The sequence below is a fragment of the Mustela nivalis genome (genome assembly GCF_964662115.1).
Source record: "Mustela nivalis genome assembly, chromosome: 9".
In the NCBI taxonomy this organism is placed as follows: domain Eukaryota; kingdom Metazoa; phylum Chordata; class Mammalia; order Carnivora; family Mustelidae; genus Mustela; species Mustela nivalis.
The window spans coordinates 67,825,754-67,969,932 of record NC_139028.1 but is presented as its reverse complement, the minus strand read 5'-3'; the positions used below and the strand labels follow the sequence as shown (position 1 = coordinate 67,969,932).

The window sequence follows — 144,179 nt, the reverse complement described above, 5'->3', positions numbered from 1 at the left end:
CACCCCCTTCTCCCAAACCCCCTCCCCCCAGCAACCCTCAGTTTGTTTTGTGAGATTAAGAGTCACTTATGGTTTGTCTCCCTCCCAATCCCATTTTTTGTTTTTTGAAGATTTATTTATTTGTTTGAGGTGGGGGGAGAAAGTGAGAGAGAGAGAGAGAGAGAGAGAGAGCGCCAGTAGGGGGCAGGACAGAGGGAGAATCTTCAAGCCGACTCCTGATGAGTGTGGAGCTGGAAGAGGACTGGAGTTCACCACTCATGAGACTATGACCTGAGCCAAAACCAAGAGTCAGAAGTTTCATCAACTGAGCCACCAGATGTCTCAAATTGGAGAGTTTCTAAGCCCTGAGAATTCTGTTAACTATTAAAACACAAATATAGATAGAACCTTGTTTTTAATCAGTCTCTTTTTAAAGATTATTTATTTATTTATTTGACAGACAGAGATCACAAATAGGCAGAGAGGCAGGCAGAGAGAGAGGAGGAAGCAGGCTCCCTGCCAAGCAGAGAGCCTGATGCAGGGCTCTATCCCAGGACCCTGGGATCATGACCTGAGCCAAAGGCAGAGGCTTTAAAACACTGAGCCACCCTGGTGTCCCTAATCAGTCTCTTTTAAGTTCCTGATGGGTTGGAGCCCCAGTTGTTCACAGCAGTAACTTATTCATCAATGCATCCTATATTACCCCTGAACCAAAAAGGAGCAGTTCCCGTGGAGTTTGTAGGAAAGACTTCACCAGAGAACTAGCTACCATTCAAAATATAGCTCCAACTGTCTGAAGCAAGAAAAAATAAACTTGTACAGACATAGCAGTAACTAATTCTATCAAAAGAATAGTATTTTTGGAGTTGACTATAGCAACTACAGATTGCACACATTACACTAGCTGTTGCCCCAGACCTTATTTGGCTTACCAAATTTACATGAATGTTAGGGCCAATTTAATGTTAAAACCTGTTTAACTATTAGGGTCTGCTTAGCCAGAGCGACTTCATATTGCCATATTGTTGTTTACATCCATGGACTTCATTCCAGGAATAAACACCCCAGCAGTTCCAGGTAACAGTTCTGGGTATTGATTCTAGGAGTAAATGGCTTAACAATAGAAGCCACATACCTTGGGTCTGTGGTTATGTCCTATAAAACCAGCCTGTGAGATTGGGATGGGGTCACTCTCTTTGGAGGCCACCCTGCCGGTCAGTCTGACTTCTAATGCGTGGCATAGAATAAAGCTTTGCATAACTTTCACTTTGTCTCAGTCTTGTTCCTTTGATAACAGACCCCAACAATGAACACCTGGGGCCTCATGAAGGTTCCCTATGAGTATATAGAAGGGGAGGAAAAATCTCAGGTTTATTAATAAATGAGTCAGTTCATGATGTGTAGGGTAGAAGTAGACTGTTGCCACATGCAGCCTCAATCATGGGTCAACCACAAAGATGGAGACAGTGCTACGAGCAGTACAACTGGTCATCAACTTGGTGTAAAGAGAGGCTTAGTAAGATTTCAAAATCAGAGGTTAGGGGAAAATATGTGAATAGCCTAAGGGGTATTCTAAATCTAAGGGGATTTGACACAAAACTTGCAGATCTAAAATGGCTTATATTAATGCCCACTTCAGAGGCTGTGTCAGGGAAGAAGAGACAATGAACAATGAGGGCTAGAAGTTGTGACTTCTAGAAACTCTAATTGTATGTGGGAGAAATCTAGAATGAGTTGTAAAGGAGTGAGGTGGGGTACATTATTTACAGTTTCTGAACCAAATGTAGTAGCAGGAATATCTTAAATCTTTTCTGAGAGGGGCGCCTGGGTGGCTCAGTCATTAAGCATCTGCCTTTGGCTCAGATCATGATCCCAGGCTCCTGGGATGGAGTCCAGCATCTGGCTCCCTGCTCAGCAGGAAGACTGCTTCTCCTCTCCCACTGCCCCCTGCTTGTATTCCCTCTCTTGCTGTCTCTGTCTCTGTCTCTGTCAAATAATAAATAAAATCTTAAAAAAAAAATGTTTCCTGAGAAATTGTGGTAGGCACCATCTTGGAGAACTAGTGGCAGGACAGAGCTAACTCACAGGAATGGGAAGATATGACTAGTATAGGTGTAGGCTAATGATCAGTGCTCTGCCCTGTCCCTTCTGTGCTTTCATTATATACCAACACAATTCTGCAGATACCTGGGATTCTGCTGGGAGTACCTTCTGTCTGGAGAAGCTTGCTGGGCTCCTGGTTGGGGAAGGACCAAAGCATTCAGGAATTAAAAACTTGAAAAACAGTTTTCAAATAGTGATGGATAGAAGTTATGGTGATATATTTCCGATTCCTTGGGTTATCATTTGTATCTGTCTACTACCAAAGTTCTATCCTGATTCATCTTGGTGACCATTGTTTTAATAATGGTGCTAGAAGCAAGTTATATTACAGAATATCCCTGCATGTGTGATGGAAAAATATTTGAGATGTTATTGAGTTCTCACTGGATTCAAACTTTTTAAAAAAGATTTTATTTATTTATTTGACACAGAGAGATCACAAGTAGGCAAAGAGGCAGGCAGAGAGAGGGGGAAGCAGGCTAACTGCTGAGCAGAGGTTCCAATGCAGGGCTTGATCCCAGGACTCTGAGATCATGACCTGAGCTGAAGGCAGAGGTTTAACCCACTGAGACACCCAGATGCCCCTGGATTCAATCTTTCTTTACCTCAATAGGTATTGAGGTATGTGGGTCACTAGGAAGTACATAAGAAACACCAGAGGCCAGACTTAAGAGAATAATATTAACTTCAGAGATTGCTTGTTGAGGAAATGAGGTTATCTTTCTAGCTATTTTCTTTCCTTTCTTTTTTAAATTATATTCAGTTAACCAACATATAGTACATCATTATTTTTTGATGTAGTGTTCAATGATTCATTAGTTGTGTATAACACCCAGTGCTCATCATAACACATGCCCTCCTTAATACCCATCACCTGGCTACCCTGTCCTCCCATCCCACCTCCCTTCTGTAACCCTCAGTTTGCTTCCAGGGGTCCAGAGATATTTTCTTTTAGAAAGTCACACTTTTTTGTCACCTGAATGGAAAAATATATTTTAAAAAGTATATATAAATAAGTGTATAAAAAGTATATATATATGTATATATATACATATATATATATACATAAAGTATAAATCTCACATAACTTGTTATATATGATAATTCTCCTGGCACATAAGTTTCCATTTAAGTTTTTAATTTCCTTTTGTGAATTGACTAATTCTCTTATATTTCAGTTTAGTTAGTTTTGAAAAGTAAGTTTGAATCACATACATACAACGCAGCCAATAGTGGAGCAATGACCATGGACATGTAATGAGGGCAAGAACATAATGAGTGATGTCTCTGGTAAAGTTTTTGTCATGTTAGTTTAAAAAGTCAGTAGGGGATAAAGCACAGGTATAATGCAATAGTACTTGAAAGTGTTTAGAATATAAACTTTGCATTGTGATTTTGTTTTTCCTTTTAGCTGAACCCAACTGCTACACACACATACACTCTCTCTCACACAAACTATATAGAATGTGTGTGTGTGTGTTATATATATATATATATATATATATATATATATATGTGTGTGTGTGTGTGTGTGATCAATCAAGGCTTGGGCAACTGATGATCAAAAAGCTTTAGGGTTAAGAATTCTTAAGAATTCTTAAGATCTGCTTTGTCCTGACCCCATAGATAACAGGGTTGGGTGCTGGGGGAACCATCATATATAGATTCACCAGAAATATATGAATATAGCCAGGGATGCTATGACCAAAGCGGTGGGTCAGAAAAGAGAAAAATTCTGGGATGTAGAAGATGAGCATGACACAGACATGGGAGTCTCAGGTGTTGAGAGCCTTGAATTGGGCATTCCATGATGGTAAATGAAAGACTGTGTAGAGTATCTTCACATAGGAGAAACCAATTATGATAAGGTCAATAAATCCCACAGAAAAGGCAACCATCCCAAATAAACTATTGGTTCTGATACTGGTACGGGAAAGATGGGCAATGCCCATGTGCTCACAATAGGTGTGGGGATGATATGGGCACCACAGAATGACAATAGCAAGAGGAGGAACACACAAGGAATAACAAAGGTTAAAGATCTTACAATCATGACTATACTTAGAATGGTCACCACCTTGTTCGTAAGTATCATGGTATATCTCAGGAGATTGCAGATGGCAATGTAGCAGTATATAGCCATGACTGTGAGTATCCCATACTTTAGGCCAGTGCATGGATGAATCATAAACATCTGTGTAAAGCAGGCATCAAAAAGTATTTCCCTGAAATTGAACCAGAAGATGCCCAGCATCTTGGAGATAGTGGCAGTGGATAGGCTTAGGTCAGTGAAGGCCAACATTGCCAGGAAGTAAAACATGGGCTGATGGAGACTAGGCTCAGTCTGAATAATAAAGAGGATTATAATGTTCCCCAGGAAAGCAATCAGATATACAGTGCAAAAAGGGAAACCAATATAGAGATGAAAATTTTCCAAGGCTGGAATCCCCAGAAGGACAAAGAAGGAAGGATGGGATTGAGTGGTGTTGCAATAGGCCATCTTCATAGTTGCTGGTTACTATTTTCACACTGTGTGAGGACTCCAAACTCATCCATGTTATTCTTTCAGGTCATGGAAAAACATGGAATTAATTCTCTGCCTTAATATGTAGCAGAAGACCCTGGAGTAGAAAGTGAGAAATGGTTTAAAAACCTCCCAAATATAAACATAACAAATAGCATGGAGGACAAGAGGAGATGGAGAGGCGAGGGGAGTTGAGGGAAATTGGAAGGGGAGGTGAACCATGAGAGACTATGGACTCTGAAAAACAATCTGAGGGTTTTGAAGGGGCAGGGGGTGGGAGGTTGGGGGAACCAGGTGGTGGGTATTAGAGTGGGCATGGATTGTATGGAGCACTGGGTGCGGTGCAAAAACAATGAATACTGTTACGCTGAAAAGAAATAAAAATTAAAAAAAAATAAATAAAAACTTCCCAAATATAGAACTAACCAGGTTCTGGACATCTTGTTTTTCTGTCCAAGACACATCCCAAACTTGATACTCTGTCAACAGTGCTAGGAATTATGTAAAGTGTACTTGTGTTTTAGGGGAATTTCCATAATATCACAATGGAGAATTGGTTGGAGGGACATATTAGAGTTTCAAGTAAGCAGAGTGAAAGATGATGCTAGCCTGATATAAACAAATAGTAGTGGGCATGGAGAGGCAATGGCATATACTGTAAACAGGGAACAGTGTTTGATGTGATTTGGGAGATGAAAGAGAGCCAGGATTCTGTGTTGGGCAAATAGACAAATATTGGTGCTATTCAAGGAGATAGAGAACATAATGGGAGTGAGTTTTATTTTTGTGTATTTTAGTTATGAGGGTAGGTGTTGACCTCAGTTTTAAATATGTAGATAGTAAGTAGCAATTCTCAGCAGGCAGAATATCAGTTAAACTCCTTTCACTATTTAAGCCCAGTTTTGGTGTGTCAGTGAGTTTATAAAGAACCAAAAATTCCATGCATGTGACTGTAGGAACAACAGGATTCATGTGATTAAGACAGTGTCATATTTTGTCCCACCCCCATGTTCATAATATTTAATCTTTGGAGAGCTCTATTGGAGGGAATATCATAATAGTGAATGAATGTCTTTGTATCCTCAAAGCCCTCTCCAATAGCTGCTGTCTGCTGTGGAGGTAGAGACAGGAGCCATTCTCAGAGATGACAAATTAAATGTCTTCAGAAAAAAGTCTCACAAATGTGGTATATGGGGATTTGTGGATTTGCTCTAATTATGCACCTACCTGTGTTTAAATGTACTGTAAAATATTGAGTAAGTCAAACAAAATAATTAAGCAGGTTGAATGTTGTCTATGGCACATTTCTATTTGGATTACTCATTTTCCACCTAGTGACATTTAGCAAAGCCTCAGAAATGAAAATCTACAGTGCAGCAGGAAAGTTCTCAAATGGTAGAAATTGCTAATGGATGATACCAAAATTGAGTGTTCTGGGGGGGGGAGGGGTTTAAACATATTTGTAAAGTATAGAATAAACAAAATTGAAAATATTTTTCTGGAGCCTATTATAGCCTTTAAGTATTCATATGTAAATATTCAGACTCTAAAAAATAAGAACTTTATAATTAAAATATTAAATGAGACATTAAACTATAATTCAATATTAAAAAAATTAAAGGGATTTGCAGCATAGCCTTAAATTAGGATGACAAGAAATCCATGTAATTAGGCAGCTAGAATTTAATTCCCAGCAGAACAGTTATTATAATGGAAAGACTTGAGCCTCTTGAGTCCCCAAAGTCCTTTTGAGACATAAATATTTCAAGTATTTACTTACTTAGTACTTATCATTGACTTTGTAGTTGTTGTTATTAAATGTGGGAATAGCTATGGGAATAGGTATATATAGTATATATGCTGCTGATAAAAAAGAGAGCTATAGACCGATATCCTTGATAAACACAGATGCGAAAATACTCAACAAAATACTAGCCAATAGGATTCAACAGTACATTAAAAAGATTATTCACCACGCCCAAGTGGGATTTATTCCAGGGCTGCAAGGTTGGTTCAACATCCACAAATCAGTCAATGTGATACAACACATCAATAAAAGAAAGAACAAGAACCATATGATACTCTCAATAGATGCTGAAAAAGCATTTGACAAAGTACAGCATCCCTTCCTGATCAAAACTCTTCAAAGTGTAGGGATAGAGGGCACATACCTCAATATCATCAAAGCCATCTATGAAAAACCCACCGCAAATATCATTCTCAATGGAGAAAAACTGAAAGCTTTTCCGCTAAGGTCAGGAACACAGCAGGGATGTCCATTATCACCACTGCTATTCAACATAGTACTAGAGGTCCTAGCCTCAGCAATCAGACAACAAAAGGAAGTTAAAGGCATCCAAATCGGCAAAGAAGAAGTCAAATTATCACTCTTCGCAGATGATATGATACTATATGTGGAAAACCCAAAAGACTCCACTCCAAAACTGCTAGAACTTATACAGGAATTCAGTAAAGTGTCAGGATATAAAATCAATGCACAGAAATCAGTTGCATTTCTTTACACCAACAGCAAGACAGAAGAAAGAGAAATTAAGGATTCAATCCCATTTACAATTGCATCCAAAACCATAAGATACCTAGGAATAAACCTAACCAAAGAGACACAGAATCTATACTCAGAAAACTATAAAGTACTCATGAAAGAAATTGAGGAAGACACAAAGAAATGGAAAAATGTTCCATGATCCTGGATTGGAAGAATAAATATTGTGAAAATGTCTATGCTACCTAAAGCAATCTACACATTTAACGCAATTCCTATCAAAGTACCATACATCTTTTTCAAAGAAATGGAACAAATAATGGTAAAATTTATATGGAACCAGAAAAGACCTCCAATAGCCAAAGGGATATGGAAAAAGAAAGCCAACGTTGGTGGCATCACAATTCCAGACTTCAAGCTCTATTACAAAGCTGTCATCATCAAGACAGCATGGTAATGGCACAAAAACAGACACATAGATCAATGGAACAGAATAGAGAGCCCAGAAATAGACCCTCAAATCTATGGTCAACTAATCTTTGACAAAGCAGGAAAGACTGTCCAATGGAAAAAAGACAGCCTCTTCAATAAATGGTGCTGGGAAAATTGGACAGCCACATGCAGAAAAATGAAATTGGACCATTTCCTTACACCACACACAAAAATAGACTCAAAATGGATGAAGGACCTCAATGTGTGAAAGGAATCCATCAAAATCCTTGAGGAGAACACGGGCAGCAACCTCTTCGACCTCTGCCGCAGCAACATCTTCCTTGGAACAACGCAAAAGGCAAGGGAAGCAAGGGAAAAAATGAACTATTGGGACTTCATCAAGATCAAAAGCTTTTGCACAGCAAAGGAAACAGTTAACAAAATCAAAAGACAACTGACAGAATGGGAGAAGATATTTGCAAACGACATATCAGATAAAGGACTAGTGTCCAGAATCTATAAAGAACTTAGCAAACTCAACACCCAAAGAACAAATAATCTAATCAAGAAATGGGCAGAGGACATGATCAGACATTTCTGCAAAGAAGACATCCAGATGGCCAACAGACACATGAAAAAGTGCTCCATATCACTCGGCATCAGGGAAATACAAATCAAAACCACAATGAGATATCACCTCACACCAGTCAGAATGGCTAAAATCAACAAGTCAGGAAATGACAGATGCTGGCGAGGATGCGGAGAAAGGGGAACCCTCCTACACTGTTGGTGGGAATGCAAGCTGGTGCAGCCACTCTGGAAAACAACATGGAGGTTCCTCAAAATGTTGAAAATAGTACTGCCCTATGACCCAGCAATTGCACTATTGGGTATTTACCCTAAAGATACAAACGTAGTGATCCAAAGGGACACGTGCACCCAAATGTTTATAGCAGCAATGTCCACAATAGCCAAACTATGGAAAGAACCTAGATGTCCATCAACGGATGAATGGATCAAGAAGATGTGGTATATATACACAATAGAATACTATGCAGCCATCAAAAGAAATGAAATCTTGCCATTTGCGACAACATGGATGGAACTAGAGCGTATCATGCTTAGCGAAATAAGTCAAGCAGAGAAAGACAACTATCATATGATCTCCCTGATATGAGGAAGTGGTGATGCAACATGGGGGCTTAAGTGGGTAGGAGAAGAATCAATGAAACAAGATGGGATTGGGAGGGAGACAAACCATAAGTGACTCTTAATCTCACAAAACAAACTGAGGGTTGCTGGAGGGAGGGGGTTGGGGGAGAAGGGGTGGGATTATGGACATTGGGGAGGGTATGTGCTTGAGTGAGTGCTGTGAAGTGTGTAAACCTGGTGATTCACAGACCTGTACCCCTGGGGTTAAAAATATATGTTTATAAAAAATAAAAAATTAATAAAAAAAAAGAAGAAAAACAAATTGTAAAAGTAATAATGCTCATGATGGAAAGTTTAGAAACCATGAAAAGTGGAGAGACAAAAATAAAAGCCCTCTTCCTGGAAAAAAAAATGTTCAATAGCAAATAAAGAGGTATTTACCATCATTATTTACCATGGAAATGAAAATTAATATCCCAAAGTGATTCCATTTTACACTCCTGGAATGGCTAAATTTAAAATGATTCACATTATCTGTTGCTGAAGAGGACATGGAATAATGGAACTCATACAGTTGCTAGTAGGTGTGTGAAATATGCAACTACTTTAGAAAATTCTTTGGCATGTTTCTTAAGAAGGTAAGCATCTCCATTCTTAGATATATACCAAAAGAAATAAATATCCAGTAGACTTGTCAAATAGACAATTAGATATATATAGCTGAAGCTCCAAAAAGGACATGGTTGAATATATGAATATATGAATACAAATACACACACACACACACACACACACAGGAGTTATTGGTGTGTGATGTGTTTAATACATGTCATCTGCATTGTATATATCAGTGGAAGAATGAAGAAGAAAAACTATAAAAACAAGAATTAACAATACATATTCTAATTTACTGTTTTTCTGCAGGTTGCATATCAATATTTTATGGTTCACCATGTGGTAATGAAAAACATATAGAATATGGACTTGATTGGAGAAGTGTCTGTTCATATCTTCTGCCCATTTTTTGATATGATTGCCTGTTTTGTGTGTGTTGAGTTTGAGGAGTTCATTATAGATCCTGGATATCAACCTTTTGTCTGTACTGTCATTTGCAAATATCTTCTCCCATTCTGTGGGTAGTCTCTTTGTTTTGTTGACTGTTTCCTTTGCTGTGCAGAAGCTTTGATTTTGATGAAGTCCCAAAAGTTTATTTTCGCTTTTGTTTCCTTTGCCTTTAGAGACATATCTTGAAAGAAGTTGCTATGGCTGATATTGAAGAGATTACTGCCTATGTTCTCCTCTAGGATTCTGATGGATTCCTGTCTCACATTGAGGTCTTTTATCCATTTTGAGGTTATCTTTGTGTACGGTGTAAGAAAATGGTCGAGTTTCATTCTTCTACATATAGCTGCCCAGTTTTCCCAGCACCATTTATTGAAGAGACTGTCTTTTTTCCACTGTATATTTTTTCCTGTTTTTTTTTAAATTTTTTAATTTATTTATTTTCAGAAAAACAGTATTCATTATTTTTTCACCACACCCAGTGCTCCATGCAATCCGTGCCCTCTATATTACCTGGTATCCCAACCTCCCACCCCCCACCCCCTGGCACTTCAAAACCCTCAGATTGTTTTTCAGAGTCCATAGTCTCTCATGATTCACCTCCCCTACATATCAAAAAATGGGAAGAAGATATGAACAGACACTTCTCCCATCAAGACATACAAATGGCTATCAGACACATGAAAAAATGTTCATCATCACTAGCCATCAGGGAGATTCAAATTAAAACCACATTGAGATATCACCTTACACCAGTTAGAATGGCCAAAATTAACAAAACAGGAAACAACATGTGTTGTAGAGGATGTGGAGAAAGGGGAACCCTTTTCCACTGTTGGTGGGAATGCAAGTTGGTGCAGCCTCTTTGGAGAACAGTGTGGAGATTCCTCAAGAAATTAAAAATAGAACTTCCCTATGACCCTGCCATTGCACCCCTGGGTATTTACCCCAAATATACAGATGTCGTGAAAAGAAGGGCCATCTGTACCCCAATGTTTATAGCAGCAATGGCCACGGTAATCAAACTATGGAAAGAACCAAGATGCCCTTCAACGGATGAATGGATAAGGAAGATGTGGTCCATATACACTATGGAGTATTTTTTCCTGTTTTGTCGATGATTAATTGACCATAGAGTTGAGGGTCCATATCTGGGCTCTCTACTCTGTTCCATTGGTCTATGTGTCTGTTTTTATGCCAGTACCATGCTGTCTTGGTGATCACAGCTTTGTAATAAAGCTTGAAATCAGGTAATGCAATGCCCTCAGTTTTATTTTTGTTATTCAACATTTCCTTAGCGATTTGAGGTCTCTTCTGATTCCATATAAATTTTTGAATTATTTTCTCCAGCTCTTTGAAGAATACTGGTGGAATTTTGATCAGAATGGCATTAAAAGTATAGATTGCTCTAGGCAGTATAGACATTTTAATAATGTTTATTCTTCCAATCCAAGAGCATGGAATGGTCTTCCATCTTTTTGTGACTTCTTCAATTTCTTTCATGAGTGTTCTGTAGTTACTCAAGTACAGATCCTTTACCTCTTTGGTTAGGTTTATTCTCAGGTATCTTATGGTTCTTGGTGCTATAGTCAATGGAATCGATTCTCTAATTTCCCTTTCTGTATTTTCATTGTTAGTGTATAAGAAAGCCACTGATTTTTGCACATTGAAGCAGTGATCAAAAACCTCCCAAAAAACAAGAGCCCAGGACCTGACAGATTCCCTGGGGAATTCTACCAAACTTTCAAAGAAGAAATATCACCTATTCTCCTGAAGCTATTTCAAAAAATTGAAGCAGAAGGAAAACTTCCAGTATCTTTCTATGAAGCCAGCATTACCCTGATACCCAAACCATGCAAAGACCCTACCAAAAAGGAGAATTTCAGACCAATATCAATGATGAATATGGATGCTAAGATTCGCAACAAGATCCTAGCAGACAGGATCCAACAGTACATTAAAAAGATTATCCACCATGACCAGGTGGGATTCATCCCTGGGCTACAAGGATGGTTTGACATTCATAAATCAATCAATGTGATACTACAAATTAATATGAGAAGAGAGAAGAACCACATGGTCCTCTCAATTGATGCAGAAAAAGCATTTGACAAAATCCAGCATCTGTTCGTGATTAAAACGCTTTCAAGTATAGGGATAGAGGGAACATTCCTGAACTTCATCAAATCTATCTATAAAGACCCACAGCAAATATCATCCTCAATGGGAAAAAGCTTGCAGCCTTCCCGTTGAGATGAGGAACAAGACAAGGATGCCCACTTTCACCACTCTTGTTCAACATAGTATTAGAAGTCCTAGCAAAAGCAATCAGACAACAAAGGGAAATAAAAGGTATCCAAATTGGTAATGAAGAAGTCAAACTCTCTCTCTTTGCAGATGACATGATTCTTTATATGGAAAACCTAAAAGACTCTGCCCCCAACCTACTAGAACTCATACAGCAATTCAGCAACGTGGCAGCATACAAAGTCAATGTGCAGAAATCAGTGGCTTTGTTTTTCCTTATATTTTAAACATCTATTAAGAATCATTTCCTTGGGCGCCTGGGTGGCTCAGTGGGTTAAGCCGCTGCCTTCAGCTCAGGTCATGATCTCGGGGTCCTGGGATCGAGTCCCGCATGGGACTCTCTGCTCAGCAGGGAGCCTGCTTCCCTCTCTCTCTGCCTGCCTCTCTATCTACTTGTGATCTCTCTCTCTCTGTCAAATAAATAAATAAAAAATCTTTAAAAAAAAAAAGAATCATTTCCTTTATTCCATCCCCTTCTTTCATGGACTATGTAATAAATGTCTCTAAGTCATCTTACTCTTTTTGTGATCTCTTCTTCTGCACTTAGTTTCTATCATTATAGAAAATCCATTATGCCATGGGGAGCCAACTTACCAACAGTTTTAACAGCTCTTCCATCTTCCAGAAGGGTCACTGTCTGGATGCTGCAATCTCTAGAGTTTGTGGAGTGATCATTTATAGTGAGTAAGAATTTTAGTGATCCTTTATACTTCCCAGATGTATTTGTTTCCTGGGGCTCCTGAGGGCCTAGAGCATGGAAAAAGGACTTCCTAAGTAGTCAAGCTAAAGCTGACTATTTCCTTGGTGTCAGTTTGTCTCAAAACCATGGTTTTGCATTGTTATGTGGGCTTTTTACTGTTAATGGTGGCACTGGGAGAGGTCACCTTACAGGAGCAACACATACTGGTCAGACTGGAATAAGGAAACACAGGTCCTCACTTTTATAAGTCATTTCATAATTTTTAAAAGTCCTCTGGAATATCAGGAATAGAATCTATTTACTATTTTATTTAACAGGAAGTCAAACTCAGAAGACTCAGACAGAATTCGATCTTACCCAATCTTGGCCAGGGAAAAAACTAAAATCAAAGTCTACTAAATTCCTAACCCAGTGCTCTTTCTAATGAATGCTTCAGAGTATTCTCCTTTATTCACAGGTTATGTGTGCAGATTTGGCCTCAAACTATGATAATAACAATGAGGCAGGGCTTCTAGTTAGTTTCCTATGATGCAATGTCTTAAATATCTTTGATGAGTTCTAGCCCAATGATAATATTAAGGATATTCAGAAAACCAGGGGTAAAATTCAGGTCCAACTCTGAAGGCCAGAGAATCAAAAGCTCTGATGGTGTAAGTCCTAGTCTAAAGGTAGGAGAAGCCTGATGTCCAGTTCAAGCACACAGGCAGAGAGTGAGAGTGAGTGAGTGAGAGAGAAAGAGAGAGAGAATTCTCCTTTCCCTTACCTTTTTATTTTCTTCAAATCCTCAATGGTTTGAATGGGGAGAACATTCTTACTAAACCTACCAAATACAATCATAATCTCTTTCAGAAACACACTCAGGCACACAAGAAATAAAGTTTAACTGAATGCCTGGTGGCTCAATCAAGTTGACATGTAAAATTAACCATCAACTAGGTGGAAACCTAGGTAAAACCTAGACAAAAGGCCTTTGGAATAAAAATCAGTAGCATCAGGATATCTAATAGTTCAAGCATGATATATTGAAAAGGAAATTACTTGAAATATCATACTTGTCACAAATCAGATTGCAATATAACCATTTGTTTTGTACTCCCCATTCTGACCAAGGGGTCTATTTGCTGATATCACACTATCTTAATTTGGCAGTTTCAGAGAAATTCTGGAAGTGTGTAATCATATACATCTTATTTGTTAGGTTCTTCAAATTAGCTTATGCATTTGAAAATCAGCTTGTCTGGTGGTGGATATTAAGGAGGGCACATATTGCATGGAGCTGTGGGTGTGGTGCATAAACAATGAATCTTGGAACACTGAAAAAATAAAATTAAGTTAAAAAGAAAATAAAATCAGCTTGTCAACTTCAACAAAAATACCTGTTGACATTTTCATTGGAATTGCATTAAATCTATATATCAATTTGGAGAGAATTAATACCACTACATTACTAAAACTTCTAACATGATATATCTCTTGATTTATTTAAATCTTGTTTAGTTGTTCTCACCAACATATTCTAGTTTCAGTGTAGATAATTGGGCACCTTTATTCCTAGGTTATTGATACTTTTGATGTAATTGTAAATGGTATTGACTTATGAATTTCATTTTCCATTTTTTTGTTTGTTTCTAGAGTTTGGGAATATAACTGATTTTTGTGTCATGAATTTTTATGTTGCAGTCTTATTAAATTTACTTATAAATTCAAATACTCTGTTTATTGGTACTTTTGGATATTTCTATCTGCAGAATTAAGTTATTTGCAAACAACAAATTTACTTCTTTCTTTCAATTCTTTATACATTTTTCCTTTTTTTCTTAGAATTTACTATTTTACCACTGAGTATGATGCTGGCTGCAGATTTGGGGAAGATGACTTTTATTTCTTTATTTTTTATATTAACATATAATCTATTATTTGTTTCAGGTGTACAGGTCTGTGATTCATCAGTCCTACATAATTCACAGCACTCAGCATAGCACATACCTTCCCCAATGCCCATCATCCAGCCACCCTGTCCCTCTCACCATCCTTTCATCCAGCAACCCTGAGTTTGTTTCACGAGATTAAGAGTCTCTAATGGTTTGTCTCTCCCTCTCCAGTTTTATCTTGTTTCATTTCTCCCTCCCTTCCCCTATGATCTGCTCTCTTGTTTCTCAAATTCCTCATATCAGTGAGGTCGTATGATAACTGTCTTTCTCTGACTGACTTATTTCACTTAGCATAATATCCTCTAGTTCCACTTACATCATTGCAAATGACAAGGTTTCATTTTTGATGGCTGCATAGTATTCCTGTGTGTGTGTGTGTGTGTGTGTGTGTGTGTGTGTGTGTGTGTGTGTGTGTATCTTGCAACTTCTTTATCCATTCATCTTTTGATGGATATCTAGACTCTTTCCATAGTTTGGCTATTGTGGACATTGCTACTATAAACATTCAGGTGCAGGTGCCCCTTCAGATTACTACATTTGTATATTATTTTAAAATTTAATTTTATTTTTTTCAGTGTTCCAAGATTAATTGTTTATGCACCACACCCAGTGTTCCATGCAATATGTGCCCTCCTTAATACTAAACACGACTCACCCAACCTCCCACTTCCCTCCCCTCCAAAATCCTCAGTTTGTTTCTCAGAGTCCACAGTCTCTCATGGTTCATCTTCCTCTCTGATTTCCCCCAAGTCAACTTGTTCTCTCCAACTCCCAATGTCCTCTGTATTATTCCTTATGCTCCACAAGTAAGTGAAACCACATGACAATTATCTCTCTCTGCTTGACTTATTTCACTCAGTATAATCTGCTCCAGTCATCCATGTTGATACAAAAGTTGGATATTCATCCTTTCTATGGAGGCATGATATTCCATTGTATACATGGACCATATCGACTTTATCCATTCATTTGTTAAAGGGCATCTTGGCTCTTTCCATAGTTGGGTGACTGTGGCCATTGCTGCTATGAAAACTGGGGTAGAGATGGCCTTTCTTTTCACTACATATGTATCTCTGGGGTAAATACCCAGTAGTGCAAATGCAGGGTCATAGGGTAGCTCTATTTTTTATTTCTTAAGGAATCTTCACACTGTTTTCCAAAGTGGCTACATCAACTTGCATTCCCACCAACAGTGTAAGAGGATTTCCCTTTTCCCCAGAGTCGACCATTCTCTTACATTTGCATCTTTAGAGTAAATACCCAGTAGTGCAATTACTGGATCTTAGGGAAGCTCTTTTCAACTTTATTTTTTTAATTTTATTTATTTATCAGAGAGAGAGGGGGGGAGAGAGTGAGCACAGGCAGACAGAATGGAAGGCAGAGGGAGAAGCAGGCTCCCTGCTGAGCAAGGAGCCTGATGTGGGACTCGATCCCAGGACGCTGGGATCATGACCTGAGCCGAAGGCAGCTGCTTAACCAACTGAGCCACCCAGGCGTCCCTCTTTTCAACTTTTTTTTTTTAAAGATTTTATTTATATATTTGACAGAGAGAAATCAGAAGTAGATGGAGAGGCAGGCAGAGAGAGAGGAAGGGAAGCAGGCTCCCTGCTGAGCAGAGAGCCCAATGCGGGACTCGATCCCAGGACCCTGAGATCATGACCTGAGCCGAAGGCAGCGGCTAAACCCACTGAGCCACCCAGGTGCCCCGCCCCTCTTTTCAACTTTTTGAGGAACCTCCATACTGTTGTCCAAGTGGCTGCACCAGCTGGCATTCCCACAAACAGTGTAGGAGGGTTCCTTTTTCTATGCATCCTCGCCTACATATGTCTTTTCCCAACTTGTTAATTTTAGCCATTCTGACTGGTGTGAAGTAATATCTCATTGTGGTTTTGATTTGTATTTCCCTGATGCCGAGTGATGTTGAGGACTTTTTCATGTGTCTGTTGGACATTTGAATGTCTGCTTTGTAGAAATGTCTGTTCATGTCTTCTTTCCATTTCTTGATTAGATTATTTGTTCTTTGGGTATTCTGTTTGATAAGTTCTTTATAGATTTTGGATACTAGCCCTTTATCTGACATGTCATTTGCAAATATCTTCTTCCATTCTGTCAGTTGTCTTTTGGTTTTGTTGACAGTTTCTTTTGCTGTGCAAGTTTTTGATCTTGATGAAATCACAATAGTTCATTTTTGCCCTTGCTTCCCTTCCTTTGGCGATGTTTATAGGAAGAAGTTGCTGCAGCTGAGGTCAAAGCAGTTGCTGCCTGTATTCTCCCCAAGGACTTGGATGGATTTTAGACTCACACGGAGGTCTTTCATCTATTTTGAGTCTACTTTTGTGTGTGGTATAAGGAAATGGTCCAGTTTCATTCTTTTGCATGTGGCAGTCCGATTTTCCCAACACCATTTGTTGAAGAGACTGTCTTTTTTTCCATTGGACATTCTTTTCCTGCTTTGTCAAAGATGAATTGGCTGTAGAGTTGGGGATCAATTTCTGGGCCCTCTATTATGTTCCATTGATTTATTTGTCTGTTTTTGTGCCAGTACCCTACTGTCTTGATGATGACAGATTTGTAATAGAGCTTGAAGTCCAGAATTGTGATGCTGCCAACTTTGGTTTTCTTTTTTGAACATTCCTCTGGTTATTTGGGGTCTTTTCTGGTTCCATATAAATTTTAGGATTACTTGTTCCATTTCTTTGAAACACATGGATGGTATTTTGGTAGGGATTACATTAACTGTGTAGATTGCTCTAGGTAGCATAGACATTTTCACAATATTTGTTCTTTCAATCCAGGAGCATGGAACTTTTTTCCATTTCTTTGTGTGTTCCTCATTTCTTTCATGAGTATTCTGTAGTTTTCTTTTTTTTTTTAATTTTTAAAATTTATTTATTTATTTTCAGCATAACAGTATTCATAATTTTTTCACCAACCAGGGCTCCATGCAACCCATGCCCTCTATAATATTCACCACCTGGTACCCCAACCCCCCACCACCCGGCCACTTCAAACCCCTCAGATTGTTTTTCAGAGTCCATAGTCTTTCATGATTCACCTCCCCTTCCCATTTCCTCCAACTCCCATCTCCTCTATAACTTCCCATGTCTTCCATGCTATTTGTTATGCTCCACAAATAAGTGAAACCATATGATAACTGACTCTCTCTGCTTGACTTATTTCACTCAGCATAATCCCTTCGAGTCCCATCCATGTTGCTACAAAAGTTGGGTATTCGTCCTTTCTGATGGAGGCATAATGCTCCATAGTGGATATGGACCACATCTTCCTTATCCATTCATCCGTTGAAGGGCATCTTGGTTCTTTCCATAGTTTGATTACCGTGGCCATTGCTGCTATAAACATTGGGGTACAGATGGCCATTCTTTTCACGACATCTGTATCTTTGGGGTAAATACCCAGGAGTGCAATTGCAGGGTCATAGGGAAGTTCTATTTTTAATTTCTTGAGGAATCTCCACACTGTTCTCCAAAGAGGCTGCACCAACTTGCATTCCCACCAACAGTGGAAGAGGGTTCCCCTTTCTCCATATCCTTTACAACACATGTTGTTTCCTGTTTTGTTAATTTTAGCCATTCTAACTGGTGTCAGGTGATATCTCAATGTGGTTTTAATTTGAGTCTCCCTGATGGCTAGTGATGATGAGCATTTTTTCATGTGTCTGATAGCCATTTATATGTCTTGATGGGAGAAGTGTCTGTCCATATCTTCTGCCCATTTTTTGAAACGTTTGCCTGTTTCGTGTGTGTTTAGTTTGAGGAGATCATTATAGATCCTGGATATCAACCTTTTGTCTGTACTGTCATTTGGAAATATCTTCTCCCATTCCGTGGGTTGCCTCTTTGTTTTTTTGACTGTTTCCTTTGCTGTGCAGAAGCTTTTGATTTTGATGAAGTCCCAAAAGTTCATCTTTGCTTTTGTTTCCTTTGCCTTTGGAGATGTATCTTGAAAGAAGTTGCTGTGGCTGATATCGAAGGGATTACTGCCTACGTTCTCCTCTAGGATTCTGATGGATGCCTCTCTCACATTCAGGTCTTTATCCATTTTGAGTTTATCTTTGTGTACAGTGTAAGAGAATGGTCGAGTTTCATTCTTCTACATATAGCTGCCCAGTTTTCCCAGCACCATTTATTGAAGAGACTGTCTTTTTTTCCACTGTATATTTTTTCCTGTTTTGTCGATGATTAATTGACCATAGAGTTGAGGGTCCATATCTGGATTCTATACTCTGTTTCATTGTTCTATGTGTCTGTTTTCATCCCAGTACCATGCTGTCTTGGTGATCACAGCTTTTTAATAAAGCTTGAAATCAGGTAACGTGATGCCCCCAGTTTTTTTTTTTGTTGTTGTTGTTGTTTTGATTTGTTTTTCAACATTTCCTTAATGATTCGGGGTCTCTTCTGATTCCATACAAATTTTACATTTTCTTTGTCTCTTTGGTTAGATTTATCCCTAGGTATCTTGTGGTTTTGGGTGCACTTTTATACACGATTGACTCTTTCTTTCTAATTTCTCTTTCTTCTGTCTTTCTGTTGGTGTATAGTAATACAATTGATTTCTATACATTGATTTTATATCCTGACACTTTACAGAATTCCTGTATGATCCTAGCAGTTTTGGTGTGGAGTCTTTTTTTTTTAAAGATTTTTATTCATTTATTTGACAGACAGAGATCACAAGTAGGCAGAGAGGCAGGCTGAGAGAAGAGAGAGAGGAGGAAGCAGACTCCCTGCTGAGCAGAGAGCCTGAGGTGGGGCTCAGTCCCAGGACCCTGGGATCATAACCTGAGCCAAAGGCAGAGGCTTTAACCCACTGAGCTACCCAGGTGTCTCTAGAGTGGAGTCTTTTGGGTTGTCCACATATAGTATCATATAATCAGCAAAGAGTGAGAGTTTGACTTCTTTGCCAATTCGGATGCCTTTAATTAATTAATTAGTTAATTAATTATTTTGGTCTGATTACAGATGCTAGGACTTCCAGTACTATGTTGAATAGCAGTGGTGATAGTAGACATCCCTGCCGTGTTCCTGACCTTAGGGTAAAAGCTCTCAGTTTTTCCCCATTTCAGAATGATATTCCCTGTGGATTTTTCATAGATGGCTTTTTTAAATTTATTTTTTATTTTCAGCATAACAGTATTCATTATTTTTGCCCCACACCCAGTGCTCCATGCAATCCGTGCCCTCTATAATACCCACCACCTGGTAACCCGACTTCCCACGCCCTGCCCCTTCAAAACACTCAGATTGTTTTTCAGAGTCCATAGTCTCTCATGGTTCACGTCCCCTTCCAATTTCCCCCACCTCCCTTCTCCTCTCTAAATATCATCCTCAATGGGAAAAAGCTTGCTTCCTTCCCATTGAGATCAGGAACATGAGAAAGAGGCCCACTCTCACCACTTTTGTTCAACATAGCAACAGCATTCAGACAACAAAGGGAAATAAAACGTATCCAAATTGGTAAGGAAGAAGTGAAACTCTCTCTTTGCAGATGACATGATTCTTTATAGGGAAAACCCAAAAGACTCCACCCCCAATCTACTAGAACTGATACAAAATTCAGCAACGTGGAAGGATACAAAGTCAATGTACAGAAATCAGTGGCTTTTTTATACACTAAATGAAAATAAAGAAAGGGAAATTAGAGAATGGATTCCATTTACTATGGCACAAAGAACCATAAGATACCTGGGAATAAACCTAACCAAAGAGGTAAAGGATCTGTATTTGGGGAACTACAGAACACTCATAAAAGAAACTGAAGAAGACACAAAAAGATGGAAGACCATTCCATGCTCTTGGATCGGAAGAATAAACATTGTTAAAATGTCTATACTGCCTAGAGCAATCTATACTTTTAATGGTATTCCAATCAAAATTCCACCAGTATTCTTCAAAAATCTGGAGTAAATAATCCTGAAATTTGTATGGAATTAGAAGAGACCCCAAATCGCTAAGGAAATGTAGAAAAACAAAAATAAAACGAGGGGCATCACGTTACCTGATTTCAAGCTTTATTAAAAAGCTGTGATCACCAAGACAGCATGGTACTGGCATAAAAACAGACACATAGACCAGTGGAACAGAGTAGAGATTCCAGATATGGACCCTCAGCTCTATGGTCAAATAATCTTCGACAAAACAGGAAAAAAGACAGTCTCTTCAATAAATGGTGCTGGGAAAACTGGGCAGCTATATGTAGAAGAATGAAACTCGACCATTCTCCTACACTGTACACAAAGATAAACTCAAAATGGATAAAGACCTGAATGTGAGAGAGGCATCCATCAGAATCCTAGAGGAGAACGTAGGCAGTAATCCCTTCGATATCAGCCACAGCAACTTCTTTCAAGATACATCTCCAAAGGCAAAGGAAACAAAAGCAAAGATGAACTTTTGGGACTTCATCAAAATCAAAAGCTTCTGCACAGCAAATGAAACAGTCAAAAAAACAAAGAGGCAACCCACGGAATGGGAGAAGATATTTCCAAATGACAGTACAGACAAAAGGTTGATATCCAGGATCTATAATGAACTCCTCAAACTAAACACACACGAAACAGGCAAACGTTTCAAAAAATGGGCAGAAGATATGGACAGACACTTCTCCCATCAAGACATATAAATGGCTATCAGACACATGAAAAAATGCTCATCATCACTAGCCATCAGGGAGACTCAAATTAAAACCACATTGAGATATCACCTGACACCAGTTAGAATGGCTAAAATTAACAAAACAGGAAACAACATGTGTTGTAAAGGATATGGAGAAAGGGGAACCCTCTTCCACTGTTGGTGGGAATGCAAGTTGGTGCAGCCTCTTTGGAGAACAGTGTGGAGATTCCTCAAGAAATTAAAAATAGAACTTCCCTATGACCCTGCAATTGCACTCCTGGGTATTTACCCCAAAGATACAGATGTCGTGAAAAGAAGGGCCATTTGTACCCCAATGCTTATAGCAGCAATGGCCATGGTCAGCAAACTGTGGGAGGAACCAAGATGCCCTTCAACGGATGAATGGATAAGGGAAGATGTGATCCATATCCACTATGGAGCATTATGCCTCCATCAGAAAGGACGAATACCCAACTTTTGTAGCAACATGGAGGGGACTCGAACAGATATGCTGAGTGAAATAAGTGAAGCAGAGTCAATTATCATATGGTTTCACTTATTTGTGGGGCATAACATAGATGGCTTTGATCATATTGAGTTATGTACCCTCTTTCCCTACACTGTGAAGAGTTTTGATCAAGAAAGGATGGTGTACTTTTTCAAATTCATTTTCAGCATCTATTGAGAGTGTCGTATGGTGCTTGTTCTTTCTTTTATTAATGTATTGTATCACATTGATAGATTGGTGGTTGTTGAACCAATCTTGCAGCCCAGGAATAAATCCCACTTGATCGTGATGAATAATCCTCTTAATGTATTGCTCGATCCTGTTGGCTAATACTTTGGTGAGAATTTTCTCATCTGTGTTCATCAGGGATGTCGGTCTGTAGTTCTCCTTTTTGATGGGGTCTTTGTCTGGTTTTGGGATCAAGGTAATTCTGGCCTCATAAAATGAGTTTGGAAGTTTTCCTTCCATTTCTATTTTTTGGAACAGTTTCAGGAGAATAGGTATGAATTCTTCTTTAAATGTTTGGTAGCATTCCCCTGGGAAGCCGTCTGGCACAGGGCACTTGTTTCTTGGGATATATATTTTTTTAATTTATTTTTTATTTATTTTCAGCATAACAGTATTCATTATTTTTGCACCACTCCCAGTGCTGCATGCAATCCGTGCCCTCTATAATACTCACCACCTAGTACCCTGACCTCTTGGGAGATTTTTGATGACTGCTTCAAATATTATTGGTTATGGGTCTGTTTGGGTTTTCTTTTTCTTCCTGGCTCAGTTTTGGTAGTTTATACAGCTTCAGGAATACATCCATTTCTTTCAGATTGTCAAAATTGTATAGTTGCTCATAATATGTTCTTATAATTACTTGTATTTCTTTGGTGTTGGTTGTGATATCTCCTCTTTCATTCATGATTTTATTACTTTGGGTCCTTTCTCTTTTCTTTTTGATAAGTCTAGCCAGGGGTTTATCAATCTTATCAATTCTTTCGAAGAACCATCTCCTAGTTTAATTGATCTGTTCTACTGTTCTTTTGGTTTCTATTTCATTGATTTTTGCTCTGATCTGTATTATTTCTCTTCTCCTGCTAGGTGTAGGCTTTGTTTGTTTTTATTTCTCAAGGTCCTTTAGGTGTAAGGTTAGGTTTTAGTTTTATACTTGAGAATTTTCTTGTTTCTTGAGAAAGGCTTGTATCACTATATACTTTCCTCTTAGGACCATCTTTGCTGTGTCCCAAATATTTTTAACAGTTGTGTTTTCACTAATATTTCTTCCTATGAATATTTTTCAATTCTTGTTTAATTTCCTAGATGACCCATTCATACTTTGGTAGGATGCTCTTTAGCCTCCATGTATTTGAGTTCTTTCCAACTTTACTGTTGTGATTGAGTTCTAGCTTCAGAACATTGTGCTCTGAAAATATGCAGGGAATGATCCCAATATTCTGGTTTTGATTGAGACCTGATTTCTGACCCAGGATGTGATCTATTCTGGAGAATGTTCCATGTGCACTAGAGAAGAATGTCTATTCTGTTGCTTTGGGATAGAATGTTCTGAATATATCTGTGATGTCCATCTCATCCAGTGTGCCATTTAAAGACTTTATTTCCTTGTTGATCTTTTGCTTAGATGACCTGTCCATTTCAGTGAGAGGGGTGTTAAAACTCCCCTTTCTTCTTCTGGGACCCCAATTATTCTAATATTGTTTCATCTTATGATATCACTTATCTCTGGAATTCTCCCCTTGTGATCCAGTAATTGTTTTTCTTAGCTTCTTTATTCTCCATTATTTGGTCTTCTATATCATGAATTCTTTCTTCTGCCTTATTTATCCTAACTGTAAGAGCCACTATTTTTTATTGTACCTCATTAATAGCCTTTTAAATTTTAACTTGGTTAGATTTTAATTATTTTATTTCTCCAGAAAGAGATTTTATTTCTCCAGATAGGGATTCTTTAGTATCTTCTATGCTTTTCTCAAGCCCAGCTAGCATCTTTATAATTGCCATTCAGAACTATAGTTCTGACACTTACTAATGTCCATATTTATTATGTCCCTAACTGTCCCTAACTTTCTTTTTTTTGTTGTTGTTGTGAGTTTTTCTGCTATGTTGTTTTGTCCAAGAAGAATAGATGAATGAGAGAACAAAATGCTAACAATGACCCCAGGAAAATATATGCTAACCAAATCAGAAGAGATCTGAAATAGGGGGGAGAAAAAAGGAAAAAAAAATATGATTAGGGTGTGGAATAGAACAGAGCCACACACTTGATTTTGGGTGTATTTTGGTCTGTTAGAAGCAACAGACTCCCAATATTGGAAAGAAAGAAAAAAACATCTATCTATCTATCTATCTATCTATCTATATATGTATAAACACACATACATATACATACACACATACATACATATATATATATGGGTAAATATGATGAAGGAATGGAATATGAGTCTAAAGATTAAAATTTAAAAATATTTAAAAAAAGGAATTGATTAAGATAAGCAGTTGGTTGGGGAACAAAAAAGGAGAGCATGTGGTCAGGCTGGAGACTAGAACAAAGCCATGTGCTAGATTTAGGGTATATTTTAGTCTGTTAGAAGAAACTGTATCCCAAAATTTCAAAGAAAAAACAACTTATATGTATATAAAACATAAGGTTAAATACAATGAAGGGATAGCATATGACTATAAAAATGATAATTAAAATATTTTTAAAAGGTATTGATAAGATAAAATAGTTAAAATAGGATAAAACAGAAAAGAGGAATAATTTAAAAAAATAGAAAAAGGAAAAAAAAATTAAAATTAAAACTTTCAATGACTAAAGAATCATGGGAAAAAAGCCATGTATTCTATGTGCTGTATTTCCCTAGCCCTGGTGTTTTGCAGTTTTCATTGATTGGTAGAGTTGTTATTGGTTGGATGTTCTTGCTGAACTTCTCTGGGAGGGTCGTTTTGCAGTGATTCTCAAATGTCTTTTCCCAAGGTGGAATTGCACCACCCTTGCCAGGGGCCAGGCTGAGCATCTGCTCTGGTTTGTTTTCTGCAGCTTTTGTTCCCTGAACTGTTTCCATATAGCTTTGGAGGAGAGGAATGAAAATGGTAGCCTCCCAATCTCTGGTTAATAGGAGCTGAGAGCTCAGGTCCCCCTCTTCAGTGAGCCCTCAGAGAAAAGTCAATCATGCATGTCTCTCTGGTCTCTGGCTGTGCTCTGAGCTCACCCAGCCTGTGACTGAGCATTTCTGTCTCTAGTACACAGCCCTGTTTGGAGTCTTCAAACCCAGCAGATTCCTATAGCATGCTCCTGTGCTTCTCCTCCTGGTGGAAAGAGTAGGGGATCTCTCCAGATCACCACTTGTGGGGTTCCTGCTCAAAGAGCAGTGGCCCAACTGTGTTTTGAATCATGCTTTATGGTGACTCCGAGTGGAAAGCCCACTCCTCAGCTCCATCTCTGTAGTTGGCTTCACTCCTCTGATACCTGGGAGCTCTGCCACACTCAGAAACCCCCAGTCATCCTGTGACCCTGATGGTCCTGAGACCACACTGAACCAGCAAGGGTTCCACCCTGGATTGATGTCCTTAGCCACTGGATTGATGTCCTTCCACTCAGCAGACTTCTGAAAGTTCTGATTATGTGCTCTGTTACTCTATCACTTGCTCTAAGCTGTCCCCCCCCCTGCAGTCTATCTTCCCATAAATCCCCTTGGATTCACTTCTCTGCACATACTACCTTCCAGAAAGTGGTCACTTTTCTGTTCATAGAATTGCTGCTACTCTTCTCTTCAATCTCCTGTTGAATTTTAGGTGTCTAGAATGGTTTGACAACTACCTAGCTGAATTCCTGGAACAAGAGAAAATTTAGGTCTTCTACTCCTCTGCCATCTTGCTCTTCCTCTTCAAGTTAGAAGATAACCTTTAACAGGTAAGGCAATTCCCTTCTATTTGTACATTCCCGGGGTTATTTTTATTACCAACGCATGGTGAATTTTGCTGCATGATTTTCCTGAATCTATTGAGAAACTTGTGTTTTTCCCTCAATTAAGGTTAATAAGGTGAATCAAATATAGATCAATTTTCAGTTATTAAAGTGACTTTTCATTCCATAATCAACCTCACTTGTTCATAATATATTTTTTTGTTGTTGTTTTGTATTCAATTTCAAATATTTTGTTTAGAATTGGTATATATATATGTTCAAGAGAGATGTTGGCTTATAATTTTCTTGTAATCCCTGGGAGTGTTTGATGCTGGGTTTATGATAACCTCAAAAATATATTGGAAAATATTCCCACTTTTCCTGTTTTCTGAAAGTATGTAATTTCTTCTTTCACTCTTAAGAAGATTTCACCATGAAGGTATCTAGGACCAGAGTTTTCTCTACGGAAAAATTTTTAGTTATGATTTCATCATCTTTAACAGATATGGAATGATCAGGCTTTTTTTTTTTAAATTTCTGTTCAGTGTAACAGTATTCATTGTTTTTACACCACACCCAGTGCTCCATGCAATACGTGCTCTCTCTTATACCCACCACCTGGTACCCCCAACTTCCCACTCCCCACCCCTTCAAAATCCTCAGATTGTTTTTCAGAATCCATAACCTCTCATGGTTCGCCTCCCCGTCCAATTTCCCCCAACTCCCTTCTCCTCTCCACCTCCCCTTGTCCTCCATGCTATTTGTTATGCTCCACAAATAAGTGAAACCATATGATAATTGACTCTCTCTGCTTGACTTATTTCACTCAGCATAATCTCTTCCAGTCCCGTCCATGTTGCTACAAAAGTTGGGTATTCATCCTTTCTGATGGAGGCATAATACTCCATAGTGTATATGGACCACATCTTCCTTATCCATTCGTCCCTTGAAGGGCATCTTGGTTCTTTCCACAGTTTGGCGACCGTGGCCTTTGCTGCTATAAACATTGGGGTACAGGTGGCCCTTCTTTTCACTCCATCTGTATCTTTGAGGTAAATACCCAGGGGTGCAATGGCCGGGTCATAGGGAAGTTCTATTTTTAATTTCTTGAGGAATCTCCACACTGTTCTCCAAAGTGGCTGCACCAACTTGCATTCTCACCAACAGTGTAAGAGGGTTCCCCTTTCTCCACATCTTCTCCAACACATGTTGTTTCCTGTCTTATTAATTATGGCCATTCTAACTGGTGTAAGGTGGTCTCTCAATGTGGTTGTAATTTGAATCTCCCTGAGGGCTAGTGATGATGAGCATTTTTTCATGTGTCTGATAGCCATTTGTATGTCTTCATTGGAGAAGTGTCTGTTCATATCTTCTGCCGATTTTTTAGTATGATTGTCTGTTTTGTGTGTGTTGAGTTTGAGGAGTTCTTTATAGATCCTGGATATCAACCTTTTGTCTGTACAGTTATTTGCAAATATCTTCTCTCATTCAGTGGGTTGCCTCTTTGTTCTGTTTTTTTTTTTTTTTTTTTTTTTTTACTACTTGTCCTTTGCCATCTTTGGAAAGTTGTATTTATCAAGGGACTTGCATATTATGTCATTGTCAAATTAATTATCATAGCAGTTCATAAGATAGTCCTAGTACCTTTAAAAAATCTCAAATTTAAATATGTATATTAAAAATTCTAGATAATTTAAATTTGTGTTTTATTTTTCTAAAAGTTTATCTCTTTTATTATCATTTTGCAGAACATAACTTCTGGTTTTCTTGATATTTTCTATTATGTATATCCTTTGTTTTGTTTTTTTTGTTGTTGTTTATATTTGTATTATTTCTTGTCTTCTACTTTTTGGGGTTTAATTTTTCTGATTCTTTTTAAGTTTTTTGTTTTGTTTTCATTTTTTTTTAATTGGAAGCTTAGCTCTGTAGGTCAGAAGTCCAGGCATGGCTTAGTTTGGTTTTCTTCTTTAGGGTCTCCCCAGGTTGCAAATTGTTGGCCAGGACTCTAGTCCTATCTAAGACTGTATCATCTGTCTGTATATTAGGTCAGAGAAAGCCATGTACTGTATGATCTCACTTATATTCAGAATAGAGAATAAAAGAACTCATAAGCACAGAAAACAGAGTGATTGTTGCCAGAGATGGAAGGTGAAGGCTTCATGGAGATGGGTAAAAGTGGTCAAATTTTAAGTTAAAAATTTTTAAATGAAACAAATACATACAATTAACAAAGTCATTTTTTTGTAATGTGGTAATACATGAAACAAGGATATGTCTCTTCTCAGCAACCATATTGAGGATTAACTTCTGCCATAAACTTCTGGGAATCAAGTTAATATTTATAGTGTGCCTACTAAGTACCAGACACTAAGCTTGGACTGGGGATATGAGAAACGTAGGATGTAACTCAAGAGTTTTTTATAACTCATAGGTTATGCCTTTGCATAGCCAAGGTTGGGACCAGTAGTATGGAAAGAGCCTAGGCTTCAAAAACCCAAGTAGCATGAATTTATCTTGGCTCAATTGCTGTAATCTTAGGCATCATTAGACTTCTGTGAGCTTTAGTTTTTTCATCTAGGGCCAATAGAAAAACTTCACAGGGCAAATGTGTATGTAAAATAAGAACATATAAAAAGTGTCTGGTACACAGTAGATATTCGATTAAAATACCTCTGTGGAAAGGAGAAATTAGAAGGGATGAAAGAAAAAGAGAGATCAGCCAACTTGATCCCTTGATATTTTGATGAAATCAGTGTTGTGAAATGTGATATAATAAACCCTAAAGAAGAGTCTTTCAAAACCCAGCAATTCAAAAATGCATGCAGAAATGCAGCACCTTCCAAAAACAGACAAGTACCAGTTGCCTAGTGCCAAAGAGGCAGCCACCCTCAAAAAAAAAAAAAAGTTCTCATCACAAGAAAAAAGTTGTCATAACTGACTTGATGGATATTAACTAAACACATTATGGTAATCATTCTGAAATACACAAATATCAAATCATCATGTTGTATAGCTGAAAATAACACAGTGTTATGTGCCAATTATATCTAAACAAAACTGGAAAAATAAAAGATAAAATGATACATAAGGAAAAAATACTGTAGAAACATTAAATTTCAATACCAGTCATTCATCAAGGACAAATTTCAATACAAAAGAAAGTAGGATAATCCAGCTGGGAATGTTATTCAAATGATATTTGGAAAAATTATGGACTTCGAAGTCTCAGGTTGTTTCTACAAAAATATTCCTTGGAAACACTGAACAAATGCATGGGGATTGCAAAATAGTTCAATGCATTTATCTGTGAAAATCAAACCCTAAGGTTTCTATGTCTGGAAAACTGTTGAAAGCCATACCAGCCACAGCTCAGAATGGAGGCTTAGAGGGCATATTAGAGTTGTGGAGGGATGTCATCTGAGATCTAATGGAAAGTTCCTTGTAGGAGGTATATGGGATAAAGTGAGGATTATAGAGTCACGAAAATGAAGATAATGAAGAAAAGGACACATACCACAGCAAATAGTGCAACTCCTCCCCTCCCCAAGAATGCCCTAAAAAAGTGCCAATATTCTTTATAAACAATAGGAACAATAACAAAAACAAAATTGAAAAAAGAATCTTAGTAGGAAGGAAGGAAAGAAAGAAAGAAAGAAAGAAAGAAAGAAAGAAAGAAAGAAGAGCAAGAAAGAAAAGCTACCCAGAGAGGTTTCACAGATGGAAAATCTTAATAGGTTCTGGAAAGATCTGAGGAGCGAAACGATGGCCACAGGTGCCAAAAAAAAAAGAGTCAGGAATGTTCAGAGTAAAGGACTTCACCCCAAAAGCCATAGTTCTGGAGTAACATATATACTTCCACCCAATCAACCCCTCACAACGCAAAAGCTATCTCTGAAACAGGAAGTAGGAGAATTGTCTATGTTCCTTGCAAATCAGGGGACAGGCAGGTTTCCTTAAGTACAAAGTTTGTTTCTTTAGGGCCAAACACTCCCACTCCAATCCGGCTCCACTTGGCTAAGGCTTGGCAAGACCCTCAGATAAGGAGTCAGTCAGGGCAAATTCGCAAGTGACCACAGAATCCAGGAAAGATGGCTTCCTTTGAAGCAGGAGGAAACAAGGATTCAACAATATTTTCATTGTTGTCTGAGGAAAAAAGAATCAGAACCCATACTGGGATTAAAAAGTAAACTTTCCTTTCCAACATAAAAATAATTCCTGGCTTCCACTAATAATTCCAAAGGTGAATCTGATCCATTTTACCTCTTACACTCTTCTCAGTAGCTTCTTGATTCCCTGCTTGATCTCCTTGGTTCTCACACCATAAACAATGGGGTTCAGAGCTGGGGGGATGAGGTGGTGCAGGATGTTGAGCAAGATGGGGACATCTGGGGGAATCTTCTTCCTGGCCATGTTAGTTATGACCAGAACCAGCAAGACTGTGCTGAAAAAGAGGATGAGGATGAAGTGGGAACCACATGTGCTCAGGGCCTTGGCTGCAGCACCCTCAGCCTTGATCCTTAGCACAGCTTTCAGGATGAAGGAGTAGGACAGAACAATAAGAATAAGGTCAGAGCCCAGTAGGGTCCAGCCTGCCACAAACTGGTAGAGCCGGTTGAAGGTGATGTCATCACAGGAGAGTTTGGACACAGACAGGTTAGTGCAGATACAGTTCTTGATGATGTTCTCTGCACAGTATCTGAGTTGAGAAGAAAGAGCTGGAACAGGAAGAGAAAAGAAGCCATTCCGGGCCACAACAAATATGGTAGCTTTAACCACAAATTGGTCAGTGATTATGGATGGGTATCTCAGTGGGTGGCAAATGGCCACATAGCGGTCATAGGCCATGATCATGAATGTACAGGACTCCATGGTCAGAAAACTATTCATGATGAACATCTGGAGGAAGCAGGCTGAAAAGCTGATGGACTTGAGATCAAACCAGAAGATGGCCAGGACCTTGGGGATGACTGTCAGGCAGAGTACAATGTCCAGCAGGGAAAGGAGGCTAAGGAGGTAGTACATAGGCTCATGCAGAGAGACCTCCAACCAAATGGTGATCAGGAGGGTGGCATTGGCCCCCATGGCCAGGAGGAAGATTAGACTGAGGGGCAGGGACAGCCAGTGCTGCCAACTCTGGTAGTTAGGGAAGCAGATGAGGAGAAATTCAGAAACAGGAGCAGTGGAGTAGTTGCTGGGTGAAGCCATATAAAGTATCCTGATCACGCTGGAAATTCAGAGTTCCTAAAAATGTAGGACAAAATATATTTTAAAAACTACATGTTCTAGAGTAGTAAAACTTGGGTTTCCATTGAGGCACTTAACCTGCCTCAGTGAAGTTCTCAAATCATCATTATTATTGCCAGCTTCATCATCACTATCCAATCATTGCTGACACTTAGCTGAACACTCCAGCTCTAAGCTGAATGCTTTAAATTATTATCTTATTTCATCCTTAATAAAAGCTTAAGAATATTTAATAATGGTATTTTAATTTCACAGTTAATGAAAGGGTATAGGCAAAAGGGGATAAAACAGTTTATTCAAAATTAAAGAGTGAGACAAGGACTGTGACAAGAGTCTGACTCTAGAGTCTCTGTTTTCAGCCCCTACACATTATTTAGTCTCACCAAGCACAATTAATTAACTAAGCCCTAGTTTAGAAGGGCTCAGGTTACTATTTTAGCTGGCTGTGTGGAAGTCCTAGAAAAGTCTACTCCCCTACTCCATAGATATGGACAGGGTCTGACTTTGGAGCTCCTTGCTGTTATTCAGGAAACAATTGAATTAGAGGTAGAACATCCTTGACTGCACCCAACAGCATTTATTTCTTCCAGCCCCAGAGGGGATTTCACTTTGGACATAGTGTTTATCACTCTTTTACTGGATTATTTGCTGTTGTTTCTCTTTGGAAGTTTCAAGTTTCTCTTTTCAAGTTTCAAATTACTTTCTTTTCTTTCAAGAGTGTTTTATTTGGTTTGGACAATTTAAATGAGACTGCATTTTATATTCTGGTGACAGAGACAGTTAGTACTGAGGGGTACACTAGGAGAGTATAAAAAATTTTAAGTGCTGGTTTAAATAGGTGATGGGAATTAAGGAGTATACTTGTTGCAATGAATACTGGGTAATGTACGGAATTCTTGAATCACTGTATTGTACTCTTGAAATTGACATAACACTAAATATTAACTATCTGGAATTTAGATAAAAACTTAAAAATTTGTACCCTGGGGGATAAAAATATATTATATGTTTATAAAAATAAAAAAATAAAAATAATTGTAAGTGCTATGAGTGTTTTTTAAATAAAAACAAGTCCTTCATGGGGTCCAAAAGAGGAACACATTTTGAAACTTAGAAGAAAAGAAAAATATCCCATTAGCTTAGGCAGGAAGGAGAGGCTGGAGGCTACAATGATATCAAGGGTTTGAGCCTAAGAGTAGCTACTATTCTGTGACTGAAGGATTGAGTACTGTCATGTTATCTTCAGTTCTCCCATGTAGGTTCCTTGACTTGCACTACTCTAGAAGGACTTTGGGAACACTTGCTATAGTTAGGCAATAAACTAACCTGTCCCAGGAATTCCATCTAAAATTGAGCCACTCTAATCATGGGGGGCCTTGACTGATGCACTGTTAAACCTTTCCTTTTCCACTCTGAGGGAGTATAGGCTTAGACAGTTTACTCTGCCAAAGATTGTAGACCAAGAGCATCTTGGATCTTTCTGGAGGTCACTTCCTGTTCTATTTTCTGGTTGAGTCAGTAGAGTCCTCTGAATTATCCAGTGTTGCTGAAACTGCACCAAATACCTATTGCTCCTTACATGGTGATCTTTTCTTTATACCAAGAGCTATTCCTTGTTTCAGGATGGACAGGAAGCAATGGATTTGACAAACATTATATGTTTATAAAATCAGAATCAGTAAGAATTACATGTAGGGGATGAGTAAAGAAAAGCATCTGAAGTTTCAGTATCCAAAAATAGCCCAAACATGTACCTACTCTTCACTGTTGGGCAAAATGATAGGTAACAAAATAAAGAAAATTGAATAAAACAGGGTCTTGAATCCCAAGTCACCGTATTAGGGATGACTTTATGCTTTTGAACTTGAGTGACAGGAAGAATGAAATCTTTACTGAAAAATTGGAAAAGGGGAATAAAGAAAAAGGAAAGGGTTTTCAGAGCAAGAATATGAATTTATATTTTAAGAGTTACACAGGAGCTATTTGTAAAATATACAGGTAGAGTTTTCAAGCAATCATTCAAAATAATAGCCTAAAATTCAGTAGGAAATTCAAGTCTGAAAATGAAGATTAAAAAGAAATAAGGAAAAAAGGCAGTGAATATAGCCTAATGCTTAAACTTGTGGAATCACTATGTTGTATGCCTGAAACTAATGTAACATTATGTGTCAAGTATACTCAAATAAAAAATAATTTTTAAAAAGATGCTGATGAGACCATAACTCTCAGATAAGAGATATCTTGAGAAATAGAGCTAGGTGTCTTTAGGAAAAGTATTCAAAACAGTTGAGGTTCACCAAAGTAGCATGGAAGCTAGCCAATAAGTCAGTTTTAGGCATATAAATATATATAGGATTTTTTTAACCTGGTAAGCAGAATTATCTGTGGTTCCTGTGGCTCAGACTGAATTATCCTAGCACGTGGGATCTATATTCTGTAAACTCATCCGCTTTGATGAGGTTTTTGTTAGTTAGTTTAGTTTAGTTTTGTTTTGATACTCTTTTTCTCCCTCACTGCTAAACAAAGGGTGAAGGGGTCAAGTACTAAGAAGGATGACAGTAAGTGCTGTCATAGCCAAAGAAGCAGAAGTAACCTGGAAAGTCATGGCAGACTGAGAGAGGGATCCTAGAAGGCAAATAATTACTATAGTTGGGATTATTGATCCTGCTCACCTCTCTCACAGGCAAGTCTCCTCTAGGAGAGTGAAATGTGCATGAGAAGGTATGAGACTACTTCCAGAGAAGATAATGAAGGTATTGCTTTGATCCAAGGACTTTCACTTTGAATATCCCAGATTTTCCAAATACAGATTATTAACACACACACACACACACACACACTCCTTTCTATCTTTGTAGGTTTTCAAGACAAACCAAGGATACAGGGGTAAAAGTGGGGTAGGGAGGGACAGTTATTTAATGCATTTTTACATATGTGATCAGGAAAATGACCCTCAGTATGAAATAGAGAAATAGAAAACATTCCCACTTTTTTGGGAAAAGACTTATCCTTTCCATAAACCTTATGTTCTATAAACTTGGCATGACCTAATCTACTTGAATAAGCAAATTAATAGTCAGTGACTTCCCTAAACCTGGTCTTAATGTTAGACATACAAATGTATAGTATGCATTAGGCAAGAACTGGTATCTTTATTAATAGAGGAAAATTGACTTACAAACACTTATAAGACAGTATAGTTGTGGTAATAGAGATGATCTTACAAACAGTGGGAAAGAGATAAATACATAGATGAACAAAGCAATGTGATATGGTTTAAAAGTTGGCTTTGGAAAGAAATGATGCCTATTAAACCCATAGAAGACCTTGAGAGCTATTTAAACCCTGTGATACATACATTCCTCATTTATGACATAGAAAAATGATATTTAGCTTCAGATTTTATTGTGGGTAGAAAAAAAGCCTATGATTTCCTGAGGCCCTATTAGGCCAAGAGACACTATTAGCTGAGGGCATCCCAGAGAAGGATACAAAAATGAGGCCACATCACCTGGGAGAGGAGCACTCTGTAGGCAATGGCAAGAGAAGAAACATCTATGTAGTTGTTCAGCATGACCAGTAAAAAGGTGCTAGGGGCTAGTAGATCCTAAGTTCTTCAGGGGAAGCAGGCAGGAGAGCAGAGTGTCAGGAGACATGGGTAAGATGCGCAGGCACAACCGTGTGAGGTCCACCTGAGAGTAGGCATGATCATGTACACTGTAAGGAAGCACATAGGATTTGAGGCTGGGAAGTGATGTGCTGTAGATGGGTAGATGGGACACAATGGATCACACAGAAGGGTGGAAGATTCTGGAGAGGCCTGAGTAGTCTGAAGAAAAAGCGATGAACATCTGAAGGAAGGCCATTGCAGAAAAGAAGAAAAAAAAAGGATATATCTGAGGTGTGGGGAGATCTACAGGGTTTAATGTAAGAGAGGATGAGAGGACAGAGAGACTGGAGTCCAGAACATCACCAAGACCTTTTAACTGATACAGAACTCCTGTAACACTGATATTTTCTCCCAGGTGGTAATATACTTTCATTTCTGTTAGTAAATCCCTTAAGAGCTGGGACCATCCTTCCTCTCTTTCTGCATTCTCCTCAGTGAAATTGAGGTCTTCTAATCTGAGATATGAGGACTCATTGGCCATCTGGGGCATTGTTCTGATATTCAATATTCAATTCCATTCATTTGTACTGACAGACTGACATTTATGGAGGGGTGAACCTTGTTCTAAGTGCTATTGAACAAACATGATCTCTGCCAATGATATATTGACAGTCTGGAAAGATCAGACACGACTTGCATAAACAAAATTACAACAGAATACCCAAGCCCAGATGAGAAAACAGACTGATCACCTTGGCTCATAGATGAATTTAGATGAGCACAGAAAGGAAGATTCTGACCAACCAGGCACAGGGTCTTGGTGTCCCAGCCATGATATGCAATGGGGGCAGCAATCTTTGAGTCTAAAAAGTTTGCAAACCCTGGATGGATGCAAAATGACTCAGCCTCATCTCTAATAGCATTAGATCAGTTCCTGCTACTCAGCCTTATATCAGATCTAAACATCTTGGCAGGGTGAGTATATATACCGGGTCCTACTGAAAGAGTTCTTTTTGCTTTGCATACTAAGGTCCTGGAGTCCCTCCTCTCCTAGTTATCTCCTTCCTCACAATCATCCTGCTTGGTCCAGCTTGAGACTCACCAGCTTTAGAAGGCTGTACTGCTGCTGTTTCTGGCTGCTGGAGAAAGCACTAAACCAGCCCCTCCACGGGCTCTGGAGGCTGGTATTATGAACTCTGCCTCTGCTGTGGCCCCTCTCCCCATTGCTCACGGGAGTTGGTGGTCTTGTTAAGCACTAGGGCTTTGAGGCCCCAATGGTCTATTTCCCAAGAGAATAAATTGTAAAAGGCTTGTTTCAGCACTGTCAATAAAATAAGGGTAAGAGAGGTCAAAGGCTCTTGAGAAGTCTAAATAAAGAAACCCTGAGAAAATAAAGGTAAGGAAACTGTGTGATGAGAATCTTCTCCAGGAAACTTTATGTACATGCACCTGTGGGGAAGAACTGACTACTCTCCTCAGCCTTATAAGTCTGTGGAAGAGGTGACACAGGGACACCTCCAGCCATAAAAGGAGCATGGATCTCAGAAGGGCATGAACCATGGGCCACCAGGGGGCCATGGAGCACATTCTCTGTGAGCCCCTCTCCTGCAGTAGGAGCATCAGTAATCTGCACTTCTAAGTCCTACTGTGCATCCCTTTAGAGTGGGGGCTGCACTGGTGGCAGTTACAAGGAAAAAATGCCAAGTGTTGCTGTGAGGAAGGTGAAGATTGTTAATGGTTGATCTTTATGCAACCATACTTTGGTATCAGAGTGGGTGGGTGGGGCAAATCCCTGGGTGGGGCCCTGTTTGCACACATGCGGTCTCATGTCCAATATTTAACCTTTGTGACTGTTCTTGGTCTAAACTCTGATACCAAAGTATGGTTGCATAAAGATCAACCATTAACAATCTTTACCTTCCTTAACAATCTTTACAGCAACACTTGGCATTTTTTCCTTGGGAACAAGTGTAACTGCCACCAGTGCAGCCCCCACTCTAAAGGGATGCACAGTAGGACTTAGAAGATCACCACTCCTGTGGACTTTCCCAGATGTGTCTTATGATATTCTTAGGCTAAATGTAGTCTCTTTTGGGCTTTAGGCACAGAAATTTTGGAGAGAGGAGAGCAAGTGTGAGCCTAGTTTTCATACTTTCCTACCCACACCTGGAAGGGAGATATTAGAGCAGGAATATAGGTGGAATATAATCTTGTTCCCTCTGCAGACTAATTACTGTCCTACTCCCACCTCTGTTTTGCTACCTGGAGGTCCTGGTATCCTTGTCAGCAGAAATAAGCTTGATGGACACACTAAACTGAAGAAAACTATTTCATCAGTGAATTATTGTTCAATGAAAGAATGTTGCTAGAGCATACAGTTTACTCTAAGCAAAATGTCCTTATTCTCAGAGTTTCTTAGAAATGATTATTCCATCTTCACTGTCAGGTCATAAGGAGGTTGGGAAAAGATGATTAGAAGCTCAAGTTTGAATTCTTGTCCTACCACTGCCTGGTTGCTTCTCCTTGTATAATTTTCCCAAGTCCACACTTTCCTCATCTGAAATATGGGGATCATGAACGTTCTGAGAGAGGGTCATGCAAGGATAAAATTACTTTCTCATTTAACAAACATTTGATCCTCCTTTTTAGAGAACACCACACATTTTAAATATTATCAGAAAGGGTTTCTTTTACTCTAGAGAGGGAGACCAAAACTTTACAAAAAGTTACACCAAGGGTAACTAGTAATAACAATAAATCTTCAGAGTTCTTAATGTGTTATATTATTCTTAACATCTGATATTTCATTTGACTCTCATAACAACCTAAGAGATGCATATGATTATAGTCAACAACCATAGTTAACAATTCCTGGTGCAGGATAAAAAAAAATATGTTATGGGTTGAAATGTGTTCACAGAGATTTTTTTTTTAAGATTTTATTTATTTATTTGACAAACAGAGATCACAAATACGCAGAGAGTCAGACAGAGAGGCAGGGGAAAGCAGGCTCCCCACTGAGCAGAGAGCCCGATGCGGGACTCAATCCCAGGACCCTGGGATCATGACCTGAGCCGAAAGCAGAGGCTTTAACCCACTGAGCCACCCAGGCACCCCGTTCACAGAGATATTTTGAAGATCTAACCCCTCAGGTACCTGTGAATGTGACCTTAAAATAATGTCTTTGTAGATCTGAGCGAGAATTACTACTTAACACATACTGATGTATTTCAGTTCAACCATACCTTGAGAGTATATATAGCCCGAGGTTCTACTTTATAATGTGTGCTGCAATAAACATTGGGGTACAGATGGCCCTTCCTTTCACTACATCTGTATCTTTGGGGTAAATACCTAGTAGTGCAATGGCAGGGTCATAGGGAAGTTCTATTTTTAATTTCTTGAGGAATCTCCACACTGTTCTCTAAAAGAGGGTGCACCAACCTGCATTCCCACCAACAGTGTAAAAGGGTTCCCCTTTCTCCACATCCCCTCCAACACATGTTGTTTCCTGTCTTGCTAATTTTGGCCATTCTAACTGGTGTCAGGTGATATCTCAATGTAGTTTTAATTTGAATCTTCCTGAGGGCTAGTAATGATGAACATTTTTTCATGTGTCTAATAGCCATTTGTATGTGTTCATTGGAGAAGTCTCTGTTCATATCTTCTGCCCATTTTTTGATATGATTGCCTGTTTTCTGTGTGTTGAGTTTGAGGAGTTCATTATAGGTCCTGGATATCAACCTTTTGTCTGTGCTGTCATTTGCAAATATCTTCTCCCATTCTGTGGGTTGCCTCTTTGTGTGTATGGGAGGAGAATTACCAGAGTCTGTTTTTAGTGGGTCCTGGGCTTTAACTTTTATCTTCTCCTGTCAGGAAATTGCCGGATTTTTGCCTTATTTCATACTGATTATCTTTTTTTTCAGTGTTGGCAAAGTCCTCAGAGCAGAATTAGCTTTAAATCCAGGGTTTATCTTTCTTTTTAACCTTCTTTTAGATTTTGACCTTTCCTTCTTAACTCTTTAGTGTGCTTAAATAATCCAATCAAGAAATGGGCAGAGGACATGAACAGACATTTCTGCAAAGAAGACATCCAGATGGCCAACAGACACATGAAAAAGTGCTCCATATCACTCGGCATCAGGGAAATACAAATCAAAACCACAATGAGATATCACCTCACACCAGTCAGAATGGCTAAAATCAACAAGTCAGGAAATGACAGATGCTGGCGAGGATGTGGAGAAAGGGGAACCCTCCTACACTTTTGGTGGGAATGCAAGCTGGTGCAGCCACTCTGGAAAACAGCATGGAGGTTCCTCAAAATGTTGAAAATAGAACTGCCCTATGACCCAGCAATTGCACTATTGGGTATTTACCCTAAAGATACAAACGTAGTGATCCAAAGGGGCACATGCACCCGAATGTTTATAGCAGCAATGTCCACAATAGCCAAACTATGGAAAGAACCTAGATGTCCATCAACGGATGAATGGATCAAGAAGATGTGGTATATATACACAATGGAATACTATGCAGCCATCAAAAGAAATGAAATCTTGCCATTTGCGACAGCATGGATGGAACTAGAGCGTATCATGCTTAGCGAAATAAGTCAAGCAGAGAAAGACAACTATCATATGATCTCCCTGATATGAGGAAGTGGTGATGCAACATGGAGGCTTAAGTGGGTAGGAGAAGAATAAATGAAACAAGATGGGATTGGGAGGGAGACAAACCATAAGTGACTCTTAATCTCACAAAACCAACTGAGGGTTGCTGGGGGGAGGGGGTTTGGGAGAAGGGGGTGGGATTATGGACATTGGGGAGGGTATGTGCTTTGGTGAGTGCTGTGAAGTGTGTAAACCTGGTGATTCACAGACCTGTACCCCTGGGGATAAAAATATATGTTTATAAAAAATAAAAAATTAAAAAATATATATATATATATGTATTTGTTTTATTAGTTCAAAAAGGTTTTATTAGTGACAATTTAGCTGGCTAAAATTTGAATATCAAGAAATACTTTTAACATATATTAATTGAATAATAAATATTATATAGTTGTATATAATATATATGTCATAAATATTTCCACAACTTCTTGATGTCTATTGTTGCTATTGAGAAGTATGTTGTTATTCTTTTAGTCTTTGGGATGTTGGAGTGTTAGCAAATGTGTATAGATTTTTTTTTTTGAAAAGTCATTCTGCTTATAATTAATTCAGCTTTTTGAATCTGAATTCAGATATAATCCTCTTGAAGACTCTCTCCCCTCTCCCATTTTCTGTGTTTTTATGCAAATCCAGTTTGGTGTATATTGGGCCTTTCTTATTTGATTATTTTTATTTTTCACCTCTATTTCACATTCTCTTCTCTGTCAAATTGGACTGCTTTAGATGAAACTCTCCAACTTCAGCTTCATTTTACCAATTGTCAACTCAGCTGTATCAATGTAATGTAATCTATTCTTTTTTAAAAATATCAGTCACTGTAGTTTTATTTTTTATTTTTATTTTTTCCCATTTTATTTTATTACTATTTTTAAGTTTAATTCTGTTTTCAGTGTTCCAAGATTCATTGTTTATGCACCACACCTAGTGCTCCATGCAATACATGTGCCTTCCTTAATATCCACCACCAGGCCCTCCCAACCATCCTCCCACTCCCTTCCAAAAACCCTCAGTTTGTTTCTCAGAGTCTACAGTCTCTCATGGTTTGTCTCCCCCTCTGATTTCCCCCAATTCACTTCTCCTCTCCATCTCTCAATGTCCTCTGTGCTATTCTTTTTGCTCCATAAGTAAGTGAATCCATGTGATACTTGACTCTCTTTGCTTGACTTATTTCACTCAGCAAAATCTCTTCCAGTCCCATCCATGTTGATACAAATGTTGGGTATTCATCCTTTCTGATGAAGGCATAATACTCCATAGTATATATGGACCATATCTTCTTTATCCATTCATCTTTTGAAGGGCATCTTGGCTCTTTCTACAGTTGGGTGACTGTGGCCATTGTTGCTATGAACATTGGAGTACAGGTGGCCCCTCTGTTTTCTATGTCTGTATCTTTGAAGTAAATACCCAGTAGTGCAATTGCAGGGTCATAGGGTAGCTCTATTTTTAATTTCTTAAGGAATCTCCACACTGTTTTCCAAAGAGGCTGCACCAACTTGCATTCCCACTAACAGTGTAAGAGGGTTGCCCTTTCTCCACATCCTCTCCAACACTTGTTGTTTATTGTCTTGTTAATTTTGGCCATTCTAACTGGTGTAAGATGTTATCTTTTTTTATTTTATTTATTTTCAGCATAACTGTATTCATTATTTTTGCACCACACCCAGTGCTCCATGCAATCCATGCCCTCTCTAATACCCACCACCTGGTTCCCCCCACCTTCCACCCCCTGCCACTTCAAACCCCTCAGATTGTTTTTCAGAGTCCAATCTTTCATGGTTCACCTTCCCTTCCAATTTCCCCCTACTCTCTTCTCCTCTCTAACTCTCCATGTCCTCCATGCTATTTGTTATGCTCCACAAATAAGTGAAACCATATGATAATTGACTCTCTCTGCTTGACTTATTTCACTCAGCATAATCTCTTCCAGTCCCGTCCATGTTACTACAAAGGTTGGGTATTCGTCCTTTCTGATGGAGGCATAATACTCCATAGTGTATATGGACCACATCTGTGGTTTTGATTTGAATCACCCTGATGGCTAATGATGATGAACATTTTTTCATGTGTCTGTTAGTCATTTGTATGTCTTTGGAGAAGTGTCTGTTCATGTCTTCTATCCATTTTTTGATGTAATTACATGTTTTGTATGTGTTGAGTTTGAGGAATTCTTTATAGATCTTGGATATCAGCCCTTTGTCTGTTGTGCCATTTGCGAATATCTTCTCCCATTCCATGGGTTGCCTCTTTGTTTTGTTGATTGTTTCCTCTGCTGTGAAGAAGGTTTTGATCTTGATGAAGTCCCAAAAGTTGATTTTTGCTTTTGTTTCCTTTGTCTTTGGAGACATGTCTTAAAAGAAGTTTCTGTGGCCGATGTCAAAGAGGTTACTGCCTATGTACTTTTAAAATTTTCTATAAGGTTTAGTTTTGTTTTATTCAAGTAAACCTGATAATTTAATGCTCCTTTTTTCATGTATTTTTTTTGCATGTTTAATTTTTTATTTTTTATAAACATATATTTTTATCCCCAGGGGTACAGGTCTGTGAATAACCAGGTTTACACACTTCACAGCACTCACCAAAGCACATACCCTCCCCAATGTCCATAGTCCCACCCCCTTCTCCCAAACCCCCTCCCCCCAACAACCCTCAGTTTGTTTTGTGAGATTAAGAGTCACTTATTTTTTTGTTTCTTTAACCTGTTTGTTTGTTTATTTAAATTCACTGAGCCAGCATATAGAACATCATTAGTTTCAGATGTAGAGTTCAACAATTTCATATAACACCCAGAACTCATCACATCAGTGCCCCCCTAATGCTCATCATTCAGTTACCCTGGCCCCCTACCCATCTTCCCTCCAGTAACCCTCAGTTTGCTTCCCATAGTTAAGACTCTCTCATGGGGTGACTGGGTGGATCAGGGAGTTAAGCCTCTGCCTTTGGCTCAGGTCATGATCTCAGAGTCTGGGATTGAGCCCCACATCAGGCTCTCTACTCAGCATGGAGCCTGCTTCCTCCCCTCTCTCTGCCTGCCTCTCTGCCCATTTGTGATCTCTTTCTGTCAAATAAATAAATAAAATCTTAAAAAAAAAAAAAGACTCTCTCATGGTTTTTCTTTTTCTCTGTTTTTTTCTCATTACAGTTTTCCCTCCCTTCTCCTATGATCCTCTGCATTATTTCTTGTATTCCTCATATGAGTGAAACCATATGATAATTATCTTTCTCTGATATTGGATTATTTTGCTTATCTTAATAATATCCTCCAGTTCCATCCATGTCATTGTAAATAGTAAGATTTCATCTTTTCTGATGGCTGAATAATATTCCATTGCATGCATATGTGTGTGTGTATGTGTGTGTGTGTCTCTGTGTGTGTGTGTCTCTGTGTGTGTGTGCATACTGTTCAGCTAGCCACTGTATAGTACACCATTAATTTATGAACTAGTGTTTAATAATTCATTAGCTGTGTATAAAACGCAGTGCTTATCACAGCATGACATCCTCTCCCCCCCCACCTTATGAAAGCCTCAGTTTGTTTTCTGGAGTCCAGACTCTCTCATGGTTCATCTCCCTCTCTGATTTCTCCCCCTTCATTTTCCTTCCCTTCCCCTATGGTCCTCTGCTCTATTTCTTATGTTCCACATATGAGTGAAACCATAAGATAATTGTCTTTCTCTGGTTGACTTCTTTCACTTAGCATATTCCTCTCCAGTTCCATCCATGTTGATGCAAATGGGGGTATTTATCCTTTCTGATGGCTGAATAATATTCCATTGTATTTATGTTCTCCTTCTCCTCCTCCTCTTCCTCCTCCTTCTTCTCCTCCTCCTCCTCCTCCTTCTTCTTCTTCTTCTTTTTATTAGCATATAATGTATTATTTGCCAAAAGGGTACAGGTCTATGAATCATCAGGCTTATACATTTCACAGCACTTACCATAGCACATACCCTCCCCAATGTCCATAACCCAGCCACCCTATCCCCACACCCCCAATAACCCTCAGTTTGTTTTGTGAGATTGAGAGTCTCTTATGGTTTCGCTCCCTCCCGATTCTATCTTGTTTCATTTTTTCCTTCCCTACATCACACAACCCCCCACCATGCCTCTCAAATTCTGCATATCAGAGAAATCATGTGATAATTGTCTTTCTTTGACTCACTTATTTCACTCAGCATAATACCCTCTAGCTCCATCCATGTCATTGCAAATATATTTCACATCCTCTTTATCCATTCATTTGTTGATGGACATCTGGGTTCTTTCCATAGTTCGGCTATTGTGGACATTGCTGATAAAAACATCAGGGTGCACATGCTCCTTCAGATCACTACATTTGTATCTTTAGGGTAAATACTCAGTATGCGATTGCTGAATCTTAGGGTAACCCTATTTTTAGCTTCTTGAGGAATCTTCATACCATTTTTCAGAGTGGCTATACCAGCTTGCATTCCCATCAACAGTGTAAGAGCATTCCCCTTTCTCTATGATCCTCTTAATTGATGTAGAACAAGCATTTGATACAATACAGTATCCTTTCTTTTTTTTTTAAGTTTTTAAAATTCATTTTATTTATTTATTTATTTGTTTGTTTGTTTATTTATTACTATTTATAAGTAAGCAGAGAGGCAGGCAGAGAGAGAGGGGGAAGCAGGCCTCCTGCCAAGCAGAGAGCCCAATGCAAGGCTCAATCCCAGGACCCTGAAATCATGACCTGAGCTAAAGGCAGAGGCTTAACCACTGAGCCACCCAAGTGCCCCTACAGTATCCTTCCTTGATTAAAACTCTCCATGGTGTAGGGATAGAAAGAACATACCTCAACATCATAAAAGTCATATACAAAAATCCCACAGCAAGTATAATTTTCAATGATGCAAAAACTGAGAGCTTTTCCCTTAAGTTCAGGAACATAACAGGGATATCTAGTCTCACCACTATTGTTCATCATAATACTAGAAGTCCTAGCCTCAGCAATCAGACAACAGAAAGAAATAGAAGGCATTCAAATTGTCAAAGAAGAAGTCAAACTCACTCTTCAGGGATGACATGATACTTTATGTGGAAAACCCAAAGACTTCACTCCAAAATTCCTAGAACTCATTCAGGAATTCAACAATGCAACAGGATATAAAATAAATACACATAAATCAGCTGTACTTGTCTGATCCTTCACTAAAGGTATGCCCCTTTGAGTTCCCTGGTACTCTGGAAATCTGTGTATCTTAATTCTTCTCCTAATCTTATGAGTATCCAAATTTTGCATTCTTTATTTGTATTATCATTTAAAATGCAAACCCCTTTGTTGTAAAAATTGATAAATGTTTCCATTACAGCCATAGATTCAGTATCTATTTAACAGTCTTTTTTAGGTGTTGAGTTTGATAAGTTCTTTATTGATCTTGGATACCAACCCTTTATCCAAATGTCATTTGCCAGTATCTTTTCCCATTCTAAGGGTTGCCTTTTTGTTTTATTGACTGCTTCCTTTGCTGTGAAAAAGCTCTTTAACTTGATGAAGTCCCAAAAGTTCACTTTTGCTTTTGTTTCCCTTGCCTTTAGAGACATGTCTTGGAAGAAGTTGCTGTAGTTGATGTCAAAGAGGTTACTGTTTATGTTCTCCTCTAGGATTTTGATGGATTCTTGTCTCACATTGAGGTCTTTTGTCCATTTTTAGTTTGTCTTTGTGTGAGGTATAAGAGAATGGTCTAGTTTCATTCTTCTGCATGTGGTTGTCCAGTTTTCCCAGCACCATTTATTGAAGAGCCTTTTTTATTTCCATTGGGTGTTCTCTGCTTTGTTGAAGATTTGCTGACCCTGCAATTGAGGGTCCAGTTTTGGGGTGTCTATTCTGTTCCATTGATCTATGTGTCTGTTTTTGTCCCAATACCATGCTGTCTTGATGACTATGGTTTTGTAATATAGCTTGAATATAGCATTGTGATGCCCCCAGATTTGGTTTTCTTTTTTAGCATTGCCCTGGCAACTTGCAGTCTTTTCTGGTTCCATACAAATTTTAGGATTGTTTGTTCCAGCTCTGTGAAAATGGTCAATAATATTTTGTTTGGGATTGCTTTGGAAGTGTAAATTGATCTGGGCAGCATAAGCATTTTAATGATGTTTATTCTTCCAATACACAAGCATGGGATGTTTTCCCATTTCTTTCCATCTTCCTCAATTTCTTTCATAAGTGTCCTGTAGTTTCTAGAGTAGAGATCCTTTACTTCTTTGGTTAGGTTCATTCCTGGGTATCTTATGAGCTACCCTACCAACCAGCAATTGCACTAATAAGTACTTACTCCAAAGACACACATGTAGTAAAAAAGAAGGGGCACTTGCACCCCAATGTTCATAGCAGCAATGTCCACAATAGCCAAACGGTGGAAGGAACTGAGATGCCCTTCAACAGATGAATGGATAAAGAAGATGTTGTACATATATACAATGGAATATTATTCTGCCATCAGAAAAGATAAATACCCACCATTTGCATTGACATGAATGGAACTAGAGGGAATTATGCTAAGTGAAATAAGTCAACCAGAGAGATAATTATCTTATGGTTTCACTCACATGTGCAACATAAAGAGTATAGGGGAGGATCATAGGGGAAGGGAAGGAAAACTGAAGGGGGAGAAATCAGAGGGAGATGAACCATGAGAGACTCTGGATTCCCGGAAATAAACTGAGGCTTTCAGAAGGGAGAGTGGTGGGGGGATGGGGGTAGCTGGTGTTGGAATGAGCACTGGGTGTAATACCCAACTAATGAATCATTGAACACTACAGCAAAATGTTATGACATACTATATGTTGTGTATGGAATAAAACTTTAGTGTGGAATATAAGAAAATGTCATAAAAATCAAGTATTTGCCTTCTATAACGATGTTAGTTCTGCTTGTGTAATTATCTTCTTTCCTGGATCCAGCTGACACAGGTAATTAAGCTGGTTACCTGTGCTTTATCTACCTGAGCTCAAAACATGTACTGAAATTATCCAAAACAATCACTGATCTTGAATTATGTTATACTGTTGACCATTTAGATGGAAAAGATTATGAAAAGACACACTAAAGCCCTGGTGTCATAGTCTAGAGCAGAATAACTTACCTGAACTTCCTGTGAAAGAATAGAAGAAAAGAGAGAATGGAGGAAGTCATAGATTGGAGAGAGAAAAAAAGCAGCAGAAGTTCAAAAAAAAAAAAAAAAAAAAAAAGGAAGGGAGGAAGGGAGGAAAAGAGGGAAAGAGGAAAACAGAATATAAGGAAGGAAAAAGAGCAAAGATATTGAGTGACTGTAGTTAATGTTTTTTATGCATATAATGTTTTTATGCATACAATTGAGTAAAATCTCACAGTGAAATAATTGTCTTATCTTTGTGGGGCAATATTACTGAAAATTATATACACAGTGCAAATGGCTGAGTATTCTTTTTTTTTTTTTTTTAAAGATTTTATTTATTTATTTGAGAGAGAGAGAGAGACAGTGAGAGAGAGCATGAGCGAGGAGAAGGTCAGAGGGAGAAGCAGACTCCCCATGGAGCTGGGAGCCAGATGTGGGATTCGATCCTGGGACTCTGGGATCATGACCTGAGCCGAAGGCAGTCGTCCAACCAACTGAGCCACCCAGGCATCCCAATGGCTGAGTATTCTAGCCAGGACATTAAACCTGACTTTCACACTTGTAATCCAAGATGTTTTATGCTAAAAGTGAGTATCAAAATTTCTTTCTCATGAGCATTTGGGCACATGGATCATTCCCTCACTGTGTGGGGACCAGGAAGAGTGAGGCACAGTGATCATTACAACATGGTGCAAAAGGAAAGTGAAGGTGGTGATACTAACCAAAGCAGTATTTTCCCCACAGCAGGAAAATGACATGCAGAGAAACATGATCTAACAGACTCAGAAATATGTTGTAGCAGATAGTAGCTGGTTGGATAAACATAGTGTATAAACTTCCTTAGACTCCTCTAAAGGCAGCAGCATACCCGGGAAGTTGAGGAAACTGCTTTCACCCAGCTCTGAGGAAAGCACAGCACATGGACCCATAAACAGACCTTTTTCTTGCTCCATTTACAGAAAATCAATATTTACTTTTTCAGGAGCAAGTTTGGATCTAAGAAAACTCACAGCCCTCTTAAACAGGACACAATTTTTAATTTTATTATAAACATCCAAGTGAAGGCAATAAATTCAGTGACTTTGTGGAGGAAATCTACCAAGGTCTGTCCTTCCCTGGAATATTAACTCATCCCCCCACCCACTATGTCCTAACAGCAGTGTCTCTTTATAGACCACAAGAACTATGCCCAAACTCAAAGACTGAGCAGAACATGGACTGCTCATTTAAATCCCATGTCAGGCTCCTGATGTCATCCTAGCAAATGTCAAGGAGGGTTCCAGGAATATGTTTGGGCAGTCCTGGGCTAGGGTCAGATCTGAGTTCAAATCCCTGCATCCATCCACCAAGCTTCTAGTCCTGAGATGCAGATACCAATGTCCCTCTTTTCATTCTTACCACTGATAGGGGAATGACAGAAAACATGGAAGGAGCTCAAAAGGACTCCTTTGCTTCCCTCTTATGAGTCTAAACAAAACCTGATGATCTACTTACTAATTGCCTGGAAGAGGCAAATAAGCAGCAGGTTAGGCTGCAGGGCTGACCATCTCAGAGAACCCAGGAGAGCCACAAAATCTCCAGAGGTCTCCTACTACTTCTCACCCTTCCCACTGCACAGCTTGAGTTCACCTGGCAATCAATGTGTATAAATGACAGAGACAAGGCTAAGTTTATTCAACTGAATTCTTCCTCTTTCTAGACACACAGATAAATTTACATTTTCCAGGTTTTCATGAAGTTAGATGGAGTTATAAGACTGAGTCTGGCCGAGGACATGGCACACAACTGTTCTAGACACAACATTCGTAACCTCCTTGGACCTTAAATGTCCTCTACACTCTCTCCCCACCTCTGGCCAGTTGTACTTAATCCACTGAAGACATGAAGACCTAGAAATGTTGGAACCACACAATGGATGAAGCTAGGTCCCCAAAGGACAGCATGGAAGAGAGCCCCCTCTTCCACATGCATTGGATGGGAAATGCAAGTTGTATGTGTTAAACCCCAAACACATTGGAATTGTTTGTTTCAACAGCCAGCAAATTATCCTGACTAATGCTGCAGACACTGAGAAAATGGACAACCAATGTTCAAAAGATTACACAGCAAAGAAAACTGACATGTCTACTAAACAGTAAGTCTAGGGGAAATGGTTGTTTGCAGTTGTAAGTAATTGTGTGTGTTTGTGACTGTTGATTCCATTGACAGGTTATTTTTTTTAATATTTTATTTATTTATTTATTTGACAGACAGAGATCACAAGTAGGCAGAGAGGCAGGCAGAAGGGGAGGGGGAAGCAGGCTCCCTACTGAGCAGAGAGCCTGAGGTGGGGCTCAATCCCAGGATCCTGAGATCATTACCTGAGCCAAAGGCAGAGGCTTAACCCACTGAGCCACCCAGGCGCCCGACAGGTTATTTTGATAAGTAGATGAGCCTAGCAGAAAGTTGGTTGGTTTTCAAGCAAAAATTAATTATAATATAGAAAGTCCATAAATACAGAGTCTTAAAAAACTGTCCTACTGCTTGGAGTGTCAGAAGTTAAGAGAAAGTTTTAGACTGCTTTTGAAAAACACAGACTCATAGAAACCAGAATTAAGAAGAGTAGATTTTGTGTATAGTTGATGAACTCAAGCCCAGTGGTCCTAGATAGACACCATTACTTACAAAGGAGTGGCATGGTGACTTGGAAAAGACAATAAAGAAACAAAAGAAAAAAAAAATGTGTGTGTGATTACTAGTGCATGGAACTGCCTGATACAAATAGATCAGAAACCTGTTTGGGTTTTGAGGGTGTTTGTTGACAAAGACACCTGAGCTTGACTTTTAAAGAAAGTTTTTGATTAAGAATTAAAGCAGTTATTAATCTTAATATTTTATGAGCTGGAAGCAGGCTCCAAATGCAGTAATGCAAAAGAAGTCACATATTCCAATGCCTGCATGTCATAATGCCATGGGGGACAATGAAGAAGACACAGTCCCCCAAAGGCAGAACAAGGAGTCATAGAAACAATGGCAAGTTCCTTCCAGAGAACATAGCCCATGTCTAGTCAAGGAACTTCCACCACTTCAGTGGGTAAAAAGGTAGCAGCGCCTGCCCTCAAAATATTTCAGCATTACCATGGACAAGTTCCTACTGAACGAATTCCATGCCTTCCCTCCAAATGGGATCTTAATGATGGGTACCGGTACTCCACCATTACCTATGTGGTGAGAGGAGGAAAATGACTGGTCCACAAGGAATCACATCAGGACCTGATGGAGAAGACACTCCCTGCTTGAGACCTTGGACTGTGTGAAAGACTGGGTGGTCTTTCTTGGAGAGAAGGTAAGTATATTTTACTTGCGAGAGTCTCTGTTGTATCACTTCTCTTAAGAAATGATGATTCAGTGACCCAGCCTCAGCTGTAGACAGCTGGATCTATGTGAGCAGTGTGGCCAATGGAATGATAGAAAAAGTGACATAAATCTCTCTCAGATTGAGCCACTAAAATGTCATACAAGATCAGGAACACTGTCTCCCTTCCCTGGCATTACAGCCAGCAGAAATACCTGAGGAGATCCCGAAGGGCTCAATATATGGAGGAACCATATATGGAAGAAGCTTGGTTCCCAAAATGTTGACATGAAGCAGAGCCCCCATGCACTGGAATGGGATCTGAATGGGTGGTAAACTTTTATCCTCTTAAGTTACTGTGGTGTCTTTGTGGAAGTAACTAACTTTAACTTTACTTGCATTGACTAATTCAGCATATGATGGGTTTTGATGCGCACTGCCTCAGCTATCTATAATCTGAAGCATGAAAAACTTCAGAAAACAACAAAGCTGTCCAGGTGAAGTCCAAAGATGTAGCTCAATCCCTAGATAATATGATAGGAAAAATGGATTTAGTTAGCAAACATGCCTGAGTCTCTCTCCTGTCTCTGGTCGCTGGTAGCTGAATGACCACTAATCTTTCTGCTCAGTTGTCTAATTTGCAAAGATGAGAATAATAATAACAATTCTTGGGCTGTTTTGACTGTAATCACTCTGAAAGCAGTTTTCCTCTTGGTAATTAACTATGCTAATCCATTCTATGCTCATCACATATCAAGCACTCAGTAACTAATTTTGGTTGAGTAGATAAAGATATTAATAAACGTTATTATTACAAATAGTCCTTGGCCAGTAGTACTAATGCAACATCTTATTAAATATGGAGATAAAGGTAAATATGAATACCTGATCCATGCAGTTTATTTGATATTGATCTTGGATATTACTGATGAAGAGGAAATCACAGAATAATTGTTATATTGCTTTTATCTTTAAATTAATCATTCAAAGCCCCACATTCATAATGAGCAGGAAGTACAGTATCTTCTTCTTAAAGCTACTCACTAACTCTCTGCTAAATGTTGGAGATCCGGGGAGTTTTCATAATACCAAATTGTCAGTCACTTTAAAACACCAAGCGAAGGTTGAGAACGGACTTCATACCAGTATTGCTATACCCTGAGTAGCCACAAGAGGGCAGTGTTGACTCGTAGCTGTGAAGCATTGTTTCCTCTTGGCACCATCTCCAGGCTTTATAGACTCCCTGGCAGCACAGTTTGATCAGTCTCACACCAGGCCTCTGAGGTTACAGCTAGCTCTCATTGCTAATACCTGTTGACTTAGAATTAGCATATCAGGATGACTATGTACTACGAAGCTCCCAAACTCTGCTTTGTCATATGTGGAAAATGTAGTTTTGTTTTCTCAACAATGTCTTTTTTTTTTTTTTAAGATTTTATTTATTTATTTGGCAGACAGAGATCACAAGTAGGCAGAGAGGCAGGCAGAGAGAGGGGGAAGCAGGCTCCCCGCTGAGCAGAGAGCCCGATGTGGGGTTCGATCCCGGGACCCTGAGATCATGACCCCGAGCCGAAGGCAGAGGCTTCACCCACTGAGCCACCCAGGCACCCCGCTCCAGACTTAATTTTTGCTCTCTCTGGATACTGAGTCTTGATTTAAATTGTCATTGATCCTAAATGGCAATGTTCAATGTAGTTTTCAGTTCAAAATGCACAGATCTCATTCTCAAAAGGCTGTGTTTTTTATGCAGATTTCTCATTCTAATGTGATAACAAGCAAACCAAAGAGTGAGGTGAGCGGCTAGTGGTTAGCCTCTCTCTGCCTCATTCTCGTTTTTAATACACCTGCTTCCAGTACAATTACACCATGGTCTGTCATGCTAACAAAATCACTCCACAGATTTTCTTATTAAACTGATGAAATATCTGTACTCTTACCAATTTGAAATGACTTTAGTTTATACTACTTCATTCTATCAACAAGACATGTTCAAAGACTGTATTAAGAGGATTTATTTATTTATTTATTTTTGGTTATAAGAACTTCATGGCAAGGTTGTGTCTGCCCCTTAAGATCTGGCTTTTTGGATAACTGTTCACCTATCTCCTTTATCTGTATGAGGACTTACCCCAACACCTGTCTTAGAACCATTGTGCCCAGTTTCTTGAGCCACCTGCACTGGGCTTGACAATTCTCTGAGGAACTGTCATCCTCTTAACCTGTCTCCTAAGGACCAAATTGAGAGCGAACCTCAAGTACATGTCATGTCTGTTCTTATACTTAGGGCTCTACTACTTGAAATGAAAGATGCATTGTAGGCACTGTTGGTTAATTCTTCTCTTAGTCACTTCAATTTCATAAGCAAGGGATGTTTGCTGAGCCCCCTGATATTCCAGAAGCTATGCTCATCACTCTGAAGGATGACAAGTGTGCTAGCCCCTACATCCCTTACAAATCCCTAACACCAGCTGTAGTTTCTAGAACCTGTACACCCAGTTTGAGTTAAACGTCTCATAATTATGGTGGCTGTTTGCACTGATCTAGAGAAGTCTAGTGCAGGAATTAAGATCTAAATATGATCAACTAACAGGATTCCTCTTTGAGTCCCTTGTGGATTTGCGCCTGCAAGAAGCATAGCAGAGGTGAAGAAAGTATTCCTAGAGAGACCGACAGAGTGGACCAATTTCTGGGTGATAACACCTGACAATATGTATTCTATTCCTAGGAACTGTGTCCTTTCTATTAGATGTTTTCACAACTAATTTTTCTAATCATCCACACAAAGGCCTTATGAAAATTAATGTTATTCAGCAGGAAGATGTTATAGAAGATGAGACCTTCCATTATCAACAACCTTAAAGATTTAAGGGTCAAGATTGTTCAGGTGGATATGATGAGGGAGCAGAAGGCTAGATGAGGACAAAGTGTAGGCAGACACCCTGCAGCCCCCCTTCCACTCCTGGGTGGGACCTGTGTGACATTCTTCCAGGAATCTCCCAACTTTTTTTTTTTTTTTTTCCCAACTATCTTAATGTTAATACCTTGCTAGAGAGGTAAACAACCTTAACTTGACAATGGCTAGGACTCCATTATCTTGTAGGTTCTCTTTAGCATATAAAAGTTCTTTTGAAACCTCCCTTTTCCTTACTCCCCCCCAACTCTTAAGAGTGTGTAATCAGCCACTCCTCAAGCCCCAGTCCAGTGGCTCCTTTTGCCCATGAGTCCTGTCCCTGTGCTTTACTAAACCACCATTTTGCACCAAAAAAAAAAAAAAAAAAAGAAAGAAAGAAAGAAAAGAAAAGAATAGAAAAGAAAATAAAATTAATGTTATCATGCACAGATACTGGTAATTTGCAGGTGCTCAAAACATTTGAGCTTTCGTATTCATTGTCATTACTATCATTGTTATCAGTATGCAAGGATGTTGAGATTATTGGTATCACTTTAGGTCATCAGTAGTGAAGTTGGCCTTTCCAGCCTCTGAGGGACAGGAGGAAGGTGGTGGTGGATAAACTCTTCCAGCAGCTGTGAGATGGAGGGGAGCCCTGTGAAGAAGTCTTTTGTGGAAAATGACAAATGCTGGGGCTTCTGGGTGGCTCAGTGGGTTAAGCCTCTGCCTTCAGCTCAGGTCATGATCTCAGGGTCCTAGGGTGGAGCCCTGGGCTCTCTGCTCAGCAGGGAGTCTGCTTCCCTCTCTCTCCGCCTGCCTCTCTGCCTACTTGTGATCGCTCTCTCTCTCTCTCTCTCTGTCAAATAAATAAATAAAATATTAAAAAAAAAAAAAAGACAAATGCTGAGTCACACCTATGGCTCTGCTTAAGGAAAGGAGAGCTAAGCTGGAGGGTAATAAGAGCCTCTTCTTGTAGGCAAACAGATGTCATTTTTCTGTTACTGAGTGTAGCTTTGGAAGAGTCTGCCCTGGAGCCCAAGGCAGCCCTGAGCTGCCATTACTCTGAGGAATCCCTGCAGGGTGATGTGCTCATTTTCTGTTCCTCCTCAGAGCTAACTCCCAACTCTGCAACAGCTGTGAAAACTGCCCCTGTGACAGCATGTTATGATGCCATGTCTCTTTGCATACCCACACGGGAGGACCTGAATCTGTGTCCAGTCGTGGTCCAGTCCAGTCCACCCCCAGCTTTTTTTTTTTTTTTTTAACCTTTGGTTACTTTATTTGTTATTTTTTTCTCTGACAAGGACTTTACCTGCACAAGATAAATATGCCTGGAGGTCCTGATCAGGACTGATCCTACAGTCACTGTCACAGAAACTCGTCCGAATGCATTTTTAGAAGAGGCACATTCCATCCAGTTGGCTGCAGTCTCTGCTTCCTGTTAAGCCAGTGTTTCTGTACCAAATATGGTTTCTCCTGCCTACTGTGGTCTTTCAACCAGTGACCTCAGTCCAATAGGTTGTGGACATCAGGGCACATGGCTGTTTGTAAAGCCGGGGTTAATAAGCCCCCAACAGTGCTGACATCCCCTGTGATACCTCCTTTCAGCAAGTGAAAAAAATTCATGCTCCTTTCAGAAGTATCTGAGGGTCTCACACCTGCCCCCTCCTGAAACACAGAGCATCCAGATCACAAATGAAAACCAGAAAACCCTGCAGTTTTTCAGAGGTGGTGAAGCAGCAATGCAAATTTGGCCAAAATGGCAAGCTATATTCTACCATCCTCCTCTCCCTCATCAAGCATGGACAATTTGAGACTCCTAAAATTTCACCCAGCAATGCTTGTTGAGCCCAAATCCATACATAAACTACCACACAAATTAAGCAGAATATCCAAGATTAAAGAGGACTTAAAGAATAAGGCCTTGATCATCACATAAGCAAAGCAACGTGCAGCAGACAGTTAACATTTGGGACTTGGAAGCTGGAAAATCTCATCGCAAATGTCACATGAAACTAACTTGTACCTGAAAAAGCTAGTCATTCTCTGTAAGCTGCTGCTGTAGGGAGCTGGTGTACAGTGAAGGATGCTGCCTCAATTGTCCCTGGTGTGGTCACAAGCCCTCAGACTCAGAACTAACAGGAGCCTCCTGGTCATTAACTCTTGTCTCTCAGCCCCAGACCCAACATCCAGAGATCTGCTTTGGGATGCTGGGACTTGGGACTTGGACTTTGGGACTCTTCTTTGTCAGCTGGTTCCCTTTTAGTTTCCACCCCCAGAGAACAGCAGGAAAAGACTGGAAGCCTAAAGCAGGGCAGGGAATACTTGCTTCTTCCTATCCCTGTCTCGTCAGTACCCCTGAGCAATGACTCTTCACCTGGCGGTGGAGTTTATTGTAGTCCCCAGGATTTGTTGGTTGGTCGGGTTTGAGTTTGATTTAGATTTGGGTTTGGAACTTCCAGGATCCAATCAGCCTCACTGAACTTCTTCTGAGGTATCAACAGCAGCAGGACAGAGTTCCACACCCAGACATTTTAGCCCCACCTCTGAAGGCACCTCCTCTGAGCTCCTGTGACAGCAGTACCAGTTGAAAGCAGCACCCTCCCTAGAGAGCTATGAGACCTAGTCCCATGGGCCTATCTTCAACCTTTTAAGTTAATGACCCAAGTGTATGTTTCTCATTCTTCTTCTGCTTCAGTCCCTGGTAATTACTAAATACATTCCATCTCCATAGATTTGCCAATTTCAGACATTTAAAATTAATTTAAATTTTAATTAATTTTAATTAATTTAAAATTAATTGGAATCATACAGTATATAGCCATTAGACTTTTCACATAGCATAATGTTTCATTCGTTTCATTCGTTTGTAGCCTATATCAGTATTTCATTATGGCTGAAAAATAATTCATTTGTAAGGTTAAACCACAATATGTTTGCCCATTTTTAACTGGGTTGCTTGGTTTTTACTGTTTAGTTGTAAGAGGCTTTATATGCTCCAGGTACTAGAACTTTATCATTTACATTATTTGCAATATTTTCTCATTCTGTGGGTTATTTATTTTTCAGATTTTTATTTAAATTCTAGTTAGCATGTAGTGTAATATTGGCTTCAGGTGTAGAGTTAAGTGATTCTTCACTTAAACAGAACACACAGCGCTCATCATAAGTACTCTCCTTGATGGCCATTACCCATTTGGTGCATCCCCCACCAATCTCCCTCCATCAGCCTTCAGTTTGTTCTCTATAATTAAGAGTCTCTTATAGTTTGCTTCCCTCTCTCTCTTTTTTTTTTCCCTTTCCCTATATTCATTAGTTTGTTTCTTAAATTCCACATAGGAGTGAAATCATATGGTATTTGTCTTTTTCTGATTTATTTTGCTTAGCAGAATACACTTTAGCTCCATCCATGTCATTGCAAATGGCAAGATTCCATTCTTTTTGAAGGCTGAGTAATATTCCATTACAAATCTATATCAATAATGGAATATATATATATATATATATATGGAACACACACACACGCATACACACATACACCACATCTTTTTTATCCATTTATTAATCAGTGAACATTTGGGCTCTTTCCATAATTTGCCTGTTGTTGATAATGATGATATAAATAAACATCAGGGTGCATGTGCCCCTTCAAATCAGTGTTTTTGTGCCTTTGGGTAAGTACCTAGTAATGCAATTGCTGGGTAGGGTAGTTCTATTTTTAACTTTTTGAAGAACATGAAATAATGTTTTCCAGAGTTCTTCCTCAGTTTGCATTCCCACCAATAGTATAAGAGCATCTTAGGTTGGGCCCTCTTAATTCTTTGGGCTTTCTAGTCTCCTGATAGACTCTCTGATCAAGGTAAGGGCTGAGGGTTCTAAAAGGCCCCTAACATTGGGGGTAATATGGAGTTAGCACCCTTACTTCATAATAGTGACTATATATTAGAATTGGGTTTAGTAAGCTAAACCTACATATGGTAGAAGTAACAACTGTGCTAGAAGCACATTTGTTTGTTTCCAAATATTTTCATGTTTTACAATCTGCAAAGATTTTTTTCAACCATTTTTTTTTCACAGTGACAGATTAATATTGCTTTATAGCATTTTATTGGCAAGGATATTGAAGTTCAAAGAGCTCTAAGTGAAACTGTCAGGTAAATCTTCCAAGCAAGGCCAGAGCCTGAATTTAAATGTAGATCTTATGACTCCAAGTTGGTTTCTCTTGCTACTAGATACTGATGAAACCCCAGATCATTTCAAGACATGAACTTCTTCTGACATGTGAATGAAGAGAAACTCCATGTGGAAAGAAGTTATTCAAGGCAGTTACCAGGGCCACACCTTTTTGCAAACCTTTTTCTCCCTTTAGGAATTTTGTAATATCACTGTGGTTTAAATGTGAGTATTATGTTTTGTTTTGTTTTGTATTCTTTTTGTGGCAAAGTAGAGAGAGTTTTAGAAGCTTTGAACTATGGCTTCCAGTAGGTGTACAAATAGGATAAATAGGGGAAGTACAGTGTGATTGGCCTGTGTGGGAGTGCTGGAGTTTTACAAAAATATTTCCACTGTTTACTTCTGCTTTGATCTTATTATTATTTCCCTTAACTGTCGTAGAAAATTCTCCTGGGGCAAATGTCAATAGCCTTGAGGGTTAAGCATCCTTAGTACACGTTCTCTTATCTGTTTTGTCCTGACCCCATAGATAACAGGGTTAAGAGCAGGGGGAACGACCACGTACAGATTGGCCAGAAGAATGTGGATGTAATGAGGGATGTTGTGGCCGAAGCGGTGTGTCATGAAGGAGAAGAGGGCTGGTAGGTAGAAAGCTAACATGACACAGACATGGGAGCCACATGTGCTGAGTGCCTTGAGCCGGGCATCCCAGGAGCGGAGGTGGAAGACTGCTCGGAGGATTTGGACGTAGGAGAACCCAATCACAGAAAGATCAATGTATCCCACTGAAAAAGCAATCAAGCCATAGACAATATTGATCCTAATATTAGCACAAGCCAACTTTGCCAAGCCCATGTGTTCACAGTAGGTGTGCAGGATAACCCGGACACCACAGAAAGGCAATCTCAGGATGAGAAATATGAATGGAGTCACAAACACCAAGGTCCTGACTATGATGACTATGCTCAAAATAGCTATCACCTTACTGGTGAGGATCATGCTATATCTCAGGGGGTTGCAAATGGCAATATAGCGATCTATAGCCATGACCGTCAGCACCACAGACTCCAGGCCAGTACATATATGGATAGTGTACATCTGTGTGATGCAAGCACCAAACCCAATCTCCCTGAGATTGAACCAGAAAATTCCCAGCATCTTGGGGATGGTGGCTGTGGAGAGGCCAATGTCAGTGCAGGCCAACATGGCCAGGAAATAAAACATGGGTTGGTGGAGGCTGTGTTCAGTCTGGATCACAAATAGGATAGTGATGTTCCCTAGGAGCGCTATCAGATACACTGCAAAGAAGGGGAAGCCAATCCAGAGGTGCACATCTTCTAGCCCTGGAATCCCCACCAGAAGGAAGGAGGGAGGGTGGAACTGTGTATTGTTGGAACGCAGCATATTGCTGGGAGTTAGTTATAGACACATTTCTTGCAGGTCTTTTCTTGTTTCCAGAGAGAGACCCTGGCATCTTTCATAGCATGTTGCCTATTTTCTGGAGAAACAGAAAATCCATTCTTTAATTCCATAATATAGCAGAGGAAACCTAGAAAGGCGATATGAGGCACAGTTAAAAAGACACTCTCACTTCAAAGTATTTGTCTGACCTACATAGAAAGTCATGTAGAACATTTCCAAATACAGCAAATTCCTGCATGTCTCCCATCTTTCTTCCCTTCATTCTTTAAGGAAGAACCTGCACATGGCAAATATTTATTATTATTTGTGTCTGTTAATCAGGATATAAAGCATAAACAAGAATGTGTGTGTGTGTGTGTGTGTGTGTGTGTGTGTGTATGCACATGTGTAAAATATCACAGGACTGAGAGTGAGATGGATGGTTCAGGGAAATGATACTTGCAAAGCAGACCTGAAAAATTAAGGAGATGCTATGTAGGAGGGAACCCCATAAATGTGGAGGCCTGGATAGCTGATGTTTGGATCTGAGCTAAGGAATGGAGTTAGCAAGACAGGAAACAACATGTGTTGGAGAGGATGTGGAGAAAGAGGAACCCTCTTCCACTGTTGGTGATGCAAGTTGGTGCAGCCTCTTTGGAGAACAGTGTGGAGATTCCTCAAGAAATTAAAAATAGAACTTCCCTATGACCCTGCCATTGCACTCCTAGCTATTTACCCCAAAGATACAGATGTAGTGAAAAGAAGGGCCATCTGTACCCCAATGTTTATAGCAGCAATGGCCACAGTCGCCAAACTGTGGAAAGAACCAAGATGCCCTTCAAGGGACGAATGGATAAGGAAGATATGGTCCATATACACTATGGAGTATTATGCCTCCATCAGAAAGGATGAATACCCAACTTTTGTAGCAACACGGACGGGACTGGAAGAGATTATGCTGAGTGAAATAAGTCAAGCAGAGAGAGTCAATTATCATATGGTTTCACTTATTTGTGGAGCATAACAAAAAGCATGGAGGACATGGGGAGTTAGAGAGAAGGCGGTTGGGGTAAATTGGAAGGGGAGGTGAATCATGAGAGACTATGGACTCTGAAAAACAATCTGAGGGATTTGAAGTGGCAGGAGGGTGGGAGGTCAGGGTACCAGGTGGTGGGTATTATAGAGGGCATGGATTGCATGGAGCACTGGGTGTGGTGAAAAAATAATGATACTGTTATGCTGAAAGTAAATAAATTTAAAAAAAAATTAAAAAAAGAAATATAGACACATTGAGAGACTATTATGTGATTCTAGAGAAGTAATACCCCTCCTAGAACTACCAAGTCTTATCACTCACTGGGTTGTATTACATTCCCATTCCTGAACAGTTTAACACTGGTTGTTCCCAGAAATTTTAAAGGGTCTTTGTGGCTTTTAAACTTCTTTTCTGCCTTCTTCACACTATATTATATTGATGGATAATCCTTCATGCAGCCTGGATAGTTATGATATGTCTATCTTTCCTAAAGTTAGAGCAATACCAAGGCCAGATACTTGCCTCAATTTGGGAACAGTGTAGGTTATATTAAGGCTACAGCTAGTTTCCCTGATACAGTGATGGAAGCTAATGTTTTGAAGTTGGCAGCGGGCTTGTTTACTATAAGAGTGGAATCCATCTGGTGTGCCATGTGGTTGAGTCAGGTTGTAACTGGCCCTGTGCCATGGACGTAATCTATAACATGGTAGATCCTGTGGGATTATCAGATGTGTGCAACCATTAGAAACTGTGCTGTTACTGGATATATTCTATGGGGTACGCTGCGCCTTGGGTGGGATACCTACAGGGCCTGGGCTTGTTGCATGTAGGCAGTGCTACATCTAAGGCAGTGCTGCATGTTTTGCCTTGGTATTTTTTTTTTTTTTTTTGAGTGCAATGGGTTCTAATATGGTGGTACCAATTTTAAAGAAATAAAGTTCTCGTGACATGGCCTCTTGAAAGGGCTCAAGAACTGCTGTGGATATGTCATTTGGATTGGCATTTGCTCATTGCATGTCTAATTTAAAAAAATAATAATGTACTGTGGAGTTGCTTCCAAAGATGTGCTACAATTCTGCTGAAGGAGGGAAAATGTGTTATGAGGTGTTCACCCCCTTGGTTGTGTTAGTCCAGTTTTTTCCTTCTAATGGGGTCTGATCCCATGGAAGTCAGTACGCACACCATTCACCCCCCTCCAATGACACTTAACTAGATTCACCTGTCTATGCCCCTCTACTCCCTGTCTGATATTTCATCTGTCAGAGAATTAATGTCATTTTGCATTCTAATAAGAAGAAAAATAACTCAGGTTGTTAGGAAGAAAAATGTCTGGCCAACATTATACACCAAGTACTTGCTCAGGGCTTTGCAAGTATTATTTTCTATAAAGGTTAAAACAGGTCCAAGATTGGTACCACTATTGTCCCCACTTAAAGAGGAGGCAAATGAAGCTCAGGCCAAGGTATTAAAAATTACATCCAAATCATACATTGTATGTTAATTAAAAAGTAACTATATCCGAATCAATAATTGCTTCTATTAGTCATCAACTTTTAAAATATGTAAATTGGGAATGACAACACCTATCATGTGGGCTGTTCTGAGAATTCAAAGTTGTAGACATGTGTCACCCCTACTCCGCCCTGCATAGATTCTACATAAATGTCAGCACTGAGGAGGAAGAGGTGGAGAAGGAGAAATATTTCCTGAGACCACCATTTTCTATGCTTCTTGCCACTTCCTGCCATTAATTTCCTATTACTTCTCATGCAATGTATTTCTTATTTCTATTAACATGTAACATCTTTCCAATTACAAATATTAGAAAATTTTGAATAAGTTTTTATTCATTCTAAGTACTTCTAACTAATTATTAAGCCCTGCTGCTTCTGTTTTTGAAATTTATACATATTTGTATTTCTTTAATTAATCTATTTATTTGTTAGAGAGAGCATGAGCAGGGGAAAGCTGCAGGCAGAAGGAGAAGCAGACTTCTCACCTAGCTGGGACCCTAATGAGGGACTTTATCCCAGGACCCTGGGATCATGACCTGAGCCAAAGGCAGACACTTAACTGACTGAGCCACCCAGGTGTCCCTACATATTTATATTTCTATATACATTTTTATTCCTATTTTCTCACTATTCTTATTTTTTTCAAGATACCTTGATTGACCAACATTGTGAAACTGATCTATTACTAATTGTCTTACTTGGTTTTTCAGTTTTTGTGTTTCCTCCCATGTGATGCTTTTAGAGGACGAACCACAAATACCAATATGATAATCATACCACTAAATGTGGAATGCAATTAGTATTAGTTAAAAATATTTAATTCCTCCATGGCTATTTTGAAAATTAAAGAAAAATAGAGGTTATATATCACAATAGTATTAATTAGGAAACTATAGAGAAAATTTCATTGGTACAAAACTTAAACTACAGGGCTAACTGATTTAATCTATCAGTGAAATAGGAAGGAATAAGGAATATTTACCATAAGAATGCAATGGGAAACAATTAGTGAAAGGAGCAAACTCGTGCTTAAGTTTAATTTTATGTATTCACTGGTTCCTGTGACATAAACACGGGTCTTTGGGACATGCAGCTTCTAACCAAATGATTGTTATTTCTAACCTTAAGACCATTAGCTTGTTTTAGAAATTATGTTTTCTAAAATGTTGTCTCTGGAGAATTATATTGTTCACTTATAGTTTTAAACTCCTTGTTTAGGGATTTGAATTTATTTACTAACATTGTCATAATTAGCCAATTATCTCATAATGACTTAAATGTTCTTATCATAATTAAGCTGAACAACTGAAAAATTGTGTAGGTTCTCCTGTGAATGAAGAAAATAATTTCTAGACTTAAAGTATAAGCTAGCTTCTCTTTTTTAGTGAATGCACAAATAAAATAAAAATACTATTTTTATCAGAGTCATTATCATAAGCAAGTGAAATCTCTGTCCTCTAGGGACATAAACTATGACCTATAAGCCAGTTCTGACCCAGCACCTGTATTTGTAAATAAAGTTTTTTTTTTTTTTTCAGAACATGAGCATTCCCATTAATTTGCATGTTTTCTATGGTTGTTTCCACTGTACAATCTCAGAACTGAGCAGTTGTGATCAAGACCTCTGGCCAGCAAAGCTAAAAATTTGTATTCTCTCTCCCTTTAGAGAAAGTTTGCCATCTCTGATCTATAAGAATAAAACCAGAAATAATGCCCTCTGTGAAAAAAGTCAATTATTTTATAAAATGGCACCAAAGACTCTTAAACATCAACTATTACCTACCCATGTAGTCTTCTTACCTCCATGCCTCAGTCAAACTGAACTTCAGATTTTTTGCATAGTTTCATTTCCATGTTATTCTTCTTATTTCTCCTGATGAGGAAATCTTCCCTACCAGCTCCAGTCAGCAAAATATTTCTTAGCCCAGATTTAATGACATACCATCCAGAGAGCCTTCCCCAACTGGTTTATTTCAGGATTATTCTTTTTGGTATTTTTCCAGAGGTCTATTTATCTGTCATGTTAATTATCACTGATTATCAGTGGTTCTTAAGTTATGTCCCTAGGCCAGAAGTATTGGCATCATCTGATAATTTGTTATAAATGCAAATTCTTAGACACTACTCCAGATTCACTAAACCAATAACTCTGGGTGTGGGGCCCAATAAATGCTAATAAACCCTTCAGGTGATTCTGATGCTTGCTCTAGCCTGGAAAACTGGTAGATATCTACTACTGTAATTTCCTTGGGGTCAAAACCAATGTTAGATTTATCTCCATGGTATCATGATACATGATATAATGATAGGCAGTGATCATTAATTAATAGAAGGCACTAATTAGCAAATGAAAGTTGAGTAGAAATAACAATCTTTCTTATTATTATATATAGTGTCTCAAATTGAATTCTGTTGATAGAGGTATAGCATGGTGTGCAGAAGGAGGCTTGAGTTCTTTAGGGAAATATATTTGTAAACAAGTCAGTAAGGTAAGATTAATTCAAAGAAGAAATTGACCTTTCATGAGGTTGCATCTGATACCTCCAGTGATACAATGGAAGCTCTAGATGAATGGATCAAGAAGATGTGGTATATATACACAATGGAATACTATGCAGCCATCAAAAGAAATGAAATCTTGCCATTTGCGACAACATGGATGGAACTGGAGCGTATCATGCTTAACGAAATAAGTCAAGCGGAGAAAGACAACTATCATATGATCTCCCTGATATGAGGAAGTGTTGATGCAACATGGGGGCTTAAGTGGGTACGAGAAGAGTAAATGAAAGAAGATGGGATTGGGAGGGAGACAAACCATAAGTGACTCTTAATCTCACATTGGAATAGCCCTTCTAAGTTAACCCACAATGAGGCAAGGAAGCCAGTTATTTGTATTCCTGTGGTATCTAGTCACTTGCCATAGGCTACCCTGTGTGATGGGGCACAACTTTGAATGAGGTAGTTCCTTCCAGGAAGGAGTACAGATGTGAACTCTCAGCATCTGATATTTCCAGCAGCTGAAGGATGGGGGATAGGCCTTCAAAAGCAGATCTCAGAGGGATACCATAGTATATACTACAGATGGCTTTGTGCCTTTATTCTCCCTTGGCCTTATCTTATACTTTAGCCTCGGGAAACTTAGTCTTTTCTTACTTATTTTTCTGCATTTGAACTTCAAATCTCACTTTGTCTTTTTTCTCCACTACAAATGTTCTCTCTTTTCTATGGTTGGGATAAAACTTTAATTTGCCGTTGGCTGTGGGTTGGTGGAAACTGGAGCGGGAGACAAACCATGAGAGACTGTGGACTCTGAGAAGCAAACTGAGGGTTTTGGAGGGGAGAGGGAATTGGGGGTAGGGTGAGCCCGGTGGCGGGTATTATGAAGGGCATGTATTGCACTGGGTATGGTGCATAAACAATTAATTTTGGAACACTGAAATTAAATTAAATTAAATTAAATTTTTAAAAACTTGCTACTGTCTGTGGCTTGGAATAAAATTCATGTTTATCCCTCATTCAACAAAAAAATCCTTTGGTGATGCACTAGAAATAATGTTCACTCCCCAATGAAGCATGTATACGGATACACACACACACACACAGAGTTTAGTATATTGCAGTAAAGCTTTCAAATTTTAGTCCATTGCAAGTAACTACTGTTTGAGAATGCATGCTCTTTTTTTTTTTTTTTTTTTTTTTTTTCTGGACTTGAGACTGCATCTCATGCAGACCTTATAACTCCATTGCCTGGAGACAAGAAATAACTAAAGATAGTTAACTGGTTGTGGCATGGCTACAACCAGGGAGTGATAAATTCTTCATCTATTAACATCCTTCTCATCTTCATGGAATCTTCTCTCTTAGTTTTTTTTTTTTGTTGTTGTTGTTGTTATTCTCTTATACATTCAACTACACATCCCCTCAGCCATCTCTTACCAAAATGACTAGGAGGAGGAATGCCCAACAGAGGAAGAATTCAGAGACTGTGTCCTCTCCATCAGAGCTATTGGATATGGACATAAACAGAATGTCAGAAAGGGAATTCAGGCTAACAATTATCCAGGCAATGGCTAGGCTGGAGAAAACCATTAATGACAAAATGAAATTGATTAAGGCAAAAGTAAAAGCTACCAGGGAAGATGTTAACAATGCTATCAATGCGTTCTAATCTAATCTAAATTCTCTAGCAGCTAGGGTAACTGAGGCAGAAGGTAAAATTAGTAATCTAGAGGACAAGCTGATAGAGAAAAAGGATCAGAAGGAGGCCTGGAACAAGCAGCTTAGAAGCCATGAAAATAGAATTAGGGAAATAAATGATGCTTTGAAACATTTTGACATCAGAATTATTGGAATTGCTGAGGAGGAGGAGAAAGAAAGAAGACTAGAGGATATAGTTGAACAAATTCTCCATGAAAATTTTCCCAATCTGGGGAATGGAACCAGCGTTCATATCCTAGAGGCAGAAAGGTCTGTCCCCAAGATCATAGGATCTAGAAAGACCTTGAGACACCTGATTGTGAAAATGATGAATCATAATTTTAGACAGGAATCTTGAAAGCAGCTAGGGGGGAAAGAGTCTATACATACGGAGGAAGAACCATCAGAATAACGTCAGACCTGTCCACAGGAACCTGGTAAGCCAGAAAGGCCTGGAAAGATGTATTCAGGGTGCTAAATGAAAAGAACATGCAGCCAAGAATACTTTATCCAGCAAGACTGACATTCAAAATGGATGGAGAGATAAAGAGCTTCCAAGAATGGCAAGGTTTAAAAGAGTATGTGACCACCAAGCTGGCACTACAATAAATATTAAGAGGGTTTCTATAAAAGAAGAAAGAACCCAAGAGTGTCATTGAACTGAAATTTATGGAGACAATCTATAGAAACAAGGACTTCACAGTAAACACGATGTCAAAAAATATGTATCTCTTGATAATCACTCTCAAAGTGAGTAGCCTAAAAGTTCCCATAAAATAGCACAGCGTTACAGATTGGATAAAACAACAAGACTATTTTGGCATTTAAAACACTTCTTCCTTCTGTTTTCATTCTAACTCTCATAATACTCTTTGAAATGTACTTGCTCCCATCTTCCTTCATTTTTCCTTTAAGCAGTATTTTGTCCTTGTCTGTAGGGTCTACTCACCTAGGTGCCTCCTAAGGATGATTCCATGAATTTTTCTAACTGCAAGTGCTACATCTTTTCCTGGTGATTCTCAAAAATCTGTTTCTACAAGATTTCTTTCCAAATTCTCTATATATCTCCATTTACTTTACAAGATGTCTCTCCCACATATAACTGAGGCCCATCTTATCCAACAAGCTCTGTAGTAATGGTCACCTCTATTCTGAAATCTTTTCTGCTCCTTTTCCTCAATTTTGGGTAATGGTGCTATATACCTGTTATCCCAGGCAAGAGATCTTGGAGACATCCTTTTCTTTTCTCTCATGTTTCAAATTCAGTCATCAATTTCTGACAATTCTCCATTTGAACATGATTAACTATAACTGGACAAATATGAGGTGCCTAGTATTAGTGCTTAAAGTACTAGGTGACCCAACCCAAATCCCGGCCCTGCTTTCATGGGTCATGTAGTCTGATGGGAGAGACCAACGTTAATCATTTAAATAAGTGAAAAGTAACAATTGGGCTCAAAGAAGAGTCACTGAGCACTGCGAGGTTATCTAAACAGGACAGGGTTCATAAGGAATGTTTTCCTGAGGAAGCATTAACTCGATTGATAGCTGAAGGCTAAGAATCCAGTAATTGTAAGTGGAAGAGAGGAATAAGTGGAGAAAAATATTTCTAGTCAATGGGAAAGGTGGTACAAAAAATGAGGAGTGATGGGATCCTGTAGGCCCTTGTGGTTAATTTCACGTTTTTCTCTCTGTCCTAGAAACAATGAGAAGAAACTGTAGGATTATAAAGTGTAGTGTAACATGATTTGCATTTAAAAAAATCACTTTGGTTCACTGTCAAAAATGTATTATTAAAGGGTGCTTGGGTGATTTGGTCGGCTAAGTGGCTGCCTTCAGCTATGGTCATGATCCCAGGGTCCTGGGATCAAGCCCTGCATTGTGCTCCCTGCTAAGTGAAAAGCGGCTTCACCCTCCCCCTCTACCTGCAGCTCTGCCTACTTGTGCTCTCTCTGTCTCTGTCAAATAAATAAATAATACCTTTTAAAAAATGTATTATTAAAGGAAGCAAGTGCATTTGTAGTCAGGTCAGTTAGAAGTTTATCGCAGACATCCAGGTTAGGGATGATGTTAGTGATGAAGATAGATTGTAGTAGGTCAACTTTATAACTGTTAATAGGGTTAGCCTTCAGAAACAGCTGTCAAATTTATTTTTCCTCCCCTTTACAACAACTGAGTAGAGTAAAACTTCCGTAATCTTCTGTCTTACTTTTTGCATATTTCATCCCTCTTCACCAAAGTCTCTCGGCATTTTTCCTTTTGAAAAACATGTATCTAATTAATATAATTCTGTTAATAAAATGTGACTATTAATAAATGTGACTGTTAATAAAGTGTAAGTAGTGATTCACATCCTAAGAGAAGGGAACAAGGGGCTCTGTGCAAGACTAGGGGAAAGGGATTGAGGACTCATACACAGTTTGAGATGTCCTCCATTAACTCCTCATGCATGGCACTTAGGATGAGCAGGGGTATGGAGGTTATTGCACCTAGCTGGGTTTGTTGTACCATTCTTAAAATAAAAGATTAAGCTTATGTATCAAGGTTCTAAAATTTTACAGATTGTTATATGCTCTAATAACTTCTCCCAATCATTTGTTTTTTACCTTCTATATTTAATATCGTTGGCAAACTTATCACTACTACCACCCTCTGCCTTCATCCATTATATAAGTTCCCAGTTCTGAGTCCCTTAGTTCATTTTGAAATTATTTATAGAGTGCTTACTATCCACCAAGCATTGCTCCAGATGTGGGCATGCAGTAGGGATTGAGTTGAATTCCCCAATTTCATGGAGCTTAAATTCTAGTAATGCCAGAATTTTGCTTCTTGGTTTATACAAGGTTTCTGCTGTTGTAGTTTTCCTTCCATTTTTCTTAAACCAGTATTTATAGGGAAACTTTCCAAAATGTGCTTTGGTATTCTAAATATACTATGGATTCAGAATGTTCCTGGTCAACAATCTTATTGTTACTGCCAAAAATTATTATCTGTTTAGGTCATTGCCTCTACTGTAACCATTATCATTGCTTATGCAGTCACCCTCCCCTTTTGGGTGCTTAATAATTTTTCTGTTTAATGAGAACTTCCATGTATATTTTCTAAGTTTATCTTCAGAGTAACTCTGGGGCACTGTCTTCCTCTCTCTTTCTGAACTTCTCTCTTTTTTCTTTCAGATACTCAACTTTCTGGTAAACTGTTGGGACTGAAACCAGAAACCAGGGACTGGCTTCTATTCTTTGTTGCAGAATTAAATAACTTCTGTATCAGGTTCCCAGGCTTCCCTTCTTTCAATCTGTCTGTTCTGCTTTCTTGGATATGCTGTAACCTCTTCCCACTAGGATCCCTGTTCCCAGTGTAGGAGGTTCACCTCTGAGATGACAAAATACAAGGATGTAGGGAAGGGAAGATTTCATTTGGGCCAGGTAATGAGACTTGCCATTGGCATCCCTTCATGTTTGTACATGACATTCTTTGTTAAATGTTTGTACTTATATATCGGTTCTTGGGTTCACTGATGTCCTTCTGTCATTTAGCCCTGTGAGTATTTTGCTGTGTATTTTTCTGTGAGTCACTAAAATGCAGTTATGAATCCAAGTTGTTCTTTACACAACTCCTCTATCTTTTGCTGCACCACTTGGAGATGGCTCCAACTACAAAGACTGGCTGAGCCACCAGATCTCCCTTGTCCCATGGGCCACTTCTGTTACTGCCACTGTGAACCCAGCTCAAATAGTGACTTACTCACCTACCTCTGCCCAGCATCTGAGAAATCGTTTACCAAGAACTGGATACCACAGACTGCAAACTGCTTGTGACAGAGTTCCCAATAGCCAGGGTCAAAGATTTATATAAGAACCTAGTCCTCTGGGAAGAACCTCTCACAGTGGTCCATGTCCCTGGACCTGGAGTATGGGACGGAAAATTTCCATATCCCTGTGGGTAGAGCTCTATGTTTTTGTTTTTGTTTTTTAATTTATTTTCAGCATAACAGTATTCATTGTTTTTGCACCACACCCAGTGCTCCATGCAATATGTGCCCTCTATAATACCCACCACCTGGCTTTCCCAAACTACCCCCCCCCACAGTTCAAAACCCTCAGGTTGTTTTTCAGCGTCCATAGTATCTCATGTTTCATCTCCCCTTCCCATTTCCCTCAACTCCCTTCTCCTCTCCTTCTCCCTATGTCCTCCATGTTCTTTGTTATGCTCCACAAATAAGTGAAACCATATGATAATTGACTCTCTCTCCTTGACTTATTTCACTCAGCATAATCTCTTCCAGTCCTGTCCATGTTGATACAAAAGTTGGGTATTCATCTTTTCTGATGGAGGTATAATACTCCATAGTGTATATGGATCACATCTTCCTTATCCATTCATCTGTTGAATGGCAAGTTGGTTCTTTCCACAGTTTGGTGACTGTAGCCATTGCTGCTAGGAACATTGGGGTACAGATGAACCTTCTTTTCACTACATCTCTATCTTTGGGGTAAATACCCAGTAGTGCAATGGCAGGGTCATAGGGAAGCTCTCTTTTTAATTTCTTGAGAAATCTCCACGCTGTTCTCCAAAGTGGCTGCACCAACTTGCATTCCCACCAACAGTGTAAGTAAGAGTTTTCCCCATTCTCCACATCCCCTCCAACACATGTTGTTTTCTGTCTTGCTAATTTTGGCCATTCTAACTGGTGTAAGGTGGTATCTCAATGTGGTATTAATTTGAACCTCCCTAGGGGCGCCTGGGTGGCTCAGTGGGTTAAGCCGCTGCCCTCGGCTCAGGTCATGATCTCAGAATCCTGGGATCGAGTCCCACATCGGGCTCTCTGCTCAGCCGAGAGCCTGCTTCCCTCTCTCTCTCTGCCTGCCTCTCCATCTACTTGTGATTTCTCTCTGTCAAATAAATAAATAAAATATTTAAAAAAAAAATTGAACCTCCCTGATGGCTAGTGATGATGAACATTTCTCATGTGTCTGATAGCCATTTGTATGTCTTCATTGGAGAAGTGTCTGTTCATATCTTCTGCCCATTTTTTGATATGATTGTATGCTTTGTGTGTGCTGAGTTTGAGGAGTTCTTTATAGACCCTGGATATCAACCTTTGGTCTGTATTGTCATTTGCAAATACCTTCTCCTATTCCGTGGGTTGGCTCTTTGTTTTATTGACTGTTTCCTCTGCTGTGCAGAAGCTTTTGATCTTGGTGAAGTCCCAAAAGTTCAATTTTTTGCTTTTGTTTCCTTTGCCTTTGGAGACATATCTTGAAAGAAGTTGCTGTGGCTGATATAGAAGAGATTACTGCCTATGTTCTCCTCTAGGATTCTGATGGATTCCTGTCTCACATTGAGGTCTTTTATCCATTTTGAGTTTATCTTTGTGTATGGTGTAAGAGAATGGTCGAGTTTTATTCTTCTACATATAGCTGTCCAGTTATCCTAGCATCATTTCTTGAAGAGACTGTCTTTTTTCCACTGTATATTTTTTCCCATTTTGTCCAGATTATTTGACCATAGAGTTGAGGGTACATATCTGGTCTCTCTACTCTGCTCCACTGGTCTATGAGTCTGTTTTTATGCCAGTACCATGATGTCTTGGTGATCACAGCTTTGTAGTAAAGCTTGAAACTAGGTAACGTGATGCCCCCAGTTTTATTTTTGTTTTTCAACATTTCCTTAGAGATTCGGGGTCTCCTCTGATTCCATAAAAATTTTTGGATTATTTGCTCCATATCTTTGAAAAATACTGGTGGAATTTTGATTGGAATGGCATTAAAAGTATAGATTGCTCTAGGCAGTATAGACATTTTTTTAATCTTTTTTAATTTATTTTTTATTTTCAGCATAACAGTATTCATTATTTTTGCACCACACCCAGTGCTCCATGCAATCCATGCCCTCTATAATACTCACCACCTGTTACCCCGACCTCCCACCCCCCGTCCCTTCAAAACCCTCAGATTGTTTTTCAGAGTCCAAAGTCTCTCATGGTTCACCTCCCCTTCCAATTTCCCCCAACTCCCTTCTCCTCTCTAACTCCCCATGTCCTCCATGCTATTTGTTATGCTCCACAAATAAGTGAAACCATATGATAATTGACTCTCTCTGCACTCCTGGTTATTTACCCCAAAGATACAGATGTAGTGAAAAGAAGGACCATCTGTACCCCAATGTTTGCAACAGCAATGGCCACGGTCGCCAAACTGTGGAGAGAACCAAGATGCCCTTCAACAGACGAATGGATAAGGAAGATATGGTCCATATACACTATGGAGTATTATGCCTCCATCAGAAAGGACGAATACCCAACTTTTGTAGCAACATGGATGGGACTGGAGGAGATTATAGACATTTTAACAATGTTCATTCTGCCGATCCAAGAGCATGGAATGGTCTTCCCTCTTTTTGTGTCTTCTTCAATTTCTTTCAAGAGTGTTCTATAGTTCCTCGAGTATAGATCCTTTAACACTTTGGTTAGGTTTATTCCCAGGTATCTTATGGTTTTTGGTGCTATAGTAAATGGAATTGATTCTCTAATTACCCTTTCTGTATTTTCATTGTTAGTGTATAAGAAAGCCACTGATTTCTGTACATTGACTTTGTATCCTGCCATGTTACTGAATAGCCATATGAGTTCTAGTAGTTTGGGGGTGGAGTCTTTGGGTTTTCCATATAAAGAAGAGAGAGAGTTTGACTTCTTCATTGCCAATTTGGATACCTTTTATTTCTCTTTGTTGTCTGATTGCTGTTTCTAGGACTTCTAATACTATGTTGAACAAGAGTGGTGAGAGTGGGCATCCTTGTTATGTTCCTGATCTCAATGGGATCTCAAGCGTTTTCCCATTGAGGATGATATTTGCTGTGGATGCCCACTGAAGAAGTCAAACTCTCTCTCTTCAAAGATATGATTCTTTATATGAAAAACCCAAAAGACTCAACCCTCAAACTACTAGAACTCATATGGCTATTCAGTAACATGGCAGGATACAAAGTCAATGTACAGAAATCAGTGGCTTTCTTATACACTAACAATGAAAATACAGAAAGGGGATGAGAGAATCAATTCCATTTACTATAGCACCAACAACCATAAGATACCTGGGAATTAACCTAACCAAAGAAGTAAGGGATCTGTACTCGAGGAACAACAGAACACTCATGAAAGAAATTGAAGAAGATACAGAAAGATGGAAGACCATTCCATGCTCTTGGACTGGCAGAATGAACATTGTTAAAATGTCTATACTGCCTAGAGAAATCTATACTTTTAATGCTATTCCAATCAAAATTCCACTGGTATTTTTCAAAGAGCTGGAACAAATGATCCAAAAATTTGTATGGAATCAGAAGAGACCTCGAATATCTAAGGAAATGTTGAAAACAAAAATAAAACGGGGGCATCACGTTACCTGATTTCAAGCTTTACTACAAAGCTGTAATCACCAAGACATCATGGTACTGGCATAAAAACAAACACATAGACAGAGTAGAGAGCCCAGATATGGACCCTCAACTCTATGGTCAAATAATCTTCGACAAAGCAGGAAAAAATATACAGTGGAAAAAAGACAGTCTCTTCAAGAAATGATGCTGGGAAAACTGTACAGCTATATGTAGATGAATGAAACTTGACCATTCTCTTACACCGTACACAAAGATAAACTCAAAATGGATAAAAGACCTCAATGTGAGACAGGAATCCATCAGAATCCTAGAGGAGAACATAGGCAGTAATCTCTTCTATATCAGCCACAGCAACTTCTTTCAAGATATGTCTCCAAAGGCAAAGGAAACAAAAGCAAAAAATTGAACTTTTGGGACTTCACCAAGACCAAAAGCTTCTGCACAGCAGAGGAAACAGTCAACAATACAGAGCCAACCCACTGAATGGCAGAAGATATTTGCAAATGACAGTACAGACAAAAGGTTGATATCCAGGACCTATAATGAACTCCTCAAACTCAACACACACAAAACATACAATCATATCAAAGAATGGGCAGAAGATATGAACAGACAGTTCTCCAATGAAGATATACAAATGGCTATCAGACACATGAAAAAATGGCTATCATCATCACTAGCCATCAGGGAGGTTCAAATTAAAATCACATTGAGATACCACCTTACACCATTTAGAATGGCCAAAATTAGCAAGACAGGATTCAACATGCTTGGAGAGGATGTGGAGAAAGAGGAACCCTCTTACATTCTTTGTGGAAATGCAAGTTGGTGCAGCCTGTTTGGAGAATGGTGTGGAGATTCCTCAAGAAATTAAACTTAGAACTTCCCTATGACTCTGCCATTGCACTCCTTGGTATTTACCCCAACGATACAGATGTAGTGAAAAGAAGGGCCATCTGTACCCCGATGTTCATAGCAGCAATGGCCACGGTCGCCAAACTGTGGAAAGAACCAAGATGCCCTTCAACGGACAAATGGATGAGGAAGATGTGGTCCATATACACTATGGAGTATTATGCCTCCATCAGAAAGGACGAATACCCAACTTTTGTATCAACATGGACAGGACTGGAAGAGATTATGCTGAGTGAAATAAGTCAAGCAGAGAGAGTCAATTATCATATGGTTTCACTTATTTGTGGAGCATAACAAATAGCATGGAGGACAAGGGGAGATGGAGAGGAGAAGGGAGTTGAGGGAAATTCGAAGGGGAGGTGAACCGTGAGAGACTATTGACTCTGAAAAACAATCTGAGAGTTTTGAAGTTGTGGGGTTGGAGGTTGGGGGAACCAAGTGGTGGGTATTAGAGAGGGCACGGATTGCATGGAGCACTGGGTGTGGTGCAAAAACAATGAATACTGTTACACTGAAAAGAAATTAAAAAAATAAAAAATAAAAATTCAGAATGAAATTTAAAAAAGAAAATCATATGCAGGGACTACCCTACATTGTATGTAGTGCCTGGACAAATATCTTTGTGGGTTTCCTGAATATATTAACAGTTCGACCACAAATGTATTCTAATAATCATGGATCTATTTGATATTAATAATTTATCAGTGAAGATTTAGGATAATGGGTATAGAATTAATTATATACTTGTAGTTTTCCAATCATTGCACATAAAGATTCTTTGTAGTTTCCAGGTAATTTCTTCTTTCTCTTTGGTTCCATGAGCTATCTTTTTTTTTTTTTTTTTAATTGTCAAATAGGCCATGTCTTGCTGTTTCATATCTCCTGCCACAGAGAGAAGGTACTAACACTGTTATCACTTATAATGCCATGTTTTTCATAACAACGTAGATTATCTTGCCTCTAGCATTTCCAAATTCCATTTATTTAATGCTGATTGCACCATTACTCAAGATGCTGCATCATACATTGTACTTCTAATGAAGAGCAGCTTCCAATGACTCTTTTTAAAGTTCTAGATCGTGATCTTTTTCAATTCTTATCACATTGCTCCCTTTCACACAGTGTCACCAGCTTGGAGTATAGGTGAGGCACATGGGAAGAATGAGAAGAGCACTTCCTTTCATACAATGAATGCACCTACCTCATCAGACATTACTTAACATTAACTCAGGAAAGCATGTCATCATATCAGTTGGAGATAAAATAAGACATAGATTGAAAGTACCTGGTGACATCATTGTCAAACAGTGGTCTCAAAAGCCACTGGAGTAGGTAGATGCAACCACCTCTGGAGGAATACCTGATGAGTGGTGTGGAGCTTGTGGAGGGGGTGGGATGATCAGTCTAGTTACCAGTGCAAGGGTGGGGGAGGCACTAAGGTAGGCGATATCTGCTGCTCCCACTGCCATGCTTGGGTGCTATAGCTATGAGGCAGCAGGATAAGTTGAACACAGATGGGTGGGAGTCAGTGAGTAGCTTTAACATGTAGCTCAAGCCTAAGGTTCAGGAGAGGACCATTGGTTAAATCAGAGGCCTGAACTCCTATGTCTGACATAAGTGATGAGTGAGTGTCATGTCCAATCAATATGGCAGCACTATTGTGCTGGCTCCATCTCATGAACTTCCATGAGAGAAAAAACTTTTTTCTAGAAAAATCTTACCTGCTCATCACCAAGCCACTCTACTGAAACCAAGTCTGAGCCATGAGATCTCAGGACAACCCCAAAGATGTGGGTCACAGAGCTCCTTAGGGCAAATGACTGATTTCACAAGCTGGTGAGTATAGGAAAAGGAGAGTCATAGAATTCTCTAAAGAAGAGAATTCAGGTCTGGGTCCAAATGTGCTTTGTCTAGGCTCAGGGCAGCCTGCCCAAACAGTATTGCTGTTCCTAGCTAGTCCCATGTACCAGAAGCAGACTTAGAAAATTCTGAGGAAGCTTCTCCAAAGCAGAGAGGTGCCCTGGGAAGGGAACATAAGACAGGGCTTCTGCTGAGTGAGGTCTAAATATTGTGCTCATGATCCATCTCAGGGCCAGCATTATTGTGAACCCCAACCCACACTGTGTACACTATTACTTTTATACTGAATTTCCCCAATATCAAATATAGATTTAACCAGAAAGTTACTTTAACATGCCTTTCATATGATTGACAGAAGAAAAAGCTCTGTCTTTAGTGAGCTTATATGTGGTACAGATATGGATGAGCAGGAAACTGACCAATCTTTATCACTCACCACCGATGAACCACACGGGTGAGGACTGTACCAATTTCAGTCACTCTGTTAACTTTTCTACTTGCTCCTGCACTTAGAGTTTCTGTAGTCACCTATTTCTTTTTATTTTTTTTAAAGATTTTTATTTATTTATTTGACAGACTGAGATCAGAAGTAGGCAGAGAGGCAGGCAGAGAGAGAGAGGGGGAAGCAAGCTCCCTGCTGAGCAGAGAGCCCGATGCGGGGCTCGATCCCAGGACTCTGGGATCATGACCTGAGCTGAAGGCAGCGGCTTAACCCATTGAGCCACCCAGGCACCCCTGTAGTCACCTCTCTCTAATCACCAATACCAATCCTAGGATACTTGCTCTCTCTCCCACTTTCCTAGATATCTCCACATGGAACCAATAGTGGAGCCTCGCATACATACACACATAAAATGTATTCAGCTTAATTGTCTTAAAAGGCCAAGAGTTTGTGGCCAAAGAGATATGTATATATCAGTGATATACTCTTGTTACATCAAAATGATGCTAAAAGTACATTTATTTTATGTATACAAGTTCTTGCTTTTCTTTGGACCTTGGTTTTCTTGTTTGTAAAATAAAAGAGAAAGATTAGGAGAATTTTAATGACTTTCCAACATTAAAATACTTTGTTCCCACAAAATTTTAGGGCCATGAGATAGGCTAAAAAAAAAAAAACCCTAAAAAAACAAACAAACCACTTATTCATGCTCCCATGATGAAGGAAATTTCATAGGGTGCTATAGAATGTAAGAATTTTGCTTTGCCAGTGTCAAATCTCAGGCCAAGAGCTGGCCAGATTCAGAGAAATTGACCAACTTAAAGAAACTGAAATAGGTATTGTTGCTTTCCTTGTATTCTTGCCTATAACTGCATGATTTTCTGATATTCCTGATATGCTTTTGAGTATTTCACTTATTGTCATGAAAAACTAGAGAATGGTTCTAAAACAGAGGATATGATGGAAACTTCTGATTTCTTAGGAAGAGTGTCATGGTCAGTCACAAATTAAAGCTCAGTGCTCCTTTGATCTAGTTTGAAGCAAACCACATTCTTTAACTATAGCTGGAGTTTAGAAATGGAACTATGCATAGGAAATATACAGGATTAATATATTATACTGAGATTGTTCTGAACTTGATATCAAGACTGCCTTTGTGCTTAACCAAGGAATGATTCTGATTTCTATTTCCAAATTTTCTGAAATCTTTTATATCTAAAGGTAAATGATACAACATACAAGATAAATATTAGGTAGAATTCAATTGGAACTAGACACAGAACATATACAATTATTGATATCTAACATGACTTAGTGTCAAGTGAGAAAATATCATCTATCCTTGATCCTAAGCTGTAGTCTCGCACATTCTTCAAGTCACAGATACTTAGTTTACTGGAGAAACAGTGACAATGAGATAGAAAGAGATAAAGAGAGAGGGAGAGAAGGCAGGAGGAAGAGGGAGGGAGAAAGAGTAAGGGAGAGAGGGAGGAAGGGATGGAGATGGAAGGAATCAGATTAGAAAGAAGAAAGGGAGCAAGAATGACAGCAAGAACAAGAAAGGGAGCATTCAAATGCAAATGAGTAATGACTCTGGAGAAGGAAGTCAAAGCTTGAGGATTAATATGCAGAATATACATCTATGGAACAGATGTTCTAATTCAAAAAATGTCTCTCAGCCATGGCTTGCACTTTATTTTCTTCATCTACAGAATGACATTGTTGGATCAGTGTCCCTTCAGGGTCTAAGCTTAGCTAAAGAGAAGACACAGAGTAATGGGGAGAGTTCTCACCCTTTCCCATGAGGCATTCTACTCCCAAACCACTGCTGCCTCCAGAACACCTTCCTTTTCCATCAGCGCTTTCCCTTTGTCCAGTTACATGGGGTGGGTGAGCAGAGTGGGCAGCAAAGGTGACGTTGCCTTATCTGCCAACTCTAAAGGAATTCCAGTAGCAAATAAAAGTCTGGCTACTACTACCTACTCTAAAGGAAATCTAAAACAGAGGTGAGATTATTAAAATGTGGGTGGTATGTGCCTATGTTTTCCAAGTGTTGTCACAGAACTCTTATTTCTGTACAAATATCTTCACAACCCTCTCTCGGATCTGCTTGGTCCTGACTCCATAGATGACTGGGTTCAGGGCAGGTGGGACAACCACATAGAGATTAGCCAAAAGGATGTGGATATAGCGGGGAATGTTTCGACCAAAACGATGCGTCATAAAAGAAAAAAATGCTGGTGTGTAAAAGCACAGCATGACACAGACATGAGAACCACAGGTATTGAGAGCCTTTAGGCGGGCGTCCCGAGAAGGAAGGCGAAAAACAGCTTGAAGGATAAGCACATAGGAGGAGGCAATCAGGATCACATCCACAATGATGTTGGAAATCACCATGAGCCCATAGATAATGTTGACCTTGATGGGTGCACAGGCCAACCGGGCAAGACCCATGTGCTCACAGTATGTATGAGGGATGATATGATGCCCACAGAAGGGCAGCCTCAGGATGAGAAACACAAACGGAGTCACCAGAATTAAGTTTCTTCCAACAACAACAGAGGCCAGGATGCCAATGGTTTTATGCGTGAGGATCATGGTGTACTGGAGGGGGTTGCAGATGGCGACAAAGCGGTCATAAGCCATGGCCACCAGGAGAACAGTCTCCATGCCTGTGAACATGTGGATAAAGAACATTTGAGCAAGGCAGCCCCCAAAGCTGATCTCTTGGAGCTTGAACCAGAAGATGCCCAGCATTTTGGGGATGGTGGATGTGGACAGACCCAGATCGATCATAGACAACATGGCCAGGAAGTAGAACATGGGCTGGTGGAGACTGTGTTCAGTCTTGATCACAAAAAGAATGGTGATGTTCCCCACGAGGGCAATCAGGTACACGATACAGAATGGGAAAGCAATCCAGATGTGGACAGTTTCCAGTCCTGGGATTCCTAGCAGGTGAAAGAGGGGGGGATGGAACTGGGTGTCATTGGTGGAAGCCATGCTCTGAGGAAGTGTCACTGAATTCCTTTCAAAGTGTCAGGATCTTATTCTCTTTATGGTCTTTTTCTTATCAAGGTCCTAAGAAATGTAAAGAACTTTAATTCATATGCTAGAGGCAAGGCAGAAGAGGTTGATTACAAACATTAGACAGTCTCTTCTTTCCAGAGGGTAACTCAATAAAGTAGTGCTCTTCATACACATTATTATTCTGAGATTCATTATAGGGCTATTAAGTGTGTCTTTAGGTTTTGTAATAATGTGAGGTCTTTGAAGAAACTGACAGTATTTCACATTATAATGTATACTTACTGTTTTGGTATTCTTTTCCATTTAAAAAAAAAATGTTTATTTTTTTAATTTCTTTACAATGTTCCAGAATTCATTGTTTATGTACCACACACAGTGCTCCATGCAATTCGTGCCCTCCTTAATACCACCAGGCTCAACAAAACTCTCACCGCCCTCCCCTCCAAAACCCTCAGATTGTTTATCAGAGTCCACAGTCTCTCATGGTTTATCTCCATTTCTTTTCCAAATTGTCCATTGTTTACTTTTGGGAAATTGATATACAAATTGTTAAAGAATCCAAAGTCAAATGAAAATGGCTGACTCATACCATTGTCTGTCTTTTGATTTAATATAAATGTAAGGATTTGCCTCATGGATCTCATATAGTCACATGACATAAAGGAGGTTAATCAGATGACCTTTGAATTTTCCTCATTCTATCTTTACTCTGAGACCTTTGTTGTTTTTGATGCTTTCTAATCTTATGGAAAAACTTGGTTTTCCACCCCAGAATCCAGTTTATTCTGCCCTGATATTCTTCTAATAAATCGCCTTTTGCTAATCAGTTAGATTATGTTCATCTTCCTTAAAACATATAACATGAATAATGACCATACAGAATTACACAGTCCTGAAATTTTGCCTAGCTTCTTGTATGAATAGATCAAATAACTAACAAATTTCAATAACTCAGAAATGAAGGTGTTGTGAATGATTCTTCCCTGATCCCTAAAATGAATAAAGAAAAATTATTTTCTTTTAAGTTTTGTGTTGCGAGTATATTTTACAATTCTGATGCATCCAGTATAACATGACTTTATGTATTTACCTATTCTCTACCAATAGAAATGTTACTACTTTGGGGCAAAGCAGCAGGGGATATTCATTTTAATATTCCTAACACTGCCTTAGGAAGATATGGTTCCCAGTTTACAATTTAGCTGTTGAACAGAATTGGGATTGTGTGTGTGTGTGTGTGTACACACGCGCACATGTGTACGCGCATGCGCAAGTGAGAGAGAGAGAGAGACAGAGACAGAGACAGAGACAGAGTTAGTTATTAAAACTAATTCTTCTCATGTATGTGGTTGTATATACCTTTGCTGGCTAGTTATTGCAGAGTAGTAACAGGCAAGCAAGTTAATAGTCTCCCATTCTATGTGAGAAAGGAGCCTTTCTTGTCCCCAAAGAATCTAGAGATAAAATTGATCATGTATAGGGTGAAAACAATGTTTACCAGTGTTGAGGAGTCAATACAAGGCTGAGAACCAGAGAGCAATGGTTGCTGGAGCTTAGAAGAGTCTGAGGAAGCAGCTAAGGAGGACACAACAGATTTACAGTTTGCAGTCAGCCCCATCTTCAGGGCAGCTGCTTTATAAGGACTTCCAGCTGAGGAGGAGTTTTCCAGGAGAGTGGCAGAGGGAACTCTTTCTGACAGCAGAGTTCAAATTCAAGAGGACATCTACCCTCTCACAGTTTTGGTCAGAAAGCTTGACTTCCTTCCACTGCAGCTGTGTGCCACAAATAATGGCAAATAGTTTGGGGCCAATAAGCTCGAGGATTATTCCTGAAGGGCAAGACAGTAAGTTCATCTTTTTCTAGATGTGCACATTGACAAAGAGCCCAGACCCAAAATCCACTTTAAAAGCTTAATTGATAATGGTTATAGATCTTTCTGTTTTAGTGCCCACCAACTCTCAATTTATTGAAGTTGTGATTTTTATTTTAACCTGCTGGATCCTTTTCCATTGCCTCTAATACTATAATATTATAGATTATTTATATGGGCTTCAGATTCATTTAAATATGTCTTGAAATCTTGCTATGTCATCTGTTAACTGAGGCTCCTTGGACAAGTTACTTTTTAGTCAGTTTTATTTTATGTAAAATTGGGTGAATAAATTCTATCTAATATGATTTGTCTTAAACACAAATAAGACTAATGCATGTAAAGGACTAGCTCTTAGGATATATTCAGTAAATTGTAGTTATTTAAATTATTATTCTTTCCCCAAATTTTATTTTTCTTTTAACTCTAAACAGCTAAAAATGTTACCTATTAAATATTAAAACATTAAAAATGTTACCTATTACTTATTTTACTTGATCGTAAAAAGTTTATTATTTATAAATAACTCATGGTGTCTATAAGGTGAAATGAAGGAAGTATGGAGGGAGGGATGACACAAACATCCCAAAGTGAATGAGTAGGATGGGGCTTCATATTTAGACATATTTTCTAGAACTCTAGAGAAGCTCACATAAACCAATACAGTTCAGTTTGAAAGCAAACTGTTTTCTTTCTCATTCTTACAGAGTTGTCAAACTGGGTGGAATTAAGAGTTGATGGGTGTGGGTACCTTCTTTCAGGCACTGGCATGAATGGGCCACTTGGCAGAAAACATTGGGTATGGCTGAACTAGCAGATGTATTGGGCTCTAATAAAAAAGGCTTGGATATGTTGCCATAAAGTAGTGGGCCCACGAGGTGGCCACGTTAGAACTGACAATCTCTAAAGCAGGATTATGTGGGAGAAAAAATAAGATAATAATGCAGAGCAAATGTATAATGCCGACATCATTTTATTTGGATGTGACATCAGTCACACTTTCACATCTAACCTCAAACATAAGATAGTGGTCTGCAGTAGCTTCCTTCTGCTTCAGATGAACCGCAGCAAGCCTAGTTGCTTTGTCTGCTTCCCTACCAACAATCAGAGCAGTCTTCATTTCTTTGGTGATAGCAGATGAGGTTATGCTACTGTAAAGCTATCTGTGGGTTTCTAGCTGTGAGGAGTATACTATGTGAGCTGTATGTGTGTGAGTGAGAGAGAGACAGAGACAGAGAAAGAGAGAGAGAGATAAGGAGACAAGAGAGAGATTCTGCATATTACCTGTTGGCATATCTCTGTGCTCAACCTCTGATGTCTGTTCCAATCCCATGTGCTCTGTTATGTTCTTTTGTGACGAGAATAGACAATGAGGCTTTGGAGAACTCCTAAGCAGAGGAGAGGCCATTGTCCTCTCTGTCCTCATTAACCTTTTCTCCTCCTCACTGTAGGATCTCATCTCCCCTGTCCGTGTATCCTTACCTTTCTAGTATTTCCTCTCCTGGCCCTTGCTTGGAGCAGTAGCACAGAATGAGCCCATGTGCTTACACATGGTGATAGGAGCCCCTTCAGGCCTCCGGGTCCAAAGACCATCCTATCACATGGAAAGAATCTTTATAATGATGTGGACATCCCTAATTCTAGGCATGATCCAGAATCCCCGAGAGTCCTCTGGGCATAAACTTGGGCTCATGGGTCATTAAGCCCATCTCTTTATTCCTCCCTACTGCTTTTGCAGAAACAGATCACCAGACCAGATATAACTCCTAGCTCAGGGGAGATTATGTCTCCTGAGCTGTTAGGAAGGGAAATAACCTGAAGGGGAGTCTGTATGTGGAATGATATTGATTCTTCTCCCTTCAGAAGCCATGAAAATCCTAAGTTTTACACCATTAAGTCTTCAAAGTGTGTCTTCTTAGGAAACTGCCACTAGTGACACTTCTGCTTTGTTTAATATAATAAATGTGTGAATCCTGCTGAAGTTTGGGGTTCTGACTGTGGTTTCAAAAGATGAGGACCCCTAAAATAAATATATTAGACTGTGTCAGCAACTCTATTTTATTTAAACAGTGTTTGTACCTGTCGATAATAGTATCAACTCTCTTCCAAGTCAACAAGAGTTCCTTTACACTCTAACTAATTGTAAACAGTCCTTGGAGAGGGGATTTCATGTGTTTTAGCTCTTTGGGCAGAAGATCAAGGAAACTACATTCTCCTGAGAAAACAGAATCTAGCTAGAGCTCAAAGTCTAGTTTACTTGGAGTCTCCTGCCCTGGATGAGGATGGAGTAGACCTGCTAGTACCATAGGCCATAATGCAGAATTCTCCTGAGTACAGACAGGAAGACTGGAGGACAATTTAATACATTAGAAAACCAGTTTCTTATCTTCTAACTTCAGATAATTTTCAGTGGTTAAGGAAGAGAAGAAAATATCCGTGGTCCAAAAGAATTCTGGTTAGATCTGCTGCTATGATCTCCTTTCCATTTCCTCTCTCTTTTTTTTTTAAGGATTTGATTTTTTTTTAATTTTTAAAAATTTATTTATTTTCAGCATAACAGTATCATTATTTTTTCACCACACCCAATGCTCCATGCAATCCGTGCCCTCTATAATACCCACCACCTGGTACACCGACCTCCTACCCACCCCCCCGCCACTTCAAACCCGTCAGATTGTTTTTCAGAGTCCATAGTCTCTCATGATTCACCTCCCCTTCCAATTTACCCCAACTCCCTTCTCTCTAACTCCCCATGTCCTCCATGCTTTTTGTTATGCTCCACAAATAAGTGAAACCATATGATAATTGACTCTCTCTGCTTGACTTATTTCACTCAGCATAATCTCTTCCAGTCCCGTCCATGTTGCTACAAAAGTTGGGTATTCGTCCTTTCTGATGGAGGCATAATACTCCATAGTGTATATGGACCACATCTTCCTTATCCATTCATCCGTTGAAGGGCATCTTGGTTCTTTCCACAGTTTGGCGACCGTGGCCATTGCTGCTATAAACATTGGGGTACAGATGGCCCTTCTTTCCTCTCTTGTTGATGAATGAAAACCTTACTCCCTAGCCTCTCTCTGGTCACTCCTTCATGGTATCCATCCTCCCTACTGATCAACATTTATCTTTCCAAATCAAATCTAATTTCTACTTAATATTTCTTTTTATGCCCTCTGTGGATCCATTATATACTCTGGGCTTTAAATGATAAATTATGACCACCACTGTTGGGAAAGTCCTTCAGTGAATGTCCACACACCCTTTAATTCTATCTACTTCATGACTCTCCAAACCATTACACCATCTTTGGTGATCAAAAGTCCTACTTAGGAAACAGGCTGCTGTTCATTTCCACTTTCCTTTTGCTTTCTCCCCAATTCCCATGCCCTCTATGCTGACCTTTTTAAAAAATCATCCAGATACCATCTCTAGGTCTCTTATTTTTATATCGTTGTGTACTGCTATTATAACATACTCATTTTTTCCTTGGGTTTTAGTGTTTCCTACCTTTCCTAATTTTTTCTAATTTTTTATTGTAGTAGGATATATGTAACATAAAATTTTTAAGTGTACAGTTTTTAAGTGGACATTTTTAAATGTACAGTTCAGTAGTATTAAGTACATTTATATATCATTGCACATTCATAACCACCATTTATCTACAGAACTTTTTCATTTGCAAAGATTAAAACTCTGTATTCATTCAATAATGACTCCCCGATAGCCCCCTCACCCTTTCCCCTGGCAACTACTTTTAATTTTTTTATCTCTCCTTTTACCCCAACCCCATTTTACTTTCTGTTACTGCGAGTTTGGCTTTTTTTTTTTTTTTTAATTCCATATAAAACTGAGATCATGCAGCATTTGTCTTTATATGACTGTCATAGTTCACTTTAGCATAATGTCCTCAGGTTCATCCGTGCTCTTTCAATGGCAGGATTACCTTCTTTTTTTTTTAATTTCTTTTTTTAATTTAAATTTTAGTTAATATACAGTGCAATATTTGTTTCAGGAGTAGAATTAAGAGGTCCTTCTTTTTTAAGGCTGGGTAAGATTCCATGTATGATTTAGTTTCATACTAGGGACTGACCAGAGAGATTCCATGGTTAAGTCAAGGGGTATTTGGTACCTCATTACTTTAAGGGATAAAGAATATGAAACTAACTCCTACATGTAAAATTAATTGGATGATTATAAAAACTTGTGGACATGTTCGTTCTTACTGTTTCTCTTCTACTGTTACCTCAATATTAACTCATTTCACTGAGATTGAATGATCATCATTAATAATATAATTTAAAAACATTTGTTTTGTATATTAAATTAAGAAAAATCACTGGGAATAGCATAGAATTGGGTGAAGTGATTAGTATGGTAACTCCTGGAGTAAAATTTCACTGTATTTGATCTTATTTATCATTTTTTTTCTTTTCTGTTGCTGTTTTTGAAAACCAAGATTGCATTTTTTTTATACTGCTTTCATCCATTTCAGAAACCTCTGTTATACTCAATTTTAAACATTCCAAATTTTCTAAGGTTCTTTACAGTCCAGTTTACTTTTCCATCCCATTTTTTATGTTTGCATTTTTGATGTTCATGAATAATTTTCCTTTTTTCTTCTTATATATTTCAACGCCCAGCAAAAGCCATCCTGTTAAAAATGGGTAAATAAGGGGCACCTGGGTGGCTCAGAGGGTTAAGCCTCTGCCTTTGGCTCAGGTCATGATCCCAGGGTCCTGGGATCCAGCCCTGCATCTGGCTCTCTGCTCAGTAGGAAGCCTGCTTCCTCCTCTCTCTCTGTCTGCCTCTCTGCCTACTTGTAATCTCTGTCAAATAAATAAAATCTTTTTTAAAAAAAGGGTAAATAAGTATTCATCCTTGCTGTCTCCAGCTACTTTGTAGCTAAAGAATATGCTATGTCTCCTATTTCACACCAGATACCTCATCTTCATTTGCATTACCACTATCCAAATTCTAGTTCTTCCTGAATCACAAAGATACCTGAAAATTAACTTTGTGCTTCACTAATTTCGATATCTTATCCTTCCCAAATCTATTGCGAGATAAGACTTTCTAAAATTCCACACAATCATTTTACTCACCACTTCATAAACTTCAGTACTATTCAGTTTTCTATACAATAAACTTCAGACCACTGTATGCTTTTTTTTTTCATATACAATATTTTTTAAATTTCTTTTCAGTGTAACAGAATTCATTGTTTTTGCTCCACACCCAGTGCTCCATGCAACACATGCCCTCTTTTATATCCACCACCTGGCTCCCCCAACCTCCCACCCCCTGCCCCTCCAAAACCCTAAGATTGTTTTTCAGAGTTCATAGTCTCTCATGGTTCACCTCCCCTTCCAGTTTCCCTCAACTCCCTTGACTTGACTCTTTGCTCTTCTTTTCTTGGGTCTTATTGCTAATGATATTTTCTTATGTCAAGAAGGATAGATATATTGTGTTTATTAATTTTCTGGAGTCTGTCTTTTCCAATAATTCTATTTCAAATGATATGTAACGTACATTCTGTTGCATTACTGTATGCTTTTAATCCAAAATATGACTCTAATTGTTAAGTAATATTATCTATTTTTATTGTCTGTGTTTTAAACTAAATTACTTTATTAGTTGTTGACAAATATTCCCTTTTACAATTTTCATTTGTTCCATAAGTATTTGTTAACTCCAAAAAGGGCTATCCATATGACATGTATTAAATTTGCCAGTTCAAAAATGAGAGTGTATGATATAGGGATTAAGCTAATAAGAAACTTCATAGAATCAGGAACATGAAAGCACAGAAAGGGAAAAAATAAATACCAAAAGGTCTAGTCTAATTTCCATCTTTTGCTTCCAAAGTCTTTAGTAAAAATTATACTACTTATTTTTAAGCAGTACTTTATTACTTATAGAACATTTTTGCATTTCACTCAATACCTGTCATTGACTATGTGATCTCTAGTTGAACACCTGTATGAAAGAAGTCTTATTACTTGTAAGATATCTAGAACACCACACAGTTTTAATAGAAAGTTATTTCACTGAATCAAAGTTCTCCCCCTTCAAATTTACTCTTGTATGTAATATTCTATGCCAGGGGTCAATAGAGGATATCATTGCAGGTACACAGTTAGACAGACACATACATGCTTCCAACAACTACAAACAATATGCTTTTCTGATTACACACACACACACACACACAATTAACTTTGGTGAAAGAAATTTATATTAATTTTATCATAAATGTTTGTCTTTTCAGACTCTATGCCTTCATAAACTGAATGAATTACCCCTCATTCAATCATTTCTCAACAAACAGACTCTGTACCCGCTGCTGGATCTGCTTGGTTCTGATGCCATAAATGACTGGGTTGAGGGCAGGGGGTATGACTACATAGAGATTAGCCAGAAGGATATGGATATACTGGGGGATGCCATGACCAAAGCGGTGAGTGAGAAAGGAGAAGAGAGCTGGACCAAAGAAGGCAAAGATGACACAAATATGGGAGCTACAGGTATTCAGAGCCTTCAGGCGGGCATCTTGGGAGGGGAGGTGGAAGACAGCATATAAAATCTTAGCATAAGAGATAATGATGAGAATCACATCCAGAAACAAGATAGAAATATTCCCAAGACCATAGTAGACATTGGCATTAATGCTGGCACAAGCTAGACGTGCCACTCCCATGTGCTCACAATAGGTATGAGGGATGATTCTATGTCCGCAGTAAGGCAGCCTCAGGAGGAGAAAAATGATGGGTGCAATCATGCATAAGCTTCTTAGAACCACCACCACAGCAATCACACCAATGACTCTGTCAGTGAGGATCATACTGTACCTGAGGGGCTTGCAAATAGCCACATAGCGATCAAAACCCATGGCAAGAAGTACAATGCTCTCCATGACTGTAAAAAAGTGGACAAAAAAGACTTGAGCAACACAGCACCCAAAGCACAGCTCCTGAAGGTTGAACCAGAAGATACCCAGCATCTTGGGGATAGTAGTAGTAGAGAGACTTAGGTCAATCACTGACAGCATGGCCAGAAAGTAGAACATGGGTTGGTGAAGGCTACGTTCAATCCAGATAACAACCAGATTGATAACATTTCCAACAAGAGCAATTAGATACACAACACAGAAGGGAAATCCAAGCCAGATTTGTGCAATTTCCAACCCTGGAATCCCCAGCAATAGGAATGAAGAAGGGTGAGGGTCAGTGATGTTGAAAGAAGACATTCTTCTGTGGGCTGACGATAGCATGATTTTCAAAAGTTACTGCTGTTTCCCATTGGACAATGCATTCACGTTGAACTGAGATCTACAAAAATTAAAAATAAAAATATTTCCTAACAAAAGATTAATTTTGGAAATAAGTTTTTCTAAAAACCTTTGATTCTTTCGCCCCTTTCAGCTCTCCATAAGTAATTCCAGTATCACTCCTGATGTGCACCACAAGTGAGATAAGCTAATGAGCCAGGTAGAGGCTAACACTATGTCTTTTTTGAAATTATGGGTTCAGAAGAATTAAACGAATTAAATAAACAATATTAGGAGATAATAAAATTGGGAATAATAAAAACTGCCACAATAGTCATGGCTATCATTAATTTGGCATTGTTGTTGTCATTATTTCCAATATTATCTCATTTAGTTCTACCCCACAGTTCCATAGCACAAGTTCTGCTGGTGTCTGGTTTATGGAAGAGTGAGATTTTGCCAGGTTCATTAACTTCCCATTACTTACTACACTAATATGCAGCAGAATCAAGATGTGAAATTAGGTGAAACTAAGCTTTGTGACACTGATGTGGATCTGTCTTTACAAACTTGTTCATTGAAATAGTGAAAGGAGGGAGAAGGAAAAATAAGGAGTAGGGAAACAAAGGACCTAGAATAACCAAACTACCTCAGAGCTAAAAATTGGGAAGATTTGCCATATCATCTATTGAAATTTTCTACAAAACTGTGATGATTATGGCAGTGTTACTGTTAAAAGAAGAAAAAGAAAAAGAGACAATGGAACAGAACTGAGAATCTAGCAGCAGACCCACAAAATTCTTAGGGTTCAGATATCCAAAATTAAGATATTCCCAAGTAGGAAATTAAGATAAATTGTCAAGGAGGAATGATAATCTTTCCCAGATGAAGTTCTTTCTGAAGAACCTATTGACTTCTATAGCTGTTGAGAGGAAAATGTGATAATTAAATCTGATCTGCGCTCTGGAGCTGGCTACACAGCAAACTTTGAAGGCATAGTTCCTGATACTGTCTTCACTTCTGACATCAACTGCCAGTTCACGAAGTTTCCCAAACTACCCCCAAGTTTAGTAATCTACTAGAAGGACTCCCAGAACTCCCTGAAAACTATTACACTCATGGTTACAGTTTATTATAGGGAAAAATTAAAATCAGACAAAGGAAGAGATGCTCAGGGCAGAGTGTGATGTTTGTAAATATGAAGCATCCGTTGTCCTTCTGCATGGAGTCAGGATGAGTTACCCTCCTGGCATTAATGTGTGACAATATGTATAGAGTCGTACTGCCAACCAGGGAAGATCACCTTAGCTTTGGTGTCCATAGTTTTTACTGGATCTTCATTATGTATACATGATTGATTAATTGCACAGATGGTTGAACTCAATCTTCAGACTGATGCCACATGACCCAAAGTCTTACTCCTAAGTTATATTGTTGTTATTTATGGTATGGCCAGTCCCTTCACCCTAAGATCTGGTTTGAGCAGCCCCCGCCCTAAACTCCTATCAGATATGACAGATTACTTCCTAGAAGCCAAGAACAAAGGCCAGACCTCTCTTAGGTAAAGCAAAATTCCTTACTATACATCTCTTTATTTAGTTCCAAAGACATTTTTTGTTTTTGCTGTAGCTATGATTTTCACCTCTTCTCTTCTCTTGGGTCATGGTATCATTTGTAAAGTCAGGTCTCCCAATAATCAAGGTTGAATTCAGTTTAATCCTTTTGAAATGTAAAGTATAAAGAGAGACCAACAGCTGATCAGCATATTGTATCCTTTTTTATATCAAGGATATGTGTGGAATCAGTCTAACTATAAGGGAGTTCAAGCTCATTACTCTATCCTTAATTGCTTACTATGACTTTTTTTTTTCTTTGTATCTCACTCACTATGAAGGTAATATGTATAGGAAAAAGAAGCAAATGTAATAGCATTTAATATCACTGGCACTGTGGTATGGAATGGATTCTGATTCTATTCTTGCCGGATGAGGTTTTATGTGTCTGAAAGAGTGTCGGTGCCTAGCAGATATTTCCTTTCCAAATTTTTCCCAACTTAGTCTTCTTCCTACATCTCCGCAGACCAGTGATCTGTGCCATTTCATTCCCTGCCCCAATATTCACCGTATTAACTCAATTTCTATGAAACCAGTTGCAATCTTAAGCATATATTGCAGACTCACTGATCAGAAAAACTTACCAAGTTCCCTATCTTCCATCTTAGGGAGTCATTTAACAATTCTGAATTCAGATGCTGAAATTTACATATATGTATATATATATGACCTCAATACACACTAAGAAGTATTAACAAAATGTTGTTGTGTATGTTGAGGGGATTTGTAATGAAGTCTTCAGGTGCCAGGTAGTCTGAGACATTGAAATGAAAATGAATAGGGATTCCCTTTGGTCATTACACCAGACAAAGAGAAAGCTCTAGGGAAATTTCAGTGAACCTTGCTGTCTGCTTCTCAATTGCTAGTTTTTGTTATTTCACATAATATTTATAATCATTAATATTTTCTCTTTTTCTCTCCTTCCTTCTTCCTTATTTTGTTTTCAGTCTATGAAATGCTTGGACTAATTCTTTGGAATATATCTGTATCTATCTATATCTATCTAATCTATATCTATATCTATATCTATCTATCTATCTCTCTATATCTATATCTCCAGAAACTCTCATTCTGTTTTCAGTCTATGAAATGTTTGGTCTAATTCTTTGGAAGATAGGTATATATAGATATATATGTATATATCTATATATATAGATAAAGTTGCTAGATACAGATAGATCTATCTATATATATAGATCTATCTATATAGATCAATCTAGATATAGATAGATCTATATAGATAGATCTATATATATAGATCAATCTAGATATAGATATAGATATATATATATCTCCAGCAACTCTTTTTTATTGTGAAATATACATAAAAGTTAGCATTTTAGTCATTTTAAAGTTTACAACTCAGCAGCACTTAGTACATTTACAACACTGTGCAACTGTTACCACTATCTAGTTGTATAAAATGTCATCACTCCAGAATGAAATCCTGTGTGCATTAAATAATTACTTCCCATTCTTCCAGCTCCAGGCATCAGATCAGATTTGCTGTCTCATATGTCTCATTGGTTGCAGAAGTCAACAGCTATGGGGAAGAAACTTCACAGCTTAACATTTACTTTTGCCCACTTAAATTCCTATTTGGGGATAGAAAATTTAAAATTGTACACTATGCATACCATAGGATATTATCCAGCCTTAAAAAAGAAGGAAATCCTGCCATTCCAGCAACATGGATGAATCTAAGGACATCATACTAAAGTAAAATAAGCGAGTAACATAGATAAATATTGCATGATCTCAGTTTTATGTGGAATCTCAAAAAAAAAAAAAAAAAAGACAAAACTAACAGTAACAAAGTAGAATGGTGGGTACCAGAACTTGGAACATGTGTGAAAAGGGGATAGTTTCCAAAAAATGTATATTGGTAGTGTCTAGAGATGGTGAGAGGGGACCATGGAGAAATTACTGTAAATGAGTACAGATTTTCAGCTTTTGCAAAATGAAGAAAGTCTGGAGGTAGTGGTTATGGTGTACAAAACAAGAATATCTTTAATACTACTGAAACTTAGACTTAAAAATGGTGAAGATAGTAAATTTTATGTTATGTGTAGTCTATCATAATAAAAATTGAAAAAAATGGGAAAAATGGAAAGGAAAAATATGTATGTTATATGAAACTACAAGAGATGTAGAGATCATATCTGAATGTTTCATACAGAAGACTATCATGGAGGACCTGGTATTGAAGGAGAGTAGATATGTACTGCAATGTGAAGTATTTTCAGTTCCTACAAATATCTCATATTATGATTAATTTAAGGCACAGATAATATTGCCAATAAAAAATCTCAGAACTACAATGTATATGAAGAGCACTACTTTATTGAGTTACCCTCTGGAAAGAAGAGACTGTCTAATGTTTGTAACCAACCTCTTCTGCCTTGCCTCTAGCATATGAATTAAAGTTCTTTTCATTTCTTAGGACCTTGATAAGAAAAAGACCATAAAAAGAATAAAATCCTGACACTTTGACAGGAATTCAGTGACACTTCCTCAGAGCATGACTTCCACCAATGATACCCAGTTCCATCCCCCCTTCTTTCACCTGCTAGGAATCCCAGGACTGGAAACTTTCCACATCTGGATTGCTTTCCCATTCTGTATCATGTACCTGATTGCCCTCGTGGGGAACATCCCCATTCTTTTTTTTTTTTTTAAGATTTTATTTATTTATTTGACAGAGAGAGAGATCACAAATAGGCAGAGAGACAGACAGAGAGAGAGATGAGGAGAAGCAGGCTCCCTGCTGAGCAGAGAGCCCAATGCGGGACTCGATCCCAGGCCCCTGGGATCATGACCTGAGCCGAAGGTAGAGGCTTAACCCACTGAGCCACCCAGGCGCCCCAGGAACATCCCCATTCTTTTTGTGAACAGTCTCCAACATGACTAACTTCCTGGCCGTGTTGTCTATGATCGACCTGGGTCTGTCCACATCCACCATCCCCAAAATGCTGGGCATCTTCTGGTTCAAGCTCCAAGAGATCAGCTTTGGGGGCTGCCTTGCTCAAATGTTCTTTATCCACATGTTCACAGGCATGGAGACTGTTCTCCTGGTGGCCATGGCTTATGACCGCTTTGTCGCCATCCGCAACCCCCTCCAGTACACCATGATCCTCAAGCATAAAACCATTGGCATCCTGGCCTCTGTTGTTGTTGGAAGAAACTTAATTCTGGTGACTCCGTTTGTGTTTCTCATCCTGAGGCTGCCCTTCTGTGGGCATCATATCATCCCTCATACATACTGTGAGCACATGGGTCTTGCCCGGTTGGCCTGTGCACCCATCAGGGTCAACATTATCTATGGGCTCATGGTGATTTCCAACATCATTGTGGATGTGATCCTGATTGCCTCCTCCTATGTGCTTATCCTTCAAGCTGTTTTCCGCCTTCCTTCTCGGGACGCCCGCCTAAAGGCTCTCAATACCTGTGGTTCTCATGTCTGTGTCATGCTGTGCTTTTACACACCAGCATTTTTTTCTTTTATGACGCATCGTTTTGGTCGAAACATTCCCCGCTATATCCACATCCTTTTGGCTAATCTCTATGTGGTTGTCCCACCTGCCCTGAACCCAGTCATCTATGGAGTCAGGACCAAGCAGATCCGAGAGAGGGTTGTGAAGATATTTGTACAGAAATAAGAGTTCTGTGACAACACTTGGAAAACATAGGCACATACCACCCACATTTTAATAATCTCACCTCTGTTTTAGATTTCCTTTAGAGTAGGTAGTAGTAGCCAGACTTTTATTTGCTACTGGAATTTCTTTAGAGTTGGCAGATAAGGCAACGTCACCTTTGCTGCCCACTCTGCTCACCCACCCCATGTAACTGGACAAAGGGAAAGCGCTGATGGAAAAGGAAGGTGTTCTGGAGGCAGCAGTGGTTTGGGAGTAGAATGCCTGATGGGAAAGGGTGAGAACTCTCCCCATTACTCTGTGTCTTCTCTTTAGCTAAGCTTAGACCCTGAAGGGACACTGATCCAACAATGTCATTCTGTAGATGAAGAAAATAAAGTGCAAGCCATGGCTGAGAGACATTTTTTGAATTAGAACATCTGTTCCATAGATGTATATTCTGCATATTAATCCTCAAGCTTTGACTTCCTTCTCCAGAGTCATTACTCATTTGCATTTTAAGGCTCCCTTTCTTGTTCTTGCTGTCATTCTTGCTCCCTTTCTTCTTTCTAGTCTGATTCCTTCCATCTCCATCCCTTCCTCCCTCTCTCCCTTACTCTTTCTCCCTCCCTCTTCCTCCTGCCTTCTCTCCCTCTCTCTTTATCTCTTTCTATCTCATCGTCACTGTTTCTCCAGTAAACTAAGTATCTGTGACTTGAAGAATGTGCGAGACTACAGCTTACATCTATCAAGGATAGATGATATTTTCTCACTTGACACTAAGTCATGTTAGATGTCAATAATTTTATATGCTCTGTGTCTAATTCCAGTTGAATTCTACCTAAAATTTACCTCATTTGCTATACTGTTTGCATTCATGATTTAAGAAAATTTCGAGAAGGAAATTAGGATCATTGTATGATAAAGTCAAAAACAGTATTGATATCAAGTTCAGAACAATCTCAGTATAATTTATTAATCCTGTGGATTTCCAATATGTATTTTCATTTCTAAACTCCCGATATAGTAAGGGGATAGAGTTTGCTCTCCTTTAGCAGTATGTCATAGCTTTTAATATAAAAATATCACACTTCCTTGGTTAAGTTTATTCCTTAATATATATGTTATTATTTTTTGATGGTGTCGTAAATGGAATTTAGTTCTCAATTTCTTTTTTAGATTATTCATTGCTAGTATATGGAAATACATCTGATTTCTGTATGTTAAAACTATATTGTGTAACTTTGTTGAATTTATTTATTACCTCTAATACATTTTTTGGGTGTATTCTTTACAATATTCTTTACAAAAGATTATATCATTTATAAATAGACATAGTTTACTCCTTCCTTTCATATTTGAATGAGCTTTTCTTGCCTAATTTCTCTAGCTAGAACTCCCAGTACAATGTTAGATAGTAATGTTGAAAGCGGGCATTCTTGTCTTGGTATGATCTTAGGGAGAATGTTTTCAGTCTTTCATCATTGAGTATGATACAAACTGTAGTTTGTTGTTTTTTCCCCCAATGAATGCCCTTTATCATTTAAGGAAATTTTCTTTTATTCTTAGTTTATTGAGTATTTGAAAGGTTTCTAGGTTTTGTCATTTGTTTTTCTGCATCAGTTGAGAGGTTTATGTGCCTTTTTCTTTATTTCATTAATGTTAGGTAATATATTTATTGATTATCCTGAACCACCTTGCATTTCTGGGATAAACTACAATTAGTCATGGTATATGATCTTTTTACCATGCTGTTGCCTTTCATTTGCTAGTAGTTTGCTGATTTTTTAAAATTTATTTTCAGCATAACAGTATTCATTATTTTTTCACCACACCCAGTGCTCCATGCAATCAGTGCCCTCTATAATACCCACCACCTGGTACCCCAACCTCCCACCCCCCGCCACTTCAAACCCCTCAGATTGTTTTTCAGAGTCCATAGTCTCTCATGGTTGACTTCCCCTTCCAATTTCCCCCAGCTCCCTTCTCCTCTCTAACTCCCCATGTCCTCCATGTTATTTGTTATGCTCCACAAATAAGTGAAACCATATGATAATTGACTCTCTCTGCTTGACTTATTTCACTAGTTTGTTGATTTTTTTAAAAAAATCTATATTCTTAGGGATATTTTTCTGTTGTTCTTTTGTGAGAAAAATTACATTCTGCAATGTAACGTCAACCCCACACACCCCTTATTTTTGTATGTGTGTGTGTGTGTGTGTGTGTGTGTCCGTGAGAGAGAGACAGAGAAGGAGAGAGATTGGGGGGGTGGAAATGGCTTCTTGAATGCATCAGGTATTTTCTAGTATAATGAACTGTATTCTGTATTTTAATATTATTTCTTCAAGGTCAGGTAGAGATGACAGATTAGGGATTTCTCAGGTCCTTCCTGGACATGTACATGGTCATTGCATGTATGTGGCTTTATAGTTTAGGAGTATTTGAGAACGTCGAAAAACTCTATATGGCCAATACATTCCCCAATTTTTCCTTTTATGTCAGTCTCTTTTTAGGTCAAGGTATATGGTGTGTTGATTTGATGCATTTATATATTACAGTATGATTACCACCATAGTTTTTTCCTATCACATTACATAATTATCAATTTTTGGAGGGATGAGAACACTTAAGATATAGTCTTTTAGCAATTTCAAAGTATATAATATTGTACTGTTGACTAAAATAATTACTTCTTTCTGAGCTAGAATGAGAGAATCAAAATTGAACATAATAATAGAAAGTTTAAAAAAATGTTCTTTTGCATTTTATCAGAAATCTGGGCTTAGGGAGAAGAGGAGAAAAACTCACTAATGTGAAGTCAATAATTGCATCCACAACAGAAGTGTGCAAAAATTTTGTCAGAAAGAATGGCTATACTTAACGACACCCAGTTCCATCCTTCTTCATTCCTCCTCTTGGGTATCCCAGGTTTGGAAAGTGTGCACATTTGGATTGGATTTCCCTTTTTCTTTGTATATCTTGTTGCACTACTGGGGAATGCCGCTGTCCTGTTTGTGATCCAGACTGAACAGAGTCTCCGTGAGCCCATGTACTACTTTCTGGCCATGTTGGACTCCATCAACCTGGGCTTGTCCATAGCCACCATCCCCAAAATGCTGGACATCTTCTGGTTCAGGATCAGGAATATATCTTTTGAAGGCTGCCTTTCCCAGATGTTCTTCATCCATTTCTTCACTGCCATGGAGAGCATTGTGTGGGTGGCCATGGCCTTTGACCGCTACATAGCCATTTGTAAACCCCTTCAGTATACTATGATCCTCACCAGCAAAATTATCAGCATCATTGGAGCCATTGCTATTCTGCGGAGCCTGTACATGGTGGCCCCACTGGTGGCTCTCCTCCTGAGGCTGCCCTTCTGTGGCCACCGTATCATCCCTCATACCTACTGTGAACACATGGGCATTGCCCGTCTGGCCTGTGCCAGCATCAAAGTGAACATTCTGTTTGGCCTTGGCAACATTTCTCTCTTATTATTGGATGTGCTGCTTATAATTCTCTCCTATGTCAGGATTCTCCATGCTGTGTTCTGCCTGCCTACCAGGAAGGCTTGACACAAAGCTCTCAACACCTGTCGCTCCCACATTGGTGTTATCTTAGCTTTTTTCACACCAGCATTTTTCTCTTTCTTGACACACCGATTTGGCCACAATATTCCTCAATATATCCACACTTTTTTGGCCAACCTATATGTGGTTTGTTCCACCGGCCCTGAATCCTGTAATCTATGGGGTCCGGACCAAGCAGATTAGGGAGCGAGTCCTGAGGGTTTTCCTCACCAAGACAGAGAGCTAACCAGTCAGAGGTCTTGGAAGTTCTGTGTTAGATTTCATGTTTCCTGCATTATAAAAAGTAGAGTTACCTTATGTTTAACCCAGTAGTAAAGAGGAAAAATTGAGCAGGGGTGTTGAGAGAAGTATCATTATCATTGAATGGCAGGTTTTATATTTAAAGTTAATAATATGTAGGTTGATAATATCAGATTGGGACAATTGGATATCCACATGCAAAAAGATTAATTTAGATCCTTACTTTGCGCCATAGAAAAATTAACTTATAATGGACCAGAGAGCTAAAGTACAAAAACCAAAATTAAAATTATTTGTAATATTGCTCACATAAAATTTTAGATCTCACAACAAAAGCAAGAAATATTTTTAAATGATTGATTGGGCTTCACTAAAATTAAATTAATATATATATATTTTTTTCTTTGAAAGATACTAGCAATAGAATGAAAAAGGAAGCCATGAGAGAAAATTTTTACACCTCTTGTGGATGATAAAGGGCTTGTATAAAGATATACTTATAACTTTTGTAATTCAATTATAAGTGTCAAATTACCTGCTTTAAATAAAAAATACATACATTTGTTAAATAATAAATAACTAGCCAGTAAGTACCTTAAAATGCTTTATAATTCATCACTATGGATATGAATATTAAAACCATAGTGTTGAACGTCAGCCCCTCTCTCTGCCCTATACAAACTTCCTTAAAGGTGTATTTCCTGAGAGTACTTCTCAGTGTATCTTCTATATGAAACTCTCCATCTCAGAAGCTATTTGAAACAAGTTGACAAAGATATTTATTTTTTTAATGTATTTTCAATATTTTTGTGTCATGCTTTATATTTTCAGATTGCCCTTTTTTGTTTGTTTCTTTGTTTTGTTTTTTACTAGTTTCTGTTTTGTTTTATATTTCTGTCTGGACTTTTTAAAAATTTCCACTGCAGTTTTAATGAGTTAAGCATAAAGCTACTCCCACATGCTACTACACATAGTTTACAAATGCTTATGGGCCCAGCATGCTAGTTTGCTTATATATTTCCTTGGTAGCTTTATTTATTTATTTATTTATTTATTTTAATTTTTTATTTTTTATAAACATATATTTTTATCCCCAGGGGTACAGGTCTGTGAATCACCAGGTTTACACACTTCACAGCACTCACCAAGGCACATACCCTCCCCAATGTCCATAATCCCACCCCCTTCTCCCAAACCCCCTCCCCCCAGCAACCCTCAGTTTGTTTTGTGAGATTAAGAGTCACTTATGGTTTGTCTCCCTCCAAGTTCCATCTTGTTTCATTGATTCTTCTTCTACCCACTTAAGGCCCCATGTTGCATCACCACTTCCTCATATCAGGGAGATCATACGATAGTTGTCTTTCTCCGCTTGACTTATTTCGCTAAGCATGATACGCTCTAGTTCCATCCATGTTGTCGCAAATGGCAAGATTTCATTTTTTGATGGCTGCATAGTATTCCATTGTGTATATATACCACATCTTCTTGATCCATTCATCTCTTGATGGACAGCTAGGTTCTTTCCATAGTTTGGCTATTGTGGACATTGCTGCTATCAACATTCGGGTGCACGTGCCCCTTTGGATCACTACGTTTGTATCTTTAGGGTAAATACCCAATAGTGCAATTGCTGGGTCATAGGGCAGTTCTATTTTCAACATTTTGAGGAACCTCCATGCTGTTTTCCAGAGTGGCTGCACCAGCTTGCATTCCCACCAACAGTGTAGGAGGGTTCCCCTTTCTCCACATCCTCGCCAGCATCTGTCATTTCCTGACTTGTTGATTTTAGCCATTCTGACTGGTGTGAGGTGATATCTCATTGTGGTTTTGATTTGTATTTCCCTGATGCCGAGTGATATGGAGCACTTTTTCATGTGTCTGTTGGCCATCTGGATGTCTTCTTTGCAGAAATGTCTGTTCATGTCCTCTGCCCATTTCTTGATTGGATTATTTGTTCTTTGGGTGTTGAGTTTGCTAAGTTCTTTATAGATTCTGGACACTAGTCCTTTATCTGATATGTCGTTTGCAAATATCTTCTCCCATTCTGTCAGTTGTCTTTTGATTTTGTTAACTGTTTCCTTTGCTGTGCAAAAGCTTTTGATCTTGATGAAATCCCAATAGTTCATTTTTTCCCTTGCTTCCCTTGCCTTTTGCGATGTTCCTAGGAAGATGTTGCTGCGGCAGAGGTCGAAGAGGTTGCTGCCTGTGTTCTCCTCAAGGATATTGATGGATTCCTTTCGTACATTAAGGTCTTTCATCCATTTTGAGTCTATTTTTGTGTGTGGTGTAAGGAATAGGTCCAATTTCATTTTTCTGCATGTGGCTGTCACCCCGTCACCTAATAGTAAAATTTACAAGTCTCAGTGACAAAGAGAAAATCCTGAAAGCAGCCCGGGAGAAGAAGTCTGTAACATACAATGGTAAAAATATTAGATTGGCAGCTACTTATCCACAGAGACCTGACAGGCCAGAAAGAGCTGGCATGATATTTTCAGAGCACTAAATGAGAAAAACATGCAACCAAGAATACTATATACATCTAGGCTATCATTGAAAATAGAAGGAGAGATTAAAAACTTCCAGGACAAACAAAAACTGAAAGAATTTGCAAACACCAAACCAGCTCTACAGGAAATATTGAAAGGGGTCCTCTAAGCAAAGAGAGAGCCTACAAGTGGTTGATCAGAAAGGAACAGAGACCATATACAGTAAGTCACCTTACAGGCAATACAATGGCCCTAAATTCATATCTCTCAATAGTTACCCTGAATGTGAATGGGCTAAATGCCCCTGTCAAAAGACACAGGGTATCAGAATGGATAAAAAAACAAAACCCATCTATATGTTGCCTCCAAGAAACTCATTTTAAACCCGAAGACACCTCCAGATTTAAAGTGAGGGGGTGGAAAAGAATTTACCATGCTAATGGACATCAGAAGAAAGCAGGAGTGGCAATCCTTATATCAGATCAATTAGATTTTAAGCCAAAGACTATAATAAGAGATGAGGAAGGACACTATATCATACTCAAAGGGTATGTCCAACAAGAAGATTTAACAATTTTAAATATCTATGCCCCCAACGTGGGAGCAGCCAACTATATAAACCAATTAATAACAAAATCAAAGAAACACATCAACAATAATACAATAATAGTAGGGGACTTTAACACTCCCCTCACTGAAATCGACAGATCATCCAAGCAAAAGATCAGCAAGGAAATAAAGGCCTTAAATGACACACTGGACCAGATGGACATCACAGTTATATTCAGAACATTTCATCCCAAAGCAACAGAAGACACATTCTTCTCTAGTGCACATGGAACATTCTCCAGAATAGATCACATCCTCGGTCCTAAATCAGGACTCAACCGGTTTCAAAAAATTGGGATCATTCCCTGCATATTTTCAGACCACAATACTCCAAAGCTAGAACTCAACCACAAAAGGAAGTTTGAAAAGAACCCAAATACATGGAGACTAAACAGCATCCTTCTTAAGAATGAATGGGTCAACCGGGAAATTAAAGAAGAATGGAAAAAAATCATGTAAACAAATGATAATGAAAATACAACAGTTCAAAATCTGTGGGACACAACAAAGGCAGTCCTGAGAGGAAAATATATAGCGGTACAAGCCTTTCTCAAAAAACAAGAAAGGTCTCAGGTACACAACCTAACCGTACACCTAAAGGAGCTGGAGAAAGAACAAGAAAGAAACCCTAAGCCCAGCAGGAGAAGAGAAATCATAAAGATCAGAACAGAAATCAATGAAATAGAAACCAAAAAAAACAATAGAACAAATCAACGAAACTAGGAGCTGGTTCCTTGAAAGACTTAGTAAAATTGATGAACCCCTGGCCCGACTTATCAAAAAGAAAAGAGAAAGGACCCAAATAAATAAAGTCATGAATAAAAGAGGAGAGATCACAACTAACACCAAAGAAATACAAACTGTTATAAGAACATACTATGAGCAACTCTACGCCAATAAATTTGACAGTCTGGAAGAAATGGATGCATTCCTAGAAACATATAAACTACCACAACTGAACCAGTTAGAAATAGAAAGCCTGAACAGACCCATAACCAGTAAGGAGATTGAAACAGTCATTAAAAATCTCCAAACAAACAAAAGCCCAGGGCCAGATGGCTTCCCGGGAGAATTCTACCAAACATTTAAAGAAGAACTAATTCCTATTCTCCTGAAACTGTTCCAAAAAATAGAAATGGAAGGAAAACTTCCAAACTCATTTTATGAGGCCAGCATCACCTTGATCCCAAAACCAGACAAGGATCCCATCAAAAAAGAGAGCTATAGACCAATATCCTTGATGAACACAGATGCCAAAATACTCAACAAAATACTAGCCAATAGGATTCAACAGTACATTAAAAAGATTATTCACCACGACCAAGTGGGATTTATTCCAGGGCTGCAAGGTTGGTTCAACATCCGCAAATCAGTCAATGTGATACAACACATCAATAAAAGAAAGAACAAGAACCATATGATACTCTCAATAGATGCTGAAAAAGCATTTGACAAAGTACAGCATCCCTTCCTGATCAAAACTCTTCAAAGTGTAGGGATAGAGGGCACATACCTCAATATCATCAAAGCCATCTATGAAAAACCCACCACAAATATCATTCTCAATGGGGAAAAACTGAAAGCTTTTCCGCTAAGGTCAGGAACACGGCAGGGATGTCCATTATCACCACTGCTATTCAACATAGTATTAGAGGTCCTAGCCTCAGCAATCAGACAACAAAAGGAAATTAAAGGCATCCAAATCGGCAAAGAAGAAGTCAAATTATCACTCTTCACAGATGATATGATACTATATGTGGTAGCTTTATTTTTATTTTTTAAAGTTTTTACTTAAATTCCAATTACTTAATATACATTGTAATATTTGTTTCAGGTGTATAATATAGTGTCTTAACATGTCCATACATCAAACTGTGCCCTGCTACTTACTCTCCATAACCTATTTAGCCCATACCCCCACCCATCTACCTTTTGGTAACCATTAGTTTGTTCTCTATAGATAAGAGTCTATTTCTGTGATACAGGCACCTTGATGTTTATAGCAACATTATCTACAGTAACCAAATTATGGAAAGAGCCCAAATGTCCATTAATTTATTAATGGATAAAGAAGTTGTGGTACCTATTGTTTCCTGTGTTGTTGATTCTAACCATTCTGGAGGTTGTGAGGTGATATCTCATTGTGGTTTTCATTTGAATTTCTCTAATGATAAGCTATCATGAGTATCTTTTCATGTGGTTATTGTGCATTTGTATGTGTTCTTCTTTGGATAAATGTCTGTATTTTCTGCCCATTCTTAAATTGAATTTTTGTGTGTGTATGTGTTGAGTTGTATAGCTTTTTTATATATTTTGGATATTTAACTCTTATGGGATATATCATTTGCATCCCATCCAGTAGGTTGCCTTTTTGTTTTATTGATGGTTTCTTTTGCTCGCTTAAATAAATGGTGCTGGGAAGTTTGAAAAAATTATAAAAAAGAATGAGACTGGACCACTTTCTGACACCATACACAAAAATAAACTCAAAGTGGGTGAACACCTAAATGTGAAAATTAAAACCCAAAAACTCTTAGACAAGACCATAGGCAGTAATTTCTTTGACATTGGCTATAACAACATTTTTCTAGATATGTCTCCTAAGAGAAGGGAAACAAAACCAGAAAGTAAATCTTTGAGATTGCATCAAATAAAAAGCTTTTGCATAGTAAAGGAAACCATGTAGTTTGAATGAGATTATGTCTTTTTTAAATGAAATTAGTCTTTCTATAGCTTTTTAAATTTTTTAAAATTTATTTATTTTCAGAAAAACAGTATTCATTATTTTTTCACCACAACCAGTGCTCCATGCAATCCGTGCCCTCTATAATACCCACCACCTGGTACCCCAACGTCCAACATCCCCACCACTTCAAATCTCTCATATTGTTTTTCAGAGTTCATAGTCTCTCATGATTCACCTCCCCTTCCAATTTACCCCAACTCCCTTCTCCTCTCTAACATCCCTTGTCCTCCATGATATTTATTATGCCCCACAAATAAGTGAAACCATATGATAATTGACTCTCTTTGCTTGACTTATTTCACTCAGCATAATCTCTTCCAGTCCTGTCCATGTTGCTACAAAAGTTGGGTATTCATCCTTTCTGATGGAGGCATAATACTCCATATTATGAAAATAAATATGTAACAGAAATCCTTTAAAATACTGCTTCTATATCATTTTCCATTTCCTTATCTCACATGAGACAAAGGGGCTTGGTTACTTATTACTGTTTAATCAACTTTCTGTTTAGAGGCATGAAGGCATGAAATAAGCTAACTCTTGTTTCATTTATTCTTCTTCTACCCCCTTAACCCCACATGTTGCTGGGGGGAGAGGGTTTGGAAGAAGGGGGTGGGGTTATGGACATTGGGGAGGGTATGTGCTATGGTGAGTGCTGTGAAGTGTGTAAACTTGGTGATTCACAGAACTGTACCCCTGGGGATAAAAATATATGTTTATAAAAAATAAAAAATTAAAAAAATAAGAACATTGTAAAAAATATATTATATGTTTATAAAAAATAAAAAATAAAAGGAAATAAGCTAACTCATCTCATAAGTTTTATTGACTGGGAACTCAGAAAGGTTAATCTTGGGCTGTTCCCTGCTTCATACTGTTTAGGATCTCAGATTTAATCATTCAGATTTCTGAAAGTGATCCATATGACTGGTAGCTAAAACTAGAGGGTTTTCAAGTAATTTCAACTCTCATGTCTGTCTGGCTTCTAGGCCAGGATAGTTGGAGTGCTCAACTAGGACTCTTGTCCAGAGAATCTACATGTAGTTTCTTCAGTATGGTGGTCTAAGGATCTCCTTTCTTTCAAAGGTCCAAACAAGTAGTTTTCTCAGTAGCATAAGATGGAAGTTGCATGGTCTATTAAAACCAATTCTGACAAATTACATAGCACTGCCTTCACCATACTGTATTGTTTTTAAACATCCATCTGCCTCCTCAAACTCAGAGAGAGAAGAATCAGACACTTTTTGATGAGTGTAGTGTCAGTATTTTTTAAAGAGCACAGGCCACCCTTTCATAATAAAATGCTCAGCAAACTAGGACCATAAAGGACATTTATGAAAATTCCACAGCTAATGTATTCAGGGATAAAAGGCTGAATAGTTTTCCCCTAACATTAGGAACAGGAATACCAAGAATGAGAACAGAATGCTTGTTCTCATTCTTGATATTCAACATAGTACTGAAAGTTCTAGCCAGAGCAATTACCAATACGTACAAAAAATCCATTAGAGTGAATGGCCACATTAACATATTCATATTTATCTATAATAAAATATTCAGCAAAATTGCAAGAAAAAATGAAACACACAAAACCAATAAATATATTTCTAAACACTCTCAATGGGGAATACAAAAAGTAAAAAACAATTCCCTTTATATTAACATTAAAAGAATAACATACTCAGAAACACATTTAACCAAAATTTGCACAACGAAAATGATAAAACATTGATAAAGAAATGATAGAACTAGACAAGCAGTGAGTAGGGAGCCTGATTCAGGGCTCCAACACAGGAGCCAGAGATCACAACATGAGCTGAAGTCAGATGCTTAACCAACTAAACCAACCAGGTGCTCCACTAGGACCTCCTCTTGACTCTCCCAAGCACTATATCAAGCACACAGACAGCCTTTTAGACTACCAGAAATGTTTGGATTATTATCAAAAATTGTCATGCCCTGGGGACAAGAGGGCGGGGAAGTAGAAGGAGGCGCCTTTTCAACCTGTACCCTAAAGATTACCTACCAAAGAACTCTGATCACCTATGAAATCATCCTGAGATTAGAATTATACACATCTGGATCTCTACACGGGCAGAAGACACCAGTGGGCAGGTAAAGCAGAGTGGAAACGGCAGAATGATACTGGAAGATAAACAAAAGGGGGAGGGAGCCACCAGAGGTGACCAGTTGGAAAGTAATACCCCTAATAGGAGCGAGAGTGCCCAGCATTAACTTGGAGACTGACTGAAACACTCCCAAAGAACAAAGGATCGCAGGGGGAAATTGTGGGAATCGAGGCGGCTAGGGACAGGGGCTTAAGTCCCTGAGCCAGAGAGAGTGTGGCGGAGAAACCAGATTGGTCCCTTAGCCGCCAGCAGGCACGAGATTGTGTGGCCTCTGGCTCCTGTGAGGGGTTGGGAGGCACACCAGATGGTAGAACGTGTGAGCCCTGCAATAGAGCTGGAGATGTGCACGCCCCTCATGCTCCCCTGAGAGAGGTACAAAGGCCCACCTGGTGCTCTTTGACTCGTGCCATTGGTTCAGAGCCTAAGATATGCGCCCCAAAATCTACCCTGAGAGAGGTGCACAAAGGCCCAGCCTGGTGCTTTCGGACCTGAGCCCATTCTCAGAGCCTGAGACCGCCCATGACCCACAGGGTCCCCTGAAAGAGGTGCGCTCAAGCGGGGTGCTCTTAGACCCAGAAGAAGAGGCACTCCCAGCCCAGGCCAGCGGGAAAATCTCAGTGTGTGATTGCTGCTTGGAACCTCTCTGGCAGTCTGGAGCTGCCCAGATAGCTGTTGCTGCCCTGGTTTTGGGTACAAGCAGAAGATACTGCATCCCCAGGGACCGCGACTCGGAACCTGCTCTACCAGCGGCCAAGGGGAAATTTATATGAGGTCTGAAACACCCAAAGAAGAATAGACTAAGGCTTCTCTCTGAGATGGAGGTCAAGGTGCAGTTTGCTTTCCTCTAAACCTACAAAAACCATCAAAAGCGGTCAAGGCGAGAGAGAAAAAAAAAAAAGTGAACAAACATAAAAACCTCCAGAGAACAAAAGCCTGAAAAAAAAAAGTTTCCTCAGAGCCCACCCCCTTGAGAGGAACGGAAGGACTTAACTCAGGGAACATCATTGACTGAAAACCCATGTGGCAGACCCCTGCCCCAGAAAACAAACCAAGAAAGAAAAAAAAAAAAAAAGACTACAAGAGAACCACCACCACTACTTCATAGGACAACTTTTATTTTTAATTTGTTCCCACTATTCTCATTTTTTTATATAGATAATTTTTTAACCTATTTAACATCACAGTGAGCTGTCCAGTACATCAAATTCCATAAGAGCCTTCTAACCTGAACTTTTTGATACATACACCTGTGTTTCTCTTTTGCATTTCTATTTTTTGAATTTCTTTTTTTAATTTTAGTTTGGTTTAGTTTATTCCTTTTTTATTTTTATCCTCTAATATTCATATAGAGTTAAACTTCAAAGTAATCCCCTTTCCCCAATCAATACTACTCCTATAGGTAAACCAATTTTTAATCCCCCTTTATCTTAGGAAAGTTGAGTCCTTTAACAAAGATATCAAGATACATCCAGGAAGAATCAAAACAACCTTCCTCGCCCACACTGAGAATTTATAACCACTCTCCCATCTTTTTCTTCCACCACTGTTTCTGTGTTTTTGTGTTTGTCCTGATAGTATATAAATCTTAAACTTGGGATTCTTTTTGATGAGGTTCTTCTTTTATTTGCATACTTTTATCAGTCTTTTTGTTGGTCTCTTTCTATGAAGCCAGTATTACTCTGTTCCCCAAACCAGGCAAAGATCCTATGAAAAAGGAGAATTTCAGACCAATGTCACTGATGAATATGGATGCTAAGATTTTCAACAAGATTCTAGCAAATAGGATCCAACAGAACTTTAAAAAGATTATCCACCATGACCAGGTGGGATTCATCCCTGGGCTACAAGGATGGTTCAACATTTGCAAATCAATCAATGTGATAGAACAAATTAATAAGAGAAGAGAGAAGAACCACATCAGCCTCTCAATTGATGCAGAAAAAGCATTTGACAAAATCCAGCATCCGTTCCTGATTAAAATGCTTCAAAGTATAGGGATAGAGGGAACATTCCTCAACTTCATCAAATCTATCTATGAAAGACCCACAGCAAATATCATCCTCAATGGGAAAAAGCTTGCAGCCTTCCTGTTGAGATCAGGAACAAGACAAGGATGCCCACTCTCACCACTCTTGTTCAACATAGTATTAGAAGTCCTAGCAACAGCAATCAGACAACAAAGAGAAATAAAAGGTATCCAAATTGGCAATGAAGAAGTCAAACTCTCTCTCTTTGCAGATGAAATGATTATTTATATGGAAAACCCAAAAGACTCTACCCCCAAACTACTAGAACTCATACAACAATTCAGCAACGTAGCAGAATACAAAGTCAATGTACAGAAATCAGTGGCTTTCTTATACACTGATAATGAAAATACAGAAAGGGAAATTAGGGAATCAGTTCCATTTACTATAGCACCTAGAACCATAAGATACCTAGGAATAAACCTAACCAAAGAGGTAAAGGATCTGTACTCGAGGAACTACAGAAAACTCATGAAAGAAATTGAAGAAGACACAAAAAGATGGAAGACCATTCCATGCTCTTGGATTGGAAGAATAGACATTGTTAAAATGTCTATACTGCCTAGAGCAATCTATACTTTTAATGCCATTCCGATCAAAATTCCACCAGTATTTTTCAAAGAGCTGAAGCAAATAATCCAAAAATTTGTATGGAATCAGAAGAGACCCTGAATAGCTAAGGAAATGTTGAAAAACAAAAATAAAACTGGGGGCATCATGTTACCTGATTTCAAGCTTTACTACAAAACTGTGATCACCAAGACAGCATGGTACTGGCATAAAAACAGACACATAGACCAGTGGAACAGAGTAGAGAGCCCAGATATGGACTCTCAACTCTATGGTCAAATAATCTTCGACAAAACAGGAAGAAATATACAGTGGAAAAAAGACAGTCTCTTCAAGAAATGGTGCTGGCAAAACTGGACAGCTATATGTATAAGAATGAAAATCAACCATTCTCTTACACTGTACACAAAGATAAACTTGAAATGGATAAAAGACCTCAATGTGAGACAGGAATCCATTAGAACCCTAGAGGAGAACATAGGTAGTAACCTCTTCAGTATCAGCCACAGCAACTTCTTTCACTTGTGCTCTCTATCTGTCAAATAAAAAAATAATAAAATCTTAAAAAAAAAAAAACCTTAAAAAAAAAAAGAAATGATAGAACTGAGTAACACATCCTTTGTCCATAGATCGAAGACTTAATATTATAAGATGGCAATATTCTCCACAACAATCTATAGATTCAATGCAATTGCTATTAAAATTTCAATAACCTTCTTTGGAGAATTAGAAACTCAGATCTTAAAATTCTTATTGAATTGCAAGGAATGCCAAATAGTCAAAATAATCTTTAAAAAAAAAACCCGGAAAACAAACAAACAAAAAAAACAAAGTTGAAAGATTCACACTTCCTACAAAGCTTTGGAATAATGCATTGTGATGCTGGTGTAAGGATAGACATACAGATAAAAGGAGTAGAGATTAAATTTAAGAAAGAGTCTCAAGTACATATAGTCAGATATCTGTGTTCATAGCAATTTAAAAGAGGGACAAATAATTTTTTAAAAAAAAATCACAATGGGCGGGCACCTGGGTGCTTCAGTAGGTTAAGTGTCTACCTTCTACTCAGATCATGAACTCAGGCTGCTGGGATCAAGCCCTGCACTGGCCTTCCTGCTCAGTGGGGAATCTTCTTCTTCTCCCAACCCTGTTCATGTTCTCTTTTCCTCTCAAAGAAATAAATAAAATCTTTAAAAAAATGGTAATGGAGAAACCAGATATCCACATGCAAAAGAATAAAGTTGGACCTTTACCTCATATTACATACACAAAGAGAATGAAATTGAATCAAAGACCTAAATACCAAAACGATAAATATGAAAATATTAGAAGAACAAAAAAAGACTAAGCTTTTGTGACCTTGAATTTGGCAATAGTTAATTAGATATAATGATAAAAATAAGAAATAAGAGAAGTTGGATTTCATCAAAATTTAAAAAGTACATGAAATGACACCTCAAGAGAGTAAAAAGAGAAACTGTAAAGTGGGATAGGATGTTTGTAAACCATATATTTGGAAAAAGTCTAGTACCCAGAATATATAAACTACTCTTCCACGTCAACAACAAAAATATAAGCAACTTGATCAGAAAATGGGCAAAAAGCTTGAATAGACATTTCTTTAAATAGAATATGTAAATGACCAGCATGCCCTTGAAAAGGTACTCAGTAACATTAGTCATTAGTGAAATATAAATCAAATAAATGAGATTTCACGAGATATACAATGAAAGCGATAATAATGATTTTTGAAGATACAAAATAAGCAAGTATTGACAAGGATGTGGAGAAATGGGATTCCTCATATACTTTTGTTTGGAAAGTAAAATAGTGCAGGTGCTGTGGAAAATAACTGAGTAATTCCTCTAAAATTCAAATTTATACTTACATAGGACCCATGAATTCTATTCTGGGATATACACTTGGAAGAATTGAAAACAGGCATCTGAAAAAAGAAAAGAAAAGAAAACTAGCATCTCAACAAAAACTTCCATACTAATGTTTTTTTTTTTTTAAGATTTTATTTATTTATTTGTCAGAGAGAGCGAGCACAGGCAGACAGAGTGGCAGCAGAGTCAGAGGGAGAAGCAGGCTCCCTGCGGAGCAAGAAGCCCGACGTGGGACTCGATCCCAGGACGCTGGGATCATGACCAGAGCCAAAAGCAGCTGCTTAACCAACTGAGCCACCCAGGCGTCCCACCATACTAGTGTTTTTAATGGTACTACTTACGATAGCTAAAAGGTAGAAACAACTCAAGTGTTCATCAGCTAAAGAATGGATAAACAATATGTAGTATAACAATAGAATTGAATAATATTCAGCCATAAAAATTAATGAAATACTGGCATATCTTGCTACTCGTATGAACCTTAAGACATTATGGAAAGTATAAGAAGCCAGATACAAAAGGCCACACATTGTAAGAAACCCAGAATAGGAAAATTCACTTGTTGCAGTTCTTTAAAGGAGTTTTATCCATTTTAGATATCCCAGCTGATACTCCATGTTTTGTAAAGAAAATAAAGAACTTTCCCTGGTATGCTTTTTCTGAATTCCTGACCTATAAAACCTATGAACATATTAAAATATATAATTTCTTGGCTTCATACCATTAAGTTTCAGGATAATTTATACACAAGAATAAAAAAAAACCAAGAGAAAATTTACTACCTTTAACCAGGTTCCATCTTATTAAAATCTAAAAACATGTGTCATTGGTTTGAGAGCTGTGCATCGGGAGGAAGACTGATGGGCCTTAAGAAGACTGGTGGTGCGGGCAGAAGAAAAGTGAGGAAGACAGAATTGAAAGTTTAGGTAAAAAGGATCTTTTCTATATAGAGATGTAAAATTTGGTCAAACTGTTGCATTCAGTAAAATGGGAAAATTAAAAAAATATATTTATAGTAAACTAGTGGGTTTGGCCAAAGAGATTTCCAGGCAGAATGTCAGAAGGGCCAGGTAGTTTCTTTTAGCTATATATAATAAAATCTGAATAGAGAGAGGAGTTAAAGATGGGATGATTTGGTTTTCAAACAAAATTTAGAGAAAATAGGAATGTACTGGTTTTTAAAATCAAGTCTATTTTCATTCTTCCACTCTCCTCACTACAAAGCATTCTCAAAATAAGAAAGAGCTCCAAGCCAAAGATCATACCAAGAGTATGACTATAAAATTTTTAAGATCTGAAATACTTACGTTATATCTGAGTGGCTTTCCTCTGCCCTGGTCATTGACTCCTTTCCCTGCTCCTGTAATCACTCAACAACTGGTGGGGTAACAATGAGTAAGAAGTTGGGCTCACTTTATTGAACTTCCTTCTTTCCTGAATCTTGTCTCTTCATACCTTTGTTGCTTTAATCTGGTATTTTTTTTTAAGATTTTTATTATTTTTATTTAGTTGAAAGAAAGTGAGAGAGGGAGAGAGCAGAGCAGGGGGCAGCAGCAGACAGAGGGGGAAGGAGAAGCAGGCTTTCTGCTGAGCAGGGAACCTGATGTGGGGCTCGATCCCAGGATTCTGGGATCATGACCTGAACTGAAGGCAGGCACTTAACCAACTGAGCCACACAGGTGCCCCTTAATCTGGTCTTCCATCAAAATAGGTCATGAGGAGTAGGGCAAAGGAATTACAGACACATCAGATTTAAGCTATAACACAGATGATGTAGAAGAGCAAGGGCAGACTGATGGAACATGTCATTGAAGAAGGCAGCTGATAATCATCTTAACAGCTCAAGTATTAATCAGGAGCTTAGACTTTTAATTCGGAAAGCAGAAAAGATCTAGAATCTCATTGGAAAGAAAGAGTAGATGACTCTTGCCCCATAGTTCCAATGGAAGTGGGAAGGTCTATTACAACTCTCCAGTGAATATCACAGTCGATGCCAAGAACCCAGGGACAGCTCGATATACAGCTCGATCTCCCTGGAAGCCAGGCAGCTGCATCAATATAAATGCATATTCCTTGCCTAGGAAAGTGTGAACATAAAGAAATAACAGATGATGTTTCCAGAGTCTGTCCTCTCAGAGTCATTTGGAAAGCAAGGTAAAGCTGTATTGTCCTTGGTTAGAGCTGTGGGAAATAGCATGACAAATGGGGAATGAGTTTATGCTAACCCAGAATAAGGAGGGGGAAGTAAGTGCATAAAAATACAGATAAATATAGGAAATATATAAATACAGGAAAAAGGATAAAGAGAATACACAGACAAGCTTTGGACATTACAAATTTTATACTCATAAACTGTAATGGCCACAGACATTCCTACATGTACATTTATCTCTTTGCATTTATAGTCCCACGCATGCCACCCCAGGTGACATGCAGAAGAAAACTCTGTATCAGCTCAGCTACTTTTTCTCACCTTATATACTAGGGACCAAATATGAACATCTAGAGATCAAGGACCATGGTCTCTTGGTAACTGGCACATTGCCAGGCCTAATAAATTAGATAAACAGGTATGTTTTTAACAATGGAATTCACACATGAAACATCATGAAGCATAATTATGCATGCTGGTAGGGTTCGTTTCATTTTGTTTTGTTTTATTTTGAATAGGACCTAAGACCAAGGTGAAAAGGTAGCTGAGAAATGGGACAGCATGTGGGTAGTTCTTATTATTTCAGAGTAGTGTATGCCATGGGACTGGGGTTAGACATAGATAAGATAAAAAGGCGAACAGCAGAGTTCCTCAACCTTGGCACTACTGATATTTTGGGTCAAGTTACTCTTTCTCTCTCTCTGTTCTAAGAGGGGGGCTGTTCTGGGCACTATGGGATGTTAGCAGCATCTCTGTCATGTACCCATTAGACACTGGTAAAAATTCCCTCAAGTTCTGACAGTCAGAAAAGTTTCCAGACATTGCCAAGTATACCCTAGAGGAGAAAATGGCTGCTGGTTGCAAAACACTGGACTAGAGAATCATTACTCCTTTCCTTATCATTTAAAGGACATGAAATGGTGTTTATGTGTGTAGGGAAATGTGAGTGGGTAGGTGACGGCTGTGAAATATGGTTAATTAATGAGTAACATGATACAGAAGTGAGATAACGTCTGGTATAATTCATTTCAGAACATTAGAAATCAGAACATTAGAAATTCAGTCTCCAAGAGGAGAGGCTGGGGCCCAGTCTCATCACTGTACCTGGCAAAGATTTGGGAATATGTGAATGTATAGCAATAGACTAGATCAACATATATTTATGAAATAAAGAAGTGACTGGTTGGCTAACTGATTTGGAAATGTGACTCTTAAAGCACTCAGGAGGGTACCAACTTGAAGGAGGTTAATGCTCCTGGAAAATCAGGGCTCAGAAAGAGATTAGCTTCCTTCTTTGGATCTAAAAATAAAATAATCCACAATCTCATGCTCTAGTGCATTTGAGTGGCCCCGATGCTTTTCATTTAAAGATAGAACTATTATTCTCCAAAGTCCGGAAAAGGTTGCTAAAAGGGCCACAGAGCCCATGTCTTAAATGGTAAACCAGTGAACTCACCCTATGAGGTAGGGCCAGTAATAATTTTGATTATTATGTTTATTATTATGTTTTTATTAGTATGGTCTCAAAACATACATGTCTCTCTCTACCTAGAGTAAACTTCTTATGCATGTCCTTCTTGTGTACAAAGTCGCCCTTGATCCATTTTACTGCCTCCATAGAGTTTCTTTTGTCTTAGTCATACCCATAGCATTTGCTCTATTTTTCTACCATAATGCAACATGTTATTCAGATTTCATCTTTTCATTTGTATTTACCTCACTCTACTGTGAAAGCACCATTCTGGTCTTATACAAATTTTCTTTTCTTTTTCTTTCTTTCCTTCTTTCTTTTTTTCTTTCTTTCTTTACTTCTTTTTTTTTTTTTAAGATTTTGTTTATTTATTTGACAGAGAGAGATCACAAGAAGGCAGAGAGAGAGAGGAGGAAGCAGGCTCCCTACCAAGCAGAGAGTCAGATGTGGGACTCAATCCCAGGACCCTGAGATCATGACCCGAGCCAAAGGCAGAGGCTTAACCCACTGAGCCACCTAGGCCCCCCTTATTCAAATTTTCTATCTAAATTTCTATTCCAGTTTATCCCTTCTTTCTGCCACTTCTAACAGGCCAGGGGACCACTTTCTTCGCTAGAGGCTGTGATAATGCTTTTTCTTTGCATCTATTTCTGATGAGTACTACTCAAGTATGAAACCCTCCAATTTCCAGCCATTGATACTCAGAGTCTAACATTTTCACATTGTTTTCATTTTATCTACCACATCATTTTATCTCAGGAAGTTACCCAATAAAGGACGCTTCCTGTTTTCTTAAAATATTAATTCAGAATAAATAACTGCAATATTTTGCTGCTCAAGGTAGTTACTATATACCAAATACTGTAATAAATTCCTTTTTATTTAGTCCTTAAAAGGAAATATCCTCTTTCTCTGCTTGACTCTTAATCTCACAAAACAAACTGAGGGTTGCTGGGGGGAGGGTGGTTGGGAGAAGGGGGTGGGATTATGGACATTGGGGGTGAGTGCTTTGGTGAGTGCTGTGAAGTGTGTAAACCTGGTGATTCACAGACTTGTACCCCTGGGGATAAAAATATATGTTTATAAAAAATTAAAAATTAAAAATAAAAAAGGAAATATCCAGGAAGATCAAGATCTGGAACAGAGGACAATTTGTTGGACTTTAATTTCAAAGGTGTTCAAAGTAATACTCTTTTCCTTGTATAAATAGGAATAGATAGGATTTGAATGGGTGTATCTCAAAAAATTAGAAGCTCTTAAGTATCCCTGATTAGACATCCCAAAACAGCTTCTTAAATTAACTTGGAATTTTATGGATTCAGTGTATAATGAGATCATTTCTATTTAAAATATTTTATAAATCCAAGTTTCACTCTCACATTAAAAGTTTCTGTACTATTATATTGAATTTAAATTTAAAAAAAATTAAAATTTTCCTGTGCAAAGTCTCTATTTTGTTATCTTTGCTCATGATCCAAAGTATTTTGGGTGAAAATAATTTTTGGAAGACTTCGTTAAGATGGAATTGTGTTACTAATCATCTGGGGCATGTTGGCTATTATTATGCCTGCACTCTGACTTACTCATTTAACACTTTTTTCCCCCTGAGAATTTGTATGTGTGAAGTGGTTTCAGGTGCATGAATAAAAAAAAGTAAGTTCATCGTCTCTTTTCAGAATTAAACAGTGGTATATGCATAGTCAAATATACATGAAAATATGTATATTTGCATATATACATATATATGTATGTACATACACATGCATAATATACATATACATAAACACACACACATAAATGGTCCTCAAATTCCCCAGTAAGAGAGTTGGTTGAATTACATATGGTAAAGCATTTTTTATATAAATTAAATGCAATGTATGTAACACCATGAGATACAAAGAACGAAAGCCTGTATGATTCCTACCCTTTACCTTGCATATCTGAGAGATGTATACTTCTCCCCTCTCTTGTTCAATCTTTGGTATATGGGAATGATCTGGGGAAAAGAGAGATTGTCTCTATTCCTGGAGCCTTCTGATATTCTGATGCTGATTTTATACCTTACTACCTTACTGAATTCATTTATCAGATCTCGTAGGTTTTTGTTTTTGTTTGTTTGTTTATTTGTTTGTTTGTTTTTGGTGGAATCTTTAGGGTTTTCTATGTATGGTATTACATCATGCGAAGATATTACTTCTTTCTTACCAATTTGGATGCCTTTTATTTCTTTTTGTTGTCTGAGAAGTTTTGATACCGTTGGAAGAAATGGGAGAAAATGAATATTACAAACATTTTCCATTTAACCAGGAGTCAGAAAAAGAGGGAAGTGGAGCAAGAATCACTACCAGGAAGCTGACATCTAACACTGTTATATGCAGTCACCAACAGTGGCGGAGACAATGTCCATTCTTAATGACACCCACTTCCATCCTTCTTCGTTCCTCCTCTTGGGTATCCCAGGGCTAGAAGATGTGCACATTTGGATTGGATTTCCCTTTTTCTTTGTGTATGTTGTTGCACTCTTGGGGAATGCCGTTGTCCTGTTTGTGATCCAGACTGAACAGAGTCTCCATGAGCCCATGTACTACTTTCTGGCCATGTTGGACTCCATCGACCTGGGCTTGTCCACAGCCACCATCCCCCAAATGCTGGGCATCTTCTGGTTCAGGATCAGGGATATATCTTTTGAAGGCTGCCTTTCCCAGATGTTCTTCATCCATTTCTTCACTGCCATGGAGAGCATTGTGTTGGTGGCCATGGCCTTTGACCGCTACATAGCCATTTGTAAACCCCTTCAGTATACCATGATCCTCACCAGCAAAATTATCTGTATTATTGGAGGCATTGCTATTCTGCGGAGCCTATGCATGGTGATCCCACTGGTGTTTCTTCTCCTGAGGCTGCCCTTCTGTGGCCACTGTATCATCGCTCATACCTACTGTGAACACATGGGCATTGCCCGTCTGGCCTGTGCCAGCATCAAAGTCAATATAATATTTGGTCTTGGGGATATGGCTATTTTACTATTGGATGTGCTTCTTATTGTACTTTCCTATGTCAGGATTCTCCATGCTGTGTTCTGCCTGCCTTCCAGGGAGGCTCGACTCAAAGCTCTCAATACCTGTGGCTCCCACATTGGTGTTATCTTAGCTTTTTTCACACCAGCATTTTTCTCTTTCTTGACACACCGTTTTGGCCATAATATCCCCCAGTGTATCCATATCCTTTTGGCCAACCTATATGTGGTTGTTCCACCAGCCCTGAATCCTGTAATCTATGGGGTCAGGACCAAGCAGATTAGGGAGCGGGTTTTGAGAATTTTTTTTTAAAGTCAGTTAACCATTGGTATTTCTAGAATTATAGTTCAGATTTACTCCATTTGCTCATTATAAGGGGGTTATTTTCTAAAACTACCGAAGAGAAGTAGCAAAGATAAATATAAGCAGAAAAAAAACATCTTTTTAATGTAATCTTTTATTACAGATAATAATAAATTTGTTCGTGATAATAGTACAATTTTTAAGGAGTGCATCTTTTACAAAGTGCTTGTATTTATCCTCTTTGATAATCAAGGTAGTCCTATAAAATCATTATTATATTCACAAGTTTACAGATGAGAGTATGATGCTTAGTATTGCATCCACCTTCACAGGAGGGCAGGCAGAAGACAGCATGGATTTTCTTTCCTGTAAAAGAAAAACAAAGCTGGAGGCATCACAGTTTCAGACTTCATGTTATATTACAAAGCTATAGTAATGAAAACAATATTGTACTGACACAAAAAATAGATTCATAGGTCAATAAAACAGAATAGAAAACACAGAAGTAAACCCACAATTATATGGTCAACTAAACTTTAACAATGAGGAATGAAAATATAATGGGAAAAAGAATCTCTTCAATGAAGGGTGTTAGGAAAACTGGACAGCTACATGCAAAAGGATGAAACTGGACCACTATCTTTCAGTGGTAGAAGAGAAAAAATGGTTTCAGGTCTGCTGCTAATCTTTTGCTTCTTTTTGCAGGCAAGTGTTAGAAATCAGGATTGTGGTTATTTTTGCTTTCATTTCCCTTACCTGCGAAGACTGATCTAGGAAAACGTTGCTATGTCCTATATCAGAGAAATTACTGCCTGTGCTCTTTTCTAGGAATTTTATGGTTTCAGGTCTCACCTCAGATTTAGGTCTTTAATCCATTTTTAAATTATTTTTGTGTATGGTGAAAGACCGTGGTACAGTTTCGTGCTTTGTTTTTCTTTTTCAAGATTGCTTTGACTATTCACTGTCTTTTGTGGTTCCATATAAATTTTAGGACTGTTTGTTTCAGTTCTGTGAAAAATGCTGTTGGTATTTTGATAGGGATTGCATTAAATCTGTAGATTTCTGAATAACAATATTTCTTCTTCCAATCCATGAGCATGGAATGTTTTTTCATTTCTTTGTGTCATCTCTGTTTCCTTCATCAGTGTTTCATAGTTTTCTGAGTACAGGAATTTAACCTCTTTGGTTATGTTTATTCCTATGTACTTTATTATTTTTGGTGCAATTGTTAAGTGGGGATTTTTTCTTAATTTAGTTTTCTGCTGCTTCTTTATTAGTATATAGAAATGCAACAGATATTTGTATGCTGATTTTATATCTTGCTACCGTGTATTTATCTGTTCTCATAGTTTTTTGGGGTAGAATCTTTAGGGTTTTCTATGTTTAGTATTATATCATGTGCAAAGAGTGAAAATATTACTTCTTTCTTACTAATTCGGATGCCTTTTATTTCTTTTTGTTTTCTGATTGCTGTGGCTAGGACTTCTAGTACTATGTTGAATAAAAGTGGTGAGAGTGGGTGTATCCCTGTTTTGCTCCTGATCTTAGGGGAAAAGATCTCAGTTTTTTCCCATTGAGTATGATGTTCACTCTGGGTTTTTCATCTAAGACCTTTATTATGCTGAAGTGTGTTCCCTCTGAGCCTACTTGGCAGCCACTGTGGAAAAAGGATGGAGGTTCCTCAAAAAGTTAAAAATAAAACTATTATATGATCTAGTAATCTCACTACTGAGTATTTATGCAAAAAGTACAAAAATATTAATTTAAAGGAATACATGCACCTTGATGTTTGTAGCAGCATTATTTACAATAACCATATTATGGAAGCAGCCAAAGTGTCCACTGATAGAGGAATGGATAAAGAAAATGTAGCAAATATATATATATATATATTATTCAGCCATAAAAATAATGAAATCTTGGCATTTGCAACAACACAGATGAAGCTAGAGAGTATTATGCTAAGTGAAATAAGTCATTCAGAGAAAAACAAATATCATATGATTTCACTCATATGTGGAATTTAATAAATAAAACACATGAGCAAAAGAAAAGAGAAAGGGAGAGAGAATGACAAACCAAGAAACAGACTCTTAATGGTAGAGAACAAACTAATGGTTACCAGAGGGGAGGTGAGTGGGTGAAATAGGTGGTGGGGATTATGGAGGGCATTTGTGATGAGCACTGGGTGTCATATGAAGTGTTGAATCACTACACCTGCAACTGATACAACACTGTATGTTAACTATACTGGAATTAAAACCTTAATGTGCAAAACACATACATTGTGAAAGACTTATATTCAAAATATACAAGAACTCTCAAGACTCAGCAATAAGGAAACAATGCAATTTAAAACATGGAGAAATGATTTGAACAGACACTTCACCAAAGAAAATTATATGGATGGCAAATAAATATGTAAAAAGACACTCAGCATCACTGGACTTCAGGGAAATGTACACTAAAACACAAGAAGGCAACATTAGAGCCTATTCAGATGAAAAACTCTGAGAACACCAGTTACTGATGAACGTACAGACCAAGTGATAGTCTTCTACATAGGGGATATCATGGCTTTCTAGCCAACAATCACCAGGAATACAATTACAGTTTTTAAAATAGGAGGATTCATCACCTGCTCTAACGAGAGACACCACACACAGTGGTGAGCTGTTAGGGGTCTCAGTAAGAGTGTTCAAGGAAGAGCTTGATATTGGATTTGGAGTTGTTAGAGGATATTTTCCAGAAGCAGATGCTTTCAGGATGCTTATGCTTGGGCGCCTGGGTGGCTCAGTTGGTTAAGCGACTGTCTGTGGTTCAGGTCATGATCCTGGAGTCCCGGAATCAAGTCCTGCATCAGGCTCCCAGCTCTGCAGGGAGTCTTCTTCTCCTGCTGATCTCTCTCCTCTCATGCTCTCTCTCTCTCTCATTATCTCTTTCTCAAATAAATAAATAAAATCTAAAAAAAAAAAGATGCTCATACTTAGTGAAATTGTTTATACTAAGTGGACGTCCTTAATTAGGATGTTTGTGCCAGAAAAGATATTAGCTGACAGATATTAGAGCTGCTTTTTCCTTTCTCAGAAGAAAGTAAGTATCTCATGATTTTATACTTCTCTAGGCTAATTACAGTACATAATCTTTCTGTGATGCCCTCAAATAATGTATGTTTCCATTTTATCTTGCAGTTTTTATTGTGCCAACTTCTAAGCCTCTTCTAAAGGAAATTGAGTTAGGAAGCCTAGAAAACTCACCAATTCCCTGTATTTCTGCAGCTCTGAAGTTGGTCCCATATATGTTAAAATGTAGTTATTTGCATGCTCATACATGGTTAGTATTAACTATGAAACCAGAATATAAGCTTCTTGGGTAAGAGATTTAGAGATGCAAAACATTACTGACTACAAACTTAATTTTAAATAAGTGTTCAGTGGCTGACCTAACTTCTAGATCAAATAAATGATATGTGCTGGAAAAGAGTGGCACCATCATCAAAGTGTAGACCAACCATGGATAATGAGTTGGAGAAATTATGGGTTGGCTCAGATATTATTCTTGTAGGACTGATGGCAACAGAATAATGAGAAAAAGTGGGTTGTTAGAGAATGAGCAATTCTTTCAAATTGGAAAGCTAAGGGGAGAAACTTGAAAGTCCCAAGGGATTCCCTTGCCCCTGTGCTTTTTTCTGCTTATAAACCTACGGTGATAACTTGTGAATTCATTGTCATTCATGTTCTCATCCCATGTGGCTGCAGAAGAACAGCTACTCCCCGTCAGGGAGAGGATTTTCAATCTCATGATAAACTTGTGTCCTTGAACCCCAGTTATAGTGCTAAGACATGCTTGGAGCAGTTCTTGGTCAGGATTGTAGATTCTTTTAATATTGGCTATTCCTGAACACGGTGAGTTGGATATAGGCTTGGCTGCTATATGTATTTAAACGTATAGGTTGGGAAGGTTTGAATTTGGGTCTAGTGATTAAATCCCTTCATTAAATTAATGATACACATTTATATATGATACAAATATTAATTTGGAGGACATAAGCCAAAATATTTTATATTAAATTTCTAATTCGTAGAATTTCAGGTAATTTTGCATATCTTAGTGTTTTTAAATTTTTTTTCACAACAAGCATACCTACTTTAATGATAAGGAAAATCTTTTTTAAAAACTAAGCAAACAACTTATTTTATTGAGATATTACGGCATTCATTTCCCTCTCTGTCCTGTTTTGCCTCATTTCCCTCTCTCTCTCCCCTCTCTGTTCTGTCTTTCCTCTTCTCACTCTCTTTCTTTCCTTCCCATTTCTAACTCTTTTAGCCTAATTCTACTGAACTTTGTCATGTGAATGCTTATTTCAGAATTTCTTTTGTATTTCATATCCAAAAAATTGACATTCTCATTTTTTTTCCAAATCAAAGTATTACATTTTCTATTTTTATTTCATTGTCACTAATGGAGAAGAGCAGCAATTGTTTAATACCTTCAGCTTCTAAGCGGTATGCAGCTTCTTTTTTTTTTTTAAGATTTTATTTATTTATTTGACAGGCAGAGATCACAAGTAGGCAGAGAGGTAGGTAGATAGAGAGAGAGGCGGGAGCAGGCTCCCTGCCGAGCAGAGAGCCCGATGCGCGGCTCGATCCCAGGACACTGGGATCATGACCTGAGCCGAAGGCAGAGGCCTTAACCCACTGAGCCACCCAGGTGCCCCCAGTATGCAGCTTCTTAAAAGTACAGTGGACTTTTTCATTCTGATTTATGCATTCTATATGGCTACATGTTTACATATATATTCACTCTTTCTTTAGTCTTCCTTATTATCAAGCACTTTTAACATTACATATATAAGCTGTAGATAAGAATGCAAAGCAATTAAAAAAATGATAAATTTATTTAAAGACATCACTTTCCTGTCAGCAGAACTCACTCACTTTTTATCTATCATTTACTATTTTCCTAATGCTAGGGCCTAGTTAGATAAAACTAAGATGATATTTGTTCTGTCTCCACATCAAGAACATGTATGTATTTATTTAACTCTCCACCTGCCTGTTTGATCTGGATTGGGAGAGTGGATCTCATTTGGGTTGATGTGAATCTGGCATTTGGCCATTACTCCTGAACGAGTCCTGCTAAGTGGTTTGCAAAGACACAACTCTGCTTTAAGAAAAGGCTCTCCCTTTACTCAGCACTGTAGAGTACCTGATGGAATGTGTTTTGTTTTTAACACAGTTCTTGAGCTTTTGTTGTTCCATCTCTGCAAAGATAAAGATCTGGTCTGCATAGACATTAGAAGCATCTTCTGGCTAGCTGGCATGGAGAATGAGGCTGCTTTTCAGCTATTTCTTTTCTTCCTCCTGTCCTAATCTATTTTTCTTACATGAGGAGTCCTCAATTCCTTTGCAAGTCTAGGGCTTTGATTACAGATTTCACAAGTCTCTGCTCTCATCCTTTCGGCCCTTGAAAGATTCTATTTATTTAGGCACTCTATTTTAGAGTAAATAGTGATTTTATGTGAAAACAAGTTGGCGTTATAAAAGATTGAATAACTCAGATTTTGTAAAATGCATTATTATGAAAGCTTTCTATTGATATTTTATTAATACCATAGAGCAATAAAAGAGTCAAGGGTTTCCATGAGAAAAATAAGATTTACATATATAAATCAATCATTTGTTGCTGCCTATTTCTGATTGTCATACCACCTGCTTTTGCTAAGTCTTACCTACAATGTCTGCTTTGTAGTCTCCTTTTGTTACACCAGAAGCCCATTAATAGACCCCTTGTCAGGAAAGCATCTGATCAAGGCTTTACCATGTACATTCACAGTTTTAATGCATGGTTTTGATTCTCATTTCTCTGTCCTTAACTGTGTGATTTATGTTCCTGTGCTCCTAACATGAGGATTTTTGACCAGGAGTTAGAATTAAAAATTACCTACTTATCCAGTCTTTCATTCACAAATGTTTTGAGTGGCAGCTATCTGCCAGATGTTGTGCTAGAGAAACAATGATGAACAAAAGTGCTCACTGGCCTCTTCTGCAACTCTGTGTGAAGCTTACAATTCAATGGGAACTCAGACATTGGTTAAGTAGACATACAGAGAACTATGTAGAAGTTCAGAGACATACAGAGAACTATGTAGAAGTTTTTTTTTTTTCTTTTACCATGGTTTTGCTATTATAATCTTATGTTACAATAAACCTTCATTAGTCCCTCAAAACGATGATATAAATAATCTGTACAACCCACCATAGAGTAAAAAACCAAAGCCAAGATTCCCCACAGTTTTCTTAGCAGCCTTTTTTTTTTTTTTTTTACAGTTCAAGATTTATATAAGTTACTTTCTTATGTCGGCACAATGCTGAAGCCAGTCTAAAAAAAGAATCAAACACACCACGGGAAGGTAATTCAAATAAGTTTTTTTTTTTTTTTTAACAAATTTTTACAGGAAAAAAAAAAATCCCCGCTCACAATCTATCCCCCACAGTCACCTTGTCCAGTATGCAGGAAGCCACAGGAGGAACCTGCAGGTTCAGCCAATACACTGAATATCAATTTAGAGAATGCCTTTTAGAGAATGGGTAACTTGAGGAAGATGTGGAGGGTTAATTGGAGGATGATGCTGGTTCCTCCTCTCTTTTCCTCACACCTGTCTTGAGGATTTCTCCTACAGATATATTTCCACTTTTAGAGATTTCATCTTGTGCTTGCTTTGGCAGCACATATACTAAAATTAGAGTTTTCATCTTCCTCGTTTTCTCTCACAAGGCATTTCTCTTTCATTCTTAAAATCTACTTTGTCTACAGTCTCAAGTGCATAGTATATTGTGCAACATCCTAACTTCCTTGCCTTTTAGAAAGAGGTCGTGTCTCATATTAATGCTATTCCATCCTCTTCAAAAGGCTATTCTTCTTCTTTTTTTAAAATTTTATTTATTTATTTGACAGAGAGAGAGAGATCACAAGTAGGCAGAGCGGCAGGCAGAGAGAAAGGGGAAAGCAGGCTCCCTGCTGAGCAGAGAGCCCAAAGTGGGCCTTGATTCCAGGACCCTGAGACCATGACCTGAGCTGAAGGCAGAGGCTTAATCCTCTGAGCCACCTAGGTGCCCCAGGGCTATTCTTTATTCCAATTAAAAGATGCTCATTTTGGTTCCCAGTTCTTTAGAAATATAAATTTAGAACTATTATATTAGAAAATACGCAAGAGATAGTAGAGATTGAAGAACTGGAAAGTAGGAGGAAATTTGGGGTGCTGTTTATGAGGGCATGTAACTCAAGAAACCCAATAGAGGGCTAAATTTTTATTACTATACGAGAATTCCATAAATATGTGCATTTGGATAGACTCCTAGGAACACCAGAAGGTCAGAGGGCTGATGACTGCAAGCAAGCAGTGATTTTGAGGATGGAGACATGCTTCTGTGATCCAGACATAAAAGAAATCCACTAATTTAGGAGTCAGAATCTGTCCTGTTTTTTCCATGTGGCTGGTGTGAGTAGCAAGTGGCATAATTCATCTGAAATTTCTTTGTAAAACTGAAATAAATAATATTAAATGCTTATATAACACTATTATTTCTGTAGTTTTTTCCCTTCTAATAGCAATGACAATAATAATGATGACATTAATCATGAATTCCCATATAGGAACAAAGTTGGAAATGGTATGCATAGTTAAGAAGTAAAGTGAACTACTTTTGATCTCTGTCAAATAAATAAATAAAATCTTAAAAAAAAAAAAAAAAGAAGAAGTAAAGCCAGCTTGTCTTCTATGAGGATTACGGGACATAAATGGGGAACCTGAATGGTATAGTCAGTGCTTTACGCCTCAGTTAATCTTTCTAAAAATGGTGGTTTTATATCTAAGATTAATTATGTTACATTGAATTTTGTGAACTCTGTGGCCTCATTAAGCGAGGTCTTTGTTTTGAAGAATGAAGCAAATGTCTTCATCCCTTGATACAAAAGTAACACAAATTAGAAAAAGCAAAAAATGTGCTTAGATTTTGATGAAAGTTATTTACAAACAAGTTGAAGAAGAAAGGCCATATTAAGTAGAAAAAATAAAAGTCCTTTGGTTATAAGTGGAAATGCACAGAGGAATATATTGGGCTCATATTTCTAGTTAAACAAATGATCTTTAACTTTCATTATTATTATTATTATTATTATTTTATGGATTATTTTATGGAAGTATAGTTGATACACAATGCTACATTAGTTTCAGTTATACAACATAGTGATTTGACAAACTGATTCATTATCCCATGCTTACCATCTGTCACCATACAACACAATTATTGTACCATTGACTTTATTCCCTATGATGTAATTTTATCCCTGTGAGTTATTCATTCCATAACTGGAAAGCTGCATTTCCCATTACCCTTCATCCATCTAGTCCATTCTCACATACTTCTACCCTCTAGCAACCATCAGTTAGTTCTCTGTATTTATGGGTATGTTTTTGCTTTTTGTTTTTAAACAAGTGATCTTAAAAGATGCTTCTGAAATCTACAATATTGCCAGTACTCACAGATTATAGTCTTTTATCAGTGGGATATCAATATGTATATCTTACATATATATATCAATATGTCTATCTTCTCCCATCTATAATTAAATATTTTTAAGAGTCTAAAATAGGATCTTATATCAACTGGCTTAATCAGTGTTCTCACTAAAATTAACTTAGACGATCTCATCTATTATGTAAATATCCATTAATATTTCTTAAGGAATATTCTACTTCATTCATCATATGTATGTATCAATGAAAGTAAAAGAGAAGAAAAGATGTATGAGGGAAAACATGATCTTTCTTCTGTATTCCTAGAAGAAATATAGTAATTACATCTATTTTTGTTCTTATTCAGTATAAGCAATATTGATGACATTGGAAAGCCTTATATAGTACTAAAGATTCCTTCAGATGAGGAGAGTTTGAACATTAGAAGGCTTTGCTAGCATGTCTCCAGCCAATACCTCATGTATTCACCCCTCATCCTTCCTGCTTTTGGGAATCCCAGGACTAGAAAATATGCACCTCTGGCTTGGTGTCCCTTTTGCTACAGTATATCTGATTGCCCTCCTGGGGAATGTCATCATCCTCTTTGTGATCCAGACTGAGCACAGCCTTCATCAACCCATGTTCTACTTATTGGCCATGTTGGCACTCACTGACCTGGGCCTCTCTACTGCCACCATTCCCAAAATGCTGAGCATTTTCTGGTTTGGGCTTAGTGAGATTGACTTTGGGGGATGCTTAACTCAGATGTTCTTCATACACCTGTTCACAGGCTTTGAAACATTCATGCTTGTAGCCATGGCTTTTGATCGCTATATTGCCATTTGCTACCCTCTTCGATACAACACAATCCTCACCAACAGAACTATTTGTATTATTGCTGGAGTAGGAATGTTGAAAAATTTTGCGTTAGTATTTCCACTTGTGTTTCTCCTTCTAAGGCTTTCATTCTGCGGACATAATATTATACCCCATACCTACTGTGAGCACATGGGAATTGCCCGCCTGGCCTGTGTCAGCATAAAGGTCAATATATTATTTGGATTAATCCTCATCTCTATGATACTTTTGGATGTTGTTTTGATTGCTATCTCCTATGTGAAGATTCTACATGCTGTCTTCAGACTCCCATCCTGGGAGGCCAGGCTCAAAGCGCTGAATACCTGTGGTTCCCATGGATGTGTCATCTTAGCTTTTTTCACTCCAGCATTTTTCTCCTTTATGACTCACCGATTTGGACACAATATTCCACGTTATATCCACATACTCCTGGCTAATTTATATGTGATCATCCCCCCTGCTCTTAACCCCATTATTTATGGAGTGAGAACCAAGCAGATCCGAGAGCGGGTAGTGACAATTTTCCTTTTTAAGGAAGTTTGATTCCAAACACTTGATTTGGAAAGAGCCTTGAAATCTTTTTCTTTTTCATTCATAAAAGTGGCAAGTGTTGTTAAGCTTTTATACAGTAAATGCTTTCCAGTACGTGATTTTAAATACGTTTATGTGCAGTATCAAATTAGAGATAAATTGACATAGTAGATATTGTTCCTAGACTATGAACATTACTGTTAAATAAATATGGATCACTTATTTCTGGAACTCATGTTAAAATCTGGATCCAAGAATAAAGTCTTAGTGCAACTCTAGTACTATTTTTTTTCAACTACTATTAATTAGTCTCTTTACAGAATTTATTGATGATGGTAAAGGAGTGCTAAGCTATGAAGAACTGTCATAGCTGTAATGGTACGGACCAGATAAGTCAGAGTATATGAATTCCAGGAGCAGCAATTAAAAAAATCAAACACCAATTTTATTTCTCCCTTGGCCCAGTTGACTTCCTTAATCGTGTAACCACAGGGAAAAATAATCAATAAAACACCATAGATGTGCAAACCTGGAAGTTCAACAGATCTGTACTCCTGGGACTAATAATATATTATATGTTAATAAAAAATTCTAGAAAAAAAAAAAACAAACAAACCCACCATAGACTTCATTGTATACTCCATTTTTATAAGTTTTGAAATAGCAATTAAAGCAACTACATAGAGTTAAAAGTATTTGAAAGGATTCATGGGGTTCCACAAGATATACTCATTTTAGGATTTAAGTAAAGTCAAGGTAAAATAAAGCAGGAACAAGAAATAGAACAAGTAAACACAGAAAGATCTAAAAAGATTCAGGCACAACTCTTAGGACATTTTCTCAATTGTGCAGAATGAAACTTATCTTCGTTGTGATCCACTAAAAATGGGGAAAGATACCTTTGTTTCACCTAGGCCAACACAGAAGGTTAATAACAGGAATTTTTGTTTTTTTGCTTTTTGTATTTTGTTGTTATTTATTTATTTATTTATTTATATTTTATTTATTTATTTTTTTAAATTTATATTTTATTTTCAGCATAACAGTATTCATTATTTTTGCACCACACCCAGTGCTCCATGCAATCCGTGCCCTCTATAATACCCACCCCCTGGTACCCCCAACCTCCCACCCCCCGCCCCTTCAAAACCCTCAGATTATTTTTCAGAGTCCATAGTCTCTTATGGTTCATCTCCCTTTCCAATTTCCCACAACTCCCTTCTCCTCTCTAACTCCCCATGTCCTCCATGCTATTTATTATGCTCCACAAATAAGTGAAACCATATGATAATTGACTCTCTCTGCTTGACTTATTTCACTCAGCATAATCTCTTCTAGTCCCATCCATGTTGTTACAAAAGTTGTGTATTTGTCCTTTCTGATGGAGGCATAATACTCCATAGTGTATATGGACCACATCTTCCTCATCCATTTGTCCGTTGAAGGGCATCTTGGTTCTTTCCACAGTTTGGCGACCGTGGCCATTGCTGCTATGAACATCGGGGTACAGATGGCCCTTCTTTTCACTACATCTGTATCATTGGGGTAAATACCAAGGAGTGCAATGGCAGAGTCATAGGGAAGTTCTATGTTTAATTTCTTGAGGAATCTCCACACCATTCTCCAAACAGGCTGCACCAACTTGCATTTCCACAAAGAATGTAAGAGGGTTCCCCTTTCTCCACATCCTCTACAAGCATATTGAATCCTGTCTTGCTAATTTTGGCCATTCTAAATGGTGTAAGGTGGTATCTCAATGTGATTTTAATTTGAACCTCCCTGATGGCTAGTGATGATGATAGCCATTTTTTCATGTGTCTGATAGCCATTTGTATGTCTTCATTGGAGAAGTGTCTGTCCATATCTTCTGCCCATTTTTTGATTTGATTGTCTGTATTGTGTGTGTTGAGTTTGAGGAGTTCATTATAGATCCTGGATATCAACCTTTTGTCTGTACTGTCATTTGGAAATATCTTCTCCCATTCCATGGGTAGCCTCTTTGTTTTCTTGACTGTTTCCTTTGCTGTGCAGAAGATTTTGATTTTGATGAAATCCCAAAAGTTCATCTTTGCTTTTGTTTCCTTTGCCTTTGGAGAAATATCTTGAAAGAAGTTGCTATGGCTGATATCGAAGAGATTACTGCCATTGTTCTCCTCTAGGATTCTGATGTATTCCTGTCACACACTGAGGTCTTTTATCCATTTTGAGTTTATCTTTGTGTATGGTGTAAGAGAATGGTCGATTTTCATTCTTCTACATATAGCTACCCAGTTTTCCCAGCACCATTTCTTGAAGAGACTGTCTTTTTTCCACTGTATATTTTTTCCTGTTTTGTCGAAGATTATTTGACCATAGAGTTGAGAGTCCATATCTGGGCTCTCTACTCTGTTCCATTGGTCTATGTGTCTGTTTTTATGCCAGTACCATGCTGTCTTGGTGATCACAGCTTTGAAGTAAAGCTTGAAATCAGGTAACGTGATGCCTCCCTATTATTTTTGTTTTTCAACATTTCCTTAGCGATTCGAGGTCTCCTCTGATTCCATACAAATTTTAGGATTATTTGCTCCAGCACTTTGAAGAATACCAGTGGAATTTGATCAGAATAGCATTAAAAGTATAGATTGCTCTAGGCAGTATAGACATTTTAACAATGTTTATTCTTCCAATCCAAGAGCATGAAATGGTCTTCCATCTTTTTGTGTCTTCTTCAATTTCTTTCATGAGTGTTTTGTAGTTCCTCAAATACAGATCCCTTACCTCTTTGGTGAGGTTAATTTCCAGGTATCTTACCGTTTTTGATGCTATAGTAAATGGAGTTGATTCTCTAATTTCCCTTTCTGTATTTTCATTGTTATTGTATAAGAAGGCAACTGATTTCTGTACATTGACTTTGTATCCTGCCACGTTGCTGAATTGCTATATGAGTTCTAGTAGTTTGGGGGTGGAGTCTTTTGGGTTTTCCATATAAAGAATCATGTCATCTGCCGAGAGAGAGGTTGATTTCTTCATTGCCAATTTGGATACCTTTTATTTCTCTTTGTTGTCTGATTGCTGTTGCTAGGATTTCTAATACTATGTTGAACAAGAGTGGTGAGAGTGGGCATCCTTGTCGTGTTCATGATCTCAATGGGAAGGCTGCAAGCTTTTTCCCATTGAGGATGATATTTGCTGTGGGTCTTTAATAGATAGATTTTATGAAGATCAGGAATGTTCCCTCTATCCCTATACTTTGAAGCATTTTAATCAGGAACGGATGCTGGATTTTGTCAAATGCTTTTTCTGCATCAATTGAGAGAACCATGTGGTTCTTCTCTCTCCTCTTATTAATTTGTTCTATCACATTGATTGATTTGCGAATGTTGAACCATTCTTGTAGCCCAGGGATGAATCCCACCTGGTCATGGTGGATAATCTTTTTAAATGTGCTGTTGGATCCTGTTTGCTAGGATCTTGTTGAGGATCTTAGCATCCATATTCATCAGTGGTATGATGAATGTGAAATTCTCCTTTTTGGTAAGGTCTTTGCTTGGTTTGGGGATCAGGGTAATGCTGGCTTCATAGAAAGAGTATGGAAATTTTCCTTCTGTTTCAATTTTTTGAAACAACTTCAGAAGAATAGGTGTTATTTCTTCTTTGAAAGTTTGGTAGAATTCCCCAGAGAATCCATCAGGTCCTGGGCTCTTGGTTTTTGGGAGGTTTTTGATCACCACTTCAATCTCAATACTAGATATCAGTCTATTCAGGTTGTCAATTTCTTCCTGGCTCAATTTTGGGAGTTTATAGTTTTCCAGGAATGCATCCATTTCATTTAGGTTGCTTAGCTTATGGGTATATAACTGTTGATAATAACTTCTGATGATTGTTTCTACTTCCTTGGTGTTCATTGTGATCTCTCCCTTTTCATTCATAGTTTTATATATTTGGGCTTTCTCCCTTTTTTTTGGATTAGTGTCGCCAATGGTTTATCGATCTTATTGATTCTTTCAAAAAACCAGCTTCTAGTTTCATTGATATGTTCTACTGTATATCTGGTTTCTACCTCATCGATCTCAGCTCTAATCTTGATGATTTCCCTTCTTATGTGTGGAGTTGGTTTGATTAGTTGTTGATTCTCCAGTTCTTTAAGGTGTAGAGAAAGCTGCTGTGTTCTGGATTTTTCACTTTTTTTGAGGGAGGCTTGGATGGCTATGTATTTCCCCCTTAGGACCGCCTTTGCTGTATCCCATAGGTTTTGGACCGAAGTGTCTTCATTCTCATTGGTTTCCAAAATTGTTTCAGTTCTTCTTTGATCTCCTGGTTGATCCAAGCATTCTTAAGCAAGGTGGTCTTTAGCTTCCAGGTGTTTGAGTTCCTTCCAAACTTTTCCTTGTCATTGAGCTCCAGTTTCAAAGCATTGTGATCTGAGAATGTGCAGGGGATAATCTCCGTCTTTTGGTATCGGTTGATTCCTGATTTGTGACCCAGTATGTGGTCTATTCTGGAGAAGGTTCCATGTGCACTTGAGAAGAATGAGTATTCTGTTGTTTTAGGGTGGAATGTTCTGTATATATCTATGAGGTCCATCTGGTCCAATGTGTCATTCAATGCTCTTGTTTCTTTATTGATTTTCTGCTTCGATGATCTGTCTATTTCTGAGAGAGGCATGTTAAGATGTCCTACTATTAGTGTATTTATATCAATATGACTATCTTGATTAACCGTTTTCTTTTGTAATTGGCTGCTCCCATTTTGGGGGCATAGATATTTACAATTGTTAGATCATCTTGGTGGATAGTCCCTTTAATAATGATGCAGTGTCCTTCTGGATCTCTGAATACAGTCTTTAGTTTAAAATCTAATTTATCTGATACGAGAATTGCTACCCCAGCCTTCTTTTGAGGCCCATTGGCATGAAAGATGCTTCTCCATCCCTTCACTTTCAATCTGGGTGTATCTTTAGGTTCAAAATGGGTCTCTTGTAGACAACATATGGATGGGTCCTGTCATTTTATCCAGTCTGCAACTCTGTGCTATTTTATGGGTGCATTTGGGCCATTCACATTTAGGGTGATTATTGATAGATACGTTTTTATTGACATCGTGTTACCTTTGAAGTCTTTCTGTAGATTGTGTCTACATTTCTGTTCAATGCTATTCTTGGGCTTTTTCCTCCTTTAAAGAAGCCCCCTTAATATTTCCTGCAGTATCAGCTTGGTGGTTGCATAGTCTTTTAAGCCTTGCCGATCTTGGAAACTCTTTATCTCTCCATCTATTTTGAATGTCAGTCTTGCTGGATAAAGTATTTTTGGCTGCATGTTCTTCTCATTCAGTGCCCTGAATATATCTTGCCAGCTCTTTCTGGCTTGCCAGGTCTCTGTGGACAGGTCTGACGTTATTCTGATGGGCTTTCTTCTGTACGTAAGGATCTTCTTTGTCCTAGCTGCTTTCAAGATCTTCTGCCTACAATTATAATTTTTCATTCTTACTCTTAGGTGTCTCGAGGACTTTCGAGAATCTGTAATCTTGGGGGAAAATCTTTTGGCTTCTAGTACATGAACGCTGGTTCCATTCACTAGATTTGGAAAATTTTCATGAAGAACTTGTTCCACTATATTTTCTAGACTTCTTTCTCCTCCCCTTCAGGGATTCCAATAATTCTGACATTGGAACATTTCATGGCATCATTTATTTCCCTGATTCTGTTTTCGTGGCTTCTATGCTGTTTGTTCCAGGCTTCCTCCTGATCCTTTCTCTCTATCTGTTTGTCCTCCAGATCACTAATTCTTTCTTCTGTCTCAGTTACTCTAGCATTGAGAGAATTTAGATTAGATTGGAACACATTGAGAGCATTGTGAAGCTCATCCTTGGTTGCTTTCAGCTCTTCCCTAATATTGAAAACATGATCTCTGGTCCTTTTCAGTTCGGCCCTAATCAATTCCATTTGGTCACCCATGGCTTTCTCCAACCTAGCTATTGCTTGGATAATTGTTAGCCTGAATTCTCTTTCCAACATTTTGTCTATGTTGATAACCATTAGCTCTGTTGCAGAGGATCAATCCTCTGTATTTTTCTTCTCTTGTGCATTTCTCCTCCTAGTCATTTTGGTGAGAGATGGCTGAATGGGTGTAGCTGGGTGTATCGACTGTGATGCAGTCAAGGTGCACCCTGGAATGCTTCTGAGCAATCATGGTTCCCCACCCAAATGAGAGTAAAAATAAAAGGAAAAGATAAAAAGAGAGAGGGAGAGAGACAGGAATGAAAGATGAGATAAAAAAAACTATGGAAAGAACCTAAATGTCCATCAACAGATGAATGGATCAAGAAGATGTGGTATATATACACAATGGAATACTATGCAGCCATCAAAAAATGAAATCTTGCCATTTGTGACAACATGGATGGAACTAGAGCGTATCATGCTTAGCGAAATAAGTCAAGCAGAGAAAGACAACTATCATATGATCTCCCTGATATGAGGAAGTGGTGATGCAACATGGGGACTTAAGTGGGTAGGAGAAGAATCAATGAAACAAGATGGAATTGGGAGGGAGACAAACCATAAGTGACTCTTAATCTCACAAAACAAACTGAGGGTTGCTGGGGGCAGGGGGTTTGGGAGAAGGGGGTGGGATTATGGACATTGGGGAGGGTATGTGCTTTGGTGAGTGCTGTGAAGTGTGTAAACCTGGGATTCACAGACCTGTACCCCTGGGGATAAAAATATATGTTTATAAAAAATAAAAAAGTATTAAAAAAAAAAAGAAGGTTCAGCCTAAATGGGCCCCAAGGTAAGATTTATGAAGTATACAAACAGACACAGACAAACAAAAAGACTAATAAATGTATATGACAAGAGAAAAAAATATATATGTATGATTTGCATATATATATATGCAAATAAAGGAAGAACCTCGTCAAAAGGAACCCTGAGAGTAAGATTTATATACTATCAGGACAAACACAAAAACACAGAAATACTGGTGGAATAAAAAGATGGGAGAGTGGTTGTAAATTCTCAGTGTGGGTGAGGAAGTTTGTTTTGATTCTTCCTGGATGTATCTTGATATCTTTGTTAAAGGATTCAACTTTCCTAAGATAAGGGGGATTAGGTTTACCTATAAGGGTGGCATTGATTGGGGAAAGGGGATTACCTTGAAGTTTAACTTTATATGAATATTAGAAAATAAAAATTAAAAGAAAGGAATAAACTAGACTAATCTAAACTAAAATTTAAAAAAAAATTAAAAAAATAGAAATGCAAAGGAAAACACAGGTGTATGTATCAAAAAATTCAGGTTAGAAGGTTATTATGGAATTTGATGTACTGGGCATCTCAATGTGACAGTAAATAGGTTAAAAAATTATCTATATAATAATAAAAACTTAACTATATAAAAAATATGAGCCAGAATAGTGGGATCGAATTAATAATAAAAATTGTCCTATGAAGTAGAGGTGGTTGTTCTCTTGTCTTTTTTTTTTTCCCCCTTTCCTGGTTGGTTTTCTGTGGGAGGGGCCTGCCACATGGGTTTTTAGTCAATGATGTTCTCTCAGTTAAGTCCTCCTGCCCCCCTCAAGGGGGTGGGCTCTGAGGAAATTGTTTTTTTCAGGCTTTTGTTCTCTGGAGGTTTTTATATTTGTTCACTTTTGTTTTTCTCTCTCGCCTTGACTGCTTTTGATGGTTTTTGTAGGTTTAGAGGAAAGCAAACTGCACCCTGACCTCCCTCTCAGAGAGAAGCCTCAGTCTGGCTGCAGAGCCCAAATAAATCCCCCCTTGGCCCCTGGCAGAGCAGGTTCCAGTCCTGGTCCCTGGGGACTCAGGATTTTTTGCTTGTACCCAAAACCTCAGCAGAGGAGGCTGTCTGGGCAGCTTCAGACTGCCAGAGAAGTTCCAAGCAGTGATAGAACACTGAGCTTTTCCTGCTGGCCAGGCTAGGAGTGCCTGGTCTTTCTGGTGGGAGAGCACCCAGCTGGCATTTGTGTGCACTTCTCTGGGGGGGTGGGGGCAGGACTCGGACTCTGATGGCACAGCGGGCCACTTGCGTGGGAACTGCAAAAAGGCTGTGCTTCTGTGGATCGCGAGGCTCCCGGGCGCCATGCACTCTCAGGTGTGCTGGTGGTTCAGGGACCCAGACATGATTTCTCTGCCGCACTCTCTCTGGCTCTGCGCCAGGGGTGGCTGCCCTGGATCTGGGGACTTAAGCCCAACCCTAACACCCAGATTCCTGCAATTTCCCCCTGGTGATCCTTTGCTCTTTTTGATTGCTTTCTACCAGACTCCCGAGTTAATGCTGGTCCCCAGGTGCAGGACACTCTCATATTGGGATATTACTTTCCAATGAGTCACCTCTGGTGGCTCCCTCCCCCTTTTGTTTATCTTCTGATATCAGTCCGTCTTTCCCACTCCACTTTACCTGCCCACTGGCATCTTCTGCTCCAGTAGAGATCCAGACATGTATCATTCTGATCTCAGGCTGATTTTGTGTGTGATCGGAGTTCTTTGGAAGGTAATCAGCTCACTTTAGGGTACAGGTTGAAAGGGCTCCTCCTCCTACTTCCCTGCCATCTTGTCTCCGAGGCCTGTTTTTTTGTTTTTAAATCTTAGTAGTTGCATAGCAAAAACTGGGGCCTCCATAATATGTGTGGGCCTTACACAATCAGTTGAAGGCTTGCATAGAACAAAGACACACTTCGTGGAGCAAGAGGGATTCTTCCAGTTGCTGAGTATATTTATTCCAATTATTTATTCTGTAACTGGAGAAATAACTACAGGATGATTTTGGAGACCCATTGATCACCTGACCTACAAAGTTCCTACTATGACTGTAAGGACTTCATCAAAATAAAAAATACGTATAGTTATTTTTAAAAGGATTGAACTTGGTGATGAGCATTGGATATTGTATGGAAATGTTGTATCACTATATTTTACACTGGAAACTAATATTATACTGCATGTTAACTCTCTAGAATTTAAATTAAAAATATTGACTATAAAGAATATTGAAGAATATTGGAGGTAACATGAAAGAATATCTTCATGTGACTAAGGTCAACAAAGATTTCTTCAACAGGACACAAAGAGCAATAATTTACTGTAAAATATTAATAAATTTGATTTAATTGTGCATGAAAACTTGTATTCCTTAAAAAACACCATGTTAAGAGTGGAAAGTCAATTTGCGTAGTGGAAGCAGATATTTGAAAGATATATATCTGTCAATGGATTTATACACAGACTATAAAAGGAACATTTACAACTTCCTTAGGTGAAGAAAACAATCCTGAAGACATGGGCACAGATTTTAAATTAAATAATGGTGTTCCACTAAAAAGAACATCCAAATGGCCAATAGCTATAGTTTTTACATCTTAGTGGTAAGGTAACACATATTAAACCCATATCACAATAGCATTACATGATTCTGACAAATAATAGCAACAAATAAACATAAACATACATACCCACCCCTACACCAACAGACACAAAACCAATAGTGCTGATAAAGATATGAAGCAATTGACTTCTACGAAACTGGTCAAAATGTAAAATTATACATACAATTTTGGAAAACTGTTGGGACTTTCAAATAAAGATTTTAAAAAATCCTCCCAATCACTCAGCAATCATACAGAGGAATTATTACAATGGCAAATGTCTCTTAAACAACATATAGAGAAATAATAATAACTTTATTCAAAATAGTAAAAAAAATGAGATGAAACTCCAGTGTCCATCCACAATAAATAATTAAATTTGGTACATTTATAAAGGAGAATACTGTGCAACAAAAAAAGTAACAAGCTACAGTTAAATTCAATCACATGGATTAATCTCACAGACATAATTTTGAGTGAAGTAAGCATTACACAGGATATATATCACATATTTAATTAATATTAATACTAATTAATATTACAGCCATAAACTATCCAATATGTAGTACTAGATAAAAAAAATGGTGACCTCTGGAAGTTATTCATTTGTAGGGTCATGAAGTCTTCTTTTGGGTTGTTGGTGTGCCATGTGTTTTCATCTGAGCAGTAGTTACCTAGGTTCTGGGCTGTCCACAAGGTGTATAGGTACTCCACAAATACTTTCTATGGGGCCTCTGACCACTTATACAATTTGAACCACTCTAAGTCATCATTCCAGCCCATTCTGGTATACTAGCCTTTAGCAATCCCATGAAATAAATACTGTACCACCCAGTAGAACAATCTACTTTCCTGGCCATCATGTTAGAATAGAGACCATTCAAAAGGCCTTGAGAAATTATAGGCATTATCCCTGAAGCTCTTTGGGCATCTCTACAAGACCATTAATGCAGAATATTGGGTTAGGGAGTGTCCCCAAAGGGAATTTCCTAAACTTGAGAAACAGAAAAGCTCTTAAGAGGGTTACTTTGAGCTTGGGGAAGGGTAGCTAGTCCCAGCCAAAAGGAACTTAGAAACTTTCAAGAATGGAATTCTTTATATAATCTGTGCATTCATAAAAAGCCATCAAGTGGTATGTATGTTATATTTGATAATTTTTTATTATCTTTTAAATGTTTAATTTAATTTAATTTCTTTTAAATTTTAATTTAATTCTTTTAAAAATTTTATTTAATTTATTTAATTTTTAAGTTTTAGTTTTAAATTTTTTATTTAATTGACATACATTTTATTAATTTTAGGTGAACAACATAATGGTTTGAAATTTGAGTATATTGCGAAATGATCCCACAATAAGTTTAGTTCATCACATGGTTATACTATTTTTCTCGAGATGGGAACTTTTCAGATCTATTCTTTTAACACCTTTTAAATATATAATACAATGTTAATTCACTATAGTCCCTATGCTGTACATTACATCCCCATGACATTTATTTTATAATTGGAATTAGTTCTTTTTGGCTCCTTTCACCCATTTTACTCACTCCCCCACCTCTAGCACCCAACAATCTGTTCTCTGTATCTATGAGTTCTTTTTGTTTTGTTGTTTGTTTTTCAGATTCTACATGTAAGTGAGACCATACAGTATTTGACTTTCTCTCTTTAACTTATTTCACTCAGCATGATGCTGTCAAGATCCATCTGTATTGCCACAAATGACAAGATTTTCTTCTTTTTTATGGCTAAATAGTATGCATATGTGCATATGTGTGTGTGTGTGTGTGTGTGTATTACATTTTCTTTATCAACTCATTGATGGATGAACATATAGTTGCTACATATCTTGGCTATTGTCAGTAATGTTGCAATGAACATGGGGATGCCAATATCTTTTCCATTTATCATTTTCCTTTCCTTCAGGATCCCAGGGTAGTTCCGTTTTTACTTTCTTGAGGAAACTCCATGTTTTTACTTTCTTGAGGAAACTCCATACTGTTCTCAGAGAGGCTGCAGCAAGTTACATGAACCAACAGAGCAAAAGTGTTCCCTTTTCTCCATATCTTCACCAACTATTTCTTGTCTTTTTGATAATAGTCATTCTAACAAGTGTAAAGTAACATCTCACTGTAGGTTTTTTTAAAAATTATTATTATTATTATTTAAGAGAGAGAAAAAAGAGAGAGCATTAGCAGGAGAGGGGTAGAGGAAGAGAATCCTCAGACTTCCTGTTGAGAATGGAGCCTAATGTAGGGCCTGATCCCATGAGCCATCAGATCAAGACCTGAGCTGAAATCAAGAGTCAGAGACTCAAGCAAATGAGCCACCCAGACACCCCTACTTCACTGTAGTTTTGTTGTTCATTTCCCTGGTGATTAGTTATGCTAAGCAAATTTTCATGTACCTGGTGGCCATCTGTATGTATTCTCTGGAAGATAAATTTTTTTAAGTAAAAAATTATTAAGCACCTAATATATGAGTGGAAAGACACCATGAAGTAAATATTGGCCAAATACATATCATTGATCAAAAGCTATAAAATGTGGATAGGATACTAGGGTTCATCTGATAAGCCACAAGGAGGAAGTGCAAATTTAAAAAGTACTGGACAAGCTACTTAGTAAATAATGAATGAATAACTAAAGTCTGTGAATCCAAGAGTAATTACTATCTATGGCATTAGATTCAACTTTCGAGAATGTAACTGACATGTTTAGAAATGCACTCATTTAGAGTTGCTCATTTATGAGTATCCTAAGTTCCTTATACTGATGTTTCTATGAAATTCCCCTTTATCAATAGATAGAGATAGAAATATATTTTTATTTCTATAGGTTTTGCAGTTTTGCAGATACTACATTAAGGACAGACTGCTTCACTTTGAACAGTAAGATGTTTTGGGGAGATCTGCATAGATGTAATGAGCCTGGGAATATTCCACACAGAGTCAGTCATAGGAAAATTTCTCTAAATTCTTCTTCCTATAAGACCTTGAAATGTTGTGTATATTTTTATTTTTATATTTCTATGACTAATCAGTTTCTAACATATAATAAAATGTCAGTAAAATTATGGATAACAACAATTAAGCAATTAAGAAAGGAATGAAAGAATCTGTCACAAGTATTAAATACCTATATTCCTTGATGTAGATATATTTATATATATAAATTTAGTAATGTGGCTGACACAAAACTATTTTCAAATAAAAAGCATTTCATTTCATAGTTCTGTCTATAATACATGCTCTGTAGAAGTTATACTGGAGAGTAATAAAGTATTATAACTAAGTTGTCCAAAACTTTTAGGTGTTCCATAAAATTCACACTGATTATTTTGACATTAATCTTGTTACATGTTCAAGATGGGAGAGCTAGGGAAATTATGAATGACATAATACTAAGATCCATGTCTTTTTTTCTGTTACAGGATTCTGTAGTTGAGAAAAATAATCTCTTTACTCTAGATTAAAGTGAGTTATCTCTGAGACAGTTTCTGTCAATATTTTTTTCAGAAAGATTCTTGAAACCTTTTCTCGAATCTGCCTAGTCCTCACTCCATAGATGATAGGATTGAGGGCAGGTGGAACAACAACATATAGATTGGCCAGGAGAATGTGAATGTATACGGGAATATTCCTGCCAAACCTGTGGGTCAAGAAGGAGAAAAAAGCTGGAGTGAAAAAGGCTAGGATAACACAGATATGGGAGCCACATGTATGAAGCGCTATGAGTCTGGCATCCTGAGAAGGAAGGCAGAAGACAGCTCGGAGTATTCTCACATAGGAGATAACAATCAGTACAACATCAACACCATTGATATAAGAATTAATCCAAATATCATGTTTACCTTTATATTGGCACAGGCCAGCCGAGCAATTCCCATGTGCTCACAGTATGTGTGGGGGATTATATGGTGTCCACAGAAGGGAAGTCGCAAGATGAGAAAAACCAGAGGGATTACCAAAATGAAATTAACTCCAAACACTACAACAAGGATGAAACCAATAATCCTATTTGTGAGAATCAGGCTGTATCTCAGAGGATTGCAGATGGCAACATGGCGATCAAAGGCCATCGCCACCAACACAACAGTTTCCATGGCAGTGAATATATGAATAAAGAACATCTGGGTGACACAGCCTCCAAAGCTAATCTCCTTTAAATTAAACCAGAATATTCCCAACATTTTGGGGATAGTGGATGAGGACAGGCCTAGATCAATGGAGGCTAACATAGCCAAGAAGTAAAACATAGGCTGATGAAGACTCTCTTCATTCTTGATCACAAACAAGATAGTGATGTTCCCCACAAGGGCGATCAAATACACAGAACAAAAAGGAAACCCAATCCAGATGTGCATCTCTTCAAGGCCAGGAACTCCCAGCAGGAGGAAATAGGAGGGGTGGAACTTGGTATCATTTGAAGGGGACATCCTCTCTCCGTTCTTTTGAAATCGCAGATAAAACAAATTATCAAATATTTAAAAGGTCAAACCACATCCAATAAAGAATACAGTAAATTTTGGGTGATGATCAACAGGAAATCAAGAAGGAAGTTTTATGCCAGCCCTTAATATGTGGATTGATTCAGATATTAAAAAATATTAATTCTGCTAAGTGTAGTGAACAAATGTGAGAAAATCTGATTTTATAATATTATTATTTGGGGGATGAGACAGATAATATTCAAATAAACAAAAAAAAGTGTGGGGGGTACAGATATCATATATGTGCATATTCAAATATGTATACTGGGAAGATTTAAGGGATATAAGATATATAGGTGATATAAGAAAAACAAAGCATGGCATTGGATAGTAATGAAGTTGGTGTCTATTTAAATTTATTGTGAGGGAAGTTCCCTCTAGCAAGGTGATACTAAGCAGATAAATGATTTAGTGTAAAATTAATGAACACTAAATATGTTTTTTATTTGAGTATAGTTGACACAATGTTACATTAGTTTTAAGTGTTCATCTTCTATACTGATCACAAGTGTAGCTACCACCTATCCTGTTTCATCACTATTACGATATCATTAACTATATTCTCTGTTTTGTGCTTTTTATTCCTGTGACTTATTCTTTCCATAACTGGAAACCTGTATTTCCTAGTCCCCTTCACCCATTTTGCACATCCCCCCCCCCCCGGCAACAATCAACATCAAATACATTTGAGACATGGGATGACCCTTGGATTTGAATCTGGAAAGGAGGCTCCTTCTGCCTTGTGGGTCATGAACTGAAAGTGATAAATGCTCTTCTCTGATAAGTCTGTGAAATAGGGTTTTAGGAAAGTTGGTGACTCTCTAGGATATCAGGTAGTAGGTTTGTAAGGAATAAAGAAAATGAACTTCTTATTTAGTTTATTTTCCTCTTTTTCTATAGTCCATGGTTAGTGTGGTAAGTTGGAGTGAAGTGGTTCTGCTTGGGAGGTTCTCCAAGACCCTCAGTTCAGTGAGAATCCAGGTAAGATGGACAGATGAAGGAAGTATTTATTTCTAAGTGCTTTATCAAGTTTTCTATAGAAATTTTTTATCAAAACTTACTCTAAAAATTCTGGATAGCAAAAATAAAAACAAAAGAATATACTTTATTTTAAAATATACTGTTTGATCTATACTTTAAAAAATACTGAAATTAAGGAGAAAAAAAGTAAGAGAATTTACCTCTACCAAAAATATTTAAACAATACCTACCTAATGTTCTTCTGTTCCTCACAGCTTCAACCCTATTTCAGGCATTTCTTGTTTCAACTATTTCTCAGACCTCCTATCCCTTATCTCCAGTACCTGGCTCCCAGAACCCACCCTTGAGCAGCACCACTTGGCTTGGCCATGACCATGATTCTTTTACGATCAGACTACAGCAACATCTCCCCTTCAGACTTCATTGTATTTGTCACACCTACAAAGGAAAGTTTATACTTGTGCTGCAGCAGATGTCCAAACCCCAGTGTATCTCCCACAGAACCCTTAATCCCTAGGGTCTGGAGGGTTCCTCTTCCTGAAAAAAAAGACAGTTAATTCTCCTATGACTCTTTTTCTGAACTCTGGGATCTACAGTTGTTGCCTTGCATTATTAGTCTCTACTCTGACCCACAGATTCTATCCCCCAACTTTACCTTTGGCCTAACAACATTAAACTTTTCAGAAGTGTTGATTTTGATTTACAATAATAGAAGCAAGGTAAAATAATTAGGAAAGTATACAAAGGCTGGAGAAATAACAAGTATAAGAATAATACTAACACCATGATGTGTAAAAGTGGTACGGAATAACACTGAGGAAGAAGGCTCTAAGGCCTTTTGAGTCATCCTACTCTAGCTCAAATTAGGGGGAGTGGCTAAACAGTGCAAGTGCCAAATCTTTTAGAATTGTGTAGTTAGTGGAATTTCATAGACATTGGGGCTGTAGCTGGATTTTAGGTCCTCCATTACATATTGCATTTTGGATTCATACATAGAGATTCAGTATCTCCTTCCCTAGGATCCAACATCACTGTGACCTGGAAGCAGCAGCCCTACTCTACCAAGTCAGAATTGAGAGCTCAGATGTTCCTTCTTATGCTGTCCAAGCTGTATGTCTTTTTTGTTCAGATCAGCATATATTAGGTTTGCAGGGTCTAGGCTAAACAAGTGAATAGTTTTACCCAAGCAGGACAGTAGAATAATGTTGTAAAGAGGCTACAAATCCCCGATATATGAGTGGATACAGGTTAGTGAATGCAATATGGAAATTTGAGAAACCCATGAGAACTGTGAGAATTAAATGAGATGAAGGGATGGGGGAGAACTAAATAATTTACTGCTATATGTGATGTGGTGAGCTGTTAACATGATCCACCTTTCAACACTCTTCCAGAATTGAAGTTGTGACTTACCTATAGCCAGTTTTCATGGTAATCTGTAGGAAACCAACTGCCTATCCAAGGGGCCAACCTGTAAGGAATCTGAAAGATTAACCCCTTCTTATCAGTCTAATCACTTACTCCAAATAATGGCTTCTATTTGTCCTACCCAATGCCATCAGAAACTCAGGCCATTTAAATCCATAATACTGAGTGTGTCCTCACTGAAATCATTGAAGATAATACTGGTGGATGGTGATGAATGTACTCTGAATACCACCAATGGGTACTTTATAAGAAATGACTTTATTTGCTCTGGGTCTTTCATAGATAGATTTTATGAAGTTCAGGAATGTTCCCTCTATCCCTATACTTTGGAGTGTTTTAATCAGGAACGGATGCTGGATTTTGTCAAATGCTTTTTCTGCATCAATTGAGAGGACCATGTGGTTCTTCTCTTTTCCCTTATTAATTTGTTCTATCACATTGATTGGTTTGTGAATGTTGAACCATTCTTGTAGCCCAGGGATGAATCCTGCCTGGTCATGGTGGATAATCTTTTTAATGTGCTGTTGAATCCTGTTTGCTAGGATCTTGTTAGAATCTTAGCATCCATATTCATCGGTGATATTGGTCTGAAATTCTCCTTTTTGGTAGTCTTTGCCTGGTTTGGGGATCAGGGTAATGTTGGCTTCATAGAAAGAGTATGGAAGTTTTCCTTCTGCTTCAATTTTTTGAAACAACTTCAGGAGAATAGGTGTTATTTCTTCTTTGAAAGTTTGGTAGAATTCCCCAGGGACTCCGTCAGGTCCTGGGCTCTTGTTTTTTGGGAGGTTTTTGATCATCACTTCAATCTCAATACTAGATATCAGTCTATTCAAGTTGTCAATTTCTTCCTGGTTCAATTTTGGGAGTTTATAGTTTTCCAGGAATGCGTCCATTTCATCTAGGTTGCTTAGCTTATTGGCATATAACTGTTGATAATAACTTATGATGATTGTTTCTACTTCCTTGGTGTTAGTTGTGATCTTTCCAAAGGCAAAGGAAACAAAAGCAAAAATGAACTTTTGAGACTTTGTCGCGGCCGGCGCGACAAATCGACCAGGAAACGTGAGGGTAAGAGGATGGTGAAAAGAAATTAAGAGACAAAGAGATGGGGGCAGGAGGGACACTGAGGATGATGTCCAACAGTGCCGATTTTATTCCACATCTTACTAACATTTATAAGGCAGACCACAATAGAAGGAGTAATACATCAGTACCTAGTGAGATGACCGCAAGTTTCTATAACAAGTTTACATTAACTACAAGCAAACCTTGTAATGCCAGGTATTCTCGCTAAAGCCATTAGCAAGACAATCAACCAGGAAATGGGTTATGGGAGGTACAGGAACAACAAGGACCAACTAAGAATTCATGACCTGATAAGGAGTCCAGACTTTGAAGGAGACACAAGTCAGGGCCTGGTTTGATCCAGGACTCCAACCATGCCGTAGCCTCCAACAGACTTCATCAAGATCAAAAGCTTCTTCACAGCAAAGGAAACAATCAAGAAAACAAAGAGGCAACCCACGGAATGGGAGAAGATATTTGCAAATGACAGTACAGACAAAAGGTTGATATCCAGCATCTGTAAAGAACTCCAGAAACTCAACACACACAAAGCAGACAATCATATCAAAAAATGGGCAGAAGATATGAACAGACACTTCTCCAATGAAGACATACAAATGGCTATCAGACACATGAAAAAATGTTCATCATCACTAGCCATCAGGGAGATTCAAATTAAAACTACATTGAGATATCACCTTACACTTAGAATGGCCAAAATTAGCAAGACAGGAAACAACATGTGT

General features: G+C 38.3%; 7 protein-coding genes and 2 pseudogenes across 10 annotated transcripts; 3 read left to right on the top strand and 6 right to left on the bottom strand.

Moving 5' to 3' along the window:
- Nucleotides 1-3,659: 3,659 nt before the first annotated feature.
- Nucleotides 3,660-4,582, bottom strand: LOC309841252 (olfactory receptor 52E5-like; annotated as a pseudogene). The gene has a single exon. The product of its transcript is annotated as an olfactory receptor 52E5-like (transcript).
- Nucleotides 4,583-30,018: 25,436 nt separating this feature from the next.
- On the bottom strand, nucleotides 30,019-30,966 carry LOC309840249 (olfactory receptor 56A4-like; the record flags this gene model as incomplete). Its single annotated transcript, XM_082682346.1, has 1 exon — nucleotides 30,019-30,966. Exon 1 carries the CDS (start codon nucleotides 30,958-30,960, stop codon nucleotides 30,019-30,021), a length of 942 nt encoding a protein of 313 aa, XP_082538472.1. The 5' UTR covers nucleotides 30,961-30,966.
- A 26,293-nt stretch (nucleotides 30,967-57,259) lies between these two features.
- LOC309840177 (olfactory receptor 52E5) lies at nucleotides 57,260-58,201 on the bottom strand (the record flags this gene model as incomplete). The annotated part of the gene is made up of 1 exon (XM_082682251.1): nucleotides 57,260-58,201. The coding sequence occupies one exon, from the start codon at nucleotides 58,199-58,201 to the stop codon at nucleotides 57,260-57,262; it is 942 nt and encodes a 313-aa protein (XP_082538377.1).
- Nucleotides 58,202-77,630: 19,429 nt separating this feature from the next.
- Nucleotides 77,631-78,566, bottom strand: LOC309840202 (olfactory receptor 52E4; the record flags this gene model as incomplete). The annotated part of the gene is made up of 1 exon (XM_082682276.1): nucleotides 77,631-78,566. The coding sequence occupies one exon, from the start codon at nucleotides 78,564-78,566 to the stop codon at nucleotides 77,631-77,633; it is 936 nt and encodes a 311-aa protein (XP_082538402.1).
- An 8,210-nt stretch (nucleotides 78,567-86,776) lies between these two features.
- Nucleotides 86,777-87,712, bottom strand: LOC309840203 (olfactory receptor 52E8-like; the record flags this gene model as incomplete). The annotated part of the gene is made up of 1 exon (XM_082682277.1): nucleotides 86,777-87,712. The coding sequence occupies one exon, from the start codon at nucleotides 87,710-87,712 to the stop codon at nucleotides 86,777-86,779; it is 936 nt and encodes a 311-aa protein (XP_082538403.1).
- A 4,155-nt stretch (nucleotides 87,713-91,867) lies between these two features.
- Nucleotides 91,868-93,005, top strand: LOC309840200 (olfactory receptor 52E4-like; the record flags this gene model as incomplete). Of its 2 annotated transcripts, none has more annotated exons than XM_082682274.1 (2): nucleotides 91,868-92,039; nucleotides 92,242-93,005. In XM_082682274.1, 2 exons carry the CDS (start codon nucleotides 91,868-91,870, stop codon nucleotides 93,003-93,005), a joined length of 936 nt encoding a protein of 311 aa, XP_082538400.1. The 2 variants fall into 2 exon arrangements, with proteins under 2 accessions (XP_082538400.1, XP_082538399.1); XM_082682273.1 differs by having other exon boundaries at nucleotides 91,868-92,060.
- A 2,758-nt stretch (nucleotides 93,006-95,763) lies between these two features.
- On the top strand, nucleotides 95,764-116,216 carry LOC309840326 (uncharacterized protein; the record flags this gene model as incomplete). Its single annotated transcript, XM_082682388.1, is given in 5 exon segments — nucleotides 95,764-96,550; nucleotides 96,554-96,697; nucleotides 96,699-96,789; nucleotides 113,449-113,555; nucleotides 115,266-116,216. Coding segments are annotated over 5 exon segments (1,995 nt in total). The 5' UTR covers nucleotides 95,764-95,848.
- An 8,968-nt stretch (nucleotides 116,217-125,184) lies between these two features.
- LOC309840171 (olfactory receptor 52E8-like) lies at nucleotides 125,185-126,126 on the top strand (the record flags this gene model as incomplete). Its single annotated transcript, XM_082682244.1, has 1 exon — nucleotides 125,185-126,126. The coding sequence occupies one exon, from the start codon at nucleotides 125,185-125,187 to the stop codon at nucleotides 126,124-126,126; it is 942 nt and encodes a 313-aa protein (XP_082538370.1).
- A 12,802-nt stretch (nucleotides 126,127-138,928) lies between these two features.
- Nucleotides 138,929-139,905, bottom strand: LOC309840325 (olfactory receptor 52E8-like; annotated as a pseudogene). The gene has a single exon. The product of its transcript is annotated as an olfactory receptor 52E8-like (transcript).
- Between the last annotated feature and the right edge of the window lie 4,274 nt (nucleotides 139,906-144,179).